Raw genomic sequence first — 125879 nt, forward strand, 5'->3', positions numbered from 1 at the left:
GTGATTGGAAATCTTGGATTGAAATTATAATCTTGGGGTCTGTTCCTCATCTATGCATACATCCAGTTAACGGGAAAGCTACTCCCCAAGCGGGTAAGCACACACTTGCTAACAAATATCAATGCATACAAACAGTATGTTCCATGCTGCCTACAAATAACCAGTGCATGACTGCTGAAACTGCATACCTTGAAATGCATTCCTTTCCACGGGAATGGTGGGTGCACCCGTGTGAAATGACATGACTCTGTGATCTTCTCCCAGGAAAATGAGAGATTGGGGACCCTTTAGTTGAGTTTATAACCCCAGGGGGAGAAAATCCAGAGGTAGGCTGTAAAGTGTGTTTCGTTTAAACTCATACATAAAATGTTAGCTCTGAAGATTTTTAGTGGAATAATTATGCTGAATGTGTAACAAGGTATGTAGAAACAGCATTTCTAGTGATTTCCATTCAGCTGCTTTTCCACTGCTTGCAAGTTTTACATTTAAAGATAGTAAGGCGTGTGAAAATTTGAAAGTGATTTAAAAAAGAAAAAGAAAATCCTTGGCATAGTTTGTTTTTGTTCTAAATAATAAAAATAAGCTGATATTTTTCCCCTGGATTTTCAAATTGTTGATCACGTGTATTCCCTTTGTGTTTGGGTACCTGTAGTAATGCTTTATCAGGTCAAAAACTCAAAAGCAAGCCAAAGCTGCAAGCGGATTTAGGCGTATTTGTGTAGACAGATGCAGCCACTGAAGCAGAAAGATAGACTGACTGTAAAAGCGGGTATAAATAGCCTGGGAGTGGAGATGATGAATAATAGAGACTACCAAAGCAGCTGACAGTGAGGTAGAGGGGCCATGACAGCAGCCCAATAAAACCAGGTATAAAAGCAGAGGTCATGATATAGAAATGCACACAAGAGAATAAAAATATGGGAGAAAGGAGGAATATTATGATTACATGTCTTAGTTATTGTTGGTTAAGTTTCTTTTTACGTAAACACTATATAAGATGACTCACTGTTTTCTTTTTCTAAAGAACGCAGCTTTTTAATGTATGTATATACGTACAGATACATAAAGATCACAATGAACTTATAGCTCAAGCCTTGGGGCAGCATAACAGAGTTCTGGTTTTCACAGCTTTTGAATTCATGACCAGATGATGGCTCAGGAATGGGCTTTCCTCTTCTCAGCCATATTACATCAGCGGAGGAAGGTGTTCTGAATGTTATGGGTATTGTTTGCTTGTATGTGTACTTTGGGAGATGTCACAGAGTTATTTCTATTTCTGTTTGAGTGTTGAATTACTGCCAGAAGAACCAGTGTGGTCACATTTCTGGAGGAGGCTTCTTCTGTTTTTCCTAGAGATGGAGTACATTAAATGAATACTTTACGGGCTTTTTACTCACTTTTATACAGTAACATTATACTTTTATACAGTAATATTGAAATAAACACAGGTTTTTAAATCTATTCTCTAGAATCATGGCTCCTGTCAAAGTTATGTTTGTCACTCCACTGAGGTCTTTAGTTTCTGAGGTGAAAGCTCACTTCTGTTCAGTTTCTACCTCTGACATTGTGGGGATATTTTAGAGACCAGGAGACATAGGTCAGGGGTGAGATAACATAAATGGTGCCCTACCTATGAGACATGGTTGGTTGGTAGACAGGCTAATTAGAAGGCCTCTTTGACCTAACCTCTGACCCCAGAGCTACATGGCATGGGATCATTTGAGGGGAGCTCCTAAAAGCTGCATGTTCTTAAATTAGTTCTCTATATCTTTTTCGTGTTCATTTTTATCTTTTTACCCAACATTTTAAGAAAGAAGTGAAGGTGAGAAATGTATGAAGATTTTGTGCTTGTTACATGGTTGAATAGTGTTTCAGTCTTACAGCCTTAGCAGGGTGGATAGGAGAATTACACTGTGCATGAAAGATATGTAGAAATTACTACAGAGAGATTCAAAAACTTATTTAACACACTGAATCCTTCTCTCTTTTATTGTCAAATAACAACCTAGGGGATTGTCTTTTGACCTTAGTAAACTGTTTACCCCACATTATCATATCTGACACCTTTAGCATATTTTCTTTTCTTAGCAGAAATATCTTCAACCCTATACGATAGATTGTAAAGTATTGTACATGACTGGTTAGTCACCAATTGTTATACATTGACCTGTGTGACATTCCTAGGATGCTTCTGTATAAAAACTACCTGAAGTCCAATGGTAGCTCCTTAACTTGTTGGATCTTAAAAGATTCAAAGGATGTGATTGCCAAAAGAATCCATCTTGACAGACATATATGCATTTGTTGTCATGGCAAGTCTTTCTTTAGATAGGTGTCCAGTATCGGCTACCACTTATATGAGGACAGCCAGCAATGGGATATATTCGTATGGTATCAGTTTTATCTTGCAATTTGTCCTGTTCTTTGATCTGATCAGTTGGAATATTATCTAATTGACATCATGATCGACATAGAAGTCATCTGCTCTTCTGTCAAGATTATACCTATTTATATATCTATTAATTTGCACATTTGCAAATATGCACACTTTAATAAATAACCAGAAAAACACAGGTGGATAATCAAGCTTGGCTTTAATATAAACAAACAATAATTTGCAAATAATAGTTTTTTTTTTGTTTTTTTTTCATAGAACTATAAACAAACACGATGTGGCTATATACACACGAGCAGTTGCAAGTTTTAATTTCCTTATTGAACATGTTGAGCAGCTGTTGCTGAGAAGACTGAGCAGATGGTCTAGTAAGTGACTGGTCAGGACTGATCTCGAGCTCCTCGTGTCCACATGTCAAAGTGGTCTTGGACAACCTTGGTATGTCATTTGGTAAAAAAAAAAGCACTTTAAGAGAAAAATAAAAGCCAAGTGTGTGAATGTGACTTGCTTCGAATAGTTGATATGACCAGAGAAACGTTGCAGAAATGCATCTCATTTACAACAATGAACAATACCATGTATTGATTAGGAATATTCTTTGTCATTAAGACCTCTTCACTCTTTGCCTGTTTTGAACGCTTTTCTTCTAGTACTTATAAACAAGAGACATGCAGTCTAAGTAGGAAAGAGTCTTTTTTTTAAAGTTTAGACCATGACAGAGAGCACCCTTCATGCACATATAGTCAATACAATATTGAAAAAGAATGATCTTTGACCATGTAGAACAACAGAGGCTGATTTTGAACTTCAAGATCAAGAAACTTTGACATTATTGAGGTCAAAATTGCATCAAACCTGTATGATGGCATTTCTGCACAGAATCTGACTGTAGTTGCTGTTGCATGACCTCAGTAGATTTTTTCAGTTAAGGATGCCTTTAGGTTTTGTTACAATTATGGCTCTATATTCCTTTTCAATACTGTGCGAGTCCTAAAGCAGCAACAAGAAAAGTAGTTACTACTGAAGGAAGGTTTATGAGGTACTAAATAAAGAGTAGGGGTTTCTTTTTGTGTGTTGTGCAAGTCACATTTTAAGTATGTGTCAGTAACTGGGCTGTGACTCTCACTGGTTAACGACAGTGTTTGCATGTAACATTTAATATACTTCACAAAATAAGTAAAGCTGAAATTGATGGGAATGCCTGTATTTTACATCAGACAGAGACCTCGTGAGAGATTATATACATAGAATTTAGATGAATTTGCCCCATTCTCACTGTTCCCCAAGCCTTTTCCCACCCCATGCATATTTATCCCTGAACACAGACTCTTGATTCCATTATGTAAAATTATGTTACTAAGGTAAATTACTTGAAGAACCAGGATGTGCTGCACCAAATAGAACAAACCTCGTGTTTGTCAGTAAAATTGGTGAACAGATTAGAAAAAAGATGTTTTACAAATGCATTTGCTGCTGGAGTTCAATCAGAATGACAGATTTAAAAAAAAAAACAAAAAAAAAAACGGTTAGGCTTTGAACTGTCTGCATGATGATTTTCTGTACGGTTTCACCTCCCGGATTTCATGCTTTGGCAATAATTTCTCTTCTTAAAAGCTTACAGTGTGTATCCATTTAAGACTTTCTTATGCATGTGTGAAATGTTCCGCACTGGTGTGAAGTGTTCCACAGTCTACAGAATAAAGACAAACTCCCTCCACTGTTTGTGAGAAAGGGTTATTTGAGAGAGAGTGAAAAGAAGAAAAAAAGGAGGGGAAGAAAGACAGAAGAGAAACTCTAAATTTATCTAAATACTTCTTCCCATACAGGCCTTTCCCTCCACATCTTTTTTTTTTTTTTTAAATCTTGCATCAATTACATAACGGGTAGCCTCTTTGGTATGTATCTCTTACTCTTTGAGAAGAAGATAGAAATTACTGTGCTAATATGCACATATTTTCCATTCCTTCAAAATTTACACCCCAAAATGATATGCTTTGCCCTGTGTTTTGCTTAATTATTCTTCTACTTGTGAAACATTTTTTTGGAAAGTAAAGTACATTCAGAGAGTGTGAACTGTAAAATCATGACTAGGGCTCCATGTGTTTGGTTTTCTCCATTAAGTTTTTGGCCTGTAAGACTTCTGAAAATAATGAAAAAAGGCTATCATAATATCCCAAATGTATTATTATATTGGAAAAAAGCAATCATGCTATTTTGAGAAGCTATTAACTGCAAATTATAGACATTTTTGTTCTTAAAATAACTTGAATAAATAAGTTTAATTAGTCCTATAGTGATTTTTCAAGCTTGGTGCATCTCTTTGTTTCAAGGATTCTCTTGCTCCTCTTGGGAGGATAAAAGTTAAATACTCTGGTTTAGGATTGTTAATGGTAAGCTGTTTTTATCATCATGTTGGACAATAGGGATGGCATGAATAAAAAGATGCCCAAGACCTGGTTTCCTTAAAACACACTTTTAGGAATCTTGGTCTGACAGTTTTAGCTTTACTTCATCATATCAGATGATTCCTTCACTTTTTAGCTGTCATGTGGCAAATGATAAATGGTTTCTGCTTGAACGGAGACTTCATCTCAACAAAACATCTCAGATTCATTCATTGTTGTTACTGGGTACTTCTTAGTTACTGGTTTAGCAGCTGTCCTACAGTTTAGTTGGATGCCCATATCCAAGAGGTTAATGTGGTATTAGTGGTTTTAGACATCCACTGTTTCATGTGCTACAGAAATGTTCTTGTGTTTTTTCCCAGATTGTTGACCTAATATAAACCTCCCTCACAGCTCTAAAGTTAATATTTCCAACCTTTAAGCTTGGTTTTCACTCAGACACACCATTAACTGTGAGAGCGTTTACAGACAGGTACGTCCTTCCAAATCCTATTGAGTCAGATTTGACACAGTTGGACCCAACTCCAGGAGTGGAAACATAAAGTCATTGATGGTAGCAAGCAAACTGTTAAAACAGGAACTTATGCACCAAGATGTTTGCAAGGCAAAAGCACACAGATTCAACATTGGTATAAACTTCTGGGAAAGACTCATCATACTGATGTTTAAACTTCTCATGTCAATTACCTGTAGTGCTCTAAGTCTTATTAGTCCTGGACAGCAATTAACCTGTTTTAATTGAGTCTATGTTGCCAGAGGAGGTGAGACAGTAAAACTCGTGATTGAAGAAAGGAGCAGAGTGGCTGCCAGTGGACACACTCCAGACATCACTCATATTATTCTTTAACTGAACTGAGATAAACACATTCTTTGCACTGACTGATGCTGATTTTTAATGTGACATTATCAATCTTTTCTATTGAGATGTAATACGTGTATTGAATTAATTGCTTTCCTACATTTATTTTTGAAATATTAGTGTTTTTCTTTCAAATGTAAAAAATGATCTCTTGTATTAAAAAAATCTAATCTGGTGCAGAGTCCATAAATTTCTAATCTTATGTCTTTAATCTGTAAATGCAATTTTTACTAAAACTTTTTCAAAGGTTTTGTAAATGGATTCCACTTTTTAAAAAAATAGTGCGATTTTTAAGGGGTTCAGCTACTTTTAGTAAAGATTTTTGTTTTCAACTTTAATTGGAAAAGCATTAAGTTCCTAAGTCTCAACATCTGTATAGTTCAACTATTTCACCATATGAGAATAATTCTTTAAAACATTAGTAGTAAGTGAAAGGTTAAATATAAATCTGCGGGGGGAATGTACAGTCTTGAAGATTTAATTACTGATACACATAAATGCCTTTTACAAGGATCAATATTTGCTGATTAGTTGTGACCATTTATTTTCTTGTTTCAGTTTTTATCTTTTTACTCCATTAACCTGTTAAAAACAGCAAAAGGGGAGGAAGACATCAAAATTATTATTTCTGACTTATGTGAAAAATTGAATACATTATGAAATTGACAGAATCATGTTTAAAAAAAAACAAAAAACAAATTCTGTGTGAGAAGGCAAATGACTTCTGATCATAGAGTCTTGGAGTTTATAGAACTGTACAAGAGAGAGACATGGCTCTGTTCATGATGTGTAATTGAGACATATGACATTACTAGTGTTTTCCATTCTAATCCAATAACTGGAAATTGATCCCCTAATCCACTATTTCATTACCAGAGCATCTGCCATACAATTTATATGGAAATGAAAATAATACTTAACCTCAGACAGACATTAGACGTAGATCAATAATCATGACAAATACTACAGGCCTCAATAACACAAAAAAGGTAACTTAGAGAGACTCTTACAAATGACATTTATTTTCGTATATGTGAAACTTGTTTTTATTCAGTATATTATAAAATTGTTTTGGGGATAAAAAAGAAAAATTGTATTCATTGTCAATTTATTCAATTTTTTAAATTAACTGGGTTTCCTTGAGGTGTACATTAATTTGGCCGCATGATTCAGTCTCACTAATCCCATCCTTCTCTGCCTCCTGTTGTTTCCTTCTTTCTGGCCATTTGTGCCTCTAATTATTAGAGCTTGCCAACTAACATAGAGGAAACCTAACAAAGCACTGATGTTTTAGTCACAACAGTCCAAGTCAAACATCAGAACTCTCAGTCTTCCCTCCCCCTCATAGCAGGGCACAATACTCCTTGGTTTTGCTGATGTACACAGAAAGCTTCATACTGTAGCATGTGAGTGTTGTGAACTCACTTTGACTGCTCAATATATTCCAAATCAGCAGCCCAGGGAATTTTGTCATTTATTTCTTGGTAGGTTATTTATTTATAGGTATTTTTGCATTTCTGCATAGATTTTTCAGAGAACATTATGTGAATGTAAGACAAAGGAATTAAAAATTATCGTTAATAAAATATGCAACATATAAGCAGACACTTTGAAAAAAATTAACAGCAATATTTTTTCAATTGTTTGCATTCTGTATTATTGATTTATCTATTGTTAAAATATCCATATGAATGTACACTGCTGAAGTAGAAAATGTTTGTCTGCATGGATGTGGATGTTTGCCCGCATGCGCTTGTTTAAGTGGCTGTGTGTCTGAGTGCGAGTGTGTCTCATCTCTGTCTCTGTGTCTCTCTCTTGGTGGGTGGTAACTGTTAAACTCTTCCATTTGGTGGGATTACTCCTCCAGTCAGGCCTGTGGGAGCAGCCATCAGCCCGTCATCTTTAAGCAGAACACTATGCCTTCTGATGCTTTAATCCCTTCTTCCCTCCCCTCCCCTCCTTTTCCCACACTCAACCTCTTAACCTCGTCTCCCATTTTCTCTCCCCTCCCTCCTTTTTTGTTGTGACTGTCAACTTTTAGCTGAAGTGGCTGAAATTCACAGAGGAGGTGGATGTGTTAAAAGCTGCAACGTTACAATTTAGTGCCAAAATGCAGCTGTTATTTATGCTTTTGGGAAGGAACTATCAGCTTTGTGTATATGCTTGTTATCTTAACTAAAATTTCCATTGAAAGTAATGTAATTGTTATTTTTCTTATTGTTAAATGAAAATATTTTTACATTTATTCTCACTTATGGACATTTTAATCCTTTTCACATCTTAAATCCTTCAAGACTATATTACACTGTGTCCAACACTAAAATCCTGAACCGGTCTGGATGATATGGATCTGGCATGACTGTGGTTCATAGATGTAACGAGACCATCAGAGCTGACGGGCAAGAAAGGGTCTAGTTCTGTCACTGCTGCTTGACCTGGAAAAACCATTTACATGGAGATTTTTTAAATGAGCTGTGAAATGTGCATGTCTGGCTAGTTTCAGAGGAAAGTGAGTAAAAATAATCTTTTCATTTTAAATCCTTATAGTAACAGTGTCAATGTGACTACCCCCTTGGTGGTGTAGGTCTTTAAGTTAAATGCTTAAGTCAACCTGCTAACATGTCCGCAAAAACCAAACATTTGCTACCAGAGAAACTAGATGTGTATTATCTTAACAATCTCAACCTGAAGTTCCACATTGTTGTATTCTGAGGTTTTGTGAGAAACTGGTCTTTTGAAACTGAAATCTTTTTTTATCAAAGCTGTTTTGGTACAGTTTCACTGCCTCAACCAAACTTAACTTTGAGCAAAAATAAAGGTCATGTGAAACAGAAACCAGTGATTCACAAGAGACTCGAGCTGCAGTATAAAGAGTAAAAAAAAACAAAAAAACAAAAATTAGTGTACTGTGCAGGACTTTAACCTCCTATTGTGTTCATTCAAATATAATTGTAGGATTAAAAAATACTAGTGAAAACTGTGACATTATGGCTGACAGTGCTATTTGCTTTATATCATCCATTATAGCTTAGTGAAAGTGCTGACTTTGTCATACTAGTGTTGTTTATTACAACTCTTCTCATTGCCTGTGTTTGTTTCTTATTTATTATCGTGTTTTTATGCTTACAAGTGACATTTTGCTGCTTTTTGTTGCTCTCTTGCTTCTAAAACATGGGCATGTCCCTGCTTTGGGAATAATTAATTATTGCTCTGCAATTTAGGTCAAATAAAGGAAGTCTGGTATTCAAATGTTGGGAAATATCTAAATTCTGGATTTGTTCTGGATTTTATTTGGAATGCAAAAGTAGGTGAACTGGCACTTTTTAAATATTTAGGATTTTATAGAAATTTATATGTAGTTCAACTGCTGTTTTGAGCCATATGATTACTTAACAAAATATACAGTTCACAATCTATTAATAAAAACTCTGGTTGAAGTCACAGCAATAATAGATTTGTGTGGTCACATGTGTGCTGTAGTACTATGCTTCTTATTAGTACCAGTGCTGTATGTCATTGTGCCAGTGTTGTTTGGTTAAACAAACAAAACTCTAATCCACCACCAGCCTGCCATATGTGGACTTGTTTGCTAACTGATTTGGGATAAGATTGTGCATTTTACTGAGAAACTTTGACATGATTTCTATGACTGTTTCTCAAAGATGAATAACTACGAATGAATAATTGTATTGTTTTGTTGTGATGACTTATGTTACATTTCACAATCCTGGTTTATTAGTATCCTTCATTTAACAAATTTATCTACAAACAATAACCACTGGAACATAAGGTAACCAATTTAACTTTAAATTCTATTCATTTTCATTTCCATATTTACTTACTTGATTTTAATCTAAATTGGCACATATCTCAGAGGAATTATTTATGATGATGATTTTTTTTCTCATATGCAACTCATCGTTTTAATGGCCAGTGTTATATGTCACAAAAGCGCATTAGGCTGGCCTATTTTCCAGTTTGCTAACTCAGAGTCGTTTACCTCCTTGGTCAGATGAGGAGAGAGGTCTTTTTATATTTTTGGCTGCAGCCCCATAAAGGTCTTTTAGCTTATGTATCTGGAGCATGCTTTAATAACAAGAGAACAAAATGGTGTGTATTTGTGTGTAAGTTAGTGGCTGTGTGAGTGAAGAAATAGGCCATGCAGTCTGTGTTCATGAGCTTGTGATGAGGTCAGGAGGTTGTTTGGTGTGTGCAGCTGTCTGAACTCTGCTGCATCCTTATCCATTGCTCATTCTAGCTCTTGCTACACTCTTTCTTACAAACACAATTGCACATTTAATTTCTATCTTGTTTTTCATTGTTTTTATTTCTTTAATGAAAGTAGACAGAAGGAATTAGAGAGCTGCAGTTAGATAGCATGAAAACAAAGCAGACATATATCGTGTTCCCACCTCTTTTTATAAACAGTCTATGGTTCCCATCCCTCCCATGTGCTTGTATCCCAGATTATCATCTCTGAATTTAGCACCCTAATGATTGCTGCTCCCTGTTTACATTGGAAGGGATTATGATGGAAAGAATGATACTAAGCATTAAACCCTTCTAATCTAAAGGGCACTATCATGTTCAGAGAAAGGAGACTGCTTTGTTCATTTGATTCTCAGCTTTGATTATAAGGCACACCAAACAACTTGATTGCAAAGTGTTGCCTTTTTCTCAGTCTATATCTGCTATGTCTCTCTGGAGAACTGTAAATACTAATTAAACTTAATATCTGAATCAGTTTTATAATTTGTGCTTGTTAACTATCCTAAAATAGTGCAGAGACATCATCTCTCCAGATTTTTACTCCCTTTATTTTTTTTTTTGTCAGAATTAAAAAACATTTTATGGAATTATCTTCTGCTTTAGTTAAATTTCTTGTTGAAAGTGATTTCGCACAAAGCCACAATAGATTCACCTGTAATGACTCTTACATCACAAAGATTACTCTGTAATCATGCTTTTACATTGCAAAGATTTGAAGTAGTTCTGACTGTGGTGCTCCTTCATGTTTTCGTCATCCTTTTATGAACTCAGGACAAGCCTAAAAAAATATGTTACGTAAATTTCTTTAGTTTTTGATTGATATCTTTAGAGGAAGGAGTTTTTATCAGATTACTGACTGATGCTTTTTATTTGTTGTATTATTTTTGATGAACTACCTGCAAAACTGACTATAATACTTCCTATTCATTAACTTTTAAAATATGGAGACTTACACATTCCCAACAATACAGGCAATTAATTCTGTGTGTTTACATTAATATCTGCAATGAACAGTGCTTTCAAAAAATATTTGCCCCCTTCTTTATGCCTTACTATTTTGCAAATTTGCCACCCTTAAATGTTCCAAGTCATCACTGATCATCACCACCTTTGCAGTCATGAGTTAACTGATTAACCACAATTTTTTGAAAGCTGAGTTTAAAATCATGAGAAGTCCTGATACTGAAAGGGAACAGTTCCATTTAACTATCAGATGATAAGCTGCCTCTCCACAACATGAAAACTCCTGTCAGGCACCATAGTGGCTAAGATTAGAGGGCACATGGATTCATACATGACATGCGTCACCTGAGACTGCAAAGCCAGACGGACAAACCTGTGCACTGCCTGGAATAATGCAAAGAGGGTGGCCAAGGACTAACGCGCATGAATACATCAGGATGATGGCAAAAGAGAGAACAAAATGGAGGAACTGTAGAAGCACAAGCACTTGATGTTCCGCTGACAGATGGTTGAAGTGGTGGATTTGAACAAGTGCTACCAGTGGCCTGACGAGCTGGACTAACTGGAGAAACTGCAACACGTTAACATAACCTTACTGCTGCCTGCCCTACTGCATGCTGATGCTGCACAAGTATAAGGGCACATTCACATCAGCCTTTTTGATTCAAGACCTAGTCTGTTTGCTCAGAAAGTCTGCTTTGTTTGGGGAAATGTGAATGCGCCAAAGGAATCCTGATTCGGATCAAGTAAACGTACAAACGCAGGTCTCGGTTCGCATTAAGCAGACCAAATACAGGAAGTGGACTCCAAAAAAAGTCACTTTCTGCATTTGGTGTAGTATTGCATTATGGGTAGTGATTGTGTTGAGGGTCCTCTGCCTCGTCTGTTGTTCATATGGTGCCCATTGTTGCAGTGTATTTCTGCAGTATACTTGCAAGACAAAACAAGACACCCAAACAGCAATAGTTTTGTACTTTATGTTTATGTCACAAGTGGAGGGTTTCTTCTTGGGTCTTGTCTTCTCTTTTGCTAAATACTAGTGCAGCGCCACCTTTGGTGATAATGGGGATATATCATTCTAATGGTTTGGCTTGTTTGACCAAAGTGCAATGTGAATGCAATCTCGGTCTGCATGGATACACCCCCCCACAACTGAGCCGAGTCCCCAACTGGACCAAGTCTAGCAGACTATCGTAATGTGAACGCACCCTAAATTCAGCTTTATACTTGAAGCATGTCACAGTTTCTTGTTGCTGAATCTGATCATAGACAGGTGCAGTCTTACACCTGATGCCTGCTTTCTCTATATGTTAGGGGACCTGTCAGTCACATCTGTTGTTACTTTTAATGAGAGCAGTTGTGTCTTCTGTTATATGCAATTTATTTTGTGTTAATGTGGGTTTGTCTGTGTGTACTCAGAAAAGAACTTTTTCATGCATGTCTGCATGTGTATACTGTGCCTACAGCTAACTATTTTCCCTGACCACCTCCTTTATGGACCTACCAAGAAGCTGTGGATCGTGTTGAAACCATGCTTGATTTTATACTTTTATCAGTTAGCTTCTTACCATAGATAGTGCGTTTTGACTGATTCTGTGCTTTTGATACAAACCAAAGCTGAAGTAATTAGCAACATATAGTTCTCCTTTTTTAACATAAGTATGAATCATCTGCAACGTGACATTCCTCAGACATGTCTTAGTAAATTAAATGGTGCAAAGTTTTTGTTTTTGGGCTCCAAAACACCAGTTTCATGTGAATAAAGCAACCAAAGATTAAAAGCTTAAAGCAAATACACCTCAGCTTGTCTCTTTGTGGACAGCACCTTAATTAAATCACCCTGTCTCTGAAAAGTCAAAAGCCTCAGGAACCCTCTGCTCTTTGGGGGTCCCCTCAGGTGTCCAAAGACACCCGGTTTGGAACCACATCTGTACATTGTTGCTTTCCATGCTAATGGAAAATGTAACAGTCTTAGACAGCATTTAGGTTAAATGACTCTGAGCAGTTAAAGAGCAACCAGTAGCTAATGTGACTAAGAAAAAGGTAGCAGGCTAGAAGGGATATGCTATTGTGGCCTAGCAGTACATGAATTATTCATCACCTCTGCTCGCATGACTGGTGGTAATGATTTTGATCAAATCTGGCATGATGGGTGTTGGTTTGGTAGGAGAAGTGAGCATCACAACTATGTATTTTTTTGTTGTTGTTCCATACAGTATGTCCATACAGAACACGTTTAGCATCTGAAATGGCAGGAAGAATGAAATGGAGATTCAATCTTATCCTGTCAGCTCTGCACTGATACTGCCACCCCCACTGTCACATACATTCTGTGATGATGTCTGATAAGGAATGAAAGGTTAGTTCCGGTGTCTTCGTGTGTAGGATGAGAGGGAAAATGCTATTTGCAACCAAGAAGAATTAAACAGAAAACACATCTAGTCAGTGAGTTTTTATATTCATATAATCCAGGCTGTGTTCACCGCCTACTGAACAGATGACAAACAATGAGTGTGTTCACATCACAGCAACAACATTCCAAACGACAATTAAATATAGACAGCGAAATAAGCAATAACAAAAGAAATCCAGACATCCTGATGTCTCTTCAGCAGTCTTCTCTTACATAACATCCTCCACCTGCAGTTGTTGTTGTTACCAACTCTGTTTCTTGCTTGTTTGAACACGCCATCACATATTTCATTAATCTACAAATTAATTTCTCTCCACTGCTTGGATAATTGCATTAAAGACAAATAAAGCTATGTTTGGGTAGGAGTGTGGGAACCAGCTGTCGTTCATAATCCTGTGTTGGTGATTTCCTGTTTTAGACAGCTCACAGCACAACACAACAATCTTCAGCTATATTGTTTGATAATACACACACACAGACACCAAAAAATAACTAGTGGAAGGAACATGACTGGTAGAAAGATGAGCTCTCATGGTCTGGCAGGTGCTAGGCAACAGCCAGACAAGTGGTATTTGTGAACAAATTTATACACACAATATCTCTACACAAAAGGATCAAGAAAGGCAAAAGGCACCACACTGGTATTGTCTAAGCAAGGTGCTAAAATGTCATCATGCGCCCAGGGGTACAAATCTGCAAATGAATGTGTATGTGTGTAACCTTAATATAATAGTGACTGTGTGTTTGTGACAGTCTCCCCTCTCTCCTCATCATGCAGGCTGTGTGTCAAGTTCTTGTGTTGAGTGGATCTGTTTACGTTCCCTGCCCTTTTTCCTGACATGTTTGCCTCTATAATTGTTAAATTTCCAATAATTTTTCTGTATTTCCACAGTGCAGCAGACAATCTCAGCAGGGATCACGAGTCTGTTATGTAATTACCTCCAAGGAGGTTATGTTTTGCCTGTGTTTATCTGTCTGTCTGTTTGTCAGCAACTTTATGCAAAAATGGCTGAGTGGATTTCTGAGTTTTTTTTCCCTCAGAATAGATGTTGATCAAATTTAGATTCCACTAAATTTTTGGAGTGATCTTGAAATAAACTGTGGACACATGAGTTTTTTTAAAAGAGTTCTCAAAAATATGGGTGGAGACAAACTGCTTGGTGGAGGTTTGTACTCTCTGAATGCTAGTTTTTCAGTTTTCTCACAAATTTACACATTTCAAAGCTGAATGTGTTGGTAAGTGATTTTAATTATAACTGAATAACAAAAAAGGGTTTGATTTTAAGTAAATTTCCACATTTATCAAACATGTGCTTAATAAATAAATAAATAAATGTTTCCTAACAAATTAATTTAATCAAAATTTGAAACACTCCCCAGACAGTGTGCAACAACACATTCAGACCTTGCTTACACATGTTTTACAACCCTGTTTCCTAAATCATTGGAATTCTGCAAACAACATTGCATTAATTGATAAATAATCTAAAACCATTATTTGGCTGTAAACAGTTCAAAGATGTTGAAATAAAAAAAAGATACTTTTTTAAAATATGATTTAATGGCAGTAACACATTTCAATAAAAGTTGGGGCAGGGCCTGTTTGCCACTGTATTGCATCATTTGTCTTACATCACATCCTTTTGCCCAGTGCATACTCAAAAGGAATGGGGACTTTTCTCCAGGTTGAAAAGGCTCTAAAATGACATCTTAATAAAAATGGTCAGAAAGGATTTCAGACAAGAATATAGTTGAACCCATTTGTTTTACAATACTGTTTAGAAACTATAGAAGATCAGCTACTGAAGTTAACAGTTTGAAATGTTTCTCGTTGTTGCTTTACTTTACACCATCACAAAAACTAAAAGATATTTCAGATTTATTCAGTCCAGCTGTTGTTATTGTGCAGAACCTGGCTAACAATTTTATCATGCTCATTATCTAAACTTATGTATAATTTTGTATAATAATATTTATATAATTTGTAATTTAATAGAACCAGTTTTTGTGCTTATTTGTAGGATTCATTTTGCAAACAGACAGATGTGATGAACTGTGTTATGCCATTATGGACTGTAGGTATTTAACATTATGCTTCTGTATACAGAAATTATTAGTCAGCAAAGGGCATGTTGCTCTGTGGGGTGTTTAGTGTAAAAATTCATCTTTAAAGATGTTGCTGACACATTTTCATTATTTATTTCATTACTACAAGAAGTAAAGTCTAAAATAATGGGATTGCTATGGTGTGCGGATCTTTCTATTCTTTTCCTAAAGTCTGTATGGTCATTAAGAAGTAATGGTGCTTTCACACAAGTCTGGGTTTTCATGCTAATTTGCACTGGCTCACCTCTGTGCTCACATCATATGCTTGGTTTTGGACTGTGTGTAAAAAAATGTTGATATGTCCTCCTTCTTAGTCCAGAGGTTCCAGAGTACCATGGTTTCCAAAACAAACCTTCTAAAACATGGTTTTTCTTAACCTACTAAGTGATAATCAGATGCTAACTGAATATAGGGCTTTAAATTGTTTGCACATACTTGCATTTGGCTTCAATATATATAGCTACATGCATATTATGTATTATGAATATATTTATATAAAGATGCTATTTGTGGCATCACCTAAGTTATTTGGAAATAACAGTGCGATACCTCTGTCACTTGGACCGATGCTGGCTTGTGTTGAACACAAATAAAATTAAAAACCATGACAAAAATTAAAATATAACTGCATTTACCTACATTGTGATATATTTTGGAAAGTTTTAAGCTTATGCGGACTTTGTGGTGGTTAACACTGTTGCTTCCCTGCAAAAGCGTTCTTGGGTTGCTGGGTTATTGGCTAGTGTTTTTCTATGTGAAGTCTGTATGTTCTCCCCTGTACATGTGTGGGTTCTTTTCAGGTACTCAGCTCCTCTCACAGTCTTAAAACATGGATTTTGTTTTTAAATTGACCCAAGGAGGAGTGTGGGCATGCATCATTTTTGTCTTGGCTCTGTGATGGACTGTAAAACTATCCAGTGTGTGCCTTGTGTCACTTAGAGTAGCTCACTCCAGCCCTCCTGCAACCTTAAATAGAATAGAGCAAGCATAAAAAAAGGACAGATGCTGAGCATTATGAATATTTTCAGGATATTGATGGGCAGTGGAGTAGCAGCATGTTTGGTACTGCAGATATTTTTCTGTAAGCTGGGTCACTGTGGGAATCCATTGTTGTGAGTCCAAGATGATTACGACTGCTGTCAAGGAGAGAGCTGTCAACAAACTTTTCAGAACTGCTTCTCAAACCCACAGGCGGTGATTACTGGAAGCTCAAAACATGCGGGAAAATCAGAAAAACTACAACTTGGGGTTTGATTTAACGTTTTTCCTTGTACTTGGAACCGTACTGACAAAATGCCCACTGGGTTGCAAAGCAGAAAGGATGAATGCAAGCAAAGGTAAGAGGGAAACAGCAGATTTGAGCCGGAGAAGAACTGATGGAAGCTTTTATAAAGAGAAATGGATTTCTGTTGTTCTCCATTGTGCACCTATTTCACATAGCTACGAAACCACATTTGTGTTTCTCATATTTTTTTCCAATAGAAAAAAACAACATTTTCACTGGATCATTGGATTATCTGTTATCTTTTAATAAAAAAATACCACTAATTGCCAAATTTGCTTATATTTTAAATGCAAGCAGATGTGTTTGTGCCTACCAGGACTTATCTAGTGTATTTTTGTCATTTGTTTTTATACCAAACTTGAGGCCATACAGCCAGCAATTAAACAGAGGACTGGCACATCTAAAGGCTTAGAGGCAAAAACCCAGCGCACATGCTGGCAGTGAATTGCCAAGCCAGGGGAGGTGAAATTGGAGCGAGAGAGGAGCGATGAGAGAGGAAAGTGGGAGGAGGTGCTGTGTGTGTCTGTGAGGGAGATAGGGGAAACCAGAGAAAAGAGGGCGGGCTTAAACTCAGGCAGTGCACACACCCCTTCTACTCAGCATACAGTCTGGTGTAGGCATGCAAGAGGCAGCATGTGTTAGTATGTGCTGTAATGTGTGTGGAGTGGAATGCTCTCCCGGAGTCCAGGTGGTGTCTCACTGATGCAAGGATTTCCCTCTTTTCTCTTAAGGAGGACACGTGTTGACTGCGTTTGAACTACCACAGGGAATTAAGAGGGACTCTAACTGGAAACATTGGGAGCTTAGCTGAAGGTAAGGAGATACTTTTCTTCTTTTCAGGATATTTTGTGAGATTTTTGCAGACAGATTTTTTTTTTGTGAGCAACAAAGATGAAAAAGAAGACAGAGCTGAATTATATGTTAATGGATTTGCATTAAAAAAAATTAGCTAGTGATCTAAATGTTGATGTTTTTTGGAGAAAATGGAAAGAAAAAAATGACGATAAGAGGGCCAGGTACAATATTTTGTCCTGTTTAGTGTCCTCTGTTGTGGAGAGTGAGATTGGACTATTATTTAACAGTGTGAATGTGAAGTGCAGTATTCTAGTGAATGATCACGTTCTTTCTTTTCTTTTTATTATTACATGACAAGACTATTGCATACAAAGAGCTTATTGAAGCTCTGAGAACATACACACATTTTGATATATTGCAACCTTGCATATTATGTTTGAATCCCTGTCTTGCATGGGCTATTGTTGTGTGTTGATGAAAAGAGTTTATCAATCATTAATGCTCTCCTCTGGGACATTGCCTAGTTTCCGACTGGTTGATTCAGTGATAAGAAAATACCTTAACAGCCCTCTGGACTGGCAGCACCTGGCAATCCTGGGCATTGAACAAAATGCACAGCTCAAAGGGCAGTCATAATGATGCAATCTGTTACACTGCATGTATCTTGATGGTTTGCCTTTACATAAAAATTATACGTGATATATAAATCAAGTTGTACTTACAGTAATTACTGCCTGTCAAAAGCTTGTTACAGTGCTGTACTTTGGTTATGCAGAAAAAGGGGGTGAACCTGCACTTTAAATTTCTTCTCATGCCATCAAAGGTTTAATGTATAATGAAGAAATATGATTACTCACTAATAGATTAAGACCTAACTGAAACATTTATCTCATTTTTGTGAGTATGTGTACCCTGTGTACTGTGAAGTTATTAACAGGGAGAGGATAGGACAGGGGAAGAATAGAGTAATAGACTGACAAAGAGGGAGAGTTAAGTGCTGCTGAAAGTCTTGGGGGAACAGCTGTTAAGGCAGAGCTATGCTGAAGCCTTGGCAGAGGGCAACAGTAGCAAGCAGGGCAGAATAAAGAAAGTTGGAATCACGGGTAAGATGTAAAGCAAAAACAGAGAAGGAGCAAATGTTTCTTTTTTGTCCTTTTAAGTATTGGAGACATGCTGTCTAGTTATCACTCATTTGTGTGTATGTGTGTTAAAGTAGGTGTAGAGGGTCATCTTCAGGAATCCAGACAGGCAACTAATTATGATGGATCAAAGAGCACTGTACTGGACTTTTCTTTTCTCCTGTCTTGAGTTCCAGCTTGCTAAAATAGATGAAAAAATGTTTACTCCTTAGATTAATCCCTTTAAAAAATGTGACCAAGTGCAATGCTCTTTTCCCCCTTAAACTTTTCTTAGGAAGTGAAAATCAAAAAACAAAAATCTCTAAGATGCCTCATCATCATTGATAGAATGTAAAATATTTATTATGTAGTTTTTTCAGTTTGTACTTGGCGTGTGGTACCGCCGTGTTATCGAGGAAATAGCAAACAAACAAACAAAATATTCCTCTTATCGACTTAAAATTTCTGGGAATCTGTAGCTGAAGTTCTGAAGGAGTTCCACAGAAGCCTCTCTTTATGTCATTCTTTCTCCATTTCATCTTTTCTCTTTTTCAACAATTCACTGCTTCAGTTGCTGTCACAAGGAAGTTGAATATTGGCAGGGTGTTTTGAGGAAGTGATCCGTGACAGGATTTATAGTGACAGATAAAAAAACGTTGTGCCTGTGTGTGCATGTGTGTGCATGTGTGTGCGTTTATGTGCATGTATACACACACCCTTTTTTTCATCACTGACAAAGACTTTGCAAAAGCCAGAGGCAGTGAAAAGGGGAGGGAAGGGGGGTTAGGTGGAGAGAAGCCTGTCTTATCTCATACGCCGTTACACATCCAGTTTGTTGTGTATGTGTGTCCGTTTGCTAGGTGTGTTTTGAGGGCAAGCATATCCACGTGTGTGTGTGTGTGGGTGCTTCCATAGAACCATATCCTGCATACAGTAAGTTAATATAGTGTGTGAGAGGGAAGGGAGGAGGGGATCTTGTCATGCAAGCCTTATGGGTGTATAAACTGACCCAGATTGACACACTGCTCTCCTGCAAAGACAGTTTACCTGATTTTCTCTTTTACACTCATCCATATCTGTGTAGATTTAAAGAAGATTTAAAAATTAACTTAAGAACATGATGGACTCATTTAAAACCATGCCTTATCAAAGTCAGCCCTCACCCGAACCTCATCTATATAATAATCAAGATAAGTTTCAATTTTTTTTAAGGGAACAAATTTTTAGCTTTTGGGTGAAATTTCACAACAAGCCTAAAATGCATTCAAACCTGTACAGGTGAACTTAATCTGATCTTCTCTAAGCTTTTAAATGCACATGTCCAACTGTTAAATGTTTCAATAAATTTTGCACAAGTTGCTGTTCTCTAACAAGGAGCTTAACGGCAAAAATCACGGCAGGTGTGTGATCCTTGAATTGACCAATAAATGTCCTGGTTCAATTAGAGCTGGTGTTTAAACAGTTGTCCTCATCATGCTGTTCACATTTTGACATCATGAGACCAAGACGACACCTAACAATGGAACAACAGTCCCTTGCCATTGTGATGCTTCAAACAGGACGTTCTCAGACAGAAGTGGCCACTGAGCTTGGAGTGTCACAGAGTGTCATCAGCAGGTTGCAACAGAGATATCGAGAGACTGGAAGAGTCACAGAAAGGCCTAGAAGTGGACGTCCTTTGGCCACATCCCGTGCTGATGACCGCTACATTGTGAACACTGCCCTGAGAAACCGGATGATGAATGCCACTCAACTCCAGGCACGTTTAAGAGAGGTGAGAGGCACCCAAGTGTCACGTCAGACCATTCGAAACCGTTTCCATCAGCGTGGTCTGCGTGCTAGACGACCTGCACGGGTACCTGACCACACCACCAGGCACAGGCATCATCGTCTTGCATGGGCCAGGGAGCATTTACGCTGGACGAGGAACCAGTGGGCCTCAGTGCTGTTCTCTGATGAAAGTCGATTCACACTGAGCAGTAATGATGGCCGGCAACGATGTTGGAGACATCAGGGAGAGCGCTATGCATCAGCCACTGTTGTCACCAGGCGAGCTTTTGGTGGTGGCGGTGTTACAGTGTGGGCAGGGGTGTCCACTTGGTACAGAACTGCCCTACACTTTGTGAATGGTACAGTGACAAGCCCATACTACCTGAATAACATCATTAATCCAGTGATTGTGCCCCTACATGAACAGCACAGGCCTAATTTCATCTTCATGGACGACAATGCTCCTGCTCATCGAGGCCGCATCATCAGGGAACGGCTGTTGGAGACTGGTGTACCTCAAATGGAATGGCCTGCACTCTCTCCAGACCTGAATCCCATTGAAAACCTGTGGGATCAGCTGAGCCGTCGTGTAGAGGCTCGAAACCCTGCACCCCAGAACCTCAATGACCTGAGGGCTGCCCTTCAAGAAGAGTGGGATGCCATGCCTCAGCAGGCAATAAGTTGCCTTGTGAACAGCATGAGACGTCGTTGTCAAGCTGTAATTGATATATATGTATATATATATATATATATATATATATATATATATATATATATATATATATATATATATATATATATATATATATATATATCTCACAAAAAGTTAGGGATATATGGCTTTCAGGTGAAATTTATGGAAAATGCAATATGTTCATGCTACAGTGATATAATATCATAAAAGTAAGACATTTAAGTAGAAGGATGCACTACTGATTTCCTTATCTCAAAAAATTCATTCAACACAAAAGGTAACAACAATGGTAGTTACACCACAACAAAAAATTTTAACATCTCAATATCTCGTCATGTGCCCTTGAGCATCAATTACATATATATATATATATATATATATATATATATATATATATATATATATATATATATATATATATATATATATATATATATATATATATATATATATATATAATGCATGCATTCATATTCTGCAATGTTTTCATAATCTGTCCCATTCAAATCATGTCACACTACTGTTTATTCATGAAAACCTAAAATGTTACATTAATTAAATAGTACACACACAAAATTATGACAATTATCTTCATCATAACCACCAAAAACATTTATCTTAAGCTTTTTGCAGATACTTTGGCATCTTTATCACTTTGTAATGAATGAGACCTGTCAGAACAAACAAATAACCAGTTTTATTTTGGTAGACATGATAAAAGTCTGAATTAATTATCATAAAAAGGAGGATTTCTCTTTCCTTGTTGTCTCTGCATCATCTTCTGATTCTTTTATTTTATTAGATATCTCATCACTCTTCCTCTGTGGTTCACTGAATTCATTTGTTGAGCAAATGCAGGGTTTAAGTATCCCCCAGTGCCCAACAGCTTGATTGTATACAATCAAGCTGTTCAAACATTTGTGTTTGACCGGGTGGCTGTCTTGTGTGTGTTCTTGCCCCCCCCCCCCCCCCCCCCCCCCATTACTCTGCTGCTGTCACTTTCAGCCCAGTAGACAAATGATGTTAAAGTCTGTTTTGGGGAAACTCTGACCAAACTGACAGCTGATGGGGAAGAAAAACCAGCTCCCTTCTGGTTTCATAAAATGTGTCTCATTAAAGCAGTGGTTAAGTGGTCATGGTTAAGTGCAATAACAGCAGGAGTTTCTATTGTTCAGATTATAAGATAATATAGTTGTTACCTTGCTATCGGCATCTGTCTGTTTGGAAAAAAAAAAACTGCAGGAAAAAAGGAATTTCAGCTACATAGAGCCAACATTTTATGATGTTCCCCAACCATTCCATACTTTTCTTACTTTAGCTTTATACAGTTTAAAGAATTATTTTAATAAAACAGGAAGAATACGTTGGTTTACTGGCATGGACCATACTGAGGTTGATTATGAGCCTTAAACAGAGTTTTATATTTGGCTGGAAACTTTTTATGAATTGATCCATGCATATAAATGTGTGGCCTTTTAACAAGGCTGGAAACCATGCAAGACATGACAGGGTGAATGAGTCAGCGTGAACATTTCAGCTCACTGAAGTCTTTGCTGATATGCAGCCATTTACAATGTCACCAGTCTGGTTGAGCAGGACTACAAGAGTTGTTAACTGGGAACTTCAGGACACCAGATGAAAAACATCAGACCTCAATATTAAACACCTGATATGATGGGTTAAAAAGAAAATGATGCAAAGGGGTGCAAGACAAGCAAGAGGGGATGCCTCTGATGTGTGAAGAGGTCCAGACTGGGGGAGGGGTTTCTCAGAAATGACATGAGCTGGCATGTGCCCTCATTCATTTCCTTCCTTTTGTCTATTCCATGTCTGCTGATGAATAAGGACTTTTCCCCTTCCTTCCTTCCTTCCTTTGCTCACAACCTTTTTCTCCTTTGCTCTTTTCTCTCATTGTATGACTCTTTCTGTCTTTCCATCATATTTCCTCCCATCCCATGTTAGTGTGACAGCTTTACCGTCCCTGTCATGTCTCCCCATTATCTCTGATCAGTGTTGCGTTTAAGCCCACACATCAGTTCTGGCTGCTAGCTGATGATGGTGAAATGCTGTGAACAGAAGGTTAGATATTCATATTTTTCCTGTTGCCCTGTCAGTGCAAAAAAAAAAAAAAAAAAAAACCCCAAAAAAACCTGTAGCCAGACAGCAAATAAAGATGAATGCTTTTGAATTTGTGTACTAAGAGATCAACATACACCGAATGTGAGCAGTGCAAACCAAGCGTGCAGGAAGTGGGGGGGCTAGAGGTCATTACCCCACTACTGTGAACCCCTGTCCCACATTCTTTTTATTTATAGATCAGTGTGCTTCATTATTTAGCTATAAGTAATCATGGAAAACTAGAAAATTGACATCAAATTGGGAATAAAAAGTCTAAGTTTGCTAGTCTTAATGCTGCTGTAAATCTTTATGTCAGTTCCCAGATATTTGCTTTCTACAACATAACACCACTTTCTAGGATATTTAATCTGAGTTCAATTTTTTTTTCATCATTTCAAGCCATTGGGCTTCAGTACAAGAAGGTTAGATAGCAACACTTAATAAAGTGGTGGTTAGTCAACCCAGCCTGTGGATTGCCTGTCCCTCAACTGCAAGATTAATGCTTCATCTCAACTGCTCTAAACAGGAACTTGGTGTTTCTCAACAAATGAAAATTAAATGAGTTTTCCATCTAAACAGGATGACATGTCATCCCACAGACATGCAGTCTGGAAATTTGATGGAAACTGAATTAATAAGAAAACTGAGTTTCATGGAAAAGGGAAACATGCCTTGACAAGAGACGCGTTACCAGAGTAAAAAGCTGTTATAAAAAACCTCACATTGAGAAAGTGGAAGTACATGTGTGAAAGGGGTGAGTAGGGCTTTAAGGGAGGAATTAGAGCAGAGGTGCGATGAGTGTCTTCAAAGGTCTTGTTTATGCTTTGTTTACCCCAATGAGATTTGGCCTACCTTGGATCTTCTTTTTTATCCTCTTGAAAATATATTTACCCTTCCTACACTCTGCTTCTGTTTTTCCATCAAGTTTTACATCCACGACTGTGTTGTTAAAGCAAAGGAAACGAGCAACTTAGCCATTGTCTGGCTATGTTTATCCCATATTTAAAGCAATGCCAACTTGGTTGGTGACTTAGTACTCATCACATAGTCACACTTCACACTCCTGCTTGTTGACCTGGAAGCAATGCAGTGGGATATTACAAGGCGGTTTAAAAGCCTGTGTGTGCATTTGTAAGTGTGTGCAAAATATGTATGAGAAAATGTGTGTGTGGGAGTGACAAAGGCAAGGATGAAGGCTAATGGGCAAAGCCACATGGATTCCTTTGTTCTTTGGATTTAGTTTTTTGGGGGATAAAAACCTTGTGTTGAGTGCTGTATAAGGTTTCTATTAGTCTACATGGTTTTGTTGTTGTCCTGTGGTGCGTTAGTGCTTAGGCACGTGAAACTGTGTATGCATGGGTGTTTATGTTCAGGTTGTTTTTTTTGTCTCCCCTCAGGCCTGCACTCAGATGTCAATGAGTCGTGTGGAGCTTATACAGGTCACTAATGCACTGAGAAGGGAGGCTGTATTCACTGTAGCCACTCAGAGCCCAAGCAATAACTCCCGGCTCAAGTCAGCACAAGAGATCAACTCCCCGGAAATGCACCCATTGACCTAGATCCAACCCCATCCACTAAAAACATGCCGCATAACATAAATGTAAAATCTTATGAAGTGTGTTTATTGTGACCTAAGTTTATGTCCCTTAACTCAATTTCCATAGTAAAAATTGAATTTGGAAGAAGGGTGAGAGGTCAGGTTTCCCATGTAGCAAAAAGGGATGTGATGGTTCTCTTTCTTGACATTATATTTACTAACTAGTAATGTCCACACAAATAAATTAACCACAGATAAAAAAAAACAAAAAACAAAAAACAAAAAAAACCCCATTAACTTCAGAACCAGTCTTTCTGGACTTTCACTATATTCTGATGCTTAACCTTTGTATCTTTGTATGGTAGACTTATTGTGTACTAGCATTACTGGAGTGGCTTGCTGTTTTACAATTTGCAGAATATTTGTGCAACAGTCGGGGCGTGGGTCCTTTCAGCCTCTGAATTTGTCACACCTTATTGCACGAGAGAGTTATTTTAGTGTCTGCGTGTGATGTACAAATAGAGAAGAAAGCAGTAGGGTGGATGTTTTATAAAACAATCATGCCGAAAAATTGCAAATGTGTGAACTCTGCAAATGTTTTTTTGATTAGATTTATTTCACATCTTTAGATATTTAAGTTTGGGAAACTGTTACACCCCCTTCTATTTCTTTTGTATGTTTTTTTTTTTTCTGGTCAGCAAAAAGCACCAAACTTATGGTATTGTTGTGATTTATGTCCTATTTTGGCTTGAAACACAGAGGCACAGCTGATGTTTGTCTGTCGCATTCTTGCTCAACATTTCTTACCCCCATCACTCACTGCAGTACATTGTCTCCTGTCTCTCCTCATAGGGGGAACTTTGTAAGTGCTTTTGTTGATTCAGGTGCAGGGATGCACTAAGATAACTTCCCCTTCAACATCCCACAATTCCCCATCCCCCACCTCCCTCCTGACTTGCTCAGTGCTCCTAAGACCTGCTACTTAGGTCTTTCATAAGCATACCTGCACCTCTGTCAGGTTTATTCTTAGGTGGCAGGTTTGCCCCTGTGCATCTCTATAACACATTTTGTAATCTGTAATATTTTCTTTCTCCTTCCTCTTATCTTGTACTGTAATAATTATTTGGGTTTTCATGCTTCAGCAGTAATCTTAATTAAGAAAATAATGACAGGGTGGTTTGTGTTTTATGAACTGTTATCACATAATTCAACATTTTAGTACTGCAGCTCTCAGATATTGCATTGTTGTGTTTACAGTAATGAGTCAAGCTGTTTTTATTACACTTCCTTTTTCATTTAAACAGCATGACATCAGGATGAGTTGTATTTCCTAATGTAATTCAGTTTATTCATTGATATATTTACATGTATATTATGCATGTTTAAAGTACTGTGCAAATGCGTTGAGCGACTCTCTTTTTGTCATCATATTTTGCTTCCAATGAACTCAATTGTATTGTAATCTTTTAAAGTGGTCTTGAGCAAGACTTCTCCAGATTTTCTTTGGAGATTGGATGCCTTTCAGCCCATTTTCCCTTTAGTCCTTGCTGATTTTCAGATTAATGTGATCTTTTTTGCTTTTTGTTAAGCCCCTCAACTCTGACCTATGAATCATGGAAGCACAAAAAGACACGTAAAACAAAAAATGAACCACATTATGTCTTTATAGACAGTTCTGCAAAAAAGATATTATTGCTTGCGGCTTGTCACAAAGACACATAATATACTACATAATATCTGTACTTGCATCTAAAAACAAAAACAAAAAGATGACAGACATAAAACAGTATTTCTGCACAAACATGGTAATTCTCAAGATAGTGTTATCCAAAAACCTAGCAAACCATGAATGATGTACGGCAGGGTGTCCAGCTCCAGTCCTCAATGGCTACTATTCTGCAAGTTTTCCATGTATCCCTGCTCCAACATATCTGATTTAAATTTATCAGTCATTGTACAGAACTTTACTGGCTGTTCGATCTATTTATTGTAGGTCAGCTGTGTTGGACTAGGCATACATCTGAAACCTGCAAGACAGTGGCCTCTGAAGACCAACTTTGGACATCCCTATTGTAAAATGTGTTTTATTAGAAACTGCACAAGTGAGGTCAAAAACAAGTAAAAATCCTGTTTGTATTTCTACCCTTGTTTTATTTCTGCAGTCTGTACCATCTCTTCTCTAGTTACATTTAATCTCCTTCTCCCCTGTTACACCTGCTTCTCAGCTGCTAAATATCACACCTGCTTGGCATTGTATATTTTTGTTAATCCTGCCATTACCAGCCACCATTAGTTTAATTCAATAGATCCTAGTTGGCCTCTTCCTACCTTAAATGTCCCCTTTTAGGTCCTTTCTCTTCATCTCTGGTTCATGACAATGACTTATGTCCTTAAGAAACAGGAGGGGGTAAAAAGAATATTCAGGAGACCTGACAGATGCATTTGGCTGTCCTCTTGGTCCACTTACTGTTTGTTCAGGCTTCAGCAGAAATGGTCTCCATGAAAAGGTGGCTGTTGACAAACCAGTCATAAAGAATGGGAACAGGAAGACAAGGCTGAGTTTGTACACAATGTAACAGTTGTGTTGTGCATTATATAATTTATGAAAAATATTGAAAATTTAAACAGGCCTTCTTGGGAATCTGATTTTTCGCTCTGATAGAAGGTCTTTAATTTATTTTTTACTTTTATGTGTTTTTAGTTCTGTTGTTTCAGTAATATGATTTGAATTTCATTAAAAGAAAGATTTATTAACTAACCACTCTTTTCTCACATAGATTTAATCCCTCTTCCATGAACTGACTCAAATATTTGTGTGTGTGTATGTGTGTGCAGCTCATCTTGGCAATGTCCAGAAAAGTTCAGGCCTGCAGTGCTTGTGCGAAACTGATTTTGCAGGCCATCTGGTCACACCTAAATACACACAAATATACAACAAAGACAAAAGCCCCACTTTAGTGACTCTGCCCTGAAAGTCCTCCCAGTCATATTGTCGCTGACAACAAATCGGGCCTGTTCAAATCTGCCCTACTTTGAACTGACAAAGGATCTATCTCCATCAACCCCTCAGGACCTATCAGCCCCACTGCACCTCTTTACCTCTCATGTCTCCTTCCACCTCAGCACGCATCATTCATCTGTCTACCTGTGGCCCAACACTCGATTCCACCACCTCCCCACCACATTAACAGCCTCTCATCCTCCTTTCGGCACAATCATTTTTTTTTTTCCAGACTCTCTTGTTGCTCTCATACCATTCCCCTGTCGCAACCTCCCACCTCAATCAGTCTACCTTTGCCTGAAACCCTCTTATCCCCCCCGCTCATCCACTCATTCACCATGCTATTTTGCTGTCCTTTTAGCCTGCACAAAGCAGAACTGAAGTATTACCTGCCAATTTGGCTGCATTCAAACCTATCTATGTTTGTCTGCAGGTGTATATGTCACTGTCTGCTTGCAGAAATGAAAGGGTTAAGTATTGTTGATTTATGAAAGCATTGTTTAAAAATAAAATGATCTTAATTTGGCAGTCGTTTCCGCCATTTTAGTATTTTCCATTCTAGCAAGATGAGTGCAAACTCTGAAAATGGTCTCATACATTATGAAACAAGCTTACGCAGTTAATGTGGTAATTCAAGCTTAACTGCTCTTTACAGATCAGCCCATCCACACTTCATTGCCTTATTGCCATGTCAACCACGCTGAGGACGAATTAGTTTCCTTAGATAAAACAGAAAAACAGGAAAAGTTGGACACATCCCAGCAAAGTCATATATGAACCCAGTTATGCAAATAGCAAAGGAATCCAGTGTATAATGTTATGTAGCAGTGATAAAAAAAAAAAAGATAAACTGACATGAAGAAACACCTGTGATTGGCTCATTTAAGTTATTGATTACTGTAAATGTCAGAAATTAGTCATGCTTTTTTCTTTGACTGAAACATTTAGAATGAAGTTGATTGAAAAGTGAAAAAAAAAGAAAAGATTATGTTCGTTGATCAGCTGACTCGCTATTAAGAAAATAAATCTAGCTGTGCTTAAAATATTTACAGATCTATTAAGCAATCATTAGGGTTCATGAGACCCCCAATTTATCATTTCAGGATATTATTTCACAAAATTAAAATGCTATGCATCTTTATTCCCTTTTCCCTGGCACTGTCTCCCTCCTCCAGTCTGGGTTTCTGTAGCTACTGGGCTGAACATGGAGTCAGCACCTCATCCAAATCCTCCTATATAATCTAAACAACAGTCCTTTTCCTGTTTCTCATGTGTTTGAAACAACAAATCACCACATGAATATTCAGCTGATTGATTCTGATGACTATGAGACAATTGTCTTTGCAATCACTGTTTCATCAGGAAAAACCTAGCAACCGTTGATTGAGGCATTGCATGAGACCGAGCTGATCTATTAATATTTAACAAACAGCAAATGGAAGTTTTTCATTTTTTATTCAACCTGCTGCAAAATTTCAAGTGGTGTATTAACTACAGGAGATGTCCGAGGAGGATTTAGGTAAGGCTGACATGCCTCTGACCTCACCAGAAAAAAACGCTCTGATCATTGAGTGTAAAATCCTCACAATAAAATACCTGTCTACGCCTTTAATGGGAGGTTTGAATTATTAGCTTTCATGTTATTGAATTCCCATGGGGACTCTTGGTAGTAGAAGTTGCACTCTGCCACAGCTGCAACTGTGTTAGGCAGTCTGTAGTTGAGCATCCGAAGCTCCTCATATTCATTGACTCTCTTGGGATGCTCACTCAATGGAGGGCTTGCAGATGGAAAAATCTTCTTTAAAATATGGTAATCCCTGACTGCCGCATGCTGCAGAGACAGTCAGCTGAAATCTGAGTGAAGAAGCATGCAGCATAAGCTGCTAGAAAGAGGGAAGAGAGTATTTAATGAGGTTAGTGACTCTTGAGGAACCAACTGGAGTTAAGTGGCTGACAGTAAATTCCACCACACTGAATCTCTCTCTAATCCTCAGTTGCCACACTGACCCACAATAAAAAATATTTACAATTTTAATTTTTCAGATATGTGTCACTATCATCTATTGTCTTTTTGTTTTAGGCTGCTGTCTTTTTTTTTACTGTCTTTACCTGAGTTTCTTTCATTGGCTTTGTTTCTGCATGGTAATAAGATCACCACATCTTCTTCTCTGTTTGCAGGTAACAAATTTAAGGGCACACAGAAAAAGATGACATCATCTTCACTTTGTTTCGTTGACTTTATGCATTGCTTTTAATGCAAGCGCTCCCCTGGAAGCAAATTATTGTCTTTCACCAGTTTAAAGAAGTTAATATTTGACATTAGGATCTGCTGAGACATGTGCTCGTAGGCACGCTGTTTGTGGATGTGAGTGTTTGCGCTCAGAGTGGGGGGAAGGTGGCACGTGCCTTGTCAGATCCCAGAAGGATGAATAAAACGCTAATCTTCGTCTTCCAGGGAATTCTGTGTCTCAGACAGTTTTTCTCTCAGAGGGACTGTGGGAGTGCAGTGAAGTGTACGCTCACATATCTACAATTTCAGAGCATATCTGACTCTTGTGTCATCATAAGATAAATGTAGTTCTTCTTCATTTGTGAACAATACGTGCACATCTTCCTCCATACAGGCAGGTACTCACAGATAAGCCCCCAGTTGTAATTACTTTTAGACCCTGAGCTTCTCTGTATCAAGTCTTGATTCACATAGGATTCTCAGTGCATTTTGAAAATCAGCTTTCCATGTTTCAGGTGTGTATTTTTGTTGGTGTGAACAAGTGTGTTGAAAAAAAAGATCACGAAAATGGGAATGTTGATAAAAAGCTATTAAAGATTTCTTTCTTTTTTTTAAAAAAAAACTTTGTACTCCATATTGAATAATTTTGGGACTGTTTTCCCCATCCAGAAATGCTTTTGTTTACGCTTCCAGAAGGAGCATAAATTTTTGCAACTTCACTCTGTGCCTTGCAGGAAAGGGTCCAGTAACAATATAAGGAATGTCAAAGGTACGGGAAAAGGCCTAAGGGAAGGGTGACTCCTGTGACATGTGTTGTAGAGCTCAATAGGAGGTGGTCAAGGTTTGAGGGAGCAGAGAAAGGTCAGAGCAGACAAGCTTACAGCTTCTCTCGTTTTGTTCTCCGTTTGGTCACTACTGTCAGAATCTTTTGTGTCTTTTTCTCTTCACTTGAAGAGAAACTACAAACAGCAAAAAAAAAACCAAAAAACAAAAAAAAAAAAAAAACCATGCGGCTATGTATTTTATAAGTTCAAGTTGTAACTGTAAGAAATTGTCATTATCCCCATAAAACATCATGAGTTGTTAAAAATAAACTCATTTGCATGGTTTCATCCGGGATTTTAGAAACATGCAGTCATTACTGCCGTCAAATTGGAATAAAAAAATGATCATTTCTGTTCTGGTGTGGAGCAATTAATTTGATGTTATGGCAATCAGTTATATTGTTTGATGTGTAATACATTGACTTATAACAAGCAGTTGAGAGTAACTATGTGTAGGATGTGAGATGAGTTTCATAATGTAACCTGACATGCTCTAAATGAAAGATGTGCCACCTCTACATTTTGATACTCCTAATAAAAATAGAAGTTAACTTGCTTTCTTTGAAGGTTGGTAACTTCCTAATTTATATTCTGTAGCATCATATTTACTGTTAATACTGTAAAATGTAAAGCACTAATACAAATCAATTGAAATTATGGAACTCAATGAAAGCTCATCTGTATTATTACTGCATTTGAAAGACAAGTATAGCTATAATTTTTCTTATTATTATTATCATTATTTGGGTTAAGAGAGTGTGAAACTGTCATCAGCCACCCTTGGATGAAGTCTAGACTATGACAGGCTAAAAAAAAAAAAGCAATGACACATGTTTTGTTCTACCCTGCACTTGCACAGTGCTGTGCAGTATGGCTTCCAAGCTGGTTTGAGTCTGTGGAGCTGAGCTGTATGTCAGGTTAGGGTGGAGCTATGAGACAGGTGCAGGGATGAAAAGACTGGCAGGGGGGGAAGTGTAGGGTGTGCCTACTCCATGGCTGTTCTGACAGGCCCTTGGTATTTTTCCAATACCAGAGTGTGAGTTCAAATGTGAATAAAAGAAAAAAAAACAACAACTCACACTTCTCTCAGGATTGTGCATGTTTGCGACTGGAAGCACAGGTGTTTGTGTGCCTTTGTACCCTGGTGTGTGCCTGAGGAAACTACCTACTTTCTTCAGTGTCTGTTTTCAGTTGTCTGATAGCCGTGAAGGCCTATGGGTGCTGAAGATTTTTTAATGCAACTGTCTTGTGGCAGTAAGAGTCTGACAGCTTTAGTGCAACAGTATTTCTCTCACTTCATCATGATGCATCACTACTTCTTTGTTTTTCACTCTTTACCTATTAACATTTCATCTGAACTATGTATATATATATATATATATATATATATATATATATATATATATATATATATATATATATATATATATCAAGAACTTTAAAATGAGAAATTCTATCTTCTTTAACATTGCTCTTTGTTCCCATGGTGTGTGTGCTTATTTGCTTGTATCTGCACAGCAACGATGCTGTAGCTGCACTTGCATGTGGCACTGTGTTAATACACTTTCTCAATGTGTTAATATACTGCGAGAAATGAGAGGCTGAGAGAATGAGAGTGAATAATTATGTTTTCCTTTTGTCTCGGCTCCCTCAATTAGGCCTGAGGAGAGGCAGACACAGCACATGTCTACATATCCACTTGAAGCACAGCAACAATAGGACCCCCCAGTTTCTCTCTTTTTATCTCCCATGCTTCTCTATCATTTTTTTTTATTCCATCCTCCCCCTTTTCCTCCCTTTCCCCCTATCAAATTTCTATTCATGGCACAATACCCTAAAATTCTTTTTACCTTCTCTTTTCTGTCTGTACCAACCTCAGCACCCTCTTTCCTTGTACGTTTCGCCTCTAGCCTTGCCTCACCTCTTAGCACTGTGTGGGTTTTGCAGTGAGCTCCCCTCCTCTTCTTGTTATCCCTCTTCGTCTCCTGTGCCTTGCTGCAGGGCACAGGGAGAGGAAAAATGAAGAGACTAAACATTTTAGATTGTGCACAGCCGGAGGAAAGGCAGCAGTTTGATTTCCCCTGTGTGGTGTCAGATGGGATTGTTCTGTTTGTTTGGCTAGTGAGTGTGTGTCTGTGTGTGTCTGTGTGTTTTTCACCTTCCCTTGTCTAAACGTTGAAACAAACTGATCTGTATAATAGCTTTGTAACAGTGATGCTCAGTCATCGTAAAGCTCATCTGTAAAACCTGACTTTGTTTAGGTTCTTGTAAACCAAATTTCTTAGTGTGTGCCTGACTGTGTGTCCACAGCTGTTTTTAACGAGTGGGTTAATGCTTTGGATTCAGCCATGTATGCACTATCAATCATTAGTATTGTTCGTGTCATGTATTTCTGCTTGGTACAGGGGGTGGGTGGACAGAACGTGGGTTGGCCTCATCAGGAAAGATGAGAAAGTGGAGTGATGAGGAATAAAGGGCAGAGTGAGAGGCAGAGGAAGAGAAGTATCAGGGTCAAGTTTGGCTTATATAACCGCTACATACAGCCGGGGTGAAATTTGCTGCATTGGCTAACCTGAAAAACATGAGCACACATACATGCTGCATTGTGAAAGATGATTAGTATCTATTCCATGAATTTGCCCAACCAAGAAGTTCACTTCTCTTCTGGTAGTTTTCTACTTCTTCTTTTTTAAACTCTTCTTTGAGTATTTCCCAGAAATGTAGCACAATTAGTTTCATGCCATTTCTACCCCAAGAGAATAAACAAATGAACAGTGTTATCTGGTTACTATAGATAAACAGATAACACTTTCAATAAAAATTAACTGCTGCCACCAAAGTTTGACAAAAGTAACTTCTTGTTCAAATCAACAATGTAGTCCCAAAGGAACAGACTGATGCTTAAAAAAAAAGTCTAAATGTAGCTGCTTCCTTCAAACAGACCCTGAGTTGATGGCCATCTGCCTTTTAACTTTCAAGTGTTTTATCTTTCTTCTTTCATCATTTTCCTTCTTATTGGCTTATCAGACCACAGTTAAATCTGATAATTGTGTTTGATGCATGGAGCAGTCTAGCAACTATTAATGCTTCTGATTCCTTGTACAGACTAAACAGGATCATAAACAAGATTTGCCATGTTCTGAGTAAAAACAACAAAATTTTAATCTGCATTTTCACTGGAAATGTGTACACAAATACACAAGATTATCCAGGTAAACCTTCACACTGTGAAGTACATAGAATGTTATGGAGACCTTGGTCTATCCTAAGTGGTTCAGGGCTAGTATTAGAGAAAATGTGGTTGTGTTTGCAAGGATTGTTTAATTGACTCCTAAGCAGTAAATACTCCAGAGCTTCTTTCATCTTCTTTCATTTTTACCAACAGTGTGTATTTGTGCCATTGTTTCTTTGTCTGCAGCGAGACAAGGGGTGTTTCCCCAAAATGTCTTGTGCACATGCCTGTGCATGTCTGCCTAGTTTTGGGTGGGCAGTGACTGTCAGGATATACCATGCTGCTTTGTTCCTGATAATATGTGTGTTCATGTCTTGGTTTTTTTGCATGTTTTATTGTCCAACAATGACTACACTGTCTGTAGTTCTCTATGCAATACACCTTGTCCATCTGAATTAGCTTCTTCTGGACTTCTGTTTTCTGCTCTGTGAAGCTGTGGGAGCCCCACTGAAACACTTCTCTTGTTATTTCACCAAAGGTACTCTGACACCAGCCTATATCTGTGTGGAACATGAGATCAGTGGAAGATGAAGTCATGCCGATGAGGGGAAGATGGTGATGCAGCTGCTCAACAACGGATAACTGCAGGTACTTTTGGTTTATTTTTAATATTTGTTTTTTCAAATTTGACACAACGCTATGTAGATATGTTTAGTACGTCCTCAATTTCAATGCAGGAAAAAAGGCTTGTTATTCAGATTTTACGTCGGTCCCCATGCTAAGAAGCTGATGGTGTGCATTTTGATGATGCATGATTCACAGAGGACAAACTGATCTGACAGCAGTTGACTAAGCAGTTCCCTGCGCTTGAATAATAAAAAGCATTTAGTTAAAGAGGTTGGTGAGACCACATAGCTGACAGAAACTGATTTCTACAAAGTGATTTCCTTGATCGTTTCAAATCTTGTAATTATGGCCAAGAGTGTTTAAAATTAAACAGAGTGAAAGTGCTCCTGGTGATGCACCTACCAACCTGGAGGCATTTTATGAATGTCTTTGATAACAAATGCACTACAGAAGACTTAAATTACCCAAATATTGGACATTAGTGATTAAGACTTGAACTTAAAACTTAAGACATTATAAACGCCTGTGTTTATCCAACAAATTCATTTTTAATAAATATCTCTTTCCTTGTGCTACTCTGCGTGCTCCATGAAGGAACATTAAAGTGATCTAAAAACTGCCACAGAGGTTTTGGCTGACATGTGGCTATGTGATCTCTGGTCTTATTTGCATGACAGTTCAGTATGCAAAGCATTCACAGTGAAACTGCAAAACCAGCTTCAACACGTCCATGTTAATTAGAAAGCGACCGAATCTTATTAAACCATCTATCTGCTTTTAAACTCAATAGAGCTTCTTTTTATCACCCTCCTCTGTCCTAAAGAGTTATATTTTTCCTCTTTCTTTTTTTATTTTTATTTGAAAGAAACAGTTTAACACACTGGTATTCCAGTCCAGTACAAATACAAAAATCTGATGTATAAGTTGATGTATGAGGGATGAGTTTTCTGCACCTTAAGCATTTATCAGTTTTAGCATTCCTACATCTTCAACCTTTTATTTTTCAACAAATATTGTCAATGACATTTATGATGAGATTATAAACTAATAGTTTAGAATTATGAGCAAAACAAATATAAACATGACTCATGTAAAATGCCAATTGCGCATTCAGGTACAGTAGAAAAGTACAAACTTGCATTTGCATCACAGATATGATGGCGATCACTTCAAGTGTGTTTGTTAATTTCTAACTTTATGATTAATCAGATTGAATTAAGGAGGATTGTGACATTGCCTCACAAAGAGTTCTTCTTTGCTCCACAGCTAAATCATGGGAAACGTGGAGAGTCAGAATGGAGACAGTGGTTTCTATGGTGATGGAAGAGGACATGTTTCCCGTAAGCACACATCCCGCTCAATTCACCTCTCCAACAAGCAGCTGGTCACCCGCCGCCCAAGGCACTCCTCAAAAGTAAAACAAGAACACAGGAACTCTGAAACCTCAACTCGCTCCTCTAGTACCCCAAGCATCCCACAATCCTTGGCAGAGAATGGGCTGGAACTTTTCAATGCAGCAGATGAGCTGGGAGAGTTTGGTATCAACCCACACTGGACGCAACGTGTCGCTATGACAATGAGGCCAGAGTCCTTTCAGCATGATGAGGACCCCTTGGCAACACCTACTCCTGAAAACTCAGAAGCAGATATTGTTGCTCAGGATGGAGGAGAGGATTCAATGGGAGATGGGGAGGGAGATGATCTTGGGGAGGAAAGATACCTCCAACGAATGACTGAAACCTCCAGAGAGGAAGGGAATTTCAAAAAGAAAAGGTCAAAGTCAGCAGACATGTGGAGAGAAGATAGTCTGGAGTTCTCTCTGTCTGACCTCAGCCAGGAGCATCTAACCAGCACTGAGGAGATGATCGATGGAGAAGAGGAAGAGGAGGAGGAGGAGCAGTTCCCATGCCCCAGAGGCGGTGCAGGTGAGGATGGTAAACACATGCATTTTTTGACCAACACATAAAAGTTTCTTATTCAGTTAACTGCTCTGTAAATGAATTTTCATTGTAGCTTCAACTGCTTGTCTGGACGTTAAATCCTCATTCACAGAAAAATAATTCTAAAAAAAAAGTTCCTGGATTTCATAAAAGAACAATGTTGTTAAAATAGTTAATAAATGTGCACACATGAGTATGAGCGTTTATTTTATTTGATTTTACTTAGATGTTGAAGGAGGCAGAAAGAAATTGCAGGCTCTCACATGGCAGGTACAAATGAAAACTTGGTGAATGAAGGTTGTTTGCCATTCATCACGTGTAGCAGCTCACTTAATCACAGGTTTGTGAGTTTAACTTGTGCAGGAGCTGTCAGAGTTCAGTTTTTTCGTGCTGCCATAAGGGGTCAAGTAGCTCAAAAATAGTGCATTGCTTCTCTGCAGACACATGCACACCTATAGATCAGCAATCAATGGCAAAAAATCATACAAATTCAAAGGACACAGAAACTAAAAGAGAAGGTTAAATATGCCAAAAAGCCTGGCAGTCATCAGAACTTTACTACACTTAATCACCTTATTCATTCATATACACAGAAATACGCACACTGCCCCACAATAGCCACCTGTGTATGTTCCAGGCTCAGCTGAAAGGGCATCGTCTCTGGACCATCTGTGCAGCCAGCAGAGTCCTGGCCTCCGGGGGCAGAGGAGTCGCTATGTTAAAAACAGCAGAGAAGAAGAGTGCAATGGAGATGGAGAAGGGGAGGACGCGTTGATGTCTCCAACTGAGGAGGACAGTGGCGGGTACGGAGCATTCACGCTCCCCTGTCGACGCTCTCACTGCCTATCTGAAGGCTTATCGGGGATGGGGATCCCTGCTGCACCGTGCCCTGCCTTCCAGGGTCGACGTGCACAAACTACTCAGGTTTGATCAATTTTTACAAATATATGTATAAATATATAAAGCAGGAAAAAAAAAACACTGATCAGGGTAAAAGACTGCCTTTGTAACATGAATTAGTACTTTCCCTTTCTGTCTCTCTTTTCTGAAATAAACAGAATGATAGAGCTCTTTGTTTACCAGTAGTGTCCAGGAAGTTCAGAGGGTTCACACATCACAGGGAACAGCAGTCAGTCCAGTAATTAACATGTTGTTGACAACCAGCGTTATTTCCTGCAGATATCTGTGAGCATGCTGCATGTTTTCACATTCAAGCAATTTTTTTTTCTATTTAGGAAAGGGATCACACAAACTCATGCAGTGGGCTTCTTTTCCCACTCACACTCTTCACACATAACTACACAGCAAAGACATTTCAAGCATCATTTAAGAGCTTTTCTTATCATCTCTAAAGCTGATTAACTTAGAGTAGAAGAAGAAGTGTGATAAATACAACAGTAAATGTATTTGTTTTTATTCTTCTGCTAGGCACTTAAAAAAAAGAAAAAAACAAACAAATATGAGAGTACGAAAACAGTAAACCAAGCCTTCTGTCCATCTCATTCCCACAACCCACAAGCACCCTTAGAGAGCAGATCAGCCTAAGTGCTTATTATAAATTCATCTAGCTAGGCAGAAGCGGTTGTTAGATATAAATAGACCAAACAACACAGCAAAACAAGGAGGGAAAGGAACAGAGGGAGACCCTCTTTGGTGAAAGGATGGAAAACCTCTTGATAAAAGTGGATCGCTTTCTTTTATTGGGAATGCATTGAAAAAGAATTGCAGATTTGATGTACTCGGGCCTCTAAACAACTTGCACTCTGTTTGCACACAGATGCTAGCTTTGAAAGCTCTTGTGGAGCTTAGACTGATTGATTTGAGAAAACTCACTCCTTGTATCATGTAGACTGTCATATGAGTTATTCAGGTCAGTCAGAGAGCTGCATTATGTCACTAGTTTGCATTTAGACTATGTCTCCTGTTTATGCAGCATCTGCTTTCAGCTGTTCCTTTGTTTTGTTGTTTTACAGGACATCTCTGGTGTCCTGGGTGAGGGAAGTGAATATGGCGACAGCGGGATTGACGGTGTTGCCACAGACATAGACGGAGACCTGGTTTCCCGGCGGTGTAAAGCCATGTCTGCCTCTTTCTCAGTGTACTCAGCCACTGAGAGCAGTGTTTTTAATGGGAGCGACAGTGGGAGCAGCAGCGCTGGTGGTGGAGAAGGAAGAGGGGGTGAAGGAAGCAGGGGAGGAGTGTATGAAAATTTCCGGAAAGAACTGGACAGTCAGGTCTGGGTTGGTTACTTTTTTCCCTAATGTGGGCATTTCTTTTAAATCAAAGTATTTCTGGTAAATTCTCTATGTTTCCGATTTGTTAATCTCTTAATCACTCTCCCATCAGACAAATCGGGGCCGAGAGGAGGCAGGCTCAGCTGTAAGCGATGAGCAGAGTAGCGGCACGCTGAGCAGTGTATATCCATCTGACACTGGGATTGCCTGTACACAAGGCACAGTCAGAAAAACTGGGGCTCTGGCTGTGAAGAACTTCCTGGTTCATAAGAAAAACAAGAAGGTGGAACCTGCAACGAAGCGCAAATGGAAACATTATTGGGTGTCTCTGAAAGGTGCTCCACATGCTTAATCTTTTTTATGTTCAAGTAATTTCCTAGCATAGTGCTCCCTGTCTAAAATTCTTTGCAAGTTTTGTGATGGAAAACAACACAATACAAACAATGACCTGCATCTGTAATGTCACATTCAGAAAAGCATCGCACCTCACCCCAGCTTGATTAATCTCCCACACGGTTCTTTCTTTTAGACTGTAATCACATCAGAATAAACACAGTCCATGCCCTTGGCTGTCACCCTGACTGTTCTCGCTCACACTTCTCTCTGTGGCTGTACATTACTTCTGCTTTTCCTCATCACAATTTAATTTTACGCCAGGATCTGTGTCTAATCCAATCTGGTCCTCTTGAAATGCATAAGATACAGTATCAGCAGCTGCAATCCTGTTTGTATTCACTGTTTCTATCCACCTTCCTGACCTCATGTTTTATGTTTGTGCTTGTAACCAACATTGAGCATTCACATTAATTATTCTTTTTTTTCAAACATATTTACAAACTCAATAATAAATTATTCTGTTTTGTGGCTGATCTTTTGAATTGTCCTTTTCTGTGTTTGTCAAGGCTGCACCCTTTTCCTTTATGAATCAGATGGTCGCTCAGCCATCGACCAAAACAGTGTTGCTAAGCATGCCTTGTGGGTGGAGAACAGCATTGTCCAAGCTGTACCCGAACATCCCAAGAAAGATTTTGTCTTCTGCCTCAGCAACTCATTGGGGGACGCCTTCCTCTTCCAGGTGAAAACATTGGAATTGCAAGCATCCATGTGACATCGCCCCTCTTTTTCTTTCTGTCCAACATGTTAGCGTCACAAAACCAAGGAGACAGAAATGGATGGTGTTCTCCTTGGGGGTTTGTGTGTGTGTGTTTGGGTGTATGCCACAAACACATGACCTTTAGCCATATGTGGGGGATACGATGGTCCTATGTCTGTGTGTTTGCTTTATGTTGGACATGTTTTAAAGGCCATGCTGTCATACTGTGACAATGAGCCACTGCAGTGACCATTGTGTGTGTTTGAATGAATATATTTATATTCCTGACAGCTCTTCTCAAAGACATGCAGTCTGTGTAATGGAAAGTAATTAATAAAATGATGATGGGGTTATGGTGACACCGACTGCCTCATCCATTAAGTTGATATTGGGAATCGGGCTTCAATTCTTTTAGCTGTCAGTTTCTTCATTCCATACTGTATTTGATATGTCTTCATTTGCCTTCCCTTTTTCCTGCTCTCATTAGACATCAGGCCAAACTGAGCTAGAGAACTGGATCACGGCGATCCACTCTGCATGCGCCGCTGCTCTTGCTCGACATCACCACAGGGAAGATACAGTGCGCCTGTTGCGAACCGAGATCCGCAAGTTGGAGCAAAAGATTGACATGGATGAGAAAATGAAGAAAATGGGAGACATGCAACTGTCCACCGTCACTGATGGCAAGAAAAGAAAGACCATACTCGAGCAGGTAAGTAGCCTTGAGTTGTAGCAATATCTAAAACAAGTCAAATCCTAAGTAACATAGGAAAAAACAAATAACGCAATTTCTTAAAAGAACAAGTTCAGGTTTAAAAAGTTTTTTCATTTATTTATTTTTTTAAGTCATCAACCATGAGTAAAACTTAGCATCCATGATATGTTGATGTGAACCAGATTTGTGATCTCATGTTACAAGCTATACTTAAAAGTGTGAAAACACCTAAGGGGCTTTGCCAATACATATCTTTGCACATTGAAGTGCAATCATGCTCTCACTCACTAAAATCTTGGCACTAAGTCATCTCGACTGGGTAGCGTCATTGAGACAAAATGTTCCTGAGAAGCAAGTCCAATCACAGATGCTTTCAAATATCCCAACTGGTGCTCATTTATAAACACATGCAAGTGCAGCATAATGTAGAATATCCAAAACACATGTGGAAACACATGCAAAGCCTACATTAGCAGGAAGGTAAACCTAAGATCCCTCCCTAATCCTTCTATTTTTTCTGTTTTAATAGCTGTTCTCGAGAGTCCCAGCAAGATTTTCAACACCGGATCAATTCTGTTCACTTTCGCTGAAACAAAGCTTTCCTCTTATCCCATGCATGTCTGGGGATGCTGCTGAATATCAAAGCGGCATCACATGTAAACATTGCAAAAAAAAGCCTGGGAATATGATCATTAAAAATAATCTTTCTTATCTAAGCAAGTCTGTCTTCACATCTTTGTAGCATTCGATTTAATTTCAGAGAATAATATATTTCATAAAAAAGCACCAGGAAGTCGACGATGTCAACTTTTCAAGTGTCATTTAAAAAAGCCAGACACACACTTTTACTGCCCTTTATGCAACCACTGGATAATAAAAACACAAAAAATGAATAATTATTTATTATATCTGATGTCTTTCAACATCAGTTGTGGATTCACATAAACTTATTAATTAAGTTTACAACAAATGCAAAGTTTAAGACTTGTGTTGGATTAAATAGAATAAAAGGGGAAAAAAAGAGTTTTGTAATTTTGTATGAAGCTGTAGGACAATCAGGTGTATCAGCGCAATTAAGTCTGCTTCGAGTGTATGTGTGTGTCCTTTTGTTCCGCCTCCCACGGCACACTCTTGGATGTTCTGTGCATAACACAGCAGGTCGGAAACTGGTGGGGGTTGTGAGGGTGAGTAATACCTCTCCACAGGAGCTTCAGCACTCCCACGTCTCACCCCTCCCACAACAACCAAACAACTATGTAACACCAAGTGAACCTTTGTACAAGTTGCTTACTCTTTGTTTTTCTTAATTTCTATTGCGGTTTGCATATGTACAAGTATCTGGAGGGATTTAAGTTAGCTTATGTTGCATAATCATAAATAAATCCCTTTCACCTTTTACTCTTCATTCTTTCCCACTGTTAGATCTTTTTGTGGGAGCAGAACTTGGAGCGGTTCCACATCGATCTCTTCCGCTGTCGCTGCTACTTGGCCAGCCTGCAGGGTGGCGAACCTCCAAATCCCAAACGCCTTTTGGGTTTTGCTTCACGTCCCACCAAACTGGCCATGGGTCGCTTGGGCATTTTCTCTGTTTCTTCCTTCCATGCATTGGTATGATAAAAAAAAAAAAAAAAACTCATTCACATTCATTCAGTCATTATTTTTTTTTCTCATCATCCATTAAAGTGCTTCCCTAACTAGCAGAACAGCAATTTAGTGAAACTCCAACTCTGCGTCACATGCCTCTGCATGTTCCAGTAGGCATTGCGTGAGAGGTTCCCAAATGTCGGCCCTCAATAACAGCCCAGCTTGGAGAGTGGGTGTGTTTATGCGACAGCTAACGTCTTGTCACATACGCCTACAAAAAGCAAGAATTTCTGCTTGCCTACGTAATGCTCAAACTGATATACAGCATTTAACCTTTGGTTAAAACACACCATTGCTGAATAGATTGTGCTGTTTTTATTCTTAGTGCTTGGATTTGTTACAGAAATGAATGTCAATTTCTATTGCAGCCTCATTTGACAAGTTATTTTGATGGTTTAAAAGTATAAACTGTGACTCAGAATTATAAACTCAAGTATAAGAAAACAAAAATAGTTCCTTTACATATTTAGAAAACAAAAAAGTTCTCCCTGGGAGGACTTGTTATTGCCTCTTTTTCCTTACATCAGTGTTGCCTGTCAAAAGTTAGGTAACAGTACAGTTTACACACAGTCCTCACAAGGCTACATTCCAGGCATTTTCTCTGAAACTTACCTGAAAGCTTGAGATGAAATTAAATCAACATTCTTCTGATTTGAACTTTTGTCTGTGCTGTTGACAACTTTACCTAGTGGCTGAAAGCCAAGGAACGAGGTCTGTGCTTCACACCACGTTCACTGGTGTCTGAAGTGTGTTAAGAATGTACAGAATGAAACAACGTTATTCATGGAATGATTGAGACTGATCAGTGCAATAAACTGAGGAGTGAAGCGTGTAACAGGGATGTTTTTTATCACAGTGGACATCTGTTCCAAGTAAACATCAAGTAGTACACAGAAACAACAACCCAAGGAAGGACAACCTCCAACAAAGAACGGGATTATGGGAACCTGTGGCCTATGACTAGAAGCAATTACTCTAGTCTGGTCCCAAAACTGCTTATGCTTGTAATGTTTGATTGACTGAGTGTTTGCAGGTTGTTTAACTGCTATAGAGACATCATCGGGATCACTATGTGAGTTAGCCCGTGGAGGCACAATGATGAGTCCAGACAATGCTCTGCTGGGAATCCTTGTTGCTGTCACCATGTATGCACTTGCTGACAGTGCTGCAAACCACCCACTCTCCTTGATGGGAGCTCTATTCTCCAATGGCAGTTGCTTCTCTCAGTATGTTTTGTGCTTTGTCACACTGCAAAATGTGCCCGGAAATAAGTCTGGTCAAGCATCTGCAGAATGAACTGGAAAGATGTACTTTTCGGTGTTTGATACCACAGAAATAGGTCTTTAAGCCAGGGATGTCCAAAGTCGGTCTTTGAAGGCCGCTGTCCTGCAGGTTTAATGTATCCCTGTTCCAACACACATGGTTTACTTTAAATAGATCCAACAGACAATGATGTTCTCTGCATAACTGATTCATCTGAGTCAGGTGTGTTGGAGCAGATACATGGTAAACCTGCTGGATTGTGGCCTTAGAGGTCCAGGCAAAGACAATTTGTTTTAATGTTTTAATGCATGTATAATGTATATGCTGTTGAGTATCACGCAACTACATGCTCTGCCAGACATCACCCAGACAAGCAAAGTAAAGGGAATGCAGTGCAGAAATATTGCAGTTATCCAGGCCACTGGATTTATCAAACATATTCTAACTTTCTCTCTCGCACACACACACTCAACATCAGACATCAACAGTGTTATTTTGTGATTGGTGAATCAATACAAACTCTTTTAGTAAGCTGCCATCCCTGAGGCACTTTCCCACAAACAGGCTTAACACTCACTGCACCCTTCCCACCCCCAACCCCCCAACTTTCCTCTTACTGCTTACACTCTCACTTCCTTTGTCTGTGTCTGTCTCCTTCAGTCTCTCCTGCCTTTTCCTTATCTGTCTTTTTGTTTTTATTCTTTCATTATTCCCACCTTATCATCTTTTTTTTTTTGTCTCTCATATTTTGATTTGAATTATTCCCACAGTCAATCTATTGTGTTGCGTAATTAAAATTTGCCACTTGCATAAACAATTATTTAAATTAACATGAATGAATGAATAAAGAAAGGAGCCTGGAAACTAATTTATGACATAAAGAAATTAAAATGAACTTATTCATTTTGCCTAGAGTGAAAAGTTAACTCTCCACTTCCTGAACTCCTGGCTGGTTTTACTCTCACATAATAGGAACTGATTATTCTATTTTAATTTCTGTAGAACATAAATGCCTTCTGTTCATCGGGTTGCTATTAGCAATGGTTAAAAAAATGCAGTGAACCAGGCAGTAAAAGACCCTTATACATGCAGCTTATGTAAGAAATGTCCTAGAAACAGTCTGATGTTATATTTGAAGTGTGTGCATCTTATGAGCATTGACTGATGAACAGACAGTATGAACATTGTGTATGCACACACCCAAGTGTGTACTGGGCAAGTATATAGTGAATATAGACGGCTCATAGTCCAACAGTGTGTGAAATAACCCAGAACTGCCAGGAGATGTTTGTCTGAGCTCTTGTAGTAGGTCAGTGAATCAAGATGGGAAGCTGAAAGCATTTACTATGCACCATCTCTGAAAATGTGTTTATTGCTGTTTTGAAAAAAAAACTGAGACGCTGAGTACAAATGAAAAGGAAGACAAGATAAAGTGGAATTTTGAATAACTTCTCTATGAAGAGTTTTTGTGAATTGTAATTAAGTTACACATTTAGGAATATGTAGGCGTAATCCCATCTTTTTTGTGAACATCAATCTTGCAGGTGTCCGCCCGGGCTGAAAGCAGCACCAGGAGACGGAACCAGGCTTTACCGCGTACCTTCAGTAAACGGTGCAGCCGTTTCTCCTCCCTTTGGGGTCTAGACACAGTCTCCAAGAAGAAGACTAAAGGACATCCTTCAGTTAACCAGGTTTTGATCCAGTTCACAAGTGACTCAAAATTGCAAATTGGATTTTGGTGATGATTCATTTTAGTCACAAGATATTTGCAACAATTACCTAGAGGAGCTACAGAAACTCTTAAACACTTTTGTTTATTTGCATTCATTTCATAGGTGGAATCACTGTCTATCACTTATTTTGCTCTTTGTGCTCATAGGTGTTTGTTGATGGGATGGAGCCTTCGAGAAAACCCTTGGAGCGCATGTTTGAAGACTCTGCCAGTGAAAAATCTGTAAGCCAATTTTAAAAACCATTAGTGCATTACAAGAAAAATCCCCCTTTACACTCAGGCCAGTTATGACTCATTTATCAAAGGTGCTGAATGGTCACAAGATGTTCCTTACCTTAGTTGTTTAAAGATTATTTGGAGTTATTGGAGTTCAGAGTGAGGAGCTGAAACCAGGAGAGCTGCAGTTTGAGGAGAGTTTGAGGAGCAAAGGGTGTTAATGCTCATTTGAGGGGTTTAATGAAAGCGAGAAGGAGGTTCATGTTTTTTGAAGCCGTGGGTGAAAGATAATTACTCCAGAAACTTTGCATGTCTTTAAAGTGGAACTATTATGTGCATTTCAGACTAATTTAGTTTATTTCTGAGCCCAGAAGGGCTGGGATTGATTGAGTTATTGTCACAAATCGCTTTATTTACTTCAGACCGACCCTCTCCGGAGGCTGTCAGATCAGCCTGTGGGCAAAACGAGTGGATTGAGACTCTCCCGCATAAGCCCCACTTCCCGCCAGATATAAGCAGGCAGCAACCTCCAGCGGTTAAAAGTGAAGCCTATGTGGAAGTGCATAAAACTGCAGTTCCCCCTTTATCCACTAGGGGTTGGCTGCAAAACAGAGCAAATCCCCATAGACTCCCATGTTAAAAAGGCCAACTTCACGGCAGAAATAAACATGTTTACAGCCTGGTTCAAAAATCCATTTTCGCTTTATATGTCAGGTTTACCTTCATGACAACTGTGGGAGGAGTGAATTTTTTTCTAACTTGCCCGTTTTAAAGTAATTTAATCACCAAGTCTGGCAAATTTAGGGGCGTGTCCTTTTGATTGACAGCTACCATCTCCGGCTTCAAGTAAGAAGAACGTAGAACAACCGCGGTTTTTAGATTGGTCAGCTGTCACTGCACTACATCGAGAACAGGCAACGCAACTGCTTTCGCCGTCATTGTAACATCTCATAAACAGAAGGATTAGGCTAATATGAACTCAATAAAAAAACAAAATACAATGTCAACACATAGCATACAGCCCTACATGTTCGAACCTGAATCAGACCCTGAAAACGAAGTGGAAAACAGCAACCCACAGCAACAAATGCAGCAGGATGTCTCTCTTTGGTAAACTCACCAGCCATCGTTCGAAATAACTTTATCCGACGTTTTTCACGATGTATTTGTACATGTCCTTGTTAACCAGTAGAAGGTAACCAATCACCGAATCTTATCCCCCGGGACATCACAAGGATTTCGAAGTAGAACTCTCTAAAACGATGCATTTTCCGTCGCAATGGAAACCGAACGGAGAGAGTGCTGGAACTCAAACTCAAACTCAAACATGCGTTTAGGTGATAAAAAACAGTGCCGTTCACATGTCTGATGAGGATTCAACACTGTAACACTGTAGAAAGCTCAGAAAACTTGAAATACCATAATAGCACCCCTTTAACAGTTTTATATTAAAGTCCATAGTTACTGTAATATAGAGTAGGTCACGATTAGTCCCTCTTTCTTTTTGTTGTTTCTAATGCTGCAGCCAAAATCAGAACAAAAAGGCCGAAGTTGATACAGTGAATGTTTATCTCTAAACAGTAACCTTCCAGAAGCAAAGCACAAAGCTCATCAGTCTCTTTTCTCTCTTTTTCTCTTATTTTGTTTGGCATTCACTACACAGAACCAGAGCTCTTGTAGCTGCAGGCTAATTACTTGTCATTGTTCGGCTTCTTGTAAACCCCGAAAAAGATCACTGGAGCATCTGATGGATCTTTGTACTTGTATAATAGGATAGTAGCTTCTTCAGACCCTGAGGCCAGTCAGTCAGATTCTTTTGGCACTCTTGCTCTTCATTTGGTGGGTTATCTAGGGGAGGCAAAAAATGCTTACAACCTTCTGTGCCAGTGAACATTTTTAAGGTCATTTAAGAGTCCTTGCTTTAATGTTTTTTGACATTCCCTTCACTCTTCCATGACAAGTAATTGGAGAAATTTGCAGACTTATGAAACTTTAAAATTAAGTTTATTCGTAGTGCATCAATAGTCCTTTTCATCTTCTGTTGCTGTTTCTCCCATGCTATTCAGCACATTTTGAGCTTTATGCCCCTCCTCTTTTTGTTTGTCTGGACAGTATTTTTTTCAGCTCATCAAACAACACTACCACATCATTCTTGACAGATTTCCACTTCTTTCTTCATTTGCCCCGGGCAATTTTAATTCTATCAGCATCACATGGCCTATCAGCTGGAGGATATTCCTGTCTGCCAATCCTACTGAGGCAAATTCGATTTGATATTTGCAGATCATTAGCTTTCTGATGTTTCAAGAAATTATGCAGACATTAGCTACCAAAGGGTCTGGCAGTTCCACACCATCTGTGCTCTCTTGTGTCCATTGTATTGACCGCAGTTGCAAATGCATTGCAAATGAGGAATAATGTCTTAAAATGAAAACTAGATAACCCCAGGTCAGCATAGGACTGTTGTAATTCACTGTCTTATCACAGACAGTGATAACTATAAAATCTTGTGTCCAATTACACACGGACATCACAAGGGCAAGTATTAAAGCTACATGTTTCATGAAAACTGATTAAAAGGCAGCAAAGATGTGGGAGAGAATAGTCAGGCCTCTGACTGAACCTTGCAGAGAGAGGGGAGCTGCAGCAATAACCCATTCTAGCTGCAAAGGCCCCCAGTGGCAGAATGAGAGCTCAGTTTCCTTCCACCCACGCCCAACCTCAGCTGGTAGGGTTTGGGGAAGCTGTAAAGAAATTCATAAGAAGTAATAGGAAACAGAGCTGGAAATGTTGCATTACAGACAAAGATTTACAATTAAACAGTGAAAAATCTCTGCAACATTTGCCACAAAGGAACACATCTGATAGACTCATCTCAGTTTCCGGGGATTTGGTTGTCGGTATAAGAGGGAATGAAAGGACAGGAGAGTTTAATATGCCTCCCTAAACCCCTTTAGTCCCCCCCAGCAGAGGAATCCTAGATAGGCCAGGAGGGAAGCCAGATGGTGCCGAACAGGGCTGGGAGTTCAGGGAGTTGGGGGAGGTACTGGTTACAGGACCCCCAGTCTGTTGTCTATCTGAGGAGACATGTCTTTTTCTATTATCTGTATTTTGCTTGTGTGTCTATGTGCTTATAAAGACCAACTGTACTGTTAAATATGGCTTGCTTATTCAAATTTTTGACTTTTTCTGTTATACAAGTATTTACACACACACACACACACACACACACACACACACACACACACACACACACACACACACACACACACACACACACACACACACACTCAGATAAGTGTAAGTTAATTTCACCAGGATCCAGGGAGCCTGATTGTTAACTGTCAGCAGATTGGATGGCATATACCAAAGATGGGAAGGAGGGAGCTGATGGGGTGATGCACAGATAGGGGAAAGGGCAACAGAAGGAGAGGCGGTGATTAATGGAGGGTGGCTGTGATAGGAGAATGAAAGAAAATTGTGGATGCTGTTACTTGATAGGAGACAAGTTACAGACAGTGAGAGGTCAAACTGAAGAGACAGAAAAGGCTGACATGGTGGCAAGATTGTTGGGGATGGGTAGACTGATGGATTTAAAGGTTGTATGTGATTTTAACAGAACACCAATGAAAATGCAAGCACATTCAGATAACATAGAGGCATCAAGAAGCTCTGATCAACACTGAAGAATTTAGTTTTATCATCAAATTTCCAGATGCTTACAGGCCGCCATCATCTTCCACCCCGTTGGTCTTATTAATTAAAAAAATGTAACATTTGCTTAAAGTTTGCCATTATTTGAGCCGATATACAGTTGTTTCTTCCCCCATCTACTTTAGCATTTAAAGATTTACAGATTATAATAATAATTTTATATTATGTCTGTTCTCTATTTATTCTTTCTGTTTTAACACAGCATAACTTATCTTGTTTATGTGTCTGTGTGTGTTGAATTTTCAGAAAAACCCTGAGGACTCTGTAAAAAGTCTTCCACAACAAAATGTTGAGAGTGATATTTGGGTTCCTGATTCCTTAAAACCCTCCTGGGTGTGTCTGCCAAACAATCAGCCTGTCCTGGCGATCGTACAGCCTGGCGAGACAACGCTAGAAATCCTACACAACATCTGCAAGGTAGAGTATTGCAAGGGTCATATTATTAAACAGTGTTTAATACCTACATACTTGTTTCTTGAAGTTGCATATTGCTTTCTACACAGTGTACAAAAGTGGTAAGAACAGACTAGACAAAATCAACCCTTTCAACCAGTTGAAGTGACAAAAACTTTTTAATTTCTTTATTATTATTGAGTGCTGCCACATAACTTTACTCTCTGTTAATCTGCACAGACAAATCCACTAAGACTGGAAGCCGTAAAGCTAATGAGAGTGCAAATAATATCAACAGCTAAATCTAACATATGCAATGTCATAAAATCAATCTTAGCTCTGTTGTAGAGTTTACAATACCAGGAGAATCTGTACAATGATATCAAAATGTTTGTGTTTTTGCTGGGTGCTGACAACTAGAGGACAGGAATCCTAATTGTAATTCAGACTGTTGCACAAAAAATTAAATTATTTTGGACATAAGTGTATAAAATACTGCAAAATGGTACCTTCTAATGCTTTTCGTAGTACTTTAGGACCTGCATGTTACTTTGATTTAAAAATATGTGAATTTCTTGAATGTGTTGATTTCTTTTTCATAGAACTTTATTTTAGTTTCACAGGAGGCATTGAGCTACAAAGGAAAAGTGGAAGATAATAATTGATGACTTTAAAATGTAAACTAGCTCTTTATTGAAACAAAAAAACGGATAGCTTAAAAAAAAGAGAGAGAGAAACATCCAGATATTTAGAGTGAGCACATGTATATTATTGTGAAAGAATAGATTGTGTACAGGTGTGTGATTTAGCAGTTTTTTCCAATAAAATATTAACTTTTTCTCATTGCTTTTGTGTCTTTTTTGCCCACAGGCTCAAAACATTGATCCTTCTGGCCACTACCTACGTGTGAAGGTGTGTGTTGACAACCAAATGCTTTATTATGTTCCAAAATTTGAAGAGGACATTTCTGATCTGGTAAGGAAATGCACATTATCTTACTGTAGCATGGTGCTTGGACTGTAATGAGTAGTAATTACCCATGTCAAGTCTATAACTGTGTTGAGACTATTTCGGGCTATTCAGGGAATATTTAAATGTATTGTACAGTCATTTAACTGTATTTATCATTTAGAGTTTTCTTTTTGCTGTATTGCATGTTAAGCTTGGAAACCATGCCCTGTTTGTTTTTTTATTTTCTATTATTAATTGATTATTGTTGCCTTATCAGCAGTCATGAATGCGAACACGTACATGTTTTATGACTTGGTTGCTGATTTGGTTTGCAATGCACACAAAGTCCCAAAGATGCTAAATTTCTAGTATAGCATATGCCATAAATTATTCAAAACAGTACTCCAAGTGTGTTGTATGCACTGTCAAAAACCCATTTCTTTTGTGTACGTGTATGTATAACAGTCTTTTCTTGTTCATATAAACAATCCCCCTTTCCAAAAAGACCTTATCAGAGCCAGATTATTCAACCACAGTAAACACTAAAATGAATTCTCTTTGTGGTGTTACGATAGGTGACATGATGACCCTTTTCTCAAAGTGTAACATAACTCACGCTTTTCTTCAAGAGCTCTTATCTTCCTGTTTTAATCAGGAACTCATCTCCTCTCTTTCATTCCCAGTGCATGACATTAGATTATTTTTCCACAGTAAAAGCTAATTCATTCAGTAGACATCCGTCCTGTGTGTTGTTTCACACACTGCTGTATTTACACTCCTGCCTGCTGTCAAGGTCAAGGCTTAGATCTTATTAAGAGTAATAGGATGGCCTTGACCTTACTCCTTTCACAACAATGCTCTCCATCCATTTTCTTTTTCTAATTAAAAACACATTTTTCTGTATGTCTTTACAGCTCTACAAAGAGATTGAGATTTGCCCCAAAGCTACCAAGGTGATCCGGTTTGACAAAGCCGAGTCCTGCACCATTGGATACGGTATGACTGAGTGTGACAATAGTCTCAGTTCCTGACACACTTTAAAATTCTGTTTCAAATTGATTTCTTAATGGAATTTATTGAGTCATGCTTTGATAATGACTGAAAGTGGAGGACCTACTGAGTACACTTGTGTTCTTAAGTGGATCTAATTGCTTTTTATTTAAGCGGCAGCAGTGCATACTGTCAAGCAGATATATTCTAAAGAGGTCAAAAATAATTAACATGTGAATCTCACTGTGTCAATCATCTATGCCTATAGGTTTTTCCGTGGCGGTTATAGATGAGGAGGGAGTGCAGCAACTTCATATTACTGAGGTGAAAACAGGAGGACTGGCGTCAGCTAAAGGTACATATTTCATTCTTTTTCCTTTTTTTTTTAATTAACAAGAAATTCTGAAGTGTGTAATGCTGTCTAATAGTAATACCAAAAGCTGATATTTAGAGATAAAAGAATAAATCCATAAAATAATTTAATAATGGGGCTTTAGCAACATACGACATGCAAACACAATACAGGTATTTTTTCTTCAAACTGATATAAACTATGACATAGTCAATCTTAAATTCCTAAGAAACACCTGATTCCATGTGGCTTCTTATCAGGGCATCTTTGTGTGGTTGGATCACACCATCTACTAAGTAAACATAGCTGAATTCCTGCAGGTTGGAATGGAAGCACAGTATATCAGGGCAGGGTGTGTCAGAAGTGTGCATGTACCAAAATGTGAATCAGTGTTTTCATTAAAATTCCACGACTCAGTATTTTGGCACACCAGTTGTAAGGATTTGAAAAGGTAGTCATTGCTGGCATAGAAATTGGGCTCATAGAGAGGCCATTTTTTGTCAGGATATAAACTATCAGTGTGTAAAATAATCCAACAACTGCTTAATAAAAAAAAAAAAGGGTAATAAATCAGCAGCATACCAACATTGTCAACGAGATGATTTATGGCTTCTGTCTTAAATGCACACAGTTTCTATAAAATAAGTATAAATATATAAATATATAGATATAATATAGTATAGCATAAATATTTCTATATAAATAAGTAAGAGAGCACGAGTGCTGTGAATTTGTGCCTTTCCTGTCTTTCCCTTTGTCTGCTTTGAGTAACTGGGTCTCAAGATCATCCCCCACCCACTGGTCCCTATCTTTTAACAAAGGCAGAGAGACCTAATGGGTTGGAGAAACATGCAGTTGCTCAGTAGCCACAGCACTAATGTATAGAAAATAAAACGGACCACTACTATGCCCCAGGGTCAGACCAAGGTTACTCAAGTGTGAGATTGTGGCCTCCAGTGTATTAGCAATCTAAAAGCTGCTAGCTTAGCAGGCTGCCAGCAGCCAGAGGGTATAGCTGAACTGACGATCTACCTCTGTAGGGGGAGAAAAAGCTTGTGACATCCAGCTAACATAACCAGTCTTCCTGCAATATTACTATATTTTGCTGCATCACAGAATTCTTGAGCCATTAGCATGACAGGTATTTTGTAAATAGATTCTCATGGACATTGTAATAAACCAGTGCATGTATGCATGTGGGGCATTTAACTGTTGTGACAATAAATAGTTATTGAAAGAAATCGTACAGTGTACAGCAGTAGACAAGGAACCCCAAAGGGTCTGTTCTCAATGTAATTTCTGTTCCTCCCTCCCCCCCAATTGCACACAATCACACATAGACCGGCACACGCAGCAGTACATGGCCAGAGGGTTTATCTCTATAAAGACTGCTCCAACTGACATTTCACATCCCAGACAACTAGGTCATAACTTATGGCTAAACGTGTCCCTTGTGTGTACACCAATGATGTGGTTGGTTTTCATGTATCAGTTTATGGTAGCATTTACTGAATGTGGGTCTGCTGTTACTATAACTCTAGAGATGAATGAAATTGTAAGAGAAGTTGGTGGACACATTCATGACCAGTTGTGGTTACATTATTGGGTTCAAATTCCCTTTGTGATGGCTAATTCTTCACTGGGGGCAGGTGAGATTGCCACCTGGTCCTATTAACAGCTGTCACAGCAAGTCAGGTTTAATTGGCAGAGTTAGCTGATTGTGTACTAATTCTCAATTAACAGAGCCGGGCACAGGTGGCCAAGGGGAGGGGAAAAAGGGAAAACTGCAAGCTAAAGCTGTGTGTCAGTGAAGTTAATGGGCTCCTTTTTATGTACACTACCATATGAAAAATATATCAGTTGACACGACAGGACAGAAATAGACAGACGTTGCACTCTCCCTCCCACTTTCCATCCAGTCTTGTTAGATCAGTATTTGCCTCAAGCAAGCAAGTATGGAAGGATGCATTTTTAATGTACTGGAACACATTAGAGTCCCAACATGTCTGATTAGTCTCAGAGCTGCTGTTGAGAAGTTGCTGTACTCAAATTTTGTTTGTGTGGATCATTTTTTACACATTAGCCTATTAAGATAGCTACTGGGTCTGCAACATCTACAAGCAGTAAAGCTATAGTGGCAAGCCAAGTGGGTGGATTTTTATTCAATTGAAAGCACTCGATCAGCTAGCAGAGGTGTCCAGCTCCGGTCCTCGAGGGCCATAATCCTGCAGGTTTTCTATGTATCCCTGCTCAGACACACCTGATTCAAATGAATTAGTAGTAGAGCTTAATCAGTTGTGCACGTCATTGGCTGTTTGATCCATTTAGTGGAAGCTAGATGTGTTTGAACAGGAATACATGGGAAACCTGCAGGACAGCGGCCCTCGAGGACCGACTTTGGACACCCCTGAGCTAGGGCATCAGCCAGATGATCCGCCCAGATCTGATGGCTTGATTAAAATCTGTGAGATTTTAATCACATGGGTGGAACAAATAAATCAGTCGGTTTTCAGGTAAACATCTGACTTCATGGCCCGATGAGAACTTCATGATTGGTCAGGGGAGGACTGTAAAAGCAGTTCAGCCAATATCTACGAGAGAACTTGTAGTAAGAAAAAAAGGGAACAGGATAAAAAAAAAAAAAGACAGGCAAAAAAAAGATAGAGAAAAATGCTAATTTGGATACAATAAATGTAGGGCCAATATTTAATATGCATGTCACAATATGGGGAAAACTGTGGTTCTTTGCAGAGGTTTGTGCTCTTCGAGTGCTTTTCTAGTTTTTTAATTTTTATGATAAATTTTACCTGCAAGATTCATGCTTCTTGTTTTGGCAAAGCCTCTCTCCACTGGCAAATGCTCTCCCTTTCATTTAAGCTGCAAATGCCTCCTCTGCCACTCAACATCACTTCTCCCTGGGTCACAGCCCAGCTGATGGTCAAGGAGTTGTACCACAATGTTGGATAGTGTTTTGTTGTTGGGTTATAACCTCAGGGAATAAACCTGGGACTTTTTGAGTGCTTTCCCCCCCTTACAAAAGCCCCAAAACATGTTTTTAATCATATCTGGTGAATAGTATTTCTCCCCAAAATCAAACCTCTTTCAAGAAGAAAGTTGCTGTTGTTTTGTTGTCTTGTACAAGTTTAATGTTGCATTTTTCCCCCGTTTCTTTTTTTTTCTTTTTTTTTTTTTTTAATTCTCCATCAGGTTTGAAGGCAGGGGATGAGATTCTGTTTCTCAATGGCAAGCCTGCATCTGACCTCCAAATGGATGATATGAGGGCTGCGTTTGTAAACCATATGCTTACCTTGAGTGTCAGCACCCAGCCCGAGCTGGACCCACAGGTGCTGTGCACCCTCCCACCCCGGCGATCTGAAGGGGAGCAAGACCCAACCACTGACATCTTTTCCCAAAGCCAAGGTAAGGGTTTGTTTCCATAATAAAAAAAGATTTGCGACTTTAAATGGCCTTTTCCTTTTTTTTAAAATAATAGCAGGGTTTTATTTAGAGAATGTATAAGTAATTATATATATCTAAATATATATATATATATATATATATACATACATACATACTTTGTTCTCGTTCTTTTTGATTTAGTTTTAAGCTTGGGAAGGTGAAATCTTAAGTTGTATAATGAGTTTTTCATACAGGGTGTTTGCATACAATCATCCACATTTAAAACCTCCAACCTTATATAGTGGTAGGATATGAAAGCAAGATATGTCACTATCCCAGGGGGCAAAATGGGTGGTCTGCTAATTATGCATGAATGCTGTCTGATAACTAACCTGCAGGCAGCTGCCAGCCTTCCTCTGACCTGCTTTTTTTCTTTCTGCAAGGGCACTATTTGTATTCCTTAGAAACAAGGTTCGGTAATGCAAAAGCTGACAAACTGGCTTTGTTTATACAGGGATTCAGAGCAGTATGAATATTAATATGAATCTTTCAGCAGTGTAGAACTGTCATTGCTGAGGATGTACCATATGGGGAGGGTCAGATGGGGAGTAAAACACTTCAGTAGCCAGATGGAGGTCACTTATGATGTCATGCTTAGGAAAAGGCTGGTGTGTAAGAGTTCTTCAACACAGAGGAGACTTTAAATTAGAGAACACAGACAGAATAACTAATCTGATTATACAGATGCAAGAAAAAGGGATGACTTTTTGTTACTTTTTTAGCATACCCTAAAAAAACTATTGTTAAACAAATAATGGAAAAAGTTCAACTGTATTTCTATCAGTTTATTTTTTAAACTAAATGTGCGTAAAATCCAGAAAGATATGAGACAAAATATTTATATTTAAGGAGTATGGTTAAAAAAAAAAAAGTACAAATCAGCACTTGTTAGTTAGTAGATGATATTTACATTTAAAAAAAAACAAACAACTATAACTGAGAGAAGTGGCAAGTACTAGAAGCAATGAGCAAATGTGCACTCCCATCAGCTTTGTCTTTGTCATTGTTTGTAGAGGACATCCTGGATGAGGTGTCCGGTTTGACAGTGGAGAGCCCAGAAGAGAGTTTGGAAGAAGGACCTCGATTAACCTTTCAGAGCCCTGGAGATCATCCAGAAGAAAGATCATTTATTGGGACTGGACAGAAGGTAGGATTTGACATGGAAAAGCAAAACTTTGATATGCATATGTCAGACACACCAAGTCAAACGCAAAGGCACGTACCATGCAGCAGTTCAGATGTGTCAAGGACAGAGTTTCATACACTCTGTTAGATGTGTTGTTGCAGTCAAAGATCAGTAGCTGCAGTATCTCTTAACTCACTCTACTCCCATTTTCCACTTTATGACCTTTGTTGATGTAATTGGTTACTTTCCCTGTCATACTAAGCAACTTAGAAGACATCAGAAAAACATGCTGCCATTGATCAAAAATTAAACATTGTGAGAGAAAACATCTTGAGTACATCTGCTCAATATTTCTCATCCACATGTAACTAAAGCCACCAAGTAGCAGACTAAAAGCTTGGAGGTGATCAGTTGATGGAGATGGAAAGATTCAAAATGTTCTGATACACAAGCAAACACATAATTATTTCCACATGATGTAGCCATTTATGTTTGTTTATTTGAGCCTGTCAGTCCCAGGATATAAATGGATTCATCTACAGTAAAAATCTATAAATTAGATGTGTGCGCATATTGGAGCCCAGAAATGGACACAGACAGGTGAGTGGAAGGGTGCACGAACAGCATCACTTTCTAATTAAGACTATGTCTGCTCTGATCAGGGTCATTGCAGTGATTGCTGGAAGAGGCTGTGTGCCAGCCAGTCTCCCTTGGATACGGTTGTCACTTTCATTACTGGGGTAATGTCTGATCACCAGAAACCGCCAGTCACATTTTTTTCTTTTGTATCTCTGTTTGATAGTGTCATCTTGAACAAAAGATGAGGAAAGAGACAGCTAAGATTATGCTGTGTTCTCTCTCGGATGTGTGTCAGTGAACTTCAGTCTTTAGGGAGAGCTAACCGGTGAGATCAGAGCTGTCGCCTTTCTAAGCTCTGTCCTGCTGGACATCCATGGTTCTATGACTCTATTGTGCCATTTTTGGTTGGAGGGAAAGTTCCTGAGAAGATTAGACATGCAAGCAGTGAAGACAGGAAGCTTTCTTGTGTTTCATTTGATGTACTTATGAAGAAAATATTTAGTTGTTTAATTTGGGTAAAATGGTTTGCATCTTGGTACATTTTTGGAGTAAATTTGAAATGAGGAAGCTATTTCAAGGTCGCTTTCTCTCCACGCCTCTCCAACCTTGCAGTTATATTTTTTTCCATATATGTCCAGTAACTCCTTTGTATTGTTTCTAAAGAGATTATCACATATAAGCAAAAATTAAAGAAGAGAAGTAGATGTTTTTTCCTGTATCAGAGTAAGTTAACATTATAACAAAGCTCCTGCTGTCTGATCTTCATCTCACCTCTCAGTCTCTCACTTCCTGCTCCTCTCTCACGTGCTGTCTGATTCATGTCCTAATTTCCATCTGCTGCATTTTTTTTCCCAGCCTCCCTTTTCATCTTTTCTATCTTCTCTATTTTCCTCAGCTGTTTGATTTACTGTCATATTTTGTTCCCATAATTGAGAACAATGTGACCATGTCCTGTCTCAGACAGCTTTTTTTCCCCCTCTTTTTTTCCTGTTTGTCCTCTCTGATCAGCCAGTCTCCTTATCTGCTGGTCTTTGTTTTGAATGCCCTTTCTTTCCTGCTGTCCTCCCATTTTCTTCTGATCTCAGGTTCATTCCACCCCCCTTTCCCCACTAACCCCCTGCTGTTCATTATCATAAACAACATGAGGCTGCTGTTGGCTCTCAAACAGCACGCTCTCTTTAGCTCTCCAGCCGGCTGTGAGCTCTGACCTTAGCCTGAACACTTGGATGCTTTTGTGAGAGATGATCCAAATTTGCAACACACATTCCATGAAAATAAATAAAAAAAACAAAACATCATGTGTAATTTGAATTGCACCCCGCCATATGTATCACTCTTTTGTTTCCACTTCCCTTTTTGAAAAACTCCAAACTGCTGAGGATTGCATTTTACCTCATTTCACCCTGTGCCTGCGGTCACATAGTGGCAGACGACTGAAGGAAAAAGAAGCAAAGTGGGACAATTTTAATTATCTCCACACTCTAATTACTTCATTCTCCAACAGTGTTTCACATCATTTAGTGGAGATAAATGACTGTCTGGTTAGCCAGAGGATATGGAAATGTTCATTGTTTTAGACAAAGCACACAGCCACCCCCTAGTAGGAAAAACCAACCAGAGAATACAACAGTGATTGCTTAAAATGACATTGAAGATGAAGGTAACTGTTTTTTTTCCAGTGTCCTCCAGGCTATAGTCAGCTGCACTCAAATATGTTGGTTATGATTTTTAAATAGCCAGTTAATATAGGTTGGGGGCATTTGAAATGGAAAATGTGTTATTTAGGGAACCGATTAAATCATTGTGAAAAATGCACACAATAAAAGCCTGTGATTTAGTTATTATAAATACATGGTACAGTATCCATTTCCCTTCTTTTTAAAATGTGTTTTACAAACCCCTTTCCTCCATGTGACCCCAACAGCTGTGTGAGCCATTGCTATACTTTAAGTTTTCCACTAGAGGGAGAACTATGCAGAGACAATTCAAGACGGTGCCGGTGTTTTATTTAAATAACACATGTGCCTCAACTCCAATTGCCCAAAGTCAATTGTTTTTTTTTTTATGTTCAGATTTTGTCTTATGTGACAAATAATAATGATTATTATTGTTATTATTATTGTTATTATTATTATTATTATTATTATTATTATTATTATTATTATTATTATTATTATTATTATTATTATTGTTGTTGTTGTTGTTGTTGTTGTTGTTGTTATTGGACTGCTCCCCCAGTCAATATATGATTCTTGCCTCTTGTATTCATACACCAGTGTCTCTGGTGAATTTGAATGAATGTTTCAGTGGTGGTTGGAGAGGCCACTGGCACACATTGGATGCCACATTTTCATCCTTGTACACCTGGGCAGCTGTAGCTTGGCATCTAGCTTACCATCGGCAAGTATGGATGAGGAGTAAATGAATAATGGATTCAATGTAAAGGACTTTGGGTGCCTTAAAAGCACTATATAAAGCTAATCTATCATTCCTATTATTATGCTTGCACAATAATTTAACCCACAAGAACCCAGCATAATATATATGATATACAGAGTTTCTGAGACATTATTTGGCATCACTTTATGGTACAAACTTTGCTCAAAATCCTGTTGGAACACAGTGTGATTTATGTCTTTTGCCCCCTATTAGATACCAGAAAGCAAAAGATTACTTACACTATAAAAATCTTGAGATATTACATGGTAATAAATGGTGAATAACCCCCCAAAAATGTTGGTACTATTTTAATTTACATTATGTTAAAGTAAATAAAGACCGCATATTTTAAAAAAATGGACTTATCTGATAATTTTTTTTATGTGTTGGGTCTTAATGGGTTAATGGTTGATGGTCAGTGCTGTTTGCACTCCGTTTACCCTCATAACTTAAGTTATCTGCCTTAAAATCAAAATGACTATAATAAGATTTCTGAAAGTAAACACTTTCACTTGAGAATGTCTGTCTGAGAATAGCTCATTATTGTTTGTACATGGATTTGCATGTTTTCTTATTTGTGGATAAACTTAAGACTCATTTCCCTTTATCTTCCCCCTTCGTCCTCATCGCTCTTCTTTATGTAACATCTATGCACCGGTTCTTTCTGAAAATTAATGACCAAGAAGGATGAATATCCTTAATAATTTAACTGTATTTTTTTTTTTTTTTTTTTTTTTTTTTAAAGTCTTTAAAAGTCTTTTTGAATGTTAGGTATGTGGGCATGTACACTGTGTTTACCATGGCTTTGACTGCATGAGGCTTCAGCTGATGGGAGAGAGAGCAGGTTTCTGCTTGCCTTCATGCCCCTCCCTAATGCTGTACTTCTCTCCCCCACTGTGCTCAAGTCAGGGATGTGGTACATTTAGTAGCATGGTCTGTGGTGTTTGGGAATGCATGTGCTGGACTTTCTACAGGAAAAGGTACTGCTGGTTTTAGAATTTTATTGACTTTCTACTCGCTTTTCAAAGTATTTGGTTTTCATGTGGATCATCAGATTTGTGTGCTGTATATGTGTAGGTCTGATAGTGTGTCTGTACTATTTGTTCTATGCAGCTAACTAGTTTGAAATTAAAATATTTTTGTATTAGATTAAATGCACATGATCATACCTACGCTTTTTGTTGTCAAAGCAACATATCAATGAGGTTTTTAAAGCATGTTTACCAAACTGATTTTGATTCTCTATCTTGCGGAAACACTTTCATACTTGCTGGCAAATATCCTTGTGCCTTTTACAAAAGCTGTAGCATTCCTTTCCTTATCTCCACTCTCAGATTTGCAAATCAGTATTATTTAAGACAAAGTTTTATTCTTGTTAGAATATCGTAAAGCTAGTTTCTCAGGAATAACAAGTTTCCAGTGGTTTTGTTGTGCCTGAAGCTCTTATCTGGCCTGGGTGTAGAATGACCATCAAAGCTACTTTATCTAACAAAACATAGGTATTTAATAAATAAGAACTGTAAATTTGCTGGTTTGGAGTATCATTCGATTGCTTTTAATATATTACATTCATTGTGGAGTAGATTGCAATATGTGTAAACACAATGAGTTGATGTTTCAGAAATTCAAAACTAGAAAATACTGTACCTGTGAAACAGCAGGGTTAATTCCATCTGTGGAATAAATTCAACTTGTGATACTTAAAGAAACCCAGATGTTTTTCTTGCAAAATACTGTAGAGGTGCTGGAGAAGCTCCAGAGTTAATCTGTAATAATGGAAAGATTAGAGGTGAAACTAGTGTTTTTAATACAAACTGCAATTGTGTTGAATAATTGCAGAAAACAGCATGATGGAGTTGTAGTAAATTACAAGTAAGAAAATTATACAGTTGTGTACAAGTTTACCTTTAGCTGTTGGGAGAGGAAGTTGTTAGTTTTTTTTAAGAAATGAGTTTGTGGGAGCCATACAGTACTAAAAATACAAACAATATCACTTATTCTTATGCTGGCCTGCACACCTATACTACGCTTCAAGACCAATGTGTTTTTCATTCACAAAGTGTATAATAGACTGCACTGCTGTCCGTTACTACATAGTCGCATGGTTCTTCTCCAGCATGAACTGAGTGCTTTCATATTTGAATGGTTGGCAGAGCGTAAAGCATGCAGGAGGAAATGGATGCCAAATATGTACAGAAGAAGTCAGAAAATATAATAAAGAAAAGGAAACAGAAAAAACTTGCGATGGATTGGCGACCTGTCCAGGGTGTACCCTGCATGTACACTGCATGATTGCTGGGATAGTCTCCAGCTTCCTCCCAACCCTTAATTGGACTAAGTGGTTAAGAAAATTAATTAATAAAACAAAACAAAAAACTCAGTAACAACAAGAAAAAAGCAAAAACTAGTGCTTGAAATCCAGTCCAAAATCAGTGACAGCCTCTCTAACTTGTGATAAAAGCGGGAGAAGTCAAATCTTTTCCTGCTGGAGGGTTTGGTTCTTAACTTTTTCACTCCCATTCTCTACTCCCCTCCTTTCTCCTCCCACCTTTCCTCCATGAGGATATTAGGTTTGATCTTATTTGATGTTGCATTCAGCACTGCTGTGACTGCACTCGAACAGCTGGACAGAAGAGCAAGAGAGGCAGCACAGAGTGACAAGGAAGAGCAGAGACAGGGAGATGACACTACACTGGTTCATGCAATCAGACAGGATTTAAAAAGTGATTGGATAGTCGCTGTAGGATAAGGTGACATGAGTGTGTTGTTCAATGCAATCTGTGTATTGACCTATTTGTTCAGCTGCAGCTGTAGTGATTGTACAAGCAGCTCTGGATTTTGCAGAGTAGATTTCTGAGAAGCATTTCCTGTTTAACCTTTGCTGAAATTCAATAACTCAGTTATAGATTCTGCACCATATGCATTTCTTTGAAAGATCCCACCCCTCTGGCAACATATAGTGTGGGAGAATGGACACTACCTGGACTTGGTAAACAGAACAGGAAACAAATGCCTGAATTCTTGGTGAAGCGTATTTGACCTGCAAAGATGTCGGCTTTTAGGAGAAGTAGGAATTCCAAACCCTCGACTGAAACCATCTATGACATGTTCCAGCAGGTGAGCTTTGCGATTTAATTGAATGAGGGCTTGTGTTTTCGATTTGATCCTGTTCACGTCACTGTTTATATCATTGTACTGTACCAGCAGTACTAACCTTTATGCATTACACTTTTTTTTATCAGATGCACAAACTGCATTGATTCTGCACTGCATCTTGTGATAAACCCAGCAATACTCAGTTTACTTCCATATTGTAGTACTCAGCTGTAGGTAACAGTAATAGAGGTTTGTGTAACTGATTACTTACTGTGCTTTTATTAGATTGCAGATTGGAAAGTTAAATGGCATTTCTGCAGCATGACTCAAACATGCCTCCCCTTCATCCTCTGTCATCTGTCTGTTTCACTGCTCCATCTGTCACTTGGCTGTCACTAATTTGCCCGCCTGTCAACGTCAAGACCTCGCTTTGTATGGCAAGACTGTCATTCCTGTCCTTTTGTATGGAGATAGAGAGGCATTATTATTGAATTGTTTTTCACTGCGATCCCAATATGTTTTGTCATAGACCATCTTGTACTTTTGATTTTTTATGTTTATTTCGATCTCAGTATTGGTAGTTGATTATGAAAGATATTCTCAAATCTGTGAGTAGCTTTAAACAAATGTATCATGACTGATATGTTTGGAAGTGAGGATTATAGGTTAAATTATTTCAATAAATCTTATACTGGGTTGTTGACCTTTTGGCAGTTTCCTTCATGTGACTAAATGTGAATAATGCGACTTCATGAAAGGTATCTCAGCATCAGCATTTTTAGCCAATGCTTATTTCTGTGTGGATCACGTGGTGTTGTGAAACTGGTTTGATTACCACAATGGAAATTTGGTTGTCATTTCTGCGGCATCCTAGCGCAACACTATCCGTGGAATCAGCAAAGGCATGTTTTCCAGCTGTGTCCAAATAAGTTGCACACAAAACCAGGTGCAATGTGTTCTTGTGTTACAGTTAACAAAAACACATGCACTGCATGCACCGACTGAATGGAGATGAGGAATATTTGTGCAGCATGCATTTTCAGCAGTGCTTATGAGTAACCAAAAACCAAAGGATTGAATTAGAAGCATTAATCCCGTCCAACTAAGTTGCTGAAATTGGATTGGTCCCACTTTTTCTACAGCAATGATTTACTTTGGCGAGTCTCATGACTTTATGAATATTTAACTCTTTGTTTTGGGCTGTTGGGTCTAAGTTTAAAGGATTTCTGAATTACAGCAGTAATTAAGATGTTATCAAAGAGGTTTTGTGAAGGCAAGAAAAAAAATCTGCTGTCATAAGTAATGAAAAGTACATTCTGCTGCTGTCATTTGTTTCAGAGCTCTGTTCTGGCCAAAGCTGTCGATCAATATAGTCAGATTGAGAACATCTCAAAAATGGAAAAAGTTAGACTTATTTAATCATGGGACAAAATTCTTGAGCTTGTTCCAGAAGATCCTTGAAAGAGTGATATTTGTCTCTGTACACCTCAGATTAGTATTATTTATCCACCTTCACTTCTTATCATGTCTCTCTCATAATTTTTTATTCTGTGGCACGCTATTTTGTTTTATCTTTACTGCCTTGATAGTGAAGCCAGTGTGGTCTTGCATGGTGGTCTAGTGGTTAGCACTGTGGTGTAATAACAAGAAAGGTGCTGGTTTTAGCCTTGGCTGTGGGGGAGGTCCGAGCAGTGGTCACTCTGTGTGGAGTTTGCATAAGTATGCTTGGGTACTCTCTGGCCTCCTCCTACTGTCCATGCATGTGAGGTTAAATGGTTACTCTAAATTATCCACAGGAGTGAGTGTGAGTGTGACTGATTGTTTGTCTCTCTGTGTTGGCCCAGTGATGGACTGTCCAGGGTGTACCCTGCCTCTTGCCCAATGATTGCTGGGATAGGCTCCAACTTCCTGTGACCCTGAATTGGACTAAGCAGTGAAGACAATGGCTGAATTGATGCCTTGACAGGGATAAAAATTAATCAGGTGTCATGGATTAAATGTTACTTATTGTTTTTCAACAGTTGGTTTGGAAATTGATCACAAAAATCATCATTACCGAAAAGGGAAACTTGCCACTGTTTGAGTTACAAAAACACAAGCTCATATTTGCTCAACTCACATGGGGATATACCTCCACTTACTGTCAATCTGACAGGTCTGCTCATGTTTAGTATTTTTTGTGCCACAGATGTAGGTGTGCGTCCTGGCAGGTTTTCAAAAATGCACTGTATGTGTGTCATTGGGGTTGCTTGTATTTTCATAAGGTGTGGCTAATGATCAAAAATCCTAATTCAGCATTAAGATTTAATAAAAAATCATGATGTGGCACAAAGCAACACATTCTTCCTCTTACAAAATACAGAACTTAAGTTGAAGAAACTTGCTGTGGACGTTATTTTTTTTAAAAGAAAAAAGTCACATGTTACCAGAGCTTATACTTCACATCCAAGAGCCAAAATACAGAATATCATAGTTTTTTCTTATGCTTTGTTTTGCCCTGAGTAAGGCTATCATCACTAAACTTCATTTATTTTCCCAGACCTTCAACAACTTAGAAAAATGTATGAAAGTTACTGCAAAATAACATGTTTCTTTTTCTTTCTCTACAGAGCACAGAGCAGGTCACTGCTTTCTGCCGCAGTCTGCACGACATGAATCCCCTCGAGTGTCCTACATCATCCTCCTCCTCATCGTCATCTTCATCCCTCTCCCCGAGCCCTGTGTCAGTTTTACCACCTACAGCAGGCAGTGCCAAGCAGAGACAGCTCTCCCATGCAGACAAACTACGCAAGGTTATCAGTGAATTGGTGGAAACGGAGAAAACTTATGTCAACGTGAGTCTTTAAAATCAGACAGAAACAGTGTTGTACTCATGATTTGCATTTTAAGTTAGTGTTAATGCTCCCTTAATGCTAACCCTCCCTATTAAACAGTACTCATATCAGACACAATCACATCTTCTGCTTTATTCAAAGTCTTTAAAGTAAAAATATGTATGTGATCAATTTGAAATTTTACAACATTCGTTTAGACAGTGATCCCCAACCCTGTTCTGTGAGGCCCACTGTCCTGCAGGGATTATATCCTGCAGGGGTTAGATTTCCTTGCTGCAACACACCTAATTCAAATGATATGGGTCTCTGACATGCTCTGCAAAAGTCTGGTATTGAGCCATTATTTTGAGTCAAGCATGTTGAAGCAGGAAACATCAAAAGTTGACAGGATAGTGGGCCTTGAGGACAAATGTTTGGGTTCCCTGCCTCAGGAGATTAATTAATAATCTCTATTTCCATTTATTATTCTTACTTGGACAAAATACAAAAAGGAGATTTAGTTCATTTTCCTTGTCTTTTTCAGGACCTCAACTGCCTAATAGAATGCTACTTGACACCTTTGCAGAAAGAGAGCTTCCTTACACAAGACGAGGTACTTTCCGTCTCACATGTATGAGCATGTCACGGTGGTGAACGTATGTTGTCCTTTTTTTTCTGCATACATGTAACTGACTACTGTTAGAGTTTACCTTCAACCGGATTCTCAACTTAACCGTTTACATATTTCTGCACCAAAAAAAAAAAAACATTGTTGCATAATCTGCAGTTTGCTAATGTTCACATGCTCAGAAGGCTGAAGAATAAATTATGTATCTATGAGATCAAACTAGGACTGGATTTAAATGAGAAACATTACATTCCTGTTTGTAAAGTTTATTTTTAAGACAGAGTGGTGGTATTATAAGAGCATGGACCTGTTGCATTTCAACCACGACTGATGAGTAGAAATTTCTGGAACTACTTCCTCGCTAAAAACAAAAATGTAGATTCAAAACAGATGGATAAATAAATAAATATTCTTGGATCAAATAGTTCTGAATTTACAACTGGATTCTAGAGGAAATATTGAGACATCTAAGTCTCAAGAGAAAGCAAGTCAGGCAGCAAGAGAACGAGGCAAAGAACATCTTTTTTCTGCTACAGAATGGCAAATGATAATGATTTAAAGATACATATCGATGCACCAATATCCTAATTTCTTAAAAGAAACAATGACAGATCACTTGATTTGTGTGTTGTAGCTGGACGTTTTGTTTGGTAACCTCGGGGAGATGGTGGAATTCCAGGTGGAGTTCCTTCGGACACTGGAAGATGGAATCAGACTGGTGCCAAATCTGGACAGACTGGAGAGGGTAGAGCAATTTAAGGTGGGAAATGGTTAATCTCTTAAATCTAAATCATCATTCAGGTTTTAATCCTCTCGTGATTTTAGGATTTTACTGAATGATAACATCCATTTAACTCTGCAATTTGAATGTGCCAATAGTTGTATTAAATTATTATGTGTTGCTTATGGTTTTTAGTGTAATGTTGCAGAGACATGTGCAGAAATTTGTATTTTTTTTGCTTGTTTCTACAGAAGGTGTTGTTCTCCTTGGGTGGGTCATTTCTGTATTATGCTGATCGGTTCAAAATCTACAGTGCTTTTTGTGCCAGCCATACCAAGGTCCCAAAGGTCTTGGCTAAAGGTAAAAACATGTGCATATACTGACCTGGGTTGAAGTGCATAAATACAGCCATTTATCATTATTTTCCATTAGAAGTGTTCTAGCTGAATGTCTATAGCAGCAAAGGAAGTAAACTGTTTTAGTCACTCGCTCTGCACAACAAAGACTGAGCTGCAGCTAGTAATCACACGGCGCAGAAATAGTCAAGTCCTTCATTTTCTACCTTGCATTTCAGTGGCAGTTTGTGAAGGTTTCTTTTTTATACATTTATTGCGTCTTTTGCCTTCATACCAAATTAATTAGTGCTCATATTTCTGCTTTTTCAGCTAAAACTGACCCAGACTTTAAAGCTTTCTTGGCTGAGAGAAACCCCAGACAGCAACATTCATCCACTCTGGAGTCTTATTTGATCAAACCCATCCAGAGAGTTCTGAAATACCCTCTGCTGCTGAGAGAACTTTACTCTCTCACAGACCCTGACAGTGAAGAACACTACCACCTGGACGGTAAACCTCTGCGCATGTATTAGTAGCACTGTGAAATGGTTTAACATCGTCTATGCTTCTCACTATCAGAACGGTAATTATTGTGGACACAAGTAATATATTATTGTCCCATTCAGTTGCCATGAAGGCCATGAATAAAGTCGCAAGTCACATCAATGACATGCAAAAGCTTCACGAGGAGTATGGAGCCGTTTTTGACCAGCTTATCAACGAACAGACTGCCAATAAAAAAGAGGTATCACCCATTCTGTTCAAAGGTCTCATTTTTGAAAGATTAAAGAAATTGTCCAATTTTATTTAATTTAAGATGTTTTTTTTTCTCCTTTTTGTAAATTTTCTATCTCAGGTGCCTGATCTCTCAATGGGGGATCTTTTGCTACATTCAACTGTGGTGTGGATGAATCCTCCAGCCTCTTTGTTTAAGAGCAAAAAGGATCCTGAATTAGCAGCCTTTGGTAAGAGGTTTGGAAAAAAAATGCTGTTTGTATGTAAGTGGAAGTGCAAACGGTGTTATACATTCTTTCTTTATATATACTGTAATTGCTTCATTTAGTTGGAAATCATTTTTGCATCTTCATGCACACAACATAATAAACTATACAGCATAACTTCCATAATAGGGTAGGTGTACTGTAACTTTTCTAAATTATTACATATTTGGATATTGTTTTTTGGAGTGAAAATAGATAGTATAAATTCTCCAGTTTATGTCATCCAAGTATTTGCAGGCACATAACACTGCACTATGCAATCCCATCAGGGTTTGAGTGCATCTGAGTCCCATTTACTTTGATACAGAAATAGACATTGTAGAACTTAAGCACGCGAGGAATCCCTGCATTCATTTTACTTTTTATATGAGGTGAATGTTAATGAGTCATGCAGTTGTAAAACACCTTGTAGTACCCATTTCACTTGGATTTTTTCTTGGCTTGAAATAAATGTTACAAATACTTACTTTATTGGCTGACTTTCAGCAGGTGATTGTGAGAAGTGGTTGCACTCTCATGTGATGGTGTGTCTTTTGTCCATTTTCAGCTTTTGTTTGGCTGATATGTGAGATTGGGAACTTTTTTTTAATATTGTGACTAAAAGCATTAAGGTGCCGCTGTTGTAAATAGAATAATGAATAATAGATGTATTTCATGAATGAACCTTCTAGTGGTGTCATTACTTCATATCTCCTTTCTCCACAGTGTTTAAAACAGCAGTTGTATTTGTATACAAAGACTGCTCCAAGCACAGGAAGAAAATTGTAAGTATTTCTCTGTTTTCATTTATATATGCCTGTTTACCAAGGAACTACTTGCAGGACTATTGGCAAAAATAAGAAAACTGTTGGGTTTTGGGAGAAAAAAACAATTGAGGTGTTAAATGCACACTTAGACTATTGCCTTCTAAATCATAGTAGTTGTCTGTTGAACTTAATGTGTTTCTGGACTCTTGTGCTCTCTGTTGTTATATAAAAGCATTGCAATTGTTTACATTATCAAGTACTCAACCAATCTAATTTTTTCCAGGGTGGCTCTCATCGTGTGTCTGTGATCGACGACAAAGATCCCTTCCGTTTCCGTCACATGATTGCAACAGACTCTCTGCAAGTCCGTGCTCTTGCAAGTAGGTCTATTGCTATACTTTGCCATTGAGCAAATGCTTCTAAAACTTTTCAATCAGATGAAATAATACTTTGAAGGATGGTGTCTCTTAAAAAGCCAGACAAAGCTGGCCAAATGGGTAATCAAAATGACCTGGTCAAAACTATATAGCACTGAAAAAGCACTAGGAGAGCTACAGCCAAGCAGCTCATTTCCACCCATTATGTGAATGATCCTTTTAAAAATGTCTGTGTTTACAACAACTTCAGCATCACTGACTGTAAAATAGACCAAGACCCATTCTCAGGAAAAAAAAGCATAACCTTCTTGGCAGAGGTTAAACATCATATAAACACATGAATTACTGCAATTAAGGTATATTGAAATGGATGACCTGTTCAGTCTTCTTCCAACTAAAAAATAATAATTTATCTGCTTATTACACTGCCTTTGTATACCAATCTATATAAATGTTTTTGACAACAAAAATAGCATGACTGGAAGTCCTAACATTGGTCTCACCAGGGAAGAGGAGACCTCTGTTCTTGTTTCTGTCATTCATGTGACTCCATAATGAAAACCTGTGCATTGGGGAAATTTTTGAAGGGATGTAAAGTTATGTTTAAAGCTGGCATGAAGGACTTTTACAACTGAGTATAAGTCACTGCCAAATAATAAGTTCACACAATATTAATTAAACCTATCACCATCTGGTGTATCAAATCAATGTACAAGGGTGTAGATTCCTCTTTGCCAGGAGGGGGAGACAAAGTACACAACTTTAGTGTTTGTGCATTTTAATTCCTTACAAATGAAAGTTAATGGATTTTTAAGGTAATCATAAAGAAAACTAAATACCTGTAAATGAACCCTAAACCTCATTTAAGCTCTTAAGATCTTCTCTATGATGACCTGCATAAAAAAACAGATTTTTAAAATGTAGATCATCTCTGTTTTCTTCATCTCAGACTCTGAATCCACAGCAGTGTGTCAAATAGTCCACACAAGGTCTGAATCTGAAGGAAGACCAGAAAGAACCTTCCAGCTTTGCTGCAGGTATTTTTTTTCCCAAAAGATCCACATTTATTCAAAGCATTTGAATTAAATGACAAAACTTAAACATTTTTGCTGGTATATGACCTAAAGGCCCTGTTTGTTTTCATTATTGGCAGCTCTCCCGATAGCAAGAAGGACTTTCTGAAAGCAGTCCACTCCATCCTCAGGGAGAAACAACGCCGGCAGCTTCTTAAGACAGAGTCTCTTCCACCCAATCAGCATTATGTCCCATTTGGTGGCAAACGCCTTTCTGCTCTCAAAGGTTCACGACCTGCCATGAACAGAGCAGGTGATCCAGCTTGAATTTATTCTCTGTTTTACAGAAATTTCCTCATGCAATTGGAATCAAAATGTTGCACCAGGAACTCTTCTGACAAAAGCATGATGTTAACAAATGATCTTTATCTTTACTTGTTCAGCGTCGGCCCCATCTCGAACACTGGCTCACAGGAAGCTGGTGAGAAACCGCATAACCATTGATACTGATCTGGTTTTCCATGGCAACAACAACAATGGCGACGATTCCAACCCTTTCCAACACCAATCTAACCATTCCACTTCCTCACAATCCCAACACACCCACCATCAGTCACCTCAAGGTGAGGATACAGATCGCTGGGTGGAAGAGCAGTTCAACCTGGGTTGCTATGAAGACCAGTGTGAAAGCATCGATCTAAGACAGGTGAAGGAGACGGACATTTTGAGTGATGATGATGAGTACTGTAAGTCAGTCCGATCTGCAACAGAAGAGCAGGATACCCTGGAGGTGGATGTGGAAGGACTGAACTTGCAGAGCAATGAGATGAACCTAAACAAACAGGTGGCGAATAGAGGTGAGATTGTGCCAAATGTGCAAGTCGATCGGATACATCGGGACAGTTCAGACTCTGTAGACACAACTTGTACCAACCCTGCATCCCGCTGTACAACTTCAGCTGTAAAGCTGGCCCCCTTAAAGCAGTGTTCTGTGGACGGGACTATAAACAAGGACAATGATGTCATCTGGGTGCGGCGGGATGATTTTACTAATGGGTGTAATGGCGATGTATTCTAATAGGGAATCATAATAATAGGGAAATGAAAATATGAGATCAAAGGCGGCACATGGGGGTGTCTACCACTTTCTAAATAAATTAGGAGTGAGAAAAAAAAATGTGAGAGGACACAAGCTTTAAGTATATAGAAACTGGAGGAACGTATACAGTCATCTGTCACAATAAATACTCCTGAACTTTCACCTGCTCAACAACCCTCTGCCCATTCTGACAATCCCATAGTACTAGAACACCCAGTGAGTGAAGATGATGTGTGCATTTTATGATGAAGAGAGTCTAGTCTAGAGTGGTTGTCTGAGATGAACCAGAGAGCCTTCAACGCGTTGGACATGTTTCCTGGCATCTCACACATACCAGTTTAATAGTATACATGAAGAAAACACTGCATGTACACGAAAGTAAACAAGCAAGTGTGTGTGTGGGTGTATTATATTCTGCAAGTGCACACAGTTTGCAAATACAGGCAGCTGCTGTCCCTTGCACACACGCTGCACCAAGAAACTGTTATCACTTAACTGTGACTGCGGCCAAAATGTCTATTTTTAAACACAGGAATGTGAGTGTTATATTTTTCTGACTCAAAAGCTTTGTTTGTATTTAACACTCAAGGGCTGTGTGTTACTGAACTTTCTTCAGGGGTTTTGGCTTAATGACTGCTGTGTAAAAGATGGTGAGCTCCAACTAGCTTTATTGTGCTTTATTTTGTTTTAACTTTATCAGCCACACATCGGTGTAGAGTCAGGTGTATATTAGTGCCGTTAACCTTCTTCTATCACTGTTTTAAAGCTCACTTGCTCCTATAGTATCCTTTTTAACAATAAGATAGTTTGTACAAGAAATATTCTGCCTAGCCACTATTTATTACTTGCTTTTTAAAATTTACTGTATTTCTTAATATTTACACAATATTCAGCTTCCCAGTGTTATAAACTTCCTTCTGTCTCTTTAGTCTCCAGATGCAGGCTTCATAAAGACTTCATTTATATATTAATGTGAATGTTATGTCTTTCAGTTTTTTCTTAAATAAAATAATTTATTTCGGTCATTTCTAATTACACCAAATTCATTGAAATACTGGACTCTCTCTTATTGCATATGTTTCCAATATACAGCACCATTCCTCCAATCCTGTATACTTGAATTATCGTAAAGGAGGTATTTGATAAAGCTGTAATTTAATGAAAAATTATGCAGCTGACTTATTAAAACATCTTCCTGTTTTTTCCCTGTTATTTTCCTCTTTTATCTCAATAACATTTTCCATCACTTTTTGCATCCACCTCACTGTTCTGCAACCCTTACAATCTGCCACCAAGTGGTGCTGTTTGACTGCCGTCACAGCCTGCTGTTTGCCCTGCTTCAACACGGTGATGCGCACCTTCATGGATGTATTGATCGTGCACTTAATACAAAGCTGTAGAGATGGAATCTGATCTACTCTATTTGATGAAGAGAGTGGATGGAATTAACACTTTATATGTTCTTCTTAACATGGTCTGTTTGTTATTATCCTGCTTTCTTAGATTTTAGCTTACTGTGGACTTGACCCTCAGTAAGGACTTCCAACTGTGAGGTACAATCATTTGCCTTGAAGGCAAATCCTGTGAGAAGCCTTTTGACTCCCATCCCTTGTATTTTATGAAATGATGTTCATACTTATTTCTGTCAAACATTTTTATGTGAAAATAAATTTCTCAACTGAAATTTGTGTGAATCTTTTCTTCTTCTACTCTTTTAAGTGAAATGATTAATCAAAGTGTTTAAATAGCTTCTGTCAACTATATGTCTTTTATAACTTTTTAAATTGATAAAACTGTTTCTCCAGCATTATCAGATGTTTGTGTATTTTGCTGAAGCTCTACAGGTAGATAAATATTCAGGTTATATAAAGGTTGTCCAAGGACTACTCCTAATAAAGCTAATGGTCATTTTTCTGAGATTAAGTTAAGCTTTTCATGCTTTGGCCTTCAGCTTCAAAGACTTGAGATGTTGTGCTAAGGAAAATGCCACTTTTGACTTGATAGGAATTTTGAAAAGAGCAAAATTCTGACATGGCAGTTTCTGGGAGTCTGCCTTTTCCAAATGTCACGATATTGAGCAACAGTCAAAGTTAAAGTTTTCAATTCAGTGGTGGCTAAATGCCTCGCCCTTGGACAGTTAGAAAATAAAATAAAGTAGAATGACTCAATCTGGTGTTGATAAGGGATGTCCTGGCACATCTGGCGACTAAATTACATGAAGAGCATCTCTAAATGAAATACTTTGAGACCTGAGACGATATGGGAAAGCATCCAGTGATCCAGTCTGATTAAGAAAAAAATGTTCATGTGCAGAGACAGATAATCTGGCATCTGCCCTGTAACCTGAAGATTATGCTGGTCTCATCAGCACCGGTGTAGTGAGAAGCAATGCCAGTCCATCTGCTCTTTAATCCAAAGCCACTGCAGCCAAACTACAGGAGATGGTCAGACTTAGACCACATGTACTATCAGTATAAAACTTTGGTTTTAACGGTAAAAGCCAGAAATCAAAGAAACCAGACTGAAGTAATTTTCCATTTTCAAGTCTGGTCAGTGAAAATGGAGCTTGAGCTGTTCAATTGGGAGTAAACCAATGATCTTCTGCTTACTACTTCCGGTAGAATGATACTGAGCACAATTAAAGTCCTCGTTAGTTCATTTTTTCCTAAATAAGATGGTTTTTAAAAAAATTATTTTGAAAAATGTAGCCGGAAATCATTGTTGAATTTCTATTTTTTTTAATCGCGTACTCATACTCTCCAAAGCCTCTGACGCCCTAGAGGCGCACAGACAGGTGGACGTGTTTGTCCTGTCGCCACTTTTGCCTTTAAATATGTGATCTTCCCTAAAATGTATTCATTTTCTAGAAGTATCTTGGATTTACGTGACTTTAGGTAATCCGATATAGTTATATAGGCAATAGCCAGAAGATGCAGATCGGATCCAGTTTGGAGTAAAACTTTGCTTGCGCGCTGGCATGGCACGTCGGTGGTGTCCACACTTGGATAGATGCTGTTTCAGTGTGTCATGGTCTCCATATTCGTGTTGAGTTCGTCTGGGAAACTATGGAGCAGAGAAAGAGACTTTGTAGCTATATTTTCATCACGGTGGGACTCTGTCTGGGCTCGGCACAAGTCCTCAGGATCGGTAAGCGCAACAGCTGTTTACGCACGGGGTTTTTGCCTCCCTGAAGATAATTGGGCTGTCCTGAGGCTTTTCGTCCCTTTTTTTTCCATACAGGGCTTTTTTTTTAAATGCCATGTTCTAGTACAAATCTATTTATGTCTGTCAACCAGTTTTAGTTTCAATTAATATGTAATATGTAACCTGTGGAGCGATTATGAGTTTGTTCTTAGTACTATTCTATTGTGCAATCGTAAAACAAATCAAGTTCTTTTTTTTATTTTAAGGTAGGCTGTCGTGTCATAAAATCATCTGATCCTCAAGTCAACACAACCTTAGAACACTTAAAATTAAACCGTGTCATTATTTAATTTACAGGAACTGAATCGAAATGCAGAAACAAAACGCAAAAACAAACAGAAAAAAATCCCTATTGGAACTTTATCGTTTCAATGGGAAACAGTAAAAACCAGATGTTTCTGATCCAGGTTTGCTTTATTTCTATCAGGGGACAAGCCCGGGCATTGTCTTAATAGGATGATGTTGAATGTGCATAAAATGTATTATTATTATTATTATTATTATTAGCTGTAGTAGTAGTAGTGGCAGCAGCAGCAGCAGTATAGTAGTAGTATATGGACTTATATATACTCAATTAATTGATCATCTGGAGCATTCACTTGTTTTTTAACAGAATGCCAAGAAGGTAAGAAATCACAAAAGATCTTATTGAACCACACTGTTCTCTCCATCAATTGGGAAAGGGTTGAAAGGTTATTTTGAAGCAATTTAAAGTTGATTATTTTGCAGTGAGATGTATTAAAAATGGAAAACATTATATTTGTTTATTACCAATATTCTGAGGGGTGGCCATCCCAACAAGTTTACCACAAGGTCAGACTGCATGTTAGCATGTTAAATTTACTGTCAGTACAATAAGAAAAAGACTGAACAAGGCTTTTTTCGAAAATTTTACACACCTAAGGTTTGTAAAATTATATTTGAACAAAACAGAATATCTGGATCAAGCTCTTTTGGACATTCATGACCGAAGTGGTGATGTTTGGTCAAAGTCAGTGCTGTGTTTGGTGAAAACCTAAATCAGTAGCACAAATATCTCATAGCAATTGTCAGGCAGTGGTGGAGGGGTGATAACATGGATTTATTTTGCAGTCACGGGAAATGGACACCCTGTAGTGACTGAATCACCCATGAACTCTTAATACCAAAATAATATAGAAACAAATGTGTCTGCCTGGCATGGTGTAGCTGAATGAAAATGGGCAAAAAAAAAAGGCAACTGGAACTGGCTGAACATCACAGTAATCCCAAACACTGTAGCAAATTTACAACAAAACAGCTGGCTAAGAAAATCATTGTTGTGTTGGAATGACCCAGTAAAAGTCTACACCAGGGCTATTCAGCTTGATCCCATGAAGGACACAGTGCAGGTTTTCAATGTATCCCTGCTCCAACACACCAGACTGTGCTCATGCTCACAGTCTGTTGGATTCTTTTAATCTGAGTATTTGTGTGAAAGCATGGATACATTTTTAACCTGAGGGACTGTGGCCTTTGTGGGACAACATTTATTAGTCCTGGTCTAGACTATAACCTGGTTAGACTCTTCAGAGGACCTTGCTTAAAGAATTGCTTTAACCTCAATGAGCTGAAGCAATTTTGTAAATTTTTATTTTTAGAATATTTTGTGAGACTGAGAGAGACGTCATACAGCCTTCAAGTGATTGCTGCTAAAGGGTGTTCTACAAGCTATTCATTCATGCGGTCTACTAAGTTTATCAAAGCCTGCTTCTGTATTCTTTTTGTTCAGTAAATAATCACAAGGTCTGCGGTCGTACTTACCTAATTTAAGACCTGATGAGGACCAGATAATCACTTTCCAGTTATATTTAACTCTTAAATGTTTCCCTTTCATGATGTTCAAGGAATAAAGCAGCCTTTTTTTTTAGTTTTTTAATGATATGAGTTTCCATAATTATACCAGAAAAGTGACTTATTGAAAGTGGACGGGTACGTAGTAATGCATTTAAAATACTCCGAAATCACTCCAAAGATTAAAGTTAAAATTTCCCTCTGAGCTAGCGGTTCAAGCTCTCAGCTGTATTGATGAATCATCTTCCGTGGGCACCATTTTTGATTCTGTATTCACAGTTAAATCTCTCACATTTTAAGAAGCTGTTTTATGAAATAGTAAAATAAGTGCAACTACAACCATGTACTGAGCTTTTAGCATCTTGTGCCATCTGATGGTTTGTTTGACAGTGAACCACAAAAGACCAACATATTATTGATCTTTTTTCCAGTGTTCTCTTCTGGGTAACATACATTAATGTTGAGGTCATTTTCGCTCAAACAATTTTTCTCATCAGCCTAGTGGTGGAGGTAAAAGGAGTCAGAGAGCTGCACCGATATTTTATTAGACAAGATGAGGCTGGTGAGTGCTGAACATTGTGTTCATTATTTGAACATCTTTTAAACTTTGAATCAGGCCAGAGAAGAAAAGGACAGTTTGAATCTCAGTGTCTAATTTAATTGGGAGTTTGTGTCACCTATTTTAAACTAGTAAAGGGAGGTTCGCACAAAGGCTCTACATTGGTTGGGATTAGGAACACTTTTCACATGCCAGAATTAGGGTTGGGAAAATCGAAATGAAAAATGGGAAATCGGGATTTTTTTCTTCACAATTTTAAAATAAATTTTTTAGTTAAAAAAATCTTTTTTTTTTTTCAAATAAATAAAATTAATCCACTATAAAATTTTTGTAATTTTCATTGGTTTTATTGATCTTTTTATTTATCTTCTTGGACATTATAGCAGCAGAATAATGATCTGGCTACTGTGTTGTTTTTTCCTGACTGAAATCAAGAAAAATTACTAGCAAAAAGAAGTTTTATTAAAAAAAAAAAAATTTAAAAAAAGTTTTTAATTACAAAAATCATCAATATTGAAGAATTCTGAGAATCACAATTTAAATCGAATCGGCACCCAAAAAAAATCGGAATCGAATCGAATCGGGACAAAAGCATATCGTCACAGCCCTAGCCAGAATATTCAATATGTACAAAACATAATGTGACAGTACATGGTGTTAGTACCACAGGAAACTGCAAATTAAGTCCCACTTAGACACAAATGGTCTCCAGCTTTACTTAAAAGTCCACTCTGTTCTATCTAATGTTGCTCTACAGCAAACATATATGTGTCATGTTGAGCTCAGCTGGCTTCCAAACTAGTTATGGTCTGGCATGATCAGTAGAGTAGATTACAACAAAAACCATTGCTGGTGGTAAATATTTCATATCAGTCTGCAAAGAAAAAGTCTGAAATGTAAAAAAATGAATAGGAAAATGTAGGTAAAACAGGCATTAAAGTAAATGGCAAGTCTAAGGAGCTTTTAGAAAAAGTAAAACACATCAACCTTAAGAATTTTTACCTGCAGATCTGCTTTATATTCACAGACTGTTTAAATGAAAGTCAGTGTGATGTCACCCACTGGTTTATAAATTGTGTTTGAAGCCATGCGCGTGGCAGCAGGCTGTGAGCATTTTGGTCCTTGTGGATCCAAAGTGACAATACATGGACGAGAGAAAGGAGCTGGACAGCAGTGCTAGAAAACTGGCAAGACAATAACACACATATTTGAGCTACAATTTATCATTTATAATAGAATAATAAAGAAGTTTATGCTTTTTTGAGTTGGCCTTAACACATCAGGCCTTCTTACATTTTACTGTTTTGTATAGTCATTTAACTACAAAGCTGATTCTGACATTCAGTTTTTAGAATAAGCAAATGCATTAGATGAACGCTTTTGCTTTTATAACTTTGTCTCCGTCAATACTGATAATCTGTAGAGAGCTTATGTCTTTCTATTAAACTACTATAAATATGAAATATTTTGCCATCTGGAATTGAAAAGTTTAATTTTGAATATAATCCACACCATCTTCATGTGTGCTGGTTTATGTGTTAGATATCTTCTAAGCATGAACAGCATTTGCTCATTTGTAGTGAAGTCCAGCTGCACATGAAGAGGATTTATGATGTGAGGTTTAGCTCTGGGTCACATATTAATATTCAGGGCCGTTTAAGACCAATCCGTTCAGCTTCGGTAGTTCAGCTTAGATCCTTTGAGCGACATAAGTCCAGAAATTCACAACTTGAAAAAAATTTGCATACGTAGACACGTGTGTGCGCATGCACATATGAAGAACTACAGATCTGCAAAGCTTGACCTGGGGTGTTTTCTGCCATCAGATACATTTGCAAAAAGCGTAACAAATGAAATGTTATTTGTTTACTTGATTTTTATTCCAAATGAGTCGCTATTAGGAATACAAATGAGTCTTTAATAGCAAAACTACCAGTGTTTTGAAAACTGGTCACACTTTTGTGGGGACATATATGCAGTTATTCTGTAGAACTGGTTGCCTTAGTGACATGGACGTTCATCATTCTGGCATGAAACCAAGACTTTGGCTGAGAGAAGAAAAGAAAGCTGAAGGCTGTAATGGAATTACATGAATGGCCTTATTTATTAGTATATATTGATTCTGTGGTCTCATGAGACTTTTTTGTGATGCACTGATAGAAATCAGAGAGACTGGTGAAGCCACGTCACTTCTATCCATACCTTTCTTGCTTGTTGCTTGTTGGTTGTACCTGAATATGTTGGATTTGTGAACTCTTAAGAAATTATTTGGGAAGCTGAATGGATTTTGTAAGAGAACTGTGAATGTTATAATGACAAATTTGACAGTAACGAGCTAATTTTTCTTCTGCCATTTCTGTGGGAGTCTGAAGTGTAATGTTTTATTCATGTCAACTGTGTTTAAGTGTCAAATTATTATTAGTTTTGATTTTTCAATGAAACACATAGAATATTGAAAAAGCACATTAAGAATAAAGCAAGGCCAAATTGCTTTTCATCCTTCTTCTTTTGCCTTTGCTCATAATTTTAGATGTATTTTGTTTTGTTCTTTGTACTCTTTCTCCTCAGGCTTTATTTCCCTTGTGACATTTTTCACCTTGTCTTCCAATTACATAAGAGCAAAATTTTATTTAAATTAGATCGATGCTTGTTACATTAATTTTCATGAACTGTTTTTGGCTCATACTTTTCAAATAACAACATAACTGCTAGGATTTACCACAAGTCTTCTTGATTTTTCCGTACTATTTGGTGGGACTCACATTTCTGTGTCTGACTGAACCTCATTGATTTTGTCTGAGTTGCAGCAAGATAAAAGTGTTTGTGCAGTGTAAATATTTCTTATCATCACCTGAATAGCAAGTGAAAAATGTGAAAAACAAAGTTTGATGTGATAATATGTAACTGAAAGCTTAATTAAACAATACATTGTCACCCTTTAATGTTTAATGTCCTGCTACGGTACAGCAATGGCACATTTTTTTTCCCCACAACCTAAAAGTTCTCATCATATATTCCTAATTCACATTTTGTATTCTCCTTGGCTACTACAAATGTGTCACAGAAATCTTTATTCTAGCAGATCAGCTCATGTCTTTCTGCAGGTCAAGTCTTTTTGATCTAAAATCAGATATTCGAAATCTTGTCAGTAACTCAGCAAACTACAAATGACAAAGGTCCTGGTCTTCTCTGTACACATGCCATTCTTCAGAAATATGATAAAAATGCTAGAAATAAAAATAGTAATACTAATAGTACTAATTACTTTGTGCTAAATAGATATGATTAGAATAATTATAATCTGCCTTTGTCAGCTTGCTTTGATGCACCAGTGTGTATTTTCTGTGTACATGAATTATCTGCAGATATTAGCTACATGCAAATCATAGACTTATGTTAAAAGGCATTCATGAAGTCCTGAGAGATTTGGAGAACTTTTAGCATCCATTTATAATGCTGTTTTATGGCAGATAGATGTGGCTTCCTGTGGCAAATTGTTTCTCATTACTTGGTGGCTCAAAAAAGCTTTTAGTGCTTTGAGGTACATCGCTTCATTTGATTTAAAAAAAAAAAAAAGAAGTTTTATTTTAAATCTCACTGCAGCAGTCACAAACCTCAGTAGAGCTGAAGCTGCTTCACAAGAGGGCATGACAAATGACTAATGCAAAACATAATTATTTGTAATTAAATAGCAAAGTGAAAGATGGATGGGGAGAAAATCTCTGTGCATACAAGCAGGCCCAAACATCTTTGTCTTCATGTTCAAGAGATTGATCAGGTCTGCGTGACAGGTTGGCACAAAGCTCAGGATGGTATTTTAGCTTTTTATTTACCTTTGACTGAAGGGAAAAACACACCATTCATCCATCATGCTGAACTACATGTCAGATTTTTTTTTTACAGCACAGTTTTCTGACATGTAGCCTGCTGATCAGTGACTGCTGATGAAGTTATGTTTTTATTAACTGACTAATGGGTCGTTTTTATTTTTTTTTATTACCAACCAGCCGCTGTGACATTTGTGACCAGCAAATAAATCTCTTCCTTTGTGTTTTTGATAAATCTTTTATTTGAGTTTGTATTTTGTGTTAATGCATAAAGGCAGACCAGTTAGAGATTCACAGATAAGTGACTTTGAGTGCTCAAATTGGCAACCCTCCATGTCGCAGCTGTGGCCAGGATCCAGTTGATTTATTTTCATGTCCAAGATCTTAACTGGTGTTACCAAGGATATAGAAAATCACTATGTTTTCTCCCCTGCATGCTATGTTATGGCTATTTTGTTGTGAACAGCACTTCCCAACATGAGCAGGCATGTGAGGATGTGATCCTGCTGCTTGCAGTTCATTGTATTGCTGCTCGGTTTTTCACATCTCCAGGTATGAAACTGCCCATGAGCTTCCAGGAGCTTAGATAACACAATTCAGAAATTAGTTTTCTCACCTGAAATTACACTTGTGGGTGATTCCACAGCTTCAGTCCTTTGTTTCAGTATATTCAAAATACTAAAGCATGTTAATTTAGTCTAAAAATTTACATTAGTGCTCTGTATCACAGCTATCAAAACCTTTCAACGGTAACCTGTTGATCCTTGTTGTTATTCAGCGACTACTAAGTAGGTTACAAAGACAAAATAGAATGTGAATCACTTTACTCATGTATTGGTTTCACACAGTTGCTCCATTCAGATGCTTCAAAAGTGTAAAAATGTAAAAGCAAATGTTGTAAGGAAATTTCACTGCCAGAACAACTTCATTTTTTACACATACATTAAAGAATATGCCCTCTTATTATTGACAGTTCCTGTAACATTTCCATAGCTTGTCCCTCCCCAGTTTACAGCAGATTCAGTGATCTTCCATCTGTAGGGGGTACCAAAAGCGCAAAAATGACACAAAAACTGCCAAAACTCAAGTGGGGCTTTATTATTTGATGAAATGCTCTGATCACTTGAAATAAATGTTAAGCTTTATTTAATTAGGTCACAACCAGAAATCAGTCAGCTTGGCAGATTTGTTGCTAGATTGAGCTATTTTCCAGACCTTCTCAGCCCCTCTCACACACACTCACTTTGTTTTTTGTTTCAACGTATGTTGGGATAAATCTAGATACTTTTAGAACAAATTAAAGCTACAATATAAAAAAGAGACACATTGTCCTCCACGAGAGGGAGGAAGATAAATACACATGGTTGGCTTTGGAGCAGAATGAATATGTAAAGCAATGACACATAACCACCTTTATTTGCTGTTTAATTACATCCTATCAGAAATTGTTGTCAACACTGCCAGCAAGTTCATTTAAGGCATTAAGAGAAAGAAAGGAGTAAGTAAGAGGAAACGTGACTATATAATTACATTATGTGGATGCTTGTGGTTTTTTTGATTTAAAGAGTTGAGTTTGGAATTTATTGTCATTAATTTCATGGAGCCAGAAATGACCATATTTCTGACTCAAAGGAAGCCCTGAGTTAATTTTTTCTATTGACAAGAGGAGGCAGTTGGCTTTGCACAAATATGCAACTGGAACTTCAGGTACATTTATGGGTCAGTATTCAGCTTTAAATGTGAGCCACTGTGCTTGTAGAAATATTATAAACAAACTTTGTAGCTCACTGTTATATCCAAGTAACTGATCTAGTTGTCTGCTGTTAGTACTTGAGTCTGGTGGTCAGGTAAGTGAGAAGCAAGAGCCAGACTCTGTTCCCCCCACAGAAAAAGAAATCCCTGGGAAGCAGCTTGGTGTTTGAAAACAGGGCTGGAGATAGGATGGCATCCAGTTACTGCTCAGTCTTTGCTGTGAGTCCTTGTGCGCTCTTGAAAAAGGAAAGTGGTCCTTCTTTGCTGTCCTTGGAAATCTAACAACCGTGTCATCTCTCCTGGGAGAAATTTTAGCCTACACTTACCTCATTGCTTTGACTGAAGGAGTCTCATGCAAGCTTTGTGTAGCTGCTGCAAGAGACAGACAGAGAGGGATAGGTGGCTACTGGCAGACCATGTCAGTCCTGGAGGCTTAGGGGAGCAAGTTGAGATTAGGATGTCTTGAAGTGCAAAAGAAGGGGTGTGATGTCCCCCTGGAGAGGCTTGGAGAGAGTGCAACGAAATTATGTCCATGACTCCTGCTGAAGAGAGGAGAGAAAGAGGGAGAGGCGTTGGGGTGTAGTCAGACAGTAAAAATATTGATCTCCTGTTATCTTTTCCTATGCTTCTACTTTAATTTTACTGGAAAACAGCATTGGGTTAAAAACAACAGGTGGAATTAATAAGGAATTATGATTCCTTATGATGCTTTTATGTCAAGCTCTTTGATACATTAAACGTCCTATACAACTAAACTCGTCTTGCATGGACCATGTTGCAATGCCAATCCCATCACTCTTTGATGCAAGTCAAAATGAAAATACGCATGTTGAATACATATTACATAAAAAGCGATTTGGTTGCTTTTTCAAATGCAGTTTAATCATGTGTTACACAAAGGCTGTGCTATGTGCGTCTTATTGTAGCATAAATATTAAGTAATGAAATAATATGTTTTAATGGTTTGATTTCATTAATTTAATTTAATTTAATTTAATTTAACTTTAAAGTTTATTTCAAACATGCTCTTTCATTTACAATATTTACATCTTCGCATTTCATGTCTGAACAGGAGTATATAGGCAGAAGTATAAACTTATATGACCTTACTCCATTTCTACTATACATTGTAAGGCTCCAACTCTATTAGGTTACTCAAATTTTCCACTTCACAATAAAAAAATAAAAAAGTAAATATTTCCACAAAATATTTCTGGCTTCCAAAACTCACATCAACATCTGCATTTATACCTTCTCTTACACAGTTAAATGTGTTAAATTTGCATTTTATTGATCAGTTAAACTGTCCCATAATCTCACCCCTGACACTGTTACACACGTATTTTAAGTTGTCTTGAAATGCTGCATTTTTAAATTCAGCTTTCCTCTTCAACCACAACCCCCTCTTACTGAAAATAAATTCTCTGTATTATTTGGAAATAAATTATTTTTGGCTCTGAATATTTTTGGGCTGTTTAAAATTGAATCAAATCTGGAAATTTTAGAGCCTCTATTTCTAAAAAGAGCTCATTTGTATAGTCTCTATAACCTGCATTATTTATCAATCCGATGGCTCTTTCCTGTATTGTATGTTTTGTTTGCTTTTGTATGTATTTTCCCACTTCTCTACTCAATAGCTCATGTATGATAAAATTAATCTATACGAAACAGTATACAAAGCTTTCAGGTTTAGTTTGTACCTTGTTTTTCCTAAGATGTTAAAGCTTTGTGCCAACTTCCCTTGAACATAATGAATGCCCGGTTTGGTACTCACACTCTTGTTGTTGGCTGCATTTGTGTCCAAAACTGTTCTGTCTAAGTAACTGAGTTAAACTGAATGATACCATTCAAAGCTGATAAAATCGGATTACATTGGCACTGTTCAGCATTTTTTGCAGTGCTGTCAGCAGCACTTCATTCCAGGTGGATCAGAGAGGGAGCACCAAGTTGTTAAGCAGGGAAATCACTTTTGTCATTTGTTCACTTGTAAGCAGCAGTGTGGCAAAAGATAGGAAGCATTTAGTCGACTACTGGAAAAACTTACACAGTATTTTAAATAGAGCAAAAAACTTTGTGAGACCTAAGTGTTGTGTATTGTATGTTGTTGTGTGTCCAATTATTGTTTTTTGGGTTTTTTTTTCATTCCTGTTTGGACTTGTAAGCTTTAACTTGTCTTTACAAAAAAAACCTATTTGAACCGAAGCCGGTAAAAGTCTATTTAAAAAGATATTTTCTGCCCTTTGGCATTTTTAAGAGCAATTATGCTGCTTCCTTTTCATCTGGTCTTTGTGGATGCTCACTTTACATCCTTTGTAGCATGATGGCAGGATGCTGATGAGGAGTTTAAGGGCAATTCCACAAGTCAGCCTGAACAGCATTGTTGCTATAAAGAGTGCTGACAGCTGGTTCATGCAGCAATTTGTCCCAACACTGCAAAATCAGGAAGGGGATGAAAAACTTGCTTTGCATCTTAAATCTAAACCCTGCACTCTCTTTTAGAGGCAGTACAATATATGTATGCAGGCTTATGTGGAAACTGGAACTTTCCAAATTAACTTTTCTTCATATGTTCTGTTATAAGGAAAAAAAAACAACTGGACTTCAGTCAGGCTGCAGATAACATTTGTGGTACTTTTCTGTTTATTATAATCTATTTTTGTTCAGGTATATTTTAAGATTTTTGTAATAATTAAAATCTAATATGGGATCCAGAGATACACATTCACAAGCACTTAGAGCTAATTTGCTAGTACACTGTTTAACAAGGATAAATGAATGTCTGGAGTTTTGAATAGCTAGCATTATTAACAGTGATGTTAGATGTATCCTGTCATCTTTAAACCAATATCTTTTGCTGCTTCATTAAAAATTATTTGTATGGTTGATTTATTTCATATGCAGTCTAATTGATGATTAGATATGGAAACAGTGCATAGCAAAAAGGTTGATAATTGCACTTAAGTAATCATTTAATTAACTGATTTATTCATTAAATGTTTATAAACCTCAATAATTGTTGACAGTAATTTTTCCTTTTTATAGTGTGATACCAGCATATATGAAGTTAAGTTTTGTTACATCTTGACTAATTTTCGTAGGCCTTTCCTTTCTAATTTTAATGTTGCCTGGATATGATCAATTCTTTACACTGTTTGGACTGACAGATCATTTATTAATTATTACTGTTAATATTAAATATTAGTAACTCTTATACTGCACCCCTGATGAATGAAGCCCCTTATCAATGACTTATTAAAATTCTTAGATCAAAGGTAGAATGTTATAGAAAATGGAGACTGTATTAATGAGGCCTTAGTTGACTACATTAAACAGTCAGCAGAGAGATTTAATCACCTGGCAATTTCAAAATAGTTTTATAGCTACTTATTCATTTACCTGCAGTAAAGTATAAAGTATAAGGTATTATAAAATACAGTTTTGGATTTACAGGAATTTATCAGTGAGCTGTTTATTTGGCTAACACATGCCATCCTCATGTCTGCCATATTGCATTTTATTTGTTGTATTTCAGATTAGACTAATTATTAGCATATTATCATTAAGCCTTTTATTATAAAAAATATATTACATTCACATCTCTTGACAGAAATAAAATCTAATTTGTCATAGCACTCATTGTTGAGGCAGAATACTCAAACTAAATGTGTATGTTCTTTTATGCTTTCCTCATTTTGACCTAGTGCTTTTGTTTTTCTGCAGGTGGAATTTTTGAGACCAGAGAGAGTGAATTAGTGAGCATGGATGAGTTGGCTTTCAAGTTTGCTGTCAATAACATAAACCGCAACAAGACCCTGATGCCCAACATAACTCTCACCTACGACATCCAGAGGATCAATGTCTTTGATGGCTTTGAGGCCTCCAGGAGAGGTAGGAAATAAAGATGAACCAACAATTTAATTCTATTCAATTTCACCTATGTGAAGATATTTCCCAACGAGTCATCCCAGTGCACTTTATAGACAAAGTTACACTTCAAGACCAAGTCAATTCAAGTTTTCTATTTCTCTTTTGATGAGTGTTATTAAAAATTTTAAGTTGATTGTTTTTGATTTTATTTTATTGTATCACCAGACATGTTTTGAAATACGTACATAGAGCAACCTCTCCCTGGTGTTCTATTTACATCTTAGTCTTTTACATAGTATATATTAGACTAGTACAAGTGTATAGTTTAGTACATTGCTTCAATTCCTTCACCCCATAGTATTCCTTCTAAGTTTGGGCACAAATGTAATTTAACTTCTTTCAACAGAAAATAAATCAGGCTTCAAGTGACATTTAGTTGGAAAGGAATCTTTCATATTTAGTGACCTAACTCATGTTCCCCCACCTGACATTGTACTACTCCTTTCCACCAGTGTGTGACCAGTTGGCTCTTGGGGTGGTTGCTGTGTTTGGCCCCTCACACAGCTCATCAGTGAGCGCGGTTCAGTCCATTTGCAATGCCTTGGAAGTACCTCACATACAGACTCGCTGGAAGCACCCGTCAGTGGACAACAAAGACACGTTTTTCATCAACCTGTATCCCGAGTACACTGCAATCGCCAGGGCCATCCTGGACGTAGTCACTTTCTTCAAATGGAGGAAACTAACTGTGATCTATGAAGACAGCACAGGTAGGACCCATTGATTGTGTGATCAAACTGCCACTGTAACTTATAAAATATGATTCACAGATGTTTAAATGTGCAACAAGCCTTTATGCCCTGAATTACAGTGCAACGCGTATGACGCGTCAGATGATAAAAGCACAGATAAGTCAGAATTTTACTAAAGGTCTAATGTCAAGCAAAGTTATATTGAACTGTTACAATTATTTTCCTTCTAAAATTTACATTATTAATTTTGAGGACAGTATTTTATCATTGATAATATTTTTAAATGCACTGCTGGTGTGGAACCTTAAGATTGTTTGACATTTAAAAGCAGTCAAATGAAAGGGAAAGAGGTTAAAAAATGTCTGCCTTCTGTTTCTGGACTTTCCAATACATAGATATGTCATGCTTGTAATTACAAGATATAATTCTGTCCAACTCTTTTGTGTTGGCCAGTGAACCCAATCTATGACAGGGCGCCAGTTCCTCACATGAAACAGCTGCCAACACTTCTGCCCTCTGACTTCATATTACAGAAAGCCAAACCAGAACACAGATGGCCTCAAATCCTGTTGGGTTTTTTTCACACACTTGCTGTCACAACCCAAGAATACGAAATTCAAAGGTCATTGTTTATTGATTTTTTTTTAACCTGTAATTTTCGATTAGAAATGCATTTTTCTAAAATGTCATGTTGGCAAACTCATGCACATACATACACTGCTGTGCTCATATATGCGTTTACAGCAACACAGTGGTGGGTAACCCAGCAGAGGTGAGACTACTGCCTCGAAAACAAAAAAGCTCAGTTTTGTGTGTGTGTGTGTGTGTGTGTGTGTGTGTTTGTTTGTTTTGAAGGTCTAATGCGGATGCAGGAGTTGATCAAGGCACCCGCAAAGTTAAACCTGAAGATCAAGATCCGGCAGCTCAGCCCAAGTAACCAAGACGCCCGACCATTGCTTAAGGAACTGAAAAAAGACAAAGAGTTTTTCATTATTTTTGACTGCTCCTATCGCACAGCGTCAGAACTCCTAAAACAGGTCTGTGCAGGCATTGTTTCACACCAAGTCCAATTACTCTTTTCATGACATTGTCCTTTGTGTTTTAAAAAAAATCACATGAAACCTGCTTAGTTTGTTCACTCAGACATCCATTGTTCTGTGATTATTAGCAAATGTTTCTGTCATTCCGCAGAATGATATAACATTTATCGTTACAGTTTTAAAGGGTTCAGAGTTTAATGTCCAATTCATACAAGTGCTGCTATTTGGACAGAGACCAATGTGCTGATGATTTAATGATTAATCTGAAGAGTCTAAAATGTTGCCCATCATTGTATTGATTGAGTTCAGTGTGAGTAATGAGTGGAACAAGTAAGAAAATCTTGTATAGTAAAAATGGTTTTGGGTTTATTGTTTATCACCTGTGTTGTTGTGTTGTGGCCCAACATTTTATTTTTTCTGATCTTGCAGCTTTCATCAATGGGAATGATGACAGAATACTATCATTTCTTCTTCACAACATTGGTGAGTGAGAAAAATGGTAAACTTGTGTAATCATTTGCTCCGCTTCTGGCTGGAATTTACAGGGAATGTTAAAAAAGTTTTGATTGTCACTGAAAAAATTGCATCCTGCCTGAACTGTCACAACTACACATTAATCTAAAACATATCCCGTCCTATTCCTCATTTCCATCTCCTCTTTCCTCATTCAGGATTTATTTGCATTAGATCTGGAGCCTTACCGCTATAGCGGGGTCAACATGACAGGATTCCGACTGCTTAATTTCGACGACCCAAGGGTGGCTTCCACGATGGACAAGTGGGCCACGGACAGAATGCAGGGTCCCAAACAAGACAGTGGCCTAATAGATGGAATCATGACTGTAAGCCTTGTACTGGTCAAAGAAATGCAGCTGCACTGAGGCAAATGCATGTGCTACTTAAGTATAATGTAAACACTGTATTCCACTTATATTTATTTCATCATTACATTTACACTATACTGTGATGGACTGGTGACCTGTCCAGGGTGTACCCTGCCTCTCACCAGCTAATCGCTGGGATAGACTCCAGCTTTCCCACAACCCTGAATTGGATTAAACTGTTGAATGAATGATTGAACAAATTTACACTAAAGCCTGTTTACTCCTTTATCAGAACACTTCCTACAATTAATAACAGATTATTCTCATCTCATTTACATCTGCAAGACACATTTTCTTGACTCTGTAGTTTACTTTTACACTCAGGTTTTGTGTTTTCTGCTTCCTCTGCAGACAGATGCAGCCTTGATGTATGATGCGGTGTACATGGTTGCTGTTGCATCCCAGCGAGCCACTCAGATGACCGTCAGCTCCCTGCAGTGTCACCGCCACAAACCTTGGCGTTTTGGACCTCGTTTCATGAACCTGTTCAAAGAGGTAAGCGTCAAATCGCAAGCAGCTAAGAGAGCTGCACCATCACCAGTACCTGTTATGCCTTTGCATTGCTAAGCACTTTTATTGGTGTCTTTCAGCATATTTTCAAAGAACTTCACGAGCACAAGATTATTTGCCCTTTTAATCGCTCAGTTTTGGTTTTGAAAATTAGCAAAATGTCATCTCGGGTCATGTTGTGTGATATAATATTTTCTAGCTCCTCTCCTACAGACGGTGCTTTTCCCCAGAGAGTGCTTGACAAGAAAATACACAGCATTTATGTACTTATAAGTTAAAAGCATGTGGCCCAGCCTTACTGTCAGACTGGATGCCTACAGACAGAAATGGGGCCTTTGATGCATGAATCTTTTGATCTCTTAAGTCTTAAATCCAGCTGAGATTGTTGCTTGCCATGGAGAGGGAACATTATCTCTCCTTCCCCTCACTACATTTCCCTCTTTGTGCCCTGCTCATTTTCTTTACATCAGTGTGTCTCTCTCTCCTCTTTAGCTTTTAGTTTTGTTTGCTACTGTCTGTCCTTTGAAGCATTTGTCCTCATGAACTAGTCATCACTTCATTATAGCCTGTTTGATTGTGAGAGCTGCTGATATAGCTCAGGTAACACTCCATTTCTGACAGTAGTGTGTAGAAAACAGAGAGTTTTCATCTGACATCTCGGACAACACAACCTGTGTCCCCTCTCTGTCCTCTAGTTATCGTTAATCACAATATTCATTGTGTTTCTGTGAATGGAATTAACTGATTTATATTTTTTCTATAGGTGGATACTCTTTTGCCATTTAGATATTTAGTTATTATTCATCACCAAGAAAAATTATTGTCAGACTGCTGCTGTTAGTTTGTCTTTTCTTTTCCAATACTGTTGCCTCATTTTTAGCATATAACTTATTCTACTTATGCAGGTTAAAAGTGTCTTTGAAAAAGGTGGAAATCTTACTCCAAGCAAGTTCATGAATATCAGTTTTTCCTCAGTGTAAGTCAGTGGAAGGTGGGGACATGCACGCCAAATTAGGATAGCAAATTTGTGTCCTCATTTTAAGCTTTAACCTGGTTTTTGATAATTTTTAAAGAGGATGTGTTCAAAGAAAATGAGAAACCTGATTATTCAAAATTCTGTACAGATGAACATTCATCAGGTATGTTGAGCAGAACTTTTTTTTTTTCCATGACAGCCCCTCTGATCTTTATTTATCTTTATTTATCTTTACTACTGATCTTTATCAGCAAAGAAGCACATCCAAATATTTATTCTGAAGGCAGAATAAAATGATACCTGAATCACACACTCCAAAAATCCCAAACACAACCACCTTTCTCCCACACGTCAATGCAGACATTCATGCACCGCTGCTCTTTCTCAACTAAAACAGGCGAAGAAAGTGATAACCCATGTCATTACAAGTGTAACTATGTATCATCAGTTTAATATCTGTCAGGTCTGTTAAATTGGAAACATGCCTTGATTCAACATTCACACACATTGAACAGTAAACGGAGCTGCTGCATTGTGAGTTGTTGTGCATATGAGTGCAGTTCACAATAAATAAACATCCATCTTTCTACAGCTGAACTTTTTTTCCATGATGTTAAGACCTGAGTCAGACTTGCTTCAGGTTCTCTAAAGCTGTACAGGACTCTAAGTCAGGTTTCACTTTATTGTTGGTTTTCTGGATTTGCTGAGTTTTTATGGATTGGTGAAATAAAGCTAAATTACTGGCAGTGTAAAACTTCCAATTCTCACATTCTCATCACTGTATTTCATATGTTTCGGCACTCAAAGTTATAGAAGATTGGGAGTAAGTTTGCAATAGTTTGGTCCAAGATCCGCCAGAATAAACTCCTTTTTAAGTCACAAGCGGTATATTTTATTAGTTCATTTGCTGATAATATGAATTTGCCATACTCTTAAATGTTGCTATAAGTGTTTTTTTGTTTGGTTTTTTTTTTTGTAATTATTTATTCTGTTTTTATTTGAGCAGGTATTGTGTAAAGTAGTAATAACGGGATTTAAGAAGAGTGGTGCTGTTTGCGGGTCCTTACAACTTTGTATGCAGGCTTCCAGCATACACAACATCACTTCAAGGGCATGAGATGCTCACAGTAAATTCTGAAATTAAATTAATGTTATCAAGCAGGAAAATAGATCCAATGTGTGGATAGAACAATAGAGGACAAAGGAAAATGTTGAATCACTTTTTGATTTTGTGAAGAAATTGAAATGCCAGGAATGTTTAGAGAAAACTTTATGAAAGGATTTTTGGTTAAAAGGGTCATGTATAATTATGAGTAAGAGTTATCAGTAACAGAGTTATCCCAGAGCAAATTAGCTATATGAACATGAACTGATTTACAAATGGGGAACATGTGAGTATCTGTCGTGTGAAGACAGTGTAAACATGCACTGTGGATGCATTTCAGACTGTGCCTCAGTGGTACCTGGATTCAATTTTTTGCATTCACCTGATGCAATCCAGCAAGTCTTTCAGCTGTGTGTCAACATTGAAAAAACATCCTTTCTCCTTTTGGGAGCCTTTTTTCAAGCTACTTTAGCGCATCTCTGCACATTCAAAGACCTCAAATGGTTTTTCCCTTGATACTCTTTCTCTGCATGTGCCTTTTTTGTAGGCACAGTGGGATGGACTGACAGGGCACATTGTTCTTAATAAGACAGATGGCCTGAGGAGAAACTTTGATTTGGACATCATCAGCCTCCAAGAGGACGGCACTTCTAGAGTAAGTACAGAAGCCAGTTACACCACTTGGCTGCAGCTTTCCAGAGCCAGCCTGACCAATTCACATGTGTATGACAAAGAGAGGGGGGACACTGTAAATATGTTGTTTTTAATGATCCATCCACTCATTTATTATGTTTAAATTTGCCCTGTCACACATAATATTAATGCTTCAACAACTGACTGTTTTTCTTTTCATGCTGTCTGTGCTTCATGTTGCCTTCTTGAAAATTTCAAAAGGGTATTGTGGAAGGTGCAAGTCGCCTCACGAAACGGTGGATTAAGGTTTGTTCCAGTGCCCTGTTTGGTAGAATCCTCTGTTGTTTGCCCGTCCTCCCCGTATACTCATTCCACATGCCACGCACCTCCCTGCTATCTGCCTTGTCAAGTTTGTTACTCTTCACTGAGTTTGTGTACAGCAATGCCATATTTGACATTTCAGTTTTCCTCCTCTTTGGGTACAAACTCTGAGTGGTCTGACACATGTCAAACCTTTTTTTATGTTAGCAGCTTAAGAAAACAAATGATTTTGTTTTAGTAGACAAAGCATTACCTATGGAAGGGAGAATAAGTCATTTACTTTTACTCATTGTAATATCATTTAATTTCCACAACTGCTTTCTTTAGTTAACAATGGAAAATAAAGCAAATAAGTAATAAGAAAATATATTCTACAGATCCTTCACTTTTGCAGAAAGTGAATGAGGTCCTTTGCTGGATGTCCTTAGCTGTTAAAATGCTATCATATTTTCATCAAATTTAAGCAGGAAATTTGTATTATATTATATTATATTATATTATATTATATTATATTATATTATATTATATTATATTATATTATATTATATTATATTATATTATATTATATTATATTATATTATATTATATTATATTATATTGTGTCAGATAGTGACAACTAAAGGTGATATGAGCATGAAGACCAGCTACTAAAAGACCAGAGGGTCATTTTACAATACTGAGAGAGAAATTACTCTACGACCTGGCTGAACTTATCTTTGATAAGCAAAGGCAGAAAAACACCATGGAGATTTATTCTGTGCTGCTAGACTGCTCTAGCCCAAGCTAAACTGTGTTCAAGAGAAACCTTGCTAATCAAATCAGCAAATCATTTTCACATACAGAGGTTTTTTTTATCTAGTTTTTTAGCTTTAAGTTGAACATAATGACTATTAAATTTTGTATCTTTCAGTTAACTTAGTTCAGGGGTGTCCATCTCCAGTCCTCGAGGGCCACAATCCCACTTGTTTTCCATTCATCCCTGCTTCAACACGCCTGACTCTTATTAATCAGTTATTGTGCAGAACTTCATTAGCTGTTGGCTCCATTTAATGTAAGCCGAGTCTGTTGAAAGAAGAATACATCGACAGCATCCCTTAAGAACCAACTTTGGACACCCCTACACTTACACGGGGAGAACATGCAAACTTCCCACCATTCATCCCCCCTAGCTGAGGATTATACCAGCGACTTTCTCGCTGTGAGGCCACAGTGCTAACCACCACGCCACCATGCAGCCCTAATTTGTATTACTAAAACTACATTGTACATTGAAACGACCTACTTCTATTAGCAGTTTTCTGGATTTCCATGTTCAGTTTCTTCAAGGTTCTCTTTCTCATTGCACTATTAAGATGCACCTCCTGCAACTGAATTATTTTTTGCAGGTGTTGGTGACAACATGCTTTAGCTACATTTCTACTACATTATCTTTTCCTTCGCAAGCTGCTGTTAGATGAGCGCTGTCATATTTATAGTTTTTGTTCATTTACTTGCACATTAATTTGGTCCACTGCTGTCTACAAAGCTTTTTAGCTTACCTTTAGAACTGCAGCCATTATTCTGTTTACAGATAAACTACTAGATGGTACGGATAACAGACAGCTAGATTTGCTGGCATTCTTCAATGTCATTATCAGAGATAATGATACAGGAGAAATGTCCATCTCCGCACAACCACTTATGGTCTTAACATAAACCAGACTTTAATGACAACTTACATAACAGAACATATCAGTGAGTACCATTGTTTAGCTGTCTCCTTTTGGATTTATAACAGCTAATGCTATACAATACAAGGTGTATTTACAGGATAATCTTCCATGAGTCTTTGTAGTGGCATTTAAATCAAATTTTCCTTTAATAATCCACAGAGGCGAAATTATGAGCTTGTAGTAGTTTTATTTAGGTGAGGCACAGCAAATTTTCCAAGTCAACCTGACTTAATTTGTGATCAACCTCGTGGTCTTTTGAAGACAACTGTAAACGTTTGTTCAGTAGAATTACTTACACCTGGCTTGCCTGGAAACATATTCTGTTTTTTTGTTGTTGGTTTTTTTTGTCTCACCTGAAGTCACAATGATTTGATCCAAGGTTAATGGTTTTTGGAACTTTCCTCTATACTTGTCATAGATTGGTTTGTATATGGGCATTTGTCAGATGTTCTATCGATTAAATGAATCACTGTTTCAGTGTGTTTGGAAATAATTATAAGTTCGACTTTACCATCATGGGCGTTTTTTTGTTATTAAACCAGACGACCCAGTGACTAATTCATGGTTTTGCATGAGACTATATTCGAAGTGTGTGCCACTTAAAGTTGCACCATTAATAGTAATGCAATAACTTTACAGGAAACTGTCAAGTATACTCAAGGGTCAGCTTGCTGGGAAAGAAGTTTATACATGAAATGAAATCATTGCTTTTTAAATATGCTACTTTTTAAAAGTTTTTGCAATGGTTTGGTATTTTTGACGTTGCTGCTTGACTTGAGTACAATTCTCTCAAGTCCTTCCTTTTCGTGTTATCTCTTTTTCTTTGCAAATATAGCAAGTATTGTAGTATTTATTACTTCAGTAAAAAATACTTCTGTAAGGTGTCTGAATTTTGAGGGGAATTTTATATCATTATTAGACTATATTGTTTTTTTTTACCTAAAACATGGCCATTTAAAAATCACCTTCATATAAGAAAGTAAGGAGAACAAATTAGTATTCTTTGCTTTTGCTTATATTTGTTGTAATTATTTGATTACATAAATGGCAAATGTTGCAGTTCATCTCCTCAAAGTCAATTTGTTTGTAGTTATGCAGTTTGTCTTTCAGTTATGCACTCAGTCTGCAGCTGTCAAGGTACAGAAACAGTGATTTATGCTGCAATTTTAAGTTCATTTAGTACTTTTCAGCCTCAGCACTCTTCCTTCATTGGAAATACTATTATATGGTAAGCACATTCCATAAACTCTTGACTTTATGGTCATGAAAAATGAATTATCAGTCAACTGCAGTTGTGTTAGTTCTTGGGCACTGGAGTGTTAAATACACTCTGAAGGGAATGACGAGACTAAATAAAGTGAAAGCCTCCTGAGAAATGTATTTTCTCTGAAATATGTTGACTTCTCTGGAAATCTGTTTTTTTCCTCAGCTTTCTTGGCCTGGCTTAGTACGCCTCCAATCCGTGGTAACAGTTTTCCAGTGTGGTTTGGTCCTGGTTGAAGATAAGCTTTAGGATTCATAGTGTTTTATTCACTGTATATGAAAAAAAAATTCCTGTCAGCTTTTATAACACACTGTTGGTGGAAGCTGGTTTGGTGTGTGTGATAAATTAGCAACAGAAAAAGTGCCTGGTATGGGCTTCAATCGATGATGACCATATGATTGACATAGTCTTTTTTAAGCATTTATTCTACAGGCTCATCCAAAACATCGTACTGAACAACCATAAAAGTGATTTTTAAAAAAGGACCTTCACAAAAATAAACCTTTTAAACAATATAAAGCTTAAGATACATTATTTGACTCTTCACTGAGACCAAAAGACACACACACACACACGCACGCACGCACGCACACACACACGCTTAAAAAAAATATCGTTTTCACTCTACTCATGCAGTTATCTCTAAGTTTGAGAACAATTCAATTAATTAAATCTAACCCCACTCACAGTGTTCTTCATCTGCTGTATCCAGAGATAAGACAGATTTATAGACCTCGGCAAACAATGCCACAGTGGCAATATAGAGTGCTTTTAGCAAGGTCATAAATGAGCACATTTTCCAGGGGCCAGTGAAAACAGAGAAAGGTGTTACATAAGGAAGAGTTAAATAATTTCCTTTTTGGAAACAGTCAGTCCCAGACAGTTCTATTCTGAAAAATAAAATGCAGAAAGGTAAGTCTTTACCTACTGCAGAACTCTATTTAATAAGAAGCACTGATGCGTTCACTGTTACTCATCCTCTTATGTGACTGACAGAACACGCCATTGTTTCTATAATAAAATCCCAAATGCTTTACGTTTTGTTTACAGATTAAATGCCAGAAGAGAAAGACTTGTCACTTGCTTTCGTTCTATTAACAATGAAGTGTAATAAGTTAATGCGATAAACTTTATTGCATCAGTCATGAGCTCCCCTGACCCTTGCTTGGCTCTTAAACAGTGTGGGGATTTAAGGAGGCGAAATCCAGCTGCCAGACGCCTGGTCTAATCTGATAACTGTTGGGATTATTCTGCCTCGTCTGCCTCATTCCCACTTACTGTGACAGTATGGAGTTCAGACACTGTGTTTGCGTCAATCCCCCCTCTGACCCCTACTTACTCCACATTTCTTCATTCATGCTTTTCCTGATAATTTGTATTCACCATCACGTCAAGTAGTTTCATCTTCTTCCTGTTGTTATCTGTGAATTATTCTTAGATTATTACAGTATCTATTAGATAACTCCGGCCAGATAAAAATAATAACACAAAGAGCATCCAACAATCAAAGACTTTGAGTTTTAGTTTACTAAAACATCACCAACAAACAACTCCATTAACAGGATAAATAGTATGGATAAAATCTGATGTGGGCATTTTTTTTTAAACCTGTCAAAATATATTTTTAACTCTAATATAAACAAAGGTAACTAATGGCCATTATATGGTAACAAATTGTTGTTCTATTTACACTGTTTTTACGTTTGTATTTAAAAAAAAAAAAGTAGCTTCTTACAACTTAAACTTGATACAGTAAAATGTAAATACTTTTATCTTAATAATAATAATAATGGCTTTATAAATATATATTTTAAAAAAAAACAAAACATGGAAAATACTAGAAAAGCATTTGGAGAGTCCAAACCGCCGCCAAGCACAATATTAAAGAATCCTTAAAAAAAAAAATTTCCTGGATCCAAACAGTCATCCGGATCACCACCAAAATGAAATCAGTTCTTCCTTTTTACATTTCCAACTCCTGAAAATTTCATGAAAATCCATCCATAACTTTTTGAGGTATCTTGAACACTAACAAACAAACAGATAAACACCCGCAAAAACATAACCTCCTTGGTTGGCAGTGGTAATGATACTGATACCAATATGACAATCGTATCCATTGATGTCAGCATGACCTTATCGTTTTCTGTTTTTTGCAGAGGGTATGGGGGTTTTAGCATATTTATGAAACTGTTTATAACAAAAATGAACATATCAGCAGAAAAGTAGTCTCTGTCTTCATAATGTCTTCCAATGGTATAATAAGCAGTTCTTTTCAAACTTTGATCCACATGGTTATAAAACAGATCCAAAATAAATAGAATGTCTATTTACTAACATTCCTGGTCAATATTAAAGTTGCTCCACGAATACATCACTTTTCCATGCATTGGTGATGCCTGCCACGAGTTATTATTTCATTCCCACACAATAACAACTCGTGGCCATGACTTAATTCTGTTGTTAATAACTCGTGGCCACGAGTTAATTTTGTTGTTCCAATGCAATAATAACTCGTGGCCACGATTTAGTATCAAGCTTTTTTTTTTTGTTTGTTTGTTTTTTTTATTGAAGTCACCAAACAGGCTTCGTACATTGCGTTATATCACACTGTAATAACACACATTCAGAAGCACATCAAAAGTCTGCACATAAACATAACAGATGTCCTTGCTAGCTGCCTCTTCAATAATCTTGCGGGTACCTAATGCACAGTTACACTTCTTGGCCACTATGAAACCTGTCATTTATTTATACCTGCGGATCTATCAGAGCCAGCGCTCCGGGCGCTACAAATAGCTCTAGTTCCGCCATGAATTGACATGAAAACACCAAATTCTTAATTTTCACATTTCCAACAAACACTGAAAATTTCATGAAAATCCGTCCATAACTTTTTGAGCTATCTTGAACACTAACACACAAACAGATAAACGGCAGGTAAAATGTAGCCTCTTTGGCGGAGGTAATAAAATGATAAAAATGACATATTTTACTATTTTATGAAAAATATTGATTGTTTTTTACATTGGTGGCAACGCACGTGGAACCAGCTGGGATGGCAGACATAAAAAGCTTCACAGAAGAGCAGTTGAGCTTTTATGTAATTTTCCGCTAAATTGGTTAATTGGCAACAGGTGAATAACGAGACAGAACCTTTCCCCATCTCTTCGATCAAACTTGGACAGATACAGAGAGGAAAGGATATTTGATTGTTGGAAAAAAATTTTGAACTTCAACAAGATGCTACAAAGTGAAACGAACCGCTTTTTCATACTCATTTTCCATAAAGTGAAGTTTTCAGCATGTTGTCAAGAGTCATCAGAGCACAGTTGATCAAAAGGAAATGTTGTTGGATGGTGAATATAACAGAAGTTTTAAAAGGAGCCATCAGTTTGAAGTCTTTTAAAATTTATACTTTTTCATTTTTTCTGACTCGCTGAGTCAGAAAATGTGATCCATTTGCAGTGCACTGAAGCAGGTTTCTGGCTTAATGTTTAGACTTGGAAACTCTAGAAGCTTCTGTATTTTCTCACATATAAACAAATTAAAAAGCTCATTTCCCTTAACAGTACAGATTGTTGTAATCACAGAAACCTGATAAAAGATTTCAAAGTTCATATAAAGCAATAGGGGATGCAAACGTGTAAATTGCAGTTTTGACAGTCTTCTATAGTAGCTGGAACTAAATGTTGCGTATGTTTTTTTTTTTTTTTTTTATAAGTTGTAAATGTTATTCCATATATGTGAAGCTCTGTTTGCCTTTTCAGGTTGCTGTGTGGAACTCATACAAGGGGATGACCCTTATGGAGAAGCCAAACCGAGACAAGAATAACAATGTGACAGACTCTATGGCTAACAGGACACTTATTGTCACCACCATACAGGTGTGAAGGCAGAACACAGCCAAGGGAAAAGGAAAACAGTGCATTTTAGTGGAGTTAGTGGGTAAAATAAAGGAAAATACAAAAACACAATGGAGTAGAAGACAGCTGTGTCTGTCTCATCATGATTTGAGGTCATTTATCAAAAAAAAAGGCAGCATTAAAAAAGTTTAATATTGTTTACCAACTTATTTAGTTTGTCACTCATGCCGATGTCACCAAACTAAAACTATTAATCCAGTTTTCTAAAACTAAGTACCTAAAGTTCAGAAAACCAGTTCAGAAAATTCCAGTTTTTTTTTTCCTTTCCATACAGGAAAATCCATATGTGATGGTCAAAAAGTCAGAGAAGGAGCTGGTTGGAAATGATCGTTATGAAGGATACTGCATGGACCTCCTAAAAGAGCTGTCAAACATACTGGGTTTTACCTATGAAGTCAGACTGGTGGGGGATGGGAAATATGGAGCCCAGAATGACAAGGGAGAATGGAATGGGATGGTCCGAGAATTGATTGACCATGTGAGTGAATTCTTCATTATATCACAGATAAAATTCTTTACATAATGTATCATCTGTTTGCCTTATTTGGACAACTGAGTTCCCAGGAAACAAATACACACACACACACACACACACACACAAAACCTCATATTTTTGAGTAAAGAATACATTATCAACCGTCTCGGGGGAAGATGGCCTAATTTAAGTCTATTAATGTATAAAAGCCTGTTTAGACTCTGCTGCCTACAAACAGGCTTTGACTCCACTCATTTTGTTTTCTGCTATCAAATCAATAAGAACCAGGTTGGCACATTTATATTTTTTTTATCCATTGTGCTTTTAAACAAACCAAATCCTACTATAGGTTGTTATCTTTTCCATTGTTACTGTTGCAAAAAATAATCCATTTTTCACACATACATTTACAACTTTTACAAAGTTGAATCTTTGCATCAGGTTGCAGATCTTGCTGTGGCTCCTTTGACCATCACCTACGTTAGAGAGAAAGTGATCGACTTCTCCAAGCCCTTCATGACCTTGGGCATCAGCATCCTGTACCGGAAACCTAATGGCACCAATCCAGGCGTATTTTCCTTCCTTAATCCTCTGTCTCCAGACATCTGGATGTATGTGCTGTTGGCCTGCACTGGAGTCAGCTGTGTGCTCTTTGTGATTGCCAGGTAAATGAATGGATGGATGTTTCTGATAAAGAGCTGCTGTGTGGATTGAAGTGAAGAACATTCAGGCTCTTGAATTTTCTACACAGTATTTTGTGTTCTTATACATAATAAGGCCTAAGAGATGTATGTTTTAGAACTTCATCCCAAGATGTTAATGCGAAGGGATTAACTAAGTGGTAAATAATGTATAATTAAAACCCCTGGCCTCCTTTAATAATATGGGATGCCACTGCTTCACATTTGAAAAAAAAAAAAAAAAAATCTTACTTTTGCATGGATGTTCTGGAATAAAAAGAAAAATGCTCTTCGCTATCAGCTAACCTGCCAGACAGCATTTCACTGTGGTTTTCAAAAAGCTTGCAGTGATTGTAAACACTCACTTTTCTCTGCAAAAACCCTTTCAGGAGGTTGTACTCAGAAACCTGCAAGTGAGAATCAAATTTCATTCATTCATTCATTCATTCATTTTCCGAACCGCTTATTCCAATTCAGGGTCGCGGGGAAGCTGGAGCCTATCCCAGCCGGCTTTGGGCGACAGGCAGGGTACACCCTGGACAGCTCGCCAGTTCATCGCAGGGCCACACACAGAGAGACGAACAACCACACTCACGCTCACACTCATTTCTAGGGGCAATTTAGAGTGACCAATTAACCTATCATGCATGTCTTTGGATGGTGGGAGGAAGCCGGAGTACCTGGAGAGAACCCACGCATACACGGGGAGAACATGCAAACTCCACACAGAAAGGCCACTGACCAAACCAGCCAAGGATTGAACCAGTGACCTTCTTGCTGTGAGGCCACAGTGCTAACCACTGCACCACCGTGCAGCCCAGAATCAAATTTCAATATTGAAAATGTAAATCATGGCCAAGTGTAGATTGCACTGGGAAATGGAAGCCTGCTTTTATGAAAAATGCACTTTTTTTCCCCTTAAAAGTTTTAAGCGTATGTCAACATGATGTAGTTACTGCACTGCTTTTGTACTTGAATTTGCTGTCATCTGTCATTCACTCTATACTATCTCTTACTGTTTTGCAGGTTTACTCCATATGAGTGGTACAACCCACACCCTTGCAACCCATCATCAACTCTAGTGCAGAACAATTTTACATTACTGAACAGTTTCTGGTTTGGCATTGGAGCGCTCATGAGGCAAGGTAAACATATCACTTAGAGTGATTAAAATCGAAACTTTTTTTTTATAAGCCCTACTTGTTTCTGAAAGAGGTTGATTCACAAAATACCTAGGTATATATATATATATATATATATATATATATATATATATATATATATATATATATATATATATATATATATATATATATATATATATACACATATATATATATAAATATAATGTGTATATATATGTATATATATATATATATATATATATATATATATATATATATATATATATATATATATATATATATATATATATATATATATATATATATATATATATATATATATATATATATATATATGCTTCTGAACTATTATCCTTTATTTCTGTCTTCATAAATGCTTTAACTTTTTAGGCTTGTCATGAACTTTTTCTCTCTTTCTATGCTTCCAGGCTCAGAGTTGATGCCTAAGGCTCTGTCCACTAGGATAGTTGGGGGTATCTGGTGGTTCTTTACTTTAATCATTATCTCCTCCTATACGGCCAACTTGGCAGCCTTCCTCACTGTGGAAAGAATGGATGCACCCATCGACTCTGCAGACGACCTCGCCAAACAGACCAGGATTGAATATGGGGCAGTAAGAGACGGATCCACAATGACTTTCTTTAAGGTAAATCCTGTTTTAGGCCCCAAATTTATAAAACTCTAAGAATGTAAATATAGTAGATAGACAGTGCAAGTCAAACATCTCTAAACTTTTGACCGGTAGTGTATACACTCCAGTGCTTGAGTCCATATGAGGTATTTCTGGTTGTATCAGCTGCATCGAAACAGATTGCTTTTGGCAGCAAACCTGCCTAACAGAATTGTTTAAAATCACAGCTAAAACAGTACATAATTATTACTACAAACACTAGACAACAACAACGCTAGATCAGTTAAGGAGACATCTACATAAAAACAGAGAAATCTAGAACTTGTCTGCCTTTATTGGTTTGAAATCAGTCACATTTCCTCAATTACTGACACATTTGCAGAATTAAAGTTTTCACTTATCCCATGCATGTGGCCATAATCAAACTAAAAACCACCCATCTACAGTTTTTCTGTTTTTTGTGGGTAAATTGGTATAAAAGTTAAACCAGTGGAACTTCAACCCTTAGTGCATTAAAAGACTCGTGTATCAAGGCAAATCAACAAAAATAGAATTAATCTTCTTTTCTGCAACATCTTCCTGATATTTTGCCATCATTTTGTGTCGTTTAGAAATCAAATTTTTTAAAAAACTTTATACCTTTACATCTTTCTCTTTATACCTTAAATTGTACTTAAGAGACAAAATATAAGCACTACTCAATTAACCATATACAGTACAGTGTGCTGCCATTTTTTGTTTTAATAAGTTATGTCATACCATGTTGTTTTATGTTATGTAAAATATAAAAATAAAGAAATAACAAACTCCCATTTCGTATATCAATAGTGAAATGGTTCCATCAGCTGCTGTCTCATTCCCATTACAGCCAAATAGCCAAAAAGGGAAAAGAAATACAACCAGTTTGACAAATTTACAGTTGAGTCATAAAAGACAGAACTTGCATCTCAAGATTTGGGCAGCCATGATGACGTCTGATATATGTATGTTTGGTAGATAATTTACCAGGGAACTTGAGAGTGTCACTTCCTTGCCTCACAATCACCACCTCTGCTCCTCACGTCCTGTGGCTCAGCAGGGGTGATTCATGCAGGGCTTTATCCTCCAGATTGCAGCCAGTGATTACTGCTGCCTGTGAAGAAAGAGGCAGACCCTGTTGATGGCTTCAACAAATTGAATCAGCGTGAAGAGATTTAGAGCACAGCTGTTCCATTTTATGACTGAGGAAAGAAAGACACATGTACACAAAATGAGACATACACGTCCTGATGCTAGACATATATGTATTTAGAACTTTGTCAAATCTATTTAAGCCGATAGAAACTTATGTGTATATTGTAAGTGCAGACACAAGCATTCACAGCCTTTGATTTCTGCACAAATGCATTCCACATCTTATGTACTCTTGCCTGTTTCATTGCCTCAGAAATCCAAAATATCCACCTATGAGAAGATGTGGGCTTTCATGAGCAGCAGGAAGAACACTGCATTGGTGAAGAATAATAAAGAAGGGATCACCCGAGTTCTAACAACAGACTACGCCATGCTCATGGAGTCCACAAGCATTGAGTACATCAGCCAGAGAAACTGCAACCTCACACAGATTGGAGGTCTCATAGACTCAAAAGGATATGGAGTAGGAACACCTATTGGTAAGAAGAATGAGAGAATCTGTCGGGGATGTCTTGATTTAGTCACACTGGTAACTTCAACACAGCAAGACTCTCATGACCATCTAAACTACTTACAGTTTTTGATTATAAACTGCAGAAAAAACTTTGTCTACACATGTTACAGATTTAATGGAGTATACTACCAAAACCACATTTTTGAAACAAATTATTGGAGAATACTGATTCTCTCAGTAAGCAATCACTTGTGTTGTGTTTTGAAATAGCCGTTTTTAAAACCAGATGACATACACAGTTTCCTTGTTTTTAGAGTTTTCCTATTTTTTTTATTCTTCCAAGAGTTTAAGATCACAGCTGCCAACCTCCATCCCCAAAATGCAAATGCACTTCCATTAAAAAGCAGTGCCAGCTGTTCAGAGCTACAGTAATTTTCATGTTGCCAAGTTTTTGGCCATTTTGTTATTCTATGAACTTAAACTGGAAACAAGTCAAGTTGCAATTTGTTTCCGAGGTCTGTACTGTTGGATGTTCACTTTACCAGCTCAATACCTTGAGAATCATTCTGATGATGACCGCTTAAAGTTGAGTTTTTCTTTAGTATTTTGGCTCTAACTTATTTAGGAAGTTCTTTTGTTTTACTTTTACTTTTACTTCAACTCCTTGAGAAAGATTATATTTTGAAGTTCCATTGCATTCAATTCAAAAACACATGTTATTATTTTAAGTGGTTAACTCAAGTTTGTAATTCAATAAAACAGAAAAAATCCTCTGAGGGTGAATACCTTTTTAAGGGCCTGCATTAATAAAATACAAAAAGCAAGAAAGTGCATGTATTTGCTCTATAAATGTCACATCTTCCTCATCAGGTTCTCCATACAGGGATAAAATCACAATTGCCATCCTTCAGCTGCAGGAAGAGGGGAAGCTCCATATGATGAAGGAGAAGTGGTGGAGAGGAAATGGTTGTCCAGAAGAAGACAACAAGGAGGCCAGTGCTTTGGGCGTGGAGAACATTGGTGGCATCTTCATTGTCCTGGCTGCTGGTCTGGTTCTTTCTGTGTTTGTTGCTATCGGAGAATTCATCTACAAGGCCAGAAGGAACGCTGACATAGAAGAGGTGAGTTATGAAGACAAATCTCTGACTCAACTCTATGTGAACCTTAACTTCATTCAAAGTTATTATTAAATCATTCAGCAGAGAAAAAAAGGTATTTATTTGTAGAATAATTTAATCAAGAAATTAATTTAACATTAACATTATTTTTGTTTGTCCCCAATAAATTATATGAGTGTTTATTAAACATTGTTCACTCAAACTGATATATTTGCTTGGTGTTTGTCTGTTTGGGAGTCAAACATTTTTCTGTGTTTGTGTATCAGACAGTCCTTCTAGTAAGAAATAATTGTGTGTAGTCAAGAAAGAGTGAACTAATTCTCAGCTCCACATGAAAGAAAGCTAAGACATTCATTCACAGTTGTTTGATTAACTTTTTATTTCTCATGCATGTAATTTGTGACTGGATTCATCCTTCAGTTAATTCTTTTTTGTGGTGACAAAATACTCTTTAGAATTTAATTACATTTCATACTTTTATCAAAAGACGGAACATTAAAAAAAAAAAAAGCAATGCTGTGCACGTCATTAGTTTATTTGGTTAGCCTTTTTTGTGTTTCTCATCCTCTTCTTTTCAGTGTTTGTTATCACAATATTTTTTCACGTTCATGTCTTTTGTGTTCTTCTCCACCCCTTTTTCTTTGTATTAGGCCTTTTGTTTCTTTTATGGGGTGCAGTCCCGTCAGTTCCAACGGCGTGGCTCCACCTCCTCCTCTGACAGCTCCTTGTCTAATGATCTGGAGAGTGGCAGGCTACTGAGGGATGACACAGAGTAGCAACTCACACTCGCTCTAGGCAGTAGGTTCATAAATGGGTGTGTTCATCTGTACACTCCTTAACCTATCCTGGTTAACCTGCGCTTCCATCCAGACCCAGTTGCTCCACCCCTTCATGACCCCAGCACCTTTATGAAAACTCTGCTTTTTCGTGTCACATTATTCATCCTGAGCCCTCACTGCTTTCTCAGTCTGTTTAATTTTCAAATGTGTTTTTGCTAGAAAGTCACTCATAAAAGCAGAATTAAAAAGCAGAATTTTAAAATGTCTTCCTATGAATTAGAATTAAATAAGTTGGTTTATCCCTGCATAAAAACTCTACCTTTTTGCTGACTAAAAGAAAAAAATGATTCAGTGAAGTGGAAATATCTCATCTGCATGCAGGCACAGCTTCAACCAAGCAACCAATTCTTATTTGCATGTTCTGGCTATGTGCAAAGAGCACTTTACAGATGAGGGCCAGAAAAATGAAGACTCTTAGAATAGATAATAATCAAGGGCAATAATCAATTTTTTTTTTTAATTGTGAGCTTTATATTTCTTAGAATTTAGAATGATAGAAAAAGTATGGTTTGTTTTTCAAGCTTCTTATCTAAATCTAAAAAGTGTGGTATTTCTTTGCTGCCAAGCTGTAGTAAATAGGCAGCTTATCAATTGTAGAGTTGTCTGAAGACATTTGAGTATGCCGTCCGTGCCTTTTGGAAATAAAAGGATATGATATATTTATATTTTTTTTCTCATGAAGCTTGACCATGGGCAGGTTTGGTTGGCTGTTATTAGACTATTTGTGACTGAATAATATGTTGAATTGTGATTTTCCCTCACACAAGATTCAGAAATGGCTTTTTTAACTACTGACTGAATGCCCTTTTCACTTAAGTAATTATGGATCAGATTACTTTGTCCTATTTTTTGAAGGATCCATCTTTCTCTGAAATTTTATGTTAAAAAACGAATCCAGAAAATATTCAGGAGCCCATTAATCAGCCCACAAATTGAGTGCATACTGAAAGTTGTAGTTGTCTGAGCCATTGGACTCAAAAGCAGAACACTGACTGGAGCTGAAATGAACACAATGAGATTTATTACAGGTTATTACATTTTGGAATTGGTGTTCGAGTTGGGTAAAAAAAAAAAAACTGAGTGGAGGAGAGGGCAGCAAGCCGGACAGACTGAGTGCAAAGCTGAGCAGGTTAGTACTGAGTCTGCTGGGTGGCAGTAGCTTCATGTCGTCCTGAGAACAGAGTTGGAGCTGAAATCCAAACATAAGACACTAAAAACCTTATGCTCACAACTCTAGACCTTGCTAAAGATCATTTAACACCAAACAGCCTGAAACTACAAGCTTCAAATAGTAGATGAGCCATTGTGTTAAAGAATGGATGGGGCTCGGGGGTGCAGGGTGACTGGCAAAGGATTACACTGAAATATGCACAAGGAGATAGATATTTGAGGGGTGTTTTCAAATAATAAACAACAGATGGGAAGAAAAATAAACAAAATGAATGAGAAAGTTCTGATAATTAACTAGATGAATAAGTAAAAAAAAAAAAATCACTAAAATAAACAATATTTTGGCACATGCACTGCAACTGTTATGTTTGCACACAAATTACACACACAAAAAGTTATTAGTTGATAACTGCTGAAACCTCCTGTCTCTGGCATTAATATTTAACACACCGCCAGAGGAAAGGAAAATGAAAAGCAAATATACATGATTTAAGATTTTATTTTTATTGCATCTAATATTCTGCTCCTCCAAATAACCCCGAGGCTTCCCATTTCACATTGGGATTTTTTTTTTTTAAATAAAAGATCAAATCATGTATCGCGTAATTGTTCTTTATTATCTTTAAGCAGGATGGTGCACAGCAGATCCTGAATGTTATGATGAAAAACAGTTTCTGCATCTGTTACAGCTCTTTCAGCTCTTTATCATTTCTGGCCAACAAGTTTATGAGTCATTGGCAGCCGGCTCACATTCGGCTGTTGCTGAACTGCTTAAAGCTAATTAATCAAGTTCAAGAACAGAGCGGCACATTAACAGTCTTTTAAAATTGTGACCAAATTTCACATAGATTTTAATTCATTCATTGGTAATCAGCTCTGCTGGTGTCATATATTACCTCTTTTTTTTTGTCTATCTCTTTTTTCAGTGCATGTCTTTCAGTGCTGTGATGGAGGAGTTGGGAATATCGCTGCAGTGTTACAAAGGGATCCGGCGAAGATCACGACCACACACTACAGCTAGGTCCCCCTGCATCCTCTGTCAACCCAAACGGCTTGCAAGGAGGGAAGGAGGGAGGCGCGACTCCAGCACATGAGTCTTGGATCAAAAAGAAGATAAACATTTACATTAAAGACTGCTGTTTTCCACCTCATAGATCTGTTTGTGGGCCACCGAGTTGATGTGAAGTCTTTTCCTCATCGTCCCTTTCTTCAGACTGACTTTGTACAAATGATACAACTGCACTGTAGATGTATTTTACAGAATCACATCAATGTAACGGCATTAATAAAGCTAATACAGGTGATGACAGTAAAAATGAAAGCTCTTTAAACCATCGCTGTTCCCTTGTTGTGTAGTTAAATGCAATCTGCACAGTTTAATCTATAAACTTTATAAATTCTCCTATTGTGTATGTTTATGACAATTTTACTGATTTACAGTATTAAACCATTTTTGCATTTTTTTTTCAGTGCAGTTGGTGATTGGCTGCAGTTGTTGTTTACTCCTGGCAGTGGTGTGTGCGCATGTGTCTTTGTATACCTACTGGCAGCTTGAAAAGTAGCTTCAGTGGTTTGCTGAGCCAACCATAGCCAGAAAAAAGAGATAACAACCTCAAAGGGAAGAGAGGAACACGCCTGCTTTATTTATTTTTTACCATCACATTACAGGCATCAAAACAGACACACACACACAACTGTAGCCTCACAAAGATATGATACAGAGAGAAGGGAAGGACAAAATGAGAAGGAGATTGTACATTAAAATGCAAGAAAGTCTCACTGGGTCGAAGACAAAAGACTTTTTTTTTCTCACCTGGGACTAACTGTGTTGTTTTCCAGTTAGCCATTTTTCCCTTTGCGTTTGTCAAACTTGAAAGCCTGAAGGGAAAGTCTTTTCTGCCAGATGTCACAGACGGTCCCGCTGTGCTTTCAAAACACTGAAGGGCTGCTGCCACAATGAGACTGACTACTATACATTACAAGCTTGGCATGCATATTACATACCTTCTACTGTAAGATTTATGGCCCGGGCTTGTTTCCCAGGTATGGATTAAGACAAGTCCTAAATTCAGGGAAAATTTTTAAATATATCCTCAAGCAGCTTTGATACGAGTCCAAGACTTTCTACTGTAAATGTGTTGACCTTTCTGAGAACATATTTCACCTCATGTGGAAACGATAACAGAAGCAGAGTTTATCCAACATGGGGTTTGAACTGTGGAGTTTAGTATTCTCAGAGAAACTGTCTTTGTCCAGCAGTATACTTGTTCTTACTTATTCATGCATGACATAATCATACTGTACCAATCACAGCTAGGCACTGAACATGATCTTGTACTTTTTGTATATGTTGTGTCTGACTGCTATTTTTAACTTGGTATTCAAATGTTGGTGTTAATAACATTTGAATGAAGATTTGAAGAGACAGACATGCCAGCTTATTTAGTATATTGTTAGAAAAAATGTTTGACTTATAAGCTGCAGGAAAAAGACCATTTGCCATGAGTCAGTGCATTTGCTATTACATTTTCATTTCTTTGATACTTGTAGATCATTTTTTTTATTCCAGGCCATTCTTCCAAGGTTGAAATCTGACATTTTTAGAGCTTTTATCCTTTTATACCATGTCCATTTATGTATAGACAAATATGCTACATCATGAGCATCAATCATGTGATTAAAAGTTTCATGTAACATACACTATGTTTGTAGCATCCCCAAAACATAAAGTGCAATATGCTTTATAGTGCATTTACTGTAGTTTATCCAGTGATCACATCTTTCATATTTGTTTGATTATGATACTAGTTAAAACATTTGAGTTTTCACATATATTAAAATTGTTTGATTTGCAAGATCTTAAAGGAATAATCATTTCAGATCTCTCATGTTTGAGTGTGTAACATCAGAGAGCATTATAATATAACTTTTGAGTCCTGCAGAATTCCATAGAAGTTACCATGTGTGTCATTAATCATTTCATAGCTCTGAAACTTCTGTGTAAAAAGGATGAAGCAAAAACAGGCCTGTTATGTGATGTTACCAGGTTTTTCAGCATATTTTCCTTTATAAACTGGAAAAGGTGAATAACGTATCATTTAGATGCATTTGTTTCTGGGATGCAGCTTTGCTACTAGATACTGTACCAATATAACACCACCACTTTTTGCAACTCAAAGCCAGCAATACACTGACAGAGCCACAGCACATTCAGTGTTGTGGTTTAAAAGGGAGAATTACATAAATAATTTAACTTCAATATTTAGACCTTCAGTGTGTCTTTATTCATTGCTCAGATCTAAAGCAGAGACATCAATCTGCTTACAGATGATGAATGAAAATGTCAGCAGCTTTAGTATCATTATCTCGCTGCAGCCAGAATGCAGAGAGCATCAATGGCAATCGTCACACAGTAACACAATCTGACCGGAGCTCTGCTCATGAGGACATCCTGAAGGACACCAACTCTCACAAGCAAACAAAAAGAGTTTTATCCTTGCCTAATTAAAACAGCTACAAACACTGTTGTCAACGGTAACTCTTGTACTAAATTATGTGTTTTATTTTGCATTTGGAGAATTCTGATATTCACCTGTTGCTGCCCTTAAAGGTGAGAGAGACAAATCAGCAAGAGGATGAAAGCATGACTTGTGTTGTGCATGCTGCCCTTTTGCCACCTCTTGCCCGTGTTGTTTCATCTCCTCTCCCCATCAGGAGCTATTTTAAAATATTCTAGTTTTAAACTTGTGTGTTCTTCCTCCTCCTGCTCTGAACTTTAACAGTGTTTTGACTTCTTTTGGAGAAATAGTAAACCCATAACATTCTTGACCTGTTCGAAATATTGTCACCAGTGAAGTTAGAATCAACACAGTAATTTAAAACACATAGAAATTTAGGCTAAAGTTTACTTATAATTTCAATATTACTAAATAAAGATAAGGAGTGAAAATCAGTCAGAAAGACAGCAGATAAGAAAGTGTTAAGGAAGGTCATTAAGAAGTAAATCAATCCAAACCAGTACCAATACTGTCAGGACACGAATGCCCTCCAACTCCCAGATTTGACCACATAAATGCAGTGACATTTCACACAGTAAAGACGAATAAATAGTTTATAAATGACTCAAGTCAGAGGTTTTATAGTTACATTTTTCTCGGTAGGCTAGTGTAGATTTTAAGAGAAGTGGACCAAGTCTTTCTTAATCTCTTCAAGTAATGAGTTTTCTATTTTTTGCTATTCAGATTAATTCTGGAATTGGACTCAGTCCAGTGTAATAGCATTTGGTTGCCTCTAATCCCCTAACCCCATAATTCTTAATCAAAACCAAAGGCTGCATTTTTTTTTCTTTTTTTTATCATTATCTAATCCATCATGAATCAGGCCATGGATTACAGCTCTGACCTTGGCATTCTGCTCAGCTTAGCAAGACTCATGTCCTTATTTAGAGGAATGACTTTACCTGACAAGCGTTGTCATTTTTCTGTGTTCACCTGCTGTAGCCCTTTATTGGACACTCACTGATATACTGGGAACTCAACCAAACAACAGAGAGGTATTGTCATAATGGACAATATTAACTTTGATACTTTTTTCTAAAATAACTAAAGTTATACCGTAGTATGTGGTCAGTTGGCTGCTTACATTTTTTCTTATTTTGATGGTGAACATCAGTCTTAGTGAAGTAGCTGGGATGCCTCTTCATGGACTAGCATGTAGAGGTTTTTGTATGTCCAATGAAGTGTACAAATATGGTCAGCCACTCAATAAAGGGTTAACATCCTTCATGCATTCATGCAGCGAAACTCTTTTTCTCAATGATCGTGAAACATAAAGACCTCCCTTGTTGTGTTGCTGTAGAGGTAAAAGATAGATGGGGACAGATAAAAGGATAGTGGTGTGCTGTCAATCAGATGACCAGAGATTATTCCGGCACATCTCTTGCACACTTGAAGAGAAAGAAACTGAAAACAAAACCCCCAAAGGAAACAGAAAAACAGGCAATTTAAAAAGCCTGATGTTGGTTTCATAAAAATGTCACAAATGGGAAGTATTTTCACTTTGTGGGGCTCATTTGGAAAAGGTCAACAAAGCAAAGAAATAGCTCAGCAAGGTAACATTCAGATTTAATAAATTCAGCCACCATACTGGATAAAACAAGTCCCCGTTTTAAAAATGTATTGTATAGCAAATGCTTGTTTCTAATAAATCCATCAAATCTGTCACCTTGAGTTTGTGCATTGCTCCACGAAGCTCTCAAGTGTACAAACAACTACAGAGGAATTAAATTTAAACTATGACTGCAGCCTGAAAGAATGGCAGACATCTAAGTGTGTCCCATCCATCACAATGAAATGAACAGTCCCAGAGGCTGATAAGGCAGATCTGTGTCAACAGCCTGTCAATGAAGACAAACGAGGAGGAGGAGGAGGACTGTAAGAGGTGCAGAGCATCTTTTATCTGCCTCCCTTTGTCTGCTTCACTCTGTGTGTGTCTTCCTCTCTCTTTTGCCATCAGAGTCTTGGTTGTACATAATTTAGGGCAAATGCTGTCATCTGCTGGTATGCAGGTGAAATGATCTTATCTGGCTGTAACCTGGATAAATGGCTGTAAATTTAGAAGATGGGTTGGATCAAAATGCAGTCTTCTAGTTAAATCCTGCACACAAGACATTTTTAAACAATGTTGGACAAATATGTATGCATGCATGTTTTTCTTTGATAATGCTGTTCACATTTTATAGGAAAAGATGAGCATTAAAAAGATGGAGAATGTGTTCTCCTGCAAAACGACTTAATCCTTCTGTTTATCTGTAAATTAAAGTCACAGAATTTTCTATGAATACACTGGAAAGCTAAATGTCATCCTAGGATATAAGAGAATAAAACCCCCAATATCTGATCATAAAGGACATACATGTCATGTTAAAGGATCTTTCCTGAACTGTTATATTGTTCTTCTGTACTGTGAGTCAGATGTAGTGGTTTCACTCAGCTCTCTCTTCCCCCATTAAAAATTTATCATTTTGTGTTTCATTGCATAAACACTGACTGCCATTTTTTATCTTAAATAAATCAGTGGTGTAGCTATTCACATAGTGGCCCCTGCCCATCACAATGCAATATAATGTTCAAATTGCTTTTCTTTGGATTTTTATTATCCACATTTCCATTACTACCATCATCCTTTTCTATCATTTCAAATGGGCAAATTTTTAACTAAATATCCAGTAATTAGTTTAAATATAATAACATAAGAAAGATGTATGATTCAGCACACTAAGTGGGGATATGTGAAACTTTTATATTATTTTGTAATAATTCTATGTAGCGATTGGATGACATCAAGTAGGTGAACCATTTTATTCCTTAACAACGTACTGTGAATTGGTCCTGCTTATTTGTTTGGGCTGTTTTATGTTAGCCAAGCAGGAAACTTCATTTGCAAATGTAGCAATGGAATGCTGATGTTTAAAAGAAAGAAAAAGGAAAATGAAAAAGGTTTTGTATGTCGTGTGTATATAAACAATCAACAAGCAAACCCCCATTTTCAGACTAAAGATTTTTCCTCTGAATGTCATGACGCTGCAATCAACAGGGTTTTTGTGTCTATGTAAGAACACTCCTGATCACTAATGAATGTGCTTAGTGAAGAATTATCTGCTTTTATAATGGCCTAGTTCTATTTTTGAAGTAGCATTCCTAGAAAATATAATTTTAAGTATTTTCTTAGAATGTCATTACAGTGAATAACTTGTTGTACGAGGAAAGAGAATGAATGCAGCCTCTGGGCTTTTCTCTTCTATAATTCTTTTTTTTTTTCCTAATAAGCCATTGGTGGATATGCTAACAATTCTAGGACTGCTGAAACATTCATTTCAACCACCTTTATTGTTGAGGGAAGTCATATTATCATGAAGTATTATTTTTATTAAGGGTAATATCTGTATCGGTGACACCAAGGTCTTCAGTCCCTGAGGCAGCCATAATATTTGCACTTCCATGCTTCATGTTGAGTCTTCTCATAACAAGCTGCCTCTTGTCACCATCCACATGTCTACAACTGCTTGAGAAACCTATATCTTCGGTTTATGTTACATACTACAAAAAGCCTGTTTTTAGAAAATATTTTTCAGGCACACTTCACATGCAGATCAGATATATTATCTTTTTCTGACCATGGATCTAAAAGTTTGACACAGAAAGCTGCAAAAGTAAGCTGTCCGTTGTTTGAAATCTATGCCTCTTTATTCTGCGGTGACTTATTCTAAATAAGTTGGGGATCTTTTAGATGCTAAAGGATTTAGATAGCTTTTTAAATCTTGGCATGAAGTCACCTCACAAAGAGAAAACCAAGGCACAGATGTCAGATATTTAAATAACACTGGTTCCACCTGTCATTTTGTAAGTGGACTCTAATCATTGTTACCTAATCTGGAACCCCTGATTATAATTGTATTGATTTGACAGTGAGATAAATGAAGGCCATAGGAAGCCAGTGGTAAATTTATTTGAGCTGCTTATATCACATGTAGCCAGTCAATAGGTGCTCATTTAAAGAAGAATAAATATTCGATTTTTCATAAATGTTGTAATGTAATTAGAAAAAAAAATACTGCTTATTTTCCCATGACACTACAGAACAGCTCAGGGCGTGCTGGACAGTTATTTGAGGACAGTGATCAAACATCTAATACAACTATATATATAAGGCAGATATCCATGTGAACAGTGTGGACTTAAGTAGCCCATGCAGGGTGCACGGTGTCTGGCATTTCCGTCGTTCAAACAAATAACATCCCACTACGTTGTGCAGTATTGCGTAGTGGGTTGTTCATGTTAGTCAAGAGGGGGTCCTGCTTTCTTCCACAAGGTAAACATGAGATGCTCATTCTGACAAACTGCATCATTGCACAGCTATTGCGAAGTCAAGGACCATCCCAACGGCGTGACCACGCCACTCATAACAGTGCTGAAGCTGTGGGCATTTTTGCGGGCTAAAGTCATGTCATCTGAGACATTTAATTGGCCCAGGGCCGCCACGGGGGACAGCGGACGACATTCCTCCACCGCCCTCCTGCGCCCTGTGTTTTACTCTCCTCCGCATGGCTGCAGTCTGTGGATTACACGTGCGTCCTGCGCAAAGTTGAGCTGCTGGAGTCTTACCTTACATTGCAGGCACCACTGAACTGGACGTCTTTGTTTTAGATCGCGTATATTTTACTGTACTATAGACATTAAAGTATAAAGATAAAAGTACAACTCGGCTCTTGAAGGGGATTGTGCAGGAGCGCAAAGGCTTCCACGCGACTTTTCTGGCTCTGGAGAGACGTCAACAGTGGTCCAATAGGAAACGGAAATCACTCAGCACTGAGGACGTACTGTACCTTACACGAATTTGTACTTGTTTCGACGGAAATTTCTGACTTGGGTTCGTGCTGCTTCAGGTAACAACGACCTGTTGGCACCAACCGCTTTATTTTCATTTACCCTTCCAGCGCATGAATACGATTGCGCAGACGTTACTCTCCATCATGTGCCTGCAATATACACACAGCTAAACTATTTCACTGACGCCTACTAATGTTGTCATATTTCTGATGAATTCCCACTGAGATGAGAGAATTGAACAGAAGTGCCCGTTTTGTGTAGAAGGTCGTTAGGTCACAGAGTTTAGCAGGGTTAAAGCAGGCAAATGCCCTGATATAAAAAGCTTGTACCTTCACTTAAGGGGAGCATGCAAAATCCAGCCTTCAGAGCCAGTCTGTCAAGACTCTAATTATTTGATCCCACTGCAACTCTTTAATGTAGAGCTATAATGAAACTGACGGCTGTGCGGCTAGCCTAAATGTGAGTAGGCTATATCTAAAGACTCTTAAATACACACTCGGTTTCATCACATGCCTTATCATACTGTCTGCAGGCTGCCATTCCTATTCAACACAACACCTGCTGAGTTCAATGTTAAAATTATATGTAGTTTGTTGGAATAAGATAGATAGATAGACAGATAGATAGATAGATAGATAGATAGATAGATAGATAGATAGATAGATTGAACAGTGATAAACTGTAGAATCTTTAGTTCTAGAAAGTACAGTGGTCAGTGAGAAAATGGGGGAAAAAGTGAAGAAAAAGAAAACATAATAAGAATAAATAGATATGATGAAACACAACAACAAAAGCAAGCTGATATTTTAAAATATGTTTGAATGTTTTTGTTTTTGTTCATTTTATATTGCAAAAAATGTATTTAATGTAAACATGTAAATTGTTATATTTAAGATATCAGGGAATAACTTAACTCCTTTAAGCCCAGTTCCAATTATTTAGGCTTCTTCACGAAAATGACACACAGACAGACATAAAGTGTTTGTATCTTTGCAACCAAGTACTGCATATATATACATACTTTTGGATTCATAGTAAAGGAAAAACATGCTAGATTTGTTCAAACATGGTACATTTCCTTATATTTGTTATCGGTGAGGAATAAATTAAGATGGCACACAGCCAATTAAAAATTGATGTTTCCAAGTGTTTCGGCACAGTTTGGCACCATCTTTTCTTAAAATCCCCCAACTGGGCAGCCTCAGGTTGTCGAAGTCATGCCAATCAATTAATAGGAAGTCAAAACCTGTTTTAAATATCTCTTTTTTACGTTCCAAATTCATTGCTTTTCTTTCTGAGGTCCTTTGCGGTATACTAACTCCACTTTTTCATCCATATGGCTTCATGAAGGAATAAATGATCACCTCAACCAGAAGAGTGTCTCCTGATAAATCTGAAGTCAGAATCGCCTTCAGCCTTGATGACACGTCAGGTAAATGCACACATACAGAACATACTGTGCACATACACACACATAAACACCAACATACTTTCACACACTAATCCTGTGTTCCAGGATCTCAAAATGATGGTAACAACTTATTTCGAGTTTAGTCCCGCCTATTACTCAACTGATCATTTAACACCAGATGAAGCGTACTCTCAGTGCACTTCCAGTATGTGTGGAACATGTGTATGACATTCTTCTAACCAAAACAGACACAGGCACAATCTGGGCTCAGCAACACCCCCCGCGCTCACACACCCGTTCATATTAACTGTGGTCATTCTTCTACACTGTAACTGAGACAGGTGCTTTCACTATTCCCTTATGACCACAGCATATGAAAAACAAACGTGCATATGTGCAGCCGGCAAAATGCCGATGTATAAGCCAACTCAAATGCTCTTTAATCATCAATCAAAACATGTTTCAGTTGTCTTAATTGCTCACTAACTAACACAAACAAACACTCAAGTATCCATCGTAATGGGCTGAGTGCTGTCTGTCAAGATGTTTTACAGCAGAGGGGTCAGGCACTGGGACAGCAGCTGCAGCTTTGCAATGGCAGAGTCAGGTTACTCCTCTAATACTAACAGTGTCACTGTTCAGCTTTTAGAACACTGGCCTATATTTATAAGCAGTTAACGCTTCCAGTGCTGCACCACCCCATCTCTGATCGCCACTCTTTCTCTTAAGAAGTCACACGATGGGCTAAAACAGAGAGAGCACCGTCAAATCTGAATCAAGGAGGCTGTTTTTAGCTCCATCTTTGAATCTATTGATTACTAATTTCCCCAATAACTTCACTTCTGATTATTACTATAGTCTGCAAAGTGCCAGCAAAAAAAAAAAAATTTAATTTTAGCTATCGCTCCAGAGCTGTTTAGGCACTATCTGATCCCCACCTCTGAAATCTAATCTGGATTTTCCCTTGATGATCCTGTTGTTGTCTCTTTGAACTCATGTCTCTCAGCATGGGAGCTGAGAGCTTTGCTTCTTCTGGGATCATCCTTCATGACTTCATGCCTGGCATAGTTATAACCCCACACTGTGTCAATCCTAAGTATGAGACCTGTGTTTATTCCACATTATAATTGGCCCCATGGCTGAAGGCTGGCCCACTAATACTCCTGCTTTTAGAAGGTTGCGTCATCTCAGGATTCTCCACATGTTCCACAACTCCAGAAGGACATTACTGGCAAGGCAGAGGCGGGTGCAGACAACCTGTCTGTTTGTGTCTGTCTGAATCCCTCTCTGTCTATACATCTGGTTTGGCTGTTTCTTTTTTTCCCACAGTTTGTCTGTGTACTTGGTTGTTGTCCCTTTGTATTATTATCCTACATGTCTTTCAGCCTGATTAGTCATTAATACTGTCCAGTGAGAGGACACGGCTCACTTAAAAGTGCAACATTGTGTTGCTAAGTTGTGGTGTTTAGAAGAGGCCTTATTGTGTTTAATTATGGGCTATTTTATGAGCGAGGAAGAAGTATCAAAGTAACAGGAGAAAAAAATCAGGTGGTTGTACATCAGGTGCATGCAGCAAATATATATTTTCCAAATTTTCTTCTATGAAATAAATGTTCACTGAAAAGACTAAGAAGCTGAGCTGAGCTTCATTGCACGTTTCAAAAAGGGCAGGAGTGCTTTCTAATGTTAAGTGCTGTTACTTTATTATGTTGTTTGAATTAAACAGCATGAAGTTTAATCTTATAATCAGAAACAATATTTTAACCTTCAGGATTAATGAATACTTTATATTGTCCATAAAATGTAAAAAAAAAAAAAGTCAAACTTTTTTGTATTGATGGTTTTATTTCTCTCAATGCATGTTGCAAACAATGCAAGATTTTTTTCCCTGAACACACTCTCCATCCCAACTCATGGCATGCATCATATGTCGCTTGGTCAAGCAAAGTATTTGTCGGATTTCGTAGCACCAGGCATAATTTATAATCATATTAAAGACACAAAAGGAAGTATCTCATTTTGAAGCGATTTTAGCATACCAACCAGTAGCTAACATCAACAGACAAATGTCTTCTTATAGTGCTGCTTTTAAGTCCTGATACTTAAAGTAATGGAGGGAAGGAGGAGGATGAAACATCTGATAACCAAAGGTTGGAGTTCAACCTTGGTAATGCTGTACCACAGATTATTTTTCATATTTACCTACTTTTTTTTAACTCCTTTTATGCCGCTAATGTAGTTATCTGCTGCTCATTGAAAAGTATGTGGTTAAAGCTATTATGACATCATGGTAAAGCATTCAAATACAAAAAAAAAAACATATCTAATGGAAAATTTCAATGTACAATGACATTTTCTGCATTGCTATGGTGACATTTCCTTTTAATGTCACATTAACAGTTTGGAAAACCCTGAACATTGTAATCTATTTCTTTTTCCTCTTTTACTTTAATGTGAGTGCAAATGTTGTAAGCAACTCTGTATTTGTACTAATCTCTACTTCCATTATTGACATACAAAACAATATACTGCTCAAAATGATTTGTCATTCACTGCCCTCAGTATTATTGTTTAAATAACCAAAACTAAGGGAATAATGTGTCTTGTTTTTATAGATGTAAAAGATGTGGAGGACATTTCAAAGACCTTCCCAGATCTTGAGCAACGTTTACAGGTACACAATACTGCTGTAACTCACCAAACTGAACACGATGAATACATAACTTGTCTGGAGCAGAACACATAGAGGGCCAGAATTATTACTTTGCTTTATCTTCATGACAATTTTAAGGCGCTGATTTTCATATTTCTTGTCATAAAACGTTGGTACATTTTATTCTTGTATGAATATAATTAGACTCTACACTGTTTTGTTTAGATTTTTTCTTAACTCACTGAAAATATTAACATTTGCCTCTTAACTGATGATGAAGAAAGGATAAATAATAGATAATAGATGAATAAGTACTTTAATAACAATAAAATAAAATTGATATCAACAGTTATTTACTTAAATAAATGAAACTGTAGTTTTATGGTTCATTGTGTCCATGGTGAATTCTAAGGGGAAAAAAGTCTTTAGATCATAAATCTTCATTTTCATTTCTTGCTTTCAGTCGGTCTAAGTGTTGTCAGGGATTTTTTAATGACCCCCAGGGTCACATAAACTAAACTTTAGTTTATAGCTCATAAAGTACAAATTACTATGGGAAATCAGAAACAGATTGTTGTTTGTGAAGTGAGTAAATGTGTTGCTGATCATAGGCAGGCAGGACAGCCATAAGGCAATGATTAAATGGAATAGAAGATTTATTTGTCATTTTGGAAAATTACTGAATTTGTTTATCAATTGCTTGTGTGACATTTTGGTGATGCTAAGTGATCAGACACTAATCAGTATTTGCCAACATGACAAAAGAAAGAACTTTCGTTCTAGAAGAATTCTGTAAAATTCTCTTTAAAAGAAATCATTTTTCAGAAAACTAACAGATCCAGATATGTATGTTGGATCATGGGGGTTTGGTCATTACCTTAAAATTCTCATGAAGAACCATCCTTGTTTCATACATTTGTCTTTGGTTCTTGCAGCCAGTGCCACCTTGTGTGTCTGTAAGAGAGAGTGTTCAGGTGTACAAGGAACACTGCAGGATGGCAAGAGAGTTCCACCAGGTCAAACACGAGATTGCTGTGCTTGAGGAACGCAAGTAAGAACTTATTTCCATATTGATTAAAGTACCTCATAAAACTTGCTGTGGCTGAATGCCTGAGTCCAAAAGACAGATTCTCGGGTCAAGTTTCAGGTGGAAGGGCGTTAAGTCTAGTTGAGATTTGGACTTTGACTGTGCCATTGCAGCATCTTCCTTCATCAATATCTTGCATGACTCAATACAGTTCAGTGTGATTACATAGCAATATTTCTTAACAAATCAACTCATGGCACTTGAAAGAGAAAGTTCAAGCAAGTCCAATCTGATACAGTGTAATTTCATATACACTGTAATCTATCCTAATTATAATTTATATCTGTGCAATTCATTATAATTCAATGCAGTCAAGTTCATTAACTATACTCACAATTTAATTTCATCTAACTTGGCTGAAACTGTCGAAGCTGTCAGACAGATGCCTCACTTATGACTCTAGTATACCTTGTGTCCCTGTGCTGTAACGCCAGTCCAAATCATCAGCCCTCCACCACCGTGCTTGACAGTTGGTGTTTGTTGTGATATGAGTCGTTTGGTTTTTGGGACACATAAGGATGTGCATTATGGACAACAAATATTTCTGCTTTGGTGTCATCTGTCTGAAAGACATTTTCCAGAAATCTTGTGGTTTGTTTAGATGCAACTTTACAAACCAAAGCTATACCGCCATGTTCTAGAAAGTGTTTTTTTCTGTTTTTCTTACGTGTGAACTTTAACATTTCATACACTAATCGCAGCCTGTAAAGTATGAGTTTCTTTAGCTAATTTCATTTTTTTAGAGAGGGACAGAGTATGTTAAAAAACTGCAAATGTAAATATGCAAGATTATAGCAAAGATAATAGTTGTAGCTCTGAGTTTTTTCTTCTCATTACACCGTCTGACTTTGAGGAGAAATATAAGGCATCCACACCCAGAAAGAACAGTGGTATGAAAATGAGCTCTTAACCCTTCCCAAATGGATATGCAGTAAGGGTTGCTTCCCAAAGATCCTTGCTCATGCCTAAGAGGTGATCATGTGTGCTAATGATCAGTAAAGTGCATCCGATTCAGTGCAACTGGTTGCTTAGCTTCCTATTTACATGTGAATGTGTGTAAATGCCTGCATTAGAAATTTTGCACTATGTAGAACCAAGTTCAAATTAAAGACCATTTATAAGTGTGTATGCAATTAAACAAAAAAAAAAAAGTCGAGGAAAACATCAGGGAAAATTATGAGAATAAGAATGAAAAGGAGATTAATAGAAAGTATGATTCGGTAGACTTAAACAGACACTGTAAATGTAAATCTTTCAAGAACTACTATAATAAAATTCAGGACACAAGTGGGACTGCAAGGCATTTTGGATCACAGTCCACTAGATGGCTTTTTTTTTTTTTTTTTTTTTAAAGTGCCTGGATCAGTCTGCAGATGATCTACACACAGCATTTTTCTTAAGATGACATTTAAATAGATACATTTTTTTAAAGTTTGCATAAGTTTTCTAATAATTCTTATTACTTTTATATCAGAAGAGTTTAAGCCTGTGCGAAGCATAAAATGATCACGTCCTTGGAAGTGGATTTTTGTCGCTTGGTTAATTTGCTAAATTAATGATAATTTCTGGAAAATATTAAGTATTAGCTGGGATTAATTACTGTATTAATTGTGATGCATATCACGTTAAACTGGATAGGAATTACTGTTAGCCTTAATACACACATGCACCATGTGTGCTTTTACATAAACAGCCATGTATGATACCCAGACACTGTCCCCTGTGTCCTTAGCAGCTGTGGGTAGTCTTAGCAGTGGGTTTTTCAAGGCTCTTGCTGTTAACACACACACAGAGACACACACACACAAAACCTACACTACTTCATGGTTCCTAAATAGCAAAGAGCAGGCAGACTGTTGGGATGAGTGTGGCCTTGAGTCTAGATAAGAGCATGATGAGTCAGGCAGCTACACAGTCCTGGTTGGGCTTGCTATGACACCCATGAAACACGCACAAAGCTGGATTTACAGTAAACTGAAACTAAACTGGAGATTTGAAAGCGATCCAAAAAGATGCAAGATTTAACTGATTCGTAAACTTTTCATACAGTAAAAAAGCAATTGATATTGTCTCATCTTCTCTTTTCTGTCTCCACCATTGACAGACATGTCAAACAGTACTGTGTAAGCTCAGTTTTTTTTTTTTCCATATTTAAGACACAGAGTAAAGTTTTGCAGAATGACTGCAGGGATAGTTCTTTGCACACACTGATAAGGGATTTTCCAGAAATCACTTTTAGTTTTGATCTCTGTAAAACAAGAACACACAAAAGCATTCTATTTTTACTAAATTTTATGGATTTTACAGATGCCTGCCTGCATTTAAAGTGGTTGGATGGAAAAAAGGAAACTGGTCAAATTTCATCCTCCAAATTTCTGACAAAAATCCAAGATAAAATCTCAGTGGTTATACACCTAAATTTGACACATATATGCACTGCAGTACAGCTACTATAGTGGTCAAGACATTTTTTCTGTTGCTCTCTCCTTTTTATTTATTTGTTTATTTTTTACTTTTCTGTGCATTAGTGTGTAAAAACTTTCTAACTCAGAGTATGAACAAGTTGGGCTGATATCAGCCTTGAGGCATAGGGGTGGATCTGTAATTGTATTGGCAGCTACATCACATAATTCTCTTGATATTTTTTTTTTTACAGTACTTTGTAGTAAGGTTAATTTCCCAAACAAATATTTGCCCAGTGTTGGTGAGAAGCACTGCAGCAATGTAAAACATTTAGAATTGACCTCACCATAATCAAAGACTAATTCGATATATAATAAGAAATATAAGAATATGTTATTTGACTTGAGATTTTCATTTTACATTTAGTTGTCACCACGCTGACATTCTCAGGTGTAAAGCCATCATACACAGTACACATGCGTATACACGTGCATGTGCTTAAAATTACTTTCAAAGTCCAAAGGCCGGTGGCCATAAGAAGTCAGGTCATCACTGTCTAAACTGGCTGTGGAGTATTTGTGCCCTGAGTTCTGAACAAGGCAAATCACAATGATTTGCTAAACCTGTGGTGGCATGCCCATGTGCCATTCCCTGCGTGGATTTCAGAAAATGTCCAGTGTGTAAATACTGAGGAATTTATGCTACAGAAAGAAAATGTGTCTCAGACCTTATCAAATCTCCCTCAAAGATGTTTCCCTTTGTGAAGAAGGTGTGGTCCTAAAATTAACAAATACTTTTATCATCAATAGTCTTTTCTCTTGAAGACCATCATACCTGCATGTTTCTGTATGAACACTATGCACACAGAGATCTGTCACGTTTGCTGAAATTATGCAGCACATTGAGGTTAGCTTTGCAAATGAAGCAGTAATTTGATATATATTATTTTTAAATGGTAATCCGACTATGCTACAAAGAGCTTTGCTAAGAAAAGAAAAGGTTCAGAAAGATGACAGTAATTAATAACTATAGACATGATCTAAAAAAGCTAAAATACATAACAAAGACATTTTCCAAAGCCTTTCATAAAATCTTTTTAGAACATTTTTTCCAAAGCTGCCAGAGGCTTGGTGTTTTTATTTGGTAAGTTTAGATATAAATGACCTAATCCACCTTTTATTGCCAACTGAAACAGGAATAATATGTAGCAGAGTGCTAATAAGGGCAATGGATCTTAGTGACTAGTGGAGCACATACCAAGTAAATAAGTCTGAGAAGCATTTTGGTGTGAGGCCATTTAAGGCATTGAAGATTAATCTGTTTTTAATGTTTGCCAGGCAAAACCATAAAGGTTAGATAAATAAATGAGCATAAAGATTTTAAAAGCAATATAAAATCTAACAGGAAGAAAGCAAAAGAAAGCAAGCATAACTGGATCATGTGGCTCAGTGGCATTAATGAGCAGTACCAGTATTATAGACCATTTGAAGACCTGAGGACTGTGAATACCAGTTTATTAATAGCTTAGCTATTAATTAATAGCTATTAATAGCCCCAATAGCTTTGGGGCCAAGTGGCAACTATGATAAGCATTTTACCCATCTCAACTCTTTCTGTGTGTTTGTATAGTTTGCTTGGTTGTTTTGGTTTCCTACCACATTCTAGACACAAAACAATCAACACTGTAAATTGCTTAACCGTCCAAATGAGAGTCGTTTTTCAATCCTCCTCCTTTCTGGGAATGCTGAGAATTTCCCTACCTCAAACTTTTGAGTGCAGGAAAAGTTCTCATCTTGTCAGTGAGACCTAAATACCTGAAAAATGATCAGCATTTAAAATCTTTGTCCTGCTCATTCATACAGACGTAAGTTGCTGGCAGAGCTGGTGGAGGATGAAAAGGTTGCCATGGAGATTGCTCGTCTAGAAGAAGAGTTTCGATGTCTAACAGAGGAGAACTGCACCTTGCTGACTGTCCACAACGAGCGTACCAAGCAGCTGGAGAGGCTCTGTCTGACCAATCAAACAAGGCAAGACTCCTCGTGACCTTTGACCTCCCAGCACCTGAGACCACCAGACTTCGAGTTAACACCAGGCCAGCAACCAGAAGTAATGGATCAGCTCATGCTCCTTCTTTACAGTCTTTAAATCTGCTAATTACACAGAGAGGAGCTGTTTTTCTTCATGTCTTGAGTCATTTGCTTAAATCACATATTATCATCAGGATGAAGATTTTATTGTGATTCTACTAAGCAATACCACAACGCTGCTTTTCTGGGTGCTGTTTTCTATCTACATGCTCTTACAGAACCTTCCTGGTCACTGTTGCAACAACAAGCAGTAAATAATCACATAATGTCAGTTGCTGTGAATGTTACCAGATGGTCTTATATCTGTCTCAGGTCTTGTGGAAACGGTAATCTTTCACATGAGGGATTCAAAGGCGGTGCGACGTGGTCCAAATGTTACACTTTAATGAGTTTTTAACACATGTTCCCTCTCCCAGCACACACAGAATGAGTGTATAATCTCATCTGGGAGTTATAAGAATCATACGGAACGGCAAAAAAACAAAAAGAAAAAAAAAGGAGCTAAAGGAAAAAAAAGAGGGGGTGAGGAATTATTTCACAGCGTGTGCTGTGATACATGCAACAGTTGTATTTTTTGGGGGGGGATTGGTAGTGAATGTGATGTAGTGTGTAACTGCTGATGGGGAAGTATACAGGAACTGTTGTTTATTGCCTTGTCTGATAATAAAAGACATTTATTTTAACACTAGCTTCAGTTCCTTAGTTTCATTTCTCTAAGCCAGTTATGCTGTATTTGTCGTCTCCACACTGTTGTTGTTACAAAGAAAAAGGA

At 37.6% G+C, this 125879-nt stretch overlaps 3 protein-coding genes across 4 annotated transcripts; all 3 read left to right on the forward strand.

The window, feature by feature from the left end:
• Window positions 1-35854: 35854 nt before the first annotated feature.
• tiam1a (TIAM Rac1 associated GEF 1a) lies at window positions 35855-71229 on the forward strand (the record flags this gene model as incomplete). The annotated part of the gene is made up of 27 exons (XM_079247388.1): window positions 35855-36506; window positions 37159-37445; window positions 38495-38761; window positions 38868-39090; window positions 39658-39830; window positions 40336-40560; window positions 41986-42171; window positions 45015-45161; window positions 45350-45424; window positions 49379-49549; window positions 50396-50500; window positions 51391-51472; window positions 51735-51821; window positions 55026-55238; window positions 56291-56424; window positions 65127-65351; window positions 65875-65943; window positions 66593-66718; window positions 66931-67039; window positions 67345-67524; window positions 67641-67759; window positions 67871-67979; window positions 68721-68779; window positions 69045-69141; window positions 70088-70175; window positions 70292-70464; window positions 70595-71229. 27 exons carry the CDS (start codon window positions 35855-35857, stop codon window positions 71227-71229), a joined length of 5016 nt encoding a protein of 1671 aa, XP_079103514.1.
• A 3086-nt stretch (window positions 71230-74315) lies between these two features.
• Window positions 74316-105846, forward strand: LOC306761266 (glutamate receptor ionotropic, kainate 1-like; the record flags this gene model as incomplete). The annotated part of the gene is made up of 17 exons (XM_079247389.1): window positions 74316-74397; window positions 86125-86292; window positions 86784-87041; window positions 87879-88060; window positions 88493-88546; window positions 88735-88905; window positions 89299-89442; window positions 92086-92193; window positions 92433-92477; window positions 99239-99355; window positions 99669-99872; window positions 100311-100534; window positions 101576-101694; window positions 102123-102340; window positions 103752-103977; window positions 104823-105073; window positions 105721-105846. 17 exons carry the CDS (start codon window positions 74316-74318, stop codon window positions 105844-105846), a joined length of 2697 nt encoding a protein of 898 aa, XP_079103515.1.
• An 8985-nt stretch (window positions 105847-114831) lies between these two features.
• On the forward strand, window positions 114832-125609 carry map3k7cl (map3k7 C-terminal like). 2 transcript variants are annotated; one of them, XM_079248044.1, is made up of 5 exons: window positions 114832-114948; window positions 116817-116898; window positions 119493-119551; window positions 120466-120581; window positions 124883-125609. In XM_079248044.1, exons 2-5 carry the CDS (start codon window positions 116823-116825, stop codon window positions 125061-125063), a joined length of 432 nt encoding a protein of 143 aa, XP_079104170.1. In that variant the 5' UTR covers window positions 114832-114948; window positions 116817-116822; the 3' UTR covers window positions 125064-125609. The 2 variants fall into 2 exon arrangements, with proteins under 2 accessions (XP_079104170.1, XP_079104169.1); XM_079248043.1 differs by lacking the exon at window positions 114832-114948 and adding an exon at window positions 115216-115522.
• The last annotated feature ends 270 nt before the right edge of the window (window positions 125610-125879 follow it).

This window comes from Telmatherina bonti (assembly GCF_933228915.1).
Source record: "Telmatherina bonti genome assembly, chromosome: 10".
Classification (NCBI taxonomy): Eukaryota; Metazoa; Chordata; class Actinopteri; order Atheriniformes; family Telmatherinidae; genus Telmatherina; species Telmatherina bonti.

What these genes read in the sequence shown, in the direction of transcription:
- map3k7cl (XM_079248044.1), top strand. Translation starts at nt 116,823, where the DNA reads ATGATCACCTCAACCAGAAGAGTGTCTCCTGATAAATCTGAAGTCAGA. An exon ending in CAGCCTTGATGACACGTCAG is followed by an intron (nt 116,899 to 119,492) that starts GTAAATGCACAC and finishes TTGTTTTTATAG; the next exon opens with ATGTAAAAGATGTGGAGGAC. An exon ending in GCTGTGCTTGAGGAACGCAA is followed by an intron (nt 120,582 to 124,882) that starts GTAAGAACTTAT and finishes TCATTCATACAG; the next exon opens with ACGTAAGTTGCTGGCAGAGC.